Source organism: Liolophura sinensis, chromosome 5 (assembly GCF_032854445.1).
Source record: "Liolophura sinensis isolate JHLJ2023 chromosome 5, CUHK_Ljap_v2, whole genome shotgun sequence".
NCBI classification, from domain to species: Eukaryota; Metazoa; Mollusca; class Polyplacophora; order Chitonida; family Chitonidae; genus Liolophura; species Liolophura sinensis.
In genome coordinates this window covers 11,417,192-11,539,087 of record NC_088299.1, presented here as the reverse complement: position 1 = coordinate 11,539,087, position 121,896 = coordinate 11,417,192, and the positions used below count along the sequence as shown (strand labels likewise).

General features: G+C 39.0%; 6 protein-coding genes across 6 annotated transcripts; 2 read left to right on the top strand and 4 right to left on the bottom strand.

Annotated features, from left to right (window-relative positions):
- Positions 1–240: 240 nt before the first annotated feature.
- LOC135465723 (E3 ubiquitin-protein ligase MARCHF6-like) lies at positions 241–24,121 on the bottom strand. The gene is made up of 25 exons (XM_064743040.1): positions 24,097–24,121; positions 21,810–21,906; positions 20,287–20,360; positions 19,803–19,946; positions 18,989–19,061; positions 18,161–18,314; positions 17,431–17,602; positions 16,580–16,641; positions 15,124–15,156; positions 14,624–14,675; positions 14,121–14,179; positions 13,703–13,812; positions 11,195–11,309; positions 10,540–10,743; positions 9,565–9,615; positions 8,904–9,004; positions 8,345–8,531; positions 7,245–7,424; positions 6,786–6,855; positions 5,097–5,278; positions 4,295–4,429; positions 3,403–3,492; positions 2,364–2,496; positions 1,275–1,410; positions 241–468 (listed from the first exon to the last, which is right to left on the bottom strand). Exons 1-25 carry the CDS (start codon positions 24,119–24,121, stop codon positions 375–377), a joined length of 2,733 nt encoding a protein of 910 aa, XP_064599110.1. The 3' UTR covers positions 241–374.
- A 369-nt stretch (positions 24,122–24,490) lies between these two features.
- LOC135465581 (WD repeat-containing protein 88-like) lies at positions 24,491–38,586 on the top strand. The gene is made up of 11 exons (XM_064742841.1): positions 24,491–24,704; positions 26,293–26,489; positions 27,428–27,491; positions 28,051–28,189; positions 28,512–28,638; positions 30,671–30,784; positions 31,867–31,937; positions 33,218–33,300; positions 34,517–34,585; positions 35,013–35,105; positions 35,693–38,586. Exons 1-11 carry the CDS (start codon positions 24,588–24,590, stop codon positions 35,813–35,815), a joined length of 1,197 nt encoding a protein of 398 aa, XP_064598911.1. The 5' UTR covers positions 24,491–24,587; the 3' UTR covers positions 35,816–38,586.
- LOC135465582 (neuroguidin-A-like) lies at positions 38,537–52,730 on the bottom strand. The gene is made up of 12 exons (XM_064742842.1): positions 52,592–52,730; positions 51,610–51,738; positions 50,216–50,353; positions 49,242–49,326; positions 48,185–48,237; positions 47,673–47,787; positions 46,650–46,774; positions 45,987–46,042; positions 40,686–40,734; positions 39,771–39,869; positions 39,462–39,503; positions 38,537–38,667 (listed from the first exon to the last, which is right to left on the bottom strand). Exons 1-12 carry the CDS (start codon positions 52,598–52,600, stop codon positions 38,611–38,613), a joined length of 957 nt encoding a protein of 318 aa, XP_064598912.1. The 5' UTR covers positions 52,601–52,730; the 3' UTR covers positions 38,537–38,610.
- Positions 52,731–52,808: 78 nt separating this feature from the next.
- Positions 52,809–60,224, top strand: LOC135465583 (ER membrane protein complex subunit 4-like). The gene is made up of 5 exons (XM_064742843.1): positions 52,809–52,997; positions 54,574–54,691; positions 55,620–55,773; positions 56,861–57,018; positions 59,527–60,224. The coding sequence occupies exons 1-5, from the start codon at positions 52,951–52,953 to the stop codon at positions 59,560–59,562; spliced, it is 513 nt and encodes a 170-aa protein (XP_064598913.1). The 5' UTR covers positions 52,809–52,950; the 3' UTR covers positions 59,563–60,224.
- A 4,970-nt stretch (positions 60,225–65,194) lies between these two features.
- On the bottom strand, positions 65,195–65,719 carry LOC135465460 (mitrocomin-like). The gene has a single exon (XM_064742700.1). It carries the CDS (start codon positions 65,717–65,719, stop codon positions 65,195–65,197), a length of 525 nt encoding a protein of 174 aa, XP_064598770.1.
- Positions 65,720–82,087: 16,368 nt separating this feature from the next.
- Positions 82,088–84,102, bottom strand: LOC135466019 (G-protein coupled receptor dmsr-1-like). Its single transcript, XM_064743408.1, has one exon. The coding sequence runs from the start codon at positions 83,993–83,995 to the stop codon at positions 82,730–82,732; it is 1,266 nt and encodes a 421-aa protein (XP_064599478.1). The 5' UTR covers positions 83,996–84,102; the 3' UTR covers positions 82,088–82,729.
- Positions 84,103–121,896: the final 37,794 nt, after the last annotated feature.

The following is a 121,896-nucleotide window of genomic DNA, read 5'->3' as shown; positions in this document are numbered from 1 at the left end:
TAACACGTTCTCTTCTGTGGTGTTTGACATACACCATTCCTCTGTATACATGTCAGGGTAACACAGGGCTCTGCAGATGCCCCCAGTCACTGTGCCTCACACAAGTTCTGTTTTGTAGTGTTTGACAAACATGATTCCACTATATTACATGTCAGGGTGACACAGGGCTTTGCAAGTGCCCCCAGTCGTTATGTGGAACACAAGCTCTGTTCTGCAGTGTTTCACATACACAATTCCACTATACACATCTCATGTACCAAAATTTACACAAACACCAGTCTAGGTTATCACAAGAGCCTATGTACATGTTACTGCAGATACAAGAATAGTGTAAAGTGTTAATCTCTGCCACTCCAGCCCACTACGGGCTCAGGTCATATGTCTGTCGCAGGAGGCTCAGGAGGGACAGGGTCTGAGGGGATCAGACGGCGAGGCTCATAATTTACTAATCTTTGGCCTACTAAATATCTGAAACAGAAATGAGAGCCAAATTTACTATGAATTTTTGTTTGCTTAGCGTTTAATGCCACTTTCTGCATTATTTCAGTCATGTCTTGACAAAGTCTCCTTGTAGCAGGCTGGACTCAATTACAAAAGCGGCGTGCAGCAGTTTTTTATCGAAAATTCGTCATAGGTCATTATTACCGTACCATTGTTCCTATACGTGCAACTTTCATACATGTACAACATCTTTGTGAAACTGTGCACTGGTTTCTATGCATACATATTTACAGTGCTGCCTCACTGAAACATTATGCCGAAGACACCGCACCCCACATAGTCACCTGGCTGACCAGTAGTTAACTTATCTACTAATGTACTGAACCATAAACCAGGGATGTACCACACTGTTGGTCTGAAGGTCTTCAGTATGGGAATGGGCTGTGTTTACCAATACAGTTCTTGCTTTATTTAGCTTTAAATACCAGCAGAGGAAGTGGTCCCAGCTGAAAACTGTTAAACCTAATGTACTACTCTGTACATACATCATTTTCATTTATATGGCAGTAGTCATATTTAAGGGTCATGGAATTCGGAATACCTTTCTCCAGGTACCTGTCAAACCTTCTGACTTAAAGCCACATTCGCACTAACACAAGCTGGATGAGGGCCGTTATGACAAGTATATGGTCTGAGCAAACTTAAAAAAAAACACACATCAAACTTAAAAAACACACACACATCTATGTACAAAAGCATCTGCTGCAAAAATTTTGGTTTGAAAACTATGAATTTTTCCACATGTTAACAGTTCACTTACAACTGATACTTACTTATCATTTTTAATGTGCTCATACAGCCGTTTAAACTGCCGTACTTGGAAAATACTGAGCGAAGAAAGCATTAATAGGAACAGGAGGAAGGGGTATATCCTGCGCAGTACCTGGTTCTCTACTTCAAACCCAAAACCTACAAACAAAATACATCATTCAGTAGTTCTCACATCTTATGACATATAAACTAAATCTGTCAATTTCGTTTACATGTGGTTAGTATTACGCTCCCAGGACTTAACATAATTCAACCTTTTTGCATATGAAAGAGCACTTTCAGCATGGTTTATGAATTCAATTTTGAAGACAAAACCACATTAGTTGGTTTGGCCAATTTCAGGGCTTCACAAAAAATATAATTTTATCAGTCTACACAGAATAATACTTCCAGGAAATGCCGGAATAAACACCTTACAATCACGCGAAAAAGTTGAAGAATTACAGTAGTTGGATTGATGTCATCAGAAGCGCAGACTGATCCGTATTTAAATCAAGACAACAAACTGTATACTTCAACAAAAACTTAACATAATGCAAAAGTATAGATATTCTGAGGAAATGAAGAAGTCGAGTATATGACAAAATTTTAACTGTCCTCTTCAGCCTGATGATGTGACTTCTTAGTTTTTGTGAAGTATTACTTGTTTGGCACGATGCACTAGCCAGTTTGAAAAAACAATGGTGCCAAACCAGAAAAAGCTTTAGTCTAGCCAATAATTTTGAACAGCAAAACTCTGTAGCAGTAAGTACCATTTACATGATCCCACGATTACTGAGATTTGTATATGGTCTCTTTGATTCTATATTTCCATGTACATCCCTTAAACAACAGAGGGCAACATATTGAAGATAACTCTGCAAAATAGATTTATTTATTTGGTGTTTTACGCAGTACTCAAAAATGTTTCACTTATACATGTATGACCATGGCCATCATTATGGTGGGAGGAAAGCAGGCTCTGGAAAATAGAATTTCTATAAAAGCACAAGATATCCAAAGTTTTGCGACCCTACAGTTGGACAGGATCTGTGGATCACATATACAATACCAATCACATTAGCCTGGAGTTTACCGAGCAGACAACTCACCTAATGTAGGGACTATACTTTTAGCTATGATGTAAGGGACTGACAAAGCCATGCCCAAAACACCTATCACAGGGCAACACAGTTTGATCAGGATGAACCTCAGGTTCATATTCCTCAGGCCATCATTGTAAATCTGAAAAGGATAACATAAAACACTGTAAGTTTTGTGTCCAATACAGGCAGACGACACAGAGAGCTTTAGAACAAAAAACTACAGTGATATCGCAAATTTAATAGTGAGCAAAATTGTGCACATTGAGACAATCAAAAGCGTCATGTTATTTGTTTTAACCAATCAGGTATGAATCATTTCTATAACCCCAGGACGTACTATTTACATTTATCTATCTTATCTTATATTTAGCTATTTATCTATTTACGGGTATGTCATCCATACCCTGTTTTATTTTTTAACCAGAGGTAGGTGGGAAATGAGTGACACAAAATCACGTTTCTAATATGGCACATCCCATGTGATTAAAGGTTGATTCATAGAGTTACAAAGCACGCCATAAAGAAATGTCTGACCACTCAGGCCTGCTTCCATCCACCTTCCTAAATAACTCAGGTTACACTATTTGTGTCTTTTCTTCTAAATCCTACTTATTATTCATCAAAATCCAGTTCAGTTTTAGCACGTTTCAAAAAATGGCTATTTCATGACCAATATCTGGACCTCTCGCCATTGTTATGTCCCCTTGAAAATACACCTGTTCTTCTGTGTGTCTTTTATTTGTGCACAGGATTTCTCAAAAACTCAGATAGGACTCCAAAAACTAGCAGAACATATTCTCCTCATTGTGTACATGACCTGATTGAATTTTGAACTTGGGCGCATATCCTTTATCTATTTTTTCTTGATTTTACAGATTTTGGACAAAAAAATGGAGCACATGTGTTCCAAACACTCAGAACAGCTTCTAGTTTCGAAGCATTCATTTTCATGGCAACATAATTTATACCATACTGAGTATACCACTGAAAAAATTGCTACATCAACCCTACACCTAGTGAACTGCGCCCAGTAGGGTGTACCCACCTGTTCCATGACCCTTTTGAGCCACCACTGAGGCCCCATCATGGTCACAGCACACACGATCTTAGCATGGAGGATCCCTAATGCCCAGTCCTATCAATAAACACAGCAATCAGTGACAATAATATCCGACAGTAAAGCAGCATTTTTATAATAAGTTAGCTTACATCTATCGCCACAAAACCTCCTAGGCCCAGTTGTTCAAAAGTGTATTGGTTAATACCGGTCTTATTAGTCACATTGTATATTTATGATTTTAACAAAACCCAACAACCATTACAGTTGTACAGAGACCATAAGGAAGAACAGCAGATTTAGTTCATATATAATATATGTTACACAATTATTTTGGGGCCAAGCAGGAAAAGTGAAGACTTGTCTTTAAGTTAAATCCGGTATTAAGACTTAAGACAGTTTTGAACAGCTGGGTGCTGGTGTTCCTAATTTGAATTAATTATTTAATTGAAGTTTAGTGCCCTATGCAAAGGGTTTTTCACTTAACGGACAAACAGTCTCACATAAACTATCGAGAGCTGGACTTGAGTATGGAACCACTTTGGTAAAAGGTGTTCATGCATTTGGCTTCGGAAAGACTGACACTTCAATACAAGAAACAAAGAAAAGACCCTTATACCATATTTATTTATTTAGTTATTTGATTGGTGTTTTACGCCTGTTGATAGCAGACCTTCCAATGTATGGCCCCTCTTATAATTTAAGAGGCATCCTCAAACAGAAAGGCAGTCAAAACAAAACTGTACAGCAATCCAGAATATGACAATAAGTATCAAGAAAATTTATGATTACTAAGGTCTAGATCATGGCTTATTCTGAACTGATGGGTTAGTACAGGGAAGATCAGTCTCATTCTGAGTTGTCACTGTCAAAAACTTACCTGCCACGGAAAGAAGACAGGTGACTGATCTAATGGCACTCTGAGCGGGGCCACAACAACCAATTCAAACAACAAACCCAACAAAAGGGGCACAACCCCTATCAAAAGTGCCGCCAGCACCAGTGACTTGAAAGCCTAAGAGAGAAGAACATAAAAGTAACAATTGTCTTATTTTCTTACACATTAAAATGTTGCCAATAAACTTTGGTTTTGACCAAATGTAACAAGATATGTCAGGAACACTTTAGCTCCTGAGGGCTGAGGACTACCATCTCCCATTTCGGGCTTGCTTCAATACAAAAGACACCCATAAGTAATATCATGACATCAAAGATATATTAGGTTGTGTTTTGTCCTGAATTGTGGAAAAATCAAGACCAGGTATCAAAATTTTTGATATCTCTAGCTCTTCAAGCTGATGATTAAAATATGATTTCAATGTGTTAAATATCTCAGATTCTATTTAGAGTCATAACAAAACAACGTGTCACTGGGTAATGTACAACATTTGTTTACGTCTCTGAAATTATGAATATTTGTACGATTCAGTCATCAGTTCAGTGTTGACCTGGGTTCAATGTGAGGTCATAATCTTTAGTCTGAGCTCTTAAAAATGAGGTGCATCACTGAACACATTGATCCCTGAAAACCAGATATAAATGTACCTGCATGAAGAGAGATAGCTCTTGAAATATACATTCAGGAAATCTTTCATCAGTATTTTCAAACAACGAACTTATGTGAAGTCTTCTGCACTCACCATACAGTTTAATAGCTATCCCATAACAAGAGCAGCACTCACCAGATAGGCCCACTCCTTCAGCTTGTTAACAATGACAGAGGTACCCTGGGGGATCCAGTTATACAGAATGGTGCCTATCCTCAGGGTCAACCAGCACACGTACAGTCCACAGGCTGCTGTGTACAACTCATGGATCTTCGCGTCACCCATCCATAATGACATCAACTTTCTACCTATGGACACTGGAACAAGAAATAAAACATGAAATCTTCAACTTTTTTTTTTTTACCTCTACAGCCCTTTTTTCAGTGGAATTCATGTACACAATTATGATGACAAGGCATTCAGAGAATCTCACTAGCTCGCCTGCTATAGCAGTCAACTTGACAATGGAATCAGAATAAAGATAAAAGCTGTAAAGTGTTGTGGTGGTAAAGACATCACTGTGGGGAGTTCATGAACAAAACTGGGGCAGCTGATTTTGATATGTAAACTGTGAACTGCATGTGGCAATCCGTGAACAATTCCAACACTGTGAATGGCTGAGCAAATGTTGAGCTATGGCAGTCAAAAAAATTTCATTGTGGGGTGTTATAGGAGCAACTCGCGGAAATGGTCTTTGATACACAAATCGCTTCACGTGATTGGCTATCCCTGTATTAGGGGTGGCCAGTAGAGCCCTCTGTTTGGCTGAGCTAATACTCAGTTCACAACAGTCACTATCTGCGTGGATGGTTTAAACATTCCGTCACAGTACAGGACGGCACATACTCCAGCCAGTGCCATAGGTTCCTGGTACTAATACAGATGTGGAAAGCTTTCTACAGACACTGTTTATACCAGATACACTGGTACACACCGAGGTAAATTCACTCTCAAACAAATACACTGCAAATCTGGTGAAGTAACCAGAGAGGCCAGTGACTGCATAAGAAACTGTAGTCCTACAAGAAAGGCTTGTAGAAATCCGTGTTTACAGGGGAACAGAATGACGTCAATCTGAATGTTTGCATGATCTAAAAGAAAAAGGTTAACCTTCAAACCATGTATAAGCGCCCAGGAGCTAAAAAAAAGCTTAACTTGATACTATCACCAACATAGGCAAAGACACCTCTTCTCACAATTATTTGCCTTAGTTCCTACAGGCGACCTGAAAATGATGCTAAATAATTTGTTCATGTAACTAAAGATTCAAGCTTCATAAAACTGTGCAAATTATTTCTCTACATCCCATAGTTCTCTCAGAGTGTTTCAAAATATTAGTCGCAGTGGAGGTGAAAAATGTTGAAGAATTAGGGTATATCAGGAAAATGACCTGCTCTAATCTTAAACCATAATCTTTATGATATCATAATTTCCCAAAACATATCCATGGCCTTGACAAGCTGCAAATTTTGTGCCTGCTATTGAGTGGAACCTCTGAGGCAGCAGCAATGAAAATTGTGCAAATGTGCACAAGACAAACAAGTGTGTTTTCTTTAACTGAAAGTTTCTGGTTTTCTGTACTAACTAGGTCTAATGGCAGGTCGTAAAAGTTACGCCTGCGGTTTCTGATGCGTTTTATGTAACTGATGTAACAGAAAAAGCTAATCTGTCATAAATAACCTTTGTTGTAAAGTTAAGATAGTTTCTTTGAAACAACTCCCTGAAGAATCAAACACATTTCAAAAGCAGGTACAAACACATGTTTTCACATTGCTAATACCTGAATTAAAGCCAGAGTTAAAGATATAAAAGCTGTGATTTTACCTGGTAGAATTAAGGAGATGAGACTGCCAGCAAACAGTGTGAGTGACATCAAGACTAGCAATAACACCACCTGGGCAAGAGAAAAAGGGCAGTCATCAGAGGAATGACAGCAGAATCATTAAGTATATGTCAGCAATCTGAGAGATTTAATACGAAACGTGATAAAGCTAAGTCTTAGGACATCAAATTAGTACTATTCAAGAATCCTTACAAAGAAAAAAATTAACTGAACTGATGCATATGTGCATTTTTACATCATAAGTAAACATGCCTATCGTTATGATGAAAGAATGATCAAAAGTATAAGGTATATGTATAACACTTACACAGGTATATAAAGAGCCATCGTTTTCCTATTTAAGAAAACAAAACTAGATTTGCTCAGTGGACCAGTGTTTTTATCTGGAAACAAGGTGAGGCAAAATGGTTTAATTTTAAGGGAAAACTCTCCAGCCTTACTCTGAGTGTGAAGAACCTGGGACGCTTGTAGGGCTGGAATCCGGTGGGTCCACCTCCCTGCAGCATAGCCTGGTGGGCGGCCCCAAGCCCTACCCCCAAAGGCTGAGCAGGTGGGGGAGGGTTGTTAGCATTTGGGGCCTGAGGGGCTGGAGGTGGCTGATCACCCTGGATAACATCTGCCTGAGATTAGAGAACAACCATGTGTAAATTATAGTGGAGATTAATACAGTGTAGTGCATGTACACAATCGATTTCTAACCCATTTATCTAGTCACTACTTGATGCAGACTTTCAGAAGAATCTGATGTTATTTATTTAATTGGTGTTTTATGCTGTACTCAAGAATATTTCACCTATACGACAGCAACCTGCATTATGGTGGAAGGAAACCGAGAAGTGCCCAGGAGAAACCCACGACCGTCTGCAGGTGGCTGACAGATCTTCCGATGTACGGCCGGAGAGGAATTCAACATGGACCTGAACTCACAGCGACTGCAATGAAGAGAGGCTGGTCACTCCGCTGCTGTGGCTTGCTAGCCCCGTCGGCCATGGAAGCTCAAATTTTAGAAGAAACCCAAGGCTTTATTCTGAGGTCTTTCCAGTCCAACCAAAAGTAAAGCAAATTCTTCCAAGAATACTACCCCTGTTAATACAGTTAATGACCTAAAATTTCGACCCAAATCATAGACTTTTAAAGGCTAACAAATGTCACAAAATATTACTTTTTGTGCTGAAATCTACATTTTCCCAGCAGGGTACCATCCTATCATCTTAACTAACCTCACAACACCTTAGCTAGATTAACGAGACTCCAACTATCAGGTAAAATGTGCAACTTAATTACTGGCAAAATTTTAGGCCATTTTTCCACACTCATCATTTTTTGGTCAAGGTACTTCCATCAAGTTGATAATTGCACGTGTCAAGGCAGACATTTCATGTACAAGATCATGGATGAGGAACTACTTATTTGTAAAGGAAACAGGAAACCATTTTGTCCTTGCTATACAAAAATAGTCAATCCACAAATCTACTGCAAGTCATTCATTACTCACACAAACAGATTCGCAGGGGTTTCCCCTTAACCATGTAGATCTTACCTCATTCGTGTCCACTGTGACATCGCCGATCAGGTACGAGCGGAGCGAGAGTAGCCAGGCCACGCCTACTGTCCAGCCCCTCACCAGTCCCTTCAGCCACATGCGGGTGTGACCTTGTTCTAACAGAGCTGGCAGAACCACCTGTAGCAGCAGTAACTCCAGCGACAACTCACCCACTGGAGCCTCACTGTCAAACACAACAGCAGGTCCCTCCTTATCCTCATTCATAATTAAAATCTATTTTATTACATGCATGTGATACAGATGCTTTTGAAGGTCTGCAACATTTCTTTTAATGACTATCCTGTTTGCAACCCCATTCAACAAACGGCAGGGATGATATTATCACACAATTCAGCTGCATATAAACCAAAATGTAGTTCATTTACATGACTTGAATTCTTGTTCCTTTTATAGCAGAGTCACTTTTGCACAGGAAGGAAACCATACTGTCTGAAATAACCTCTATCCTTTGAGCAATATTTCAGCCTGTAAGAGACTAATATGAAATAATTTCCTAAATGTACAAGTTCAAGTTGTACAATAAATTAAAACTTACCTGGACAGAAGTAGTTTGTAGGGCAAGAATGCAGGCAAAATCTTTCTGATAACTTTAACAGGTAACCATAGCATTAAGAGAACTGTGCTCCCAAATATTACCTGAAAATACACAGAACAGTGCAGTCACTGATAATTCACTAGCCCTGTGTCGGGCGGAAGTTAGCAGAAATCATTATGACACGTAGTACAATATATTAGTCTGCATTACTTTTACCACCCTAACACAACAAGCTCAGCTGTGATGTAAACCAAAGCTGAATAGACACTTCTGGGCTACACGTCAAATAAAAAGATCTACATCTATTATCATTTTATTATCTGATTATTACAGGCTAAGTTGTCATGGAGATCAATAAAGTGATCTTAATTTGTGACCGTTTCTATCATCATTATAGGCAAAGTTGGAATGGAAGCCAAAAATGCCTTTGTATGAGACCATTTTCACCATCATTATATGCTAAGCTGTTGTGAGATAGAAAGTCTGCATTTTTTAAATCTTTATTATAGGCTAAATTGTAAGCCAACCTTGGTCTCTCATCCCATTTACCATTAATACAGTTTATTAATTACCATTAGTATTGATAAGATGTCCTGGAAAGTGAAAACAGCCAAAACCTAGAAAGCAGCCTAAGCATAAAACTGCACAATACTACACTTACCACAGAGGCCACAAATCTTCTTACATGCCTGTACACAGGTAGATGAATCATCTGAAACAAGATCATGTTGTACTTAGACATCAGGGTTGATTCAACAAAGCCATTTCTGACCTAAATCAAAATTTAAAAACTCTTTTTAAAATTTTTACAATTTTTAGTTTTAGGGTGCTGAAAGTTGAAACCTGCACACATTTGACTTCAGAAAACATTGGTGAGGAGGACAAAATTTTAATTTCTAAAACCCACAAAACAAGCTTTAAGGTGGAATTTCAAATTTTCACTTAAGTCAGAAATGGCTATGTGGAGTGGGCCCCAGAACTCACGTGTGCCCTTATACCACATCAGCATGTGCTTAGCTATCAGTGTTCAAATGTGCCCTATTTAAGCCCATGAAGCGCAATTAGACAAGCCCTTAACTACCATAAGAACCTATGTTGTAGAGATATGAAACGCACTTAGCTAAGGTCTACTGAAGTACGCTTTACAAAACCGACAGTGTTTCTAAGTTCATGGGAAACAGAAATAGTCTCAAAGGTCAAGTCCTACATTCCTGAAGTAGGTGTTACCTCAGATCTAGTTTACAGCGAAACACCTGTATATAGTATAGGAAAAGGTAACCTGATCTGTGGCATGAGTCCTATTTCTCGTAACTTTCTCACGTAAAAGACGTTGTCTAGGCTAAAGTGCCTTAAGGTGAAGTCACTTACATGGAAAGTTATGAAAAATTGATTTACGAAGTTTTGTGAAAGAGGGCCCAGACCTTTGTGGTATCAACGTACTACACAACTGTGAGGATTACGAACATATTTTGTACAATGAGTTTTCTCTCAAAATAAGGAGACCTATTTGAAGCCATAAGACAGACTGCACATATACTGATGGAGAAAAAGTTCAACCACATATATAAGTCAAACTAATTCATGATAGAGGTCATAGTTTCACTGATTGTGTTTCTTCATGGGTTATCTCCCTTACCTCTTGGATGGGGTTAAACTCTGGGTCGTTGAGATTCCTGAGGAACCAGAGAACACCTGGGCGCAGGACTTCGCGCAGAAGCAGGATGAAAGACGCAAAGTAGAACACATACACCATACCAACCAGCCAGTGGATAAACATTGACGTTCCCGGAGCAAGGTGGAAAGAGTTTTTACGATCCTTCAAGGTGGCATCAAACATTGCCTGAAAAAGAGGACATACATCTCAAATATGATGAAAAGTTTCATACTGTGTTTACAGAGACATTTCCTGAAACTCGAACCAGGGCTTACACTAAAAACATGTGTGTTGGAGTTACCTGACTGATCTTACATAAAAGGCCATACTATAAAATTTTTACAGAGATGGCACAACTGTCTCAGAAAACCTATCTTGCTGCATTCATTTAATTCTCACCAATATATATACTGTTGATGTTAAATGTTCAAGTGCAAAGATGAGCACATCTAGTATGCCGTGATAACAATAGGTTCAATTAAAAATTCAATTATCAAGAATCTGTAAAGATAAAGTAGTGATTTCACAACCTCAGTATCTTCAGTTTTAAATAAATCCTAAAATTGCTAGAGTTGCTGAAAAGGTTTGGATTTGTTGTCGTGATTCGTTATTCGTTAGCGTGTCCATGTACGCTTACCAGCGAGCAGATGTCCAGCCACCAGCCACAGATCAGCGGGAACACACCAATCTCCACGACAACCAGCAGCTTCACTTTGACAACAACGTAACAGAGTCCTAGGACCCTGCGGAACCTGTTACGGAACATGAACAGAAACCTGTAAGAATTAGTACAACAGTGTTAACAGAGAGGCACATAAGTACCTGTGATCATATATCCTACACAGGTAGAGCTGCATCCCAAATGGATATATCCTATACAGGTAAATCCTACACAGGTAGAGCTGCATCCAAATGGATATATCCTCTACAGGTAAATCCTACACAGGTAGAGCTGCATTCAAATGGATATATCCTATACAGATAAATCCTACACAGGTAGAGCTGTATCCAAATGGATACATCCTATACAGGTAAATCCTACACAGGTAGAGCTGCATCCAAATGGATATATCCTATACAGGTAAATCCTACACAGGTAGAGCTGTATCCAAATGGATACATCCTATACAGGTAAATCCTACAGAGGTAGAGCTGCATCCAAATGGATACATCCTATACAGGTAAATCCTACACAGGTAGAGCTGCATCCAAATGGATATATCCTATACCGGTAAATCCTACACAGGTAGAGCTGCATCCAAATGGATATATCCTATACAGGTAAATCCTACACAGGTAGAGCTGTATCCAAATGGATATATCCTATACAGGTAAATCCTACACAGGTAGAGCTGCATCCAAATGGATATATCCTACACAGGTAAATCCTACACAGGTAGAGCTGCATCCAAATGGATACATCCTATACAGGTAAATCCTACACAGGTAGAGCTGCATCCAAATGGATATATCCTATACGGGTAAATCCTACACAGGTAGAGCTTCATTCAAATGGATATATCCTATACAGGTAAATCCTACACAGGTAGAGCTGTATCCAAATGGATACATCCTATACAGGTAAATCCTACACAGGTAGAGCTGCATCCAAATGGATATATCCCATACAGGTAAATCCTACACAGGTAGAGCTGCATCCAAATGGATATATCCTATACAGGTAAATCCTACACAGGCAGAGCTGTATCCAAATGGATATATCCTATACAGGTAAATCCTACACAGGTAGAGCTGTATCCAAATGGATACATCCTATACAGGTAAATCCTACACAGGTAGAGCTGCATCCAAATGGATATATCCTATACAGGTAAATCCTACACAGGTAGAGCTGCATTCAAATGGATATATCCTATACAGGTAAATCCTACACAGGTAGAGCTGCATCCAAATGGATACATCCTATACAGGTAAATCCTACACAAAGAGCTGCATCCTAATGGATACATCCTATACAGGTAAATCCTACACAGGTAGAGCTGCATCCAAATGGATATATCCTATACAGGTACATCCTACACAGGTAGAGCTGCATCCAAATGGATATATCCTATACAGGTAAATCCTACACAGGTAGAGCTGCATCCTAATGGATACATCCTATACAGGTAAATCCTACACAGGTAGAGCTGCATCCTAATGGATACATCCTATAAAGGTACATCCTACACAGGTAGAGCTGCATCCAAATGGATATATCCTATACAGGTATATCCTATACAGGTAAATCCTACATAGGCAGAGCTGCATCCAAATGGGATTCACCCTATACAGGTAAATCCTACACAGGCACACACTACACATCTCTTTGCCTATGTCCTACACAGGCATATCCTACAAAGGTAGACCCTACACAGGTGCATTCTACATTGGCACATCCTTCAAAAGAACAATCTACATTGGACGCCAGCTCATGCTGGCGTCCTCTCCAGCCATATGTGAGAAGGTCCTCAGCAACCTGCGGATGGTCGTGGGTTTCCTCTGGGCTCTGCCCTGTTTCCACCCACCATAATGCTGGCCGCCGCCACATAAGTGAAATATTCATGAGTATGGCATAAAACACCAATCCAATAAACAAACAAATAACATATATCTATACAGGTTAATATAATAACTGAAGTGACTTGTAACTTTAACATCCCTTGTAACTTTTATGTCTTACTCAAGTTAATTATAACTTTCAAAGTTCACCAAATATTAACTACTTATGTCTACATGGTAAAAGCATATGACCTGGACCCAGGAACACAAAGCTGTCTTAGACTTACAGAAGATTTAGTCTTAACCTCAAACCACTTCACTGCACTACTACTATGACTTACCTTAGTAATTTTTATCTTAATTCGTAGATTTGCCTTGAACTTTTATGACAATATTGAAAGTTTACAACTAACTTCAAACATACATCTACGTTTGGGAATCATACAACGGATTAAGGCTAAAACTGACTTGAATCTAAAACAGTTTCTTGACCCTGCGCTGCTGAAGTTCTATGCAACTTCTAATTACATTTTCTGAGCATTAATTACTGAAAGGTAAATTCCCGAAGCAAGTCATAAATTGTAAGTTCTTAATAAAAGTCCATGATGTTACAATCACATTCAAGTCAGAGAAGCAGATGTACCTTTTGAGCCTGGCCAGGGAACAGAGAAAATACAAGATGACCAGAGATATGGATATGACCACATAGCCGGTCAGCGCTGTCAACAAACCCTCAAAATGTGACGCCAAGACCTGTGGAGAGAGAGAGAGATAGAAATCAAACGGTTGCCGGTGTACTTAACTGAGAAGTTCAGTAGTGATCAGCTGAAACAGTGTTCACATAGTGCAACTTGTCGTATTGACTTGGTAAATTAAAATTTAGGACTAATTTCACTGACAAAATAAGTTGATGAGAACAAAAGAAGACAGCATTACTGGTTATTCATATCATAGAGAAAAAGTGTTCAAAAATTGATTTTATATTTTGGTAAACATGAATATTTATAGCTCAAAGGACTTAACACACGACTTTTCATCTGTTCAGATGCCTTCATCCTTACCATTTCATCAGCCTTCAAACCTACTAAAGTAAACTGGCCAATGTGGTATGGGCAAAATGCTGAAAATATGAAAAAATGGAAGGTAAGTAAGTAAGTGTGTCAAAATGTGCAACAGAACTACCCTAGTTTTAAAACAGATACTAATGGTGCTGGATGCAAAGAATTTATACATATCTCTCCAAATTTTTTTTTAAAAGTAAAGATATGAATATGTTGTTCATTAGATGGACTAACCATGTGAAAAGACACTAAATATTTCTGCTACAATTACATGTAAATCGGCTAAAAGAGCGGATCAGGTGTCTTGGAAGAATTGGGGTAAAACGGCATAATTAACACCTGATCTGTAACTTATCATGGTAAATTCAATACCACAAACTATTAATAAAAAGTTTGGAAAAAGAAATATAAATATATATATATATATATATATATATATATATATATATATATATGTATATATATCTATATTCCAATATATGAAACATGAACTTTCAACTCACCAAAGACTAGAATGAAGAGAGTGTTGAGGGAAACTACCCAGAACACATGCTCCTGAAAATACACAAGAACAACAGCTGTTATAACATAGGAATCAATGACAAATGATTACAAGACTACTAAAAAAGTGAAAGAAAACAAAACAAGAAGTGAGCCAAATGAACATCAACCGAAAGATCAATGAAAACTACAACAGAAACTACATTTACTTATTTTTTTTTCAAGAGTTCAGTATCTTTCTACATAATTAAATGTAGTTAAATGCATTAATTCAACAATGAGCTTTACAGACAACATGTAACACAAAAAAAGACAAATTAAGAACCAAGTCATAAAATGAAATAATCATTAAACTAAAGGAAAAGGTAAGAATAATTTTGGATAGGATTTTCAAATTTTCTTCATTTTTTTGTTTATATTTCTCTTAAAATGAAATATTTCAAATTTCTTTCAGTTCTGCTCAGACTACAAAGGCAGTTGTTATATGAAATGGGTTACTTACCAGAAACACCAAAGAGCCATCCAAGCCCAAAAGCTGTGAAGGAGAAAAGAACATTGGTGTAGTCTTACATGAAAGTACTGTCAGCAATATTATCATTATATTCCATCTAACAGGTAGGACTAAGTATAACATTCATATCTATTGTCAACCGCACCTGTTGCAATGGTATGCTAATAGACAGTGGTCATTATGAATTGAATGGTGGAGAGTTTTAAACTATTTAACACAGAGAAAGGGAATTCATGGTGACTGGTTGTGCGATGGAAATAATCAGAGTTATCTTGAGTACGTTATATCCAATCGTAGCCAATAAGAGTTTGCAACAACAATGGGCAGGAGGATTTCAGAACTGCTGCGCAACAGTTTTTTTGGTTCCGTGTACTTTTGACCTGGGAAACATTTTTTCAATTGCCAACAATTTCTGCTATGGAAACTGATTTACCTGTAATAATTTCAGTATTAATGGCATTTCATCAACTAAAATTTGGTCTTTGGTGTTTTTTGCAGAAAAAAAAAAAAAGAGGTTCGAGAACTGGGTACTCTAAAACTTGTCAGTTTGAGTTATCTCCCCTACCTAAAGAGTAGACCGCACTATGTGTTAAATACTTCCACAACAGCCCTGAAAATCTCAGAATACGAATTTCAGAATACGAATACGAATTTCATATGAATCCAAACTTCTTTGATCAAGGGCCTTGATTGGCTTTCTGTCCTACATCTAATTCATCAGCCACATGTTCTACTTAACTTCCTGTTCATCATGGCTGACAGCATTGCAAGCTCGCTGTACTCTCAGAGGCTGAAAATACAGTGCCTCTATGTCGGATCAAACTACAAAAAAACACCCCTGCCTTTTTTGAAGCAAGTAACTTTCCGAGAAAGTGGTAAGGGCATAGAATATTATTTTTCTTACTGTGATTGGGCCTGTATGCCATAACCTAAGAGTGGTTTCAGATTAAATTGTAAAAAAAGATCAGATAAAACTGACTCAAATAAGTCCTGGAAAAAGTAAACTGATACAATGTACATTCTATGTACAGACTGTGGTACTAGCGCAGAAAAGGATACTGGAGCTTTAGTGTGTGATCTTGGGACACTTTCTTTCACTGTCTGCAGGATTAGGACAAGCCTTGACACATCATGTTAGTGTAATTAAGTTTTGTACACAATTGTCTCGCATGTTCTTTTTGCTTTCTTGTTTCACGTCACTTATTATGTGACAACTGTGTGACTTTCCTAGGTCAGTTCCTCAGCTGCTCTGTGCAATTCTGCGGAGTTCCAGTTATTGTCACATATGACAGACACAATCAAGTGAGCTAGTTTAACCCTGACATTAAAAATTACCCTTGCACAGGTCTGCTCTTCAGCTGTTCTATCCCACTCCAGAGTTCCTGCTATTGTCAGTTATGACAGAGACAATTGTGTGGTCTAGTTTAAATCTGACATGAACACTTACCCTTTCCCAGGTTAGCTCCTCAGCTGCTCTGTCCCACTCTATGGGGTTCCAGTTATTGTCATCTGATCAGAAAATGAAACCAGTATGAATTTAAGAACTTGTCCTATGTTCAGTTCAATGATGGGTGTTACACATGTATTCTAATGATTGATTGATTTATTTATTTATCTGACTGGTGTTAAATCTGTACTCAACAATATTTCACTTATATGACGGTGGCCAGTATTATCATGCGAGGAAACCGGGCAGAGCCTGGGGGAAACCCACAGTGCTCCACAGGTTGCAGGCAGACCTCCCCACTTACAACTGGAGAGGAAGCCAGTATGAGCTGTACTTGACCTCACAGCGACCGCATTGGTGAGAGACTCCTGGGTCATTATGCTGTGCTAGCGTGCTAACCAACGGAGCCACGAAGGCCCCAGAATTCTGATGAACTACAGTTGTGTGATTACCTGTATGTCTTATACAGACACAGCAAATAATTCTTACTTTACTTTTATCCAGCAGCACAAAGTATATAAAAAATGTCCCACAAGGAAGATTTTGCTCAAAAAAGTCCACTGTAAAATCTAATACTATAAACGCCCATACTAAACTCCTTTGGAAAAATCCTTGAACAATAAAACTATTTTCTTGCATGGTCTTTCTATTAAAGCACACTGTAAAAACTCCATTGATATTTATATTATTCTTTTAACTTTATAGCACTGATTACTTGTTGTCTGAATGGAGTAAAGTATAGCTACCCCACACACCTAAAAGTACCACTCTGATGTCACCATTCATCACTATTAAAAGGTAAACACCCTTGATAATTTGGCCTACTAAATGCCTTTCCCTCAAGCACTCACCCTGGGCTCCATTGTTGGCATTGTTAGCAGCCCCATCAGCTTCTCCTGCCCCCTCAGCCCCCTCGGCAGGGGCGGGCGGTACAGCATTCTCATCATTCGGCTGAGCTGCTGCTCTAGGTGCCGCCCCGAACTCTGCAGCAAGGTTGTTGACAAAACCTCCTTCTCCAGCATTCTGAATCGCAACAGAGCAGTACCAATTTATGTTAACTTTTCTTTTCTTTACTTTCTATTTAATCAATGTTTTTTTTGGTAGTTTTTTGAAAGCCCTGTCATTTTTATAGTATAATTGTAAATAATATCACCTGCCAAAAATGTCAAGAAGCTACATGCTGTGTATATTTGTAAGCTGTATATCCTGAAGGCTCAATGAATAGGCGTAATTAAATAAAACTGCTGATGGTTGTGAGTTTTCCCTTCGCTCTGTCTGGTTTTCTTCCATCATAAAGCTGCCCGCCATCGTATAAGTGAAATATTCTTGATAATGGTGTAAAACACCAATCAAATAAATAAAATCAAAAAAAGAAAAGAAAACCAATGCCTCAAGCCTCTAGTTAACTAAAAAAAAACAATAAAAAAAACTTATTAACCTTTATAACATGTCACAAACTTGTTCTTCTGACAAAATTATAGGTCGGGGCAGGAAAACTAGAATGTTAAATACATATTCATCTTGTAGCTTGTTTTGTGACTGATCCATATGTACCAAGAAGGACAACACTGCTGTTATTACCCGTTGTTGATTGGCTGGTCGATGCTCTTGCTCCAGCCAATCAGGACCTCCTCCATGTAAGATCTGTTCTCTCAGCCACACCAGACTAATAAATGCACAGAGAGTACAGGTCACCACAAAACAGCCCTGGAAACAGTCCGATAACAGGTTCTCTCTGCAAGAAAAACCCCATGGTACAATGCTCATTTGATTTTTTTTTTTTTTTTTTGATTGGTGTTTTACGCCGTACTCAAGAATATTTCACTTATACGACGGCGGCCAGCATTATGGTGGAAGGAAACCGGGCAGAGCCCGGGGGAAACCCACGACCATCCGCAGGTTGCTGGAAGACCTTCCCACTTACGGCCGGAGAGGAAGCCAGCATGAGCTGCACTTGAACTCACAGCGACCGCATTGGTGAGAGGCTCCTGGGTCATTACGCTGCACTAGCACGCTAACTGACTGAGCAATGCTCATTTGAGATAAACACTTACCTCTGTACTGTGTCATGGAAACAGACAACAGATTCTGTCCACATGAAAAACACCAAGGTACAATGTTCAATTGGGATATACATGTACCTCTGTACTGTGTCATGGAAACAGTTAGCCAACACATTCTGCCCACATGAAAAACACCCAGAAAACAGTCAGATAACATATTTTGTCCGCACAAAAAAAACACCAAGGTATATGTAAGATGTTCAGTTGAGATATGCCTTTGCACTGTGTCTTAGAAACAGTTTACTAACAGATTTTTTTATTCTATGTTACACTTGTAACGCAGTGCTGAATCTGTTGTCTTGAGAACGTAACAAATGATGAAAATACACGTTCTTCAGATACTTACGTTGACAGCATGTCCAGAGGCAGGGTAAGCAGAGAGCTGACCGATCCCGTAAACAAACATCTGTATATACGACCTGGCAAATACAAAACACATACATCTTATAACATATAATGATCAACTCTTTAGGAGGTGGGGGGGTTGGGATTTAGTCAGTGTTTTTGAAGAGTGAGTTTGAAGTGGTGTGTCTCGAAGAATAAAGAGATATGACCTTATTCACCTCTGTCTTAAATGAAGCTTTTGTAAAAAACAAAAAGCCATACCAGATGTACACAGGTAAATTAATGACTTATTTTATAAACCTTGTCTATAAAAATATACACCTGGCTTCCATGTGACTGATATCTGTGTTTATCACTCCAAATTTACAATAGCCCTTATGCTTGTGTTCACCTGGCTTCCATGTGACTGATATCTGTGTTTATCATTCCAAATTTACAATAGCCCTATGCTTTTGTACACCTGGCTTCAATTTGACTGATATATGTGTTTATCATTCCAAATTTACAATAGCTCTATTCTTGTGTACACCTGGCTTCCATGTGACTGATATCTGTGTTTATCATTCCAAATTTACAATAGTCCTAGGCTTGTGTACACCTGGCTTCCATGTGACTGATATCTGTGTTTATCATTCCAAATTTACAATAGTCCTAGGCTTGTGTACACCTGGCTTCCATGTGACTGATATCTCAAGGCATGCTACTGGAGACGCTTCATCACTGTCACTTAATTTTGTTCCAAGTATGCCATTACCTATATATATGTCCACATGTAATTTTCTTATCTAGCAAAAGTAGACATTTTGCATACTTACATGCTGTAAGAGGTACAACACCAAGCCAAGCAAATGCCACAAGAGTGTAATGGAACCAATAGCGTACAGCCTTGCCTATACTGGATAGGAGTCCCCCAAGGATATCCTTCACTGGCAGCCTCTTGGGCATGTCAGGCGAGTATACTGGATGACAGATAACAATAAGTAGATGTAGGTTCCCTACCCCAATAAGATAGGTTAGAGAGAAGAGAAAATACACAGAAAATAAATAAATAAAACTGTTGCGCAATAAACAATATTTCTTGTTTTCATGTCACATAAGTGTATATCAACACATACATGTACAGAAACTCCGCCAGATCTAATACATGTACCAGTAGTTGAGGTCAGGCCTTCTGAGGTCACATAATGGTGAAAATAACACATTCATAAACTGTAACAAATTTAGTATGTACATTTCCATGTTTAATAATCATTTTTTAGTTGGTAAAGATAATGAATTATTAAAAGTAAACACACTTACTTGGTGTGAAGGCAAATCTGTGTTTACATAGCTCACAATATTCTTTTCTGCTGTACTTCAACCATTGCACCAAGCTGTTAAAAAACAAAAGAAGGAAAACCAGCTCATCATTCAGTAAACACTTTGTTAATATCATTCATTCCCATGGGAATTAAAGACACTGCAGTAGACATGTTGGTTTGCCAGCTTAACGGGTAGACCACAAGTCAGATGCTTCAGGCAAATCAGGTGGTCGTGCCTGCATGCTCAGAGCAAGCCACAGCTGACTTGTCCAAGTGCTGTCCACGAGATCAAGACATCAACTGAAACAGGCTTATCTACATATATAAGCTCTCTAATATATGGACTTCTTACTTCAAAAAACAATCATGATCGTATTTAGGATCCTGTTTTCAACAAGCAGCAAACAAATGTTATTCCTGAAAAAAACACAGGCTGAAATCTTAATTGATTAAAGATTTGCAGTGCCTTAGGCCATCTGGCTCTGGGGACAGATACCGATCAATATTTGTTTAACACTGCAGCCATCTCAATTTTGAAATTTACCTTCACACAAAAATCATTGAGCTATTTTGCATTCATTTTGTCTTCTTTATTACATGTAATAAATCATTTAGGAACTGGATTAAGTAACAGTACCATTGTTATTAGGATTACACTTTCTAGTGCTGAAAATTGGCTGAGACCACTGTGGGTTTCGAACCAGTAACCTCAGAGTCAGGACACCAAATCGCCAGCAATACATGTCAACCGTCTAACCACTCGACCAACACGCTTACCACACAAATAGGAGGGAGATGACAAATGAAACAGCTCCCTTAGGTGAACGCACCTAAGGGAGATGTGTCATTTCTGATCATCAGAGGGGTAAAGCATGTTCACCGTAAAGTCTACCAGTCAACTGCCTTGTATTTTTGTGGAAGGCCTCTTGGTCGAGTGGTCAAGACGGTTGACGTATATTGCTGGCGATTTGGCGCCTGACTCTGAGGTCGCTGGTTTGTAACCTGCAGTGGTCTCAGTCAATTTTAAAAACTAGAATCTGTACTATAGTCAGAAAGTGTAATCCCTCATAACGATAATACTGTTATGTAACAAACCCAAAAAATTCACCTTACATTAGCCTAATAAACTCAAATAGTATGCATAAGTGCATGTGTAGGGGAAAATTGTGTCTTGGAACCATGATTAAAAACCACTTCTGAAGTTACTTTCATTTTCTCAAAATTACTTTTTGCATATGTATGCCATTTTCTAGACAATAACAGCATAAGCGATAAGGTAACTTTTTCTAAGAAAACTGTTCAACAAATGACCTAGCGAAACCGTTGTAACAAATTTTCATATAAATGATGAGCCCATGAAATGGTGACAGACATACTGTGTGCTCCGATCAATTTCCTAGCCATATTCATAATGACTATGGCCTAAACTTTGAAAGTTATAGACCTGAAGATTAGTCTTAAGGTATTACCCACACTAAGTGAAAGTGAAAGTAAAAATGAAAGCAAAACTGGTATACAAACCAATCCTGGTGGATGTAGCGAATACTTCCAGTACAGACACAGGGGTGAAACAGCGGCCTGTCTGGGGCACTTTCACATCTGCACACGCGGCAGATGTCTGAAGAACAGATAAATCTGAGTCTTAACATACAGATATTAAACAAGGCCATTATCTTTCCCTATATCAACAGTTTTCTATTACAAACCCTTCATTTCAAACAATAAAAACATAACCAAGCAACCTTCAGCTCTAAAGGTACATCTATCCGTGTATTAAAGTATAAATGCCAAAATATAGTTTGGCCATAATTGAAGCCAATCATATTTGGCTGGATTCATATCCAATATTTGCCAAAGTTCCTTGAAGTTGCAAATGTGCTATATATTTTAGATTGCTGGTTTCTTTAATATGCCACAGAATGGATTAGACATATTTCTAGAGCTTGGAATCTAATTTCCAAGTGGCCTAATTTTGGTCTAACTATTTGGCTTCAGTTCTGATCCAAATTTATGATGGTGGGAGAAATCACAGGAGCCCTCATCTATCATCACTCCAATTTGATCACTGAACACACATTAATCTGTGTTGAGAGGCCAAACTGGAGTTGGAGTATGATCAGATGAGAGTTTGTGTGGGGCAAATATCCTCCTGGGTGCATCCAGTGGTCATTTACTGAGATAATTCTTTGTAATTCTTGGCCAAGCAAACAATGATTTCCGAACTTAGTTGTGCTTGAAGGCACCTTTACTCCAATATGGCGTCACTACAATGCAGTCAACCATTACTTTTCTTAGAGCATACGCCTTACAGCTCATGTTTTGCTCTCTATCTTTGGCTTTACATCACCGCCACCAATAGCAAATATCATACAGAAATCTTAAACAACGCTGAGGTCAATACAGTCATGGTGATGAGGCAGGAAGTGATGTGGAGAGAGTAAACAATGTCACCTCTCACGTGTGAAGAGTCCCCAACAAAGTTGCTATGCTGCCACTTCAGCATAGTTCATTTTTAAGCCTACAACTACTGCAATGTTCCATCAACAGATGTGAACCACAAACAAAATGCCCCACCAGTGTCCACACGTCAGTTCAGTTGCCATTATGGTTTGGGTTTGTTTCAACAAAGGGTAATGATCTAAAGACTGACAGGCTGCTGATGAATACAGGTAATATCACTGAAATTATAGAGTGCATATTTGTGAAGGTGTGTACTTTCACAGGAGGCACACTGTAAGTGCCCGAGGTGCAAGGTGGCACTACTCCAAGAAAAGTAATTATAAGGATGCATGACTGCACTGTAGTAACTTCAAAATTATATTGGAGCAAAGGTGGTGTCAAGCAGGGCTGGTCAGAACTATGAAAACACAGTGTCATATCAATCAGATTTACATGAAGCCTTGGCAAAGATCACACACACCTTTTCAGTTTGTGTCAATTCTGTAAGACGAGTCGAAAGTTGGATGTCACGTGACCACCCTTTTGTGTCTAAAACAAAATGGCCACCCAATGTTAAAGCATTGGGGAAGGGAAAAAGTCACTTTTTGCCACTTTCCTAGTACCCAGTGAGGCCTAGTTGTACAAAATAATGTCACAAAAGCTCTGCAGAAATACTCAGACTATATGGAAAGCTGAAAATTATACAAATCCAATGTATACAAGATCGCTGACAAAGATTCAAAAATAGGCAATTTCCTATGCAATAATGATGGGACGACCGTTTTCCTCACCCACATAGTTTGTTCTAGCTTTCAATCCGTCTTACAGAATAATTCGCCAAACAACAGATTAACTATTTAACAGCACTGGTATACTGAGAGCATCAATTAGATACACAAAAAGGTTCTAGGTAAGCTTATGAAACAAGACAGGGCCGTGATAGATAGATATATGTAATTACAGCCCAGCTGCAGAGCTAATGGCAGATCTCTATGCAATTGTGCAAAGCCAGGCTTCTGGTGAATGGGAAATCTTGTATATTAATTTCCTACAAATATTGACAGCATTAAGAGAATAACGAATACTTGCAAGGTGAGACTGGAAAGCTTAGTGAACTATCAGAACAGTCATCCATCTGTAAGAGATTGCATGCTCATAAAAAGCATTTACACACACGAAACAAGATTTTGCCAATGCCACTGCAGTACCTGTGACATGCGACACACATTTCGAATTTTCCCAAGCTCACCAATTGCTTTCAGGTTTTACCTGTAACAACCATAACTTATCGCAAGTTAAAACCTTTGCATCAAAGAAGTTATCTTTGTTACAGGTCACCGCACATATATAAACAGACATCAACAGATACCTGTCTGCCCCTCAGCGTCATCCATTTTGATCGTCTTGTCGGAAGTGATCGTCTACCGTAAAGTGGCACACTATTACGACAATCGCTTTCCACTTACGACAGCGATATCAGTGAGCAATAAACCGATGTCTCTGCAGCTTTGTATGGACTATTTGTGAAGCCCAGTAAAATAGTTCACCAGTATTATCTGCGTTTTTCTTGTTGTCTACCATTGAATTAGATGCAACTCATCTATTTTCATTTTGCAACGCTTCTGTTATGTATTATCTCTCCCTATATTGAACACAAATGTATGGACAATGTTTTCCAAAGACTTGCCCTTGACAGCAGAGACGACACTTCAATTTGGTGTGGGGAAATTCCGATTACGTTAGTTGTCTAGCGACATAGAAAGCGAAATGGCGTCTGCTTGACATGTGCCCGTTATTGTTTTGAAGTGTGTTAATTTTAGTGGTTTTGATCATGCGGTGATCGAAAACGAAGGATCAGTAATGGAGCTTGCTCTTGAAGATGACATAGATCCATTAGCTATTGAAGTAACTAAAGAATTCAATGATCAGCTGGAGGCCAAAAATGAGGCAACCTGGGAGCACGAAGATTTAGCAACGGTAACTTTTTGTGGTCGGGAAGCAAAGCCTATGAGGACATTTCTGAGGTGGTGAACATTGTCACCAGTTTAAAGAAGTAGTTCCAGTTTTAGATTGTTCTGCCGCTATGTGTTTTTACATCTGCGTAAAGTTTTCTCTTATTTGGGTATGTCAACCCAAGAGTAGGCCTACGTATCGTTAGTGTGAAGCACAATACTTAGTTCGTAAAATACCGATCAAATCATGCTTTTTTACAATAAAATTTTAGTGTTGTCTGTTCACACTCTTTAGATGCATGACACAAAATGGTTGCATTTCCAGTGATTCGGTCAGGCCATGACTAAAAAGATATGTTTGTTGTGGGTAATGTGAGCAAGTCGCTTAATTCGGGCTGACTCTATTTTTTTGGAGGGCAGTGTGAGAATTTCTTTCTTCGGGAGACAAATATTGATGAACACAAACCACTTTACTGTTCCGATTTACAGAAATTAGGTTCAGTATTACCGCTTTGCTGTTAACGGAGTCAGGAGAAAATTCATTTCATCCATTACATTACAACACATTCATCTTCACACATGAATGCAGGTCCCAAAAATTGAGCAATGGCATTGTTTAAAACCTAATTTTTTTGCAGCCAATTGTCACAGATCTGTTGAATACCACTAGTCATTGTGGCTCAGTACTGCTCAGTTTGTCAGTGCATCAGTTGACCAACATTTGTTCAGCTAATACCTTATAATTCTGCAATTGAACAGTACAATAGCACAGAATCTAGTGCTGAAAATTGGGTGAGACCACTGTGGGTTTCGAACCAGCGTCCTCAGAGTCAGGCACCAAATCGCCAGCAATATATGTTAACCGTCTAGACAACTTGACCAACAGGCCTTCCACAAAAATAGAAGGTAGTTGACTGGCAGACTTTACAGCGAACATGCATTACCCCTCTGATGATTACAAATGTCACCACTCCCTTAGGTGAGTATATCAGACAGGTTTTAAGTGTCATATTAGAAAGTGGATTAAGTAACAGTATTATCCTTGATCATGCTTTCTGAATATCAAAGGGGTAGTGCATGTTCACTGCAAAGTCTACCTGCCAACTACCTTCTATTTTAGTGGAAGGCCTGTTGGTTGAGTGGTCAAGACGGTTGACGTATATTGCTGGCGCTTTGGTGCCTGACTCTGAAGACGCTGGTTCAAAACCCACAGTGGTCTCAGCCAATTTTCAGCACTAGAATCTGTGCTATATTCAGAAAGTGTTATCCCTATTAATGATAATATTGATAATACTCAATTTTAGTCCTAAAATTTATAGAATCTGAAATGAAAGCTTATATGATTAGTAAAAGAAACTGACATGTTCATTAAATATCTTGTTGAAAATGTGAATTGTTTTGTGAAAGATAGATGACACTGTATTTGAACCAGGCAGATATGATTCAATATTGTTGTACAGTTTAGGAAAGCAGCCTTCACTTTGCTGTGGAGTTTTGTAGACTCTTATTTCTTTAATTGTATTTTTCATTGACACTGCATGTTCTTGTTGACATTCATTGTGACTGTTATATACTTACACATGATGGTGTACTGAAAACTATTTGTTATGTAGGTTCGAATCAAGGTGCTACGTGGTCACAGTGAAGGGGTGAACAGTTGTAAATTTTTCAATAATGATGAATGCATTGTAACCAGCTCCCTGGACAAGACAGCCAAAATCTGGAATGTGGATAGTGGCAGAGTGCTACATACATACAGTGCACATAATGCCAATGTCACTCAGGCCTGTATGAGCTCTGAAAACAACAGGTAAAGTTTTATAATATCCACACCTCTGTACCTGGTGTATATTAACAACAAATGGCGGAGTGTTACATACATACATGTACATATATACATAGCGTACAATGCCAATGATATTTGTCTGTCTCAGCTCTTGGTTTCATGAAAAATTATATCATTTTCTCTGTGCCTAATTATATCAGCACTGCAGTTAGGTGCAGAGTGGTATGTATGCTCCTTAATTCCTAAGTTGCATATGAAAGATCAACTTTCAGTGCATTTTATGCACATTTTTAAGTTGATTTTGGAGATAAAATTACATTGGATGGATTGGTCAGTTTCAGGGCTTTACAAAAAGTGTGGTTTTATTAGTCAACATAGAATAATGCTCTCAGATGTTGCTTAAATAAACACCTTGCAAACATGTGGAAAGATTGAAGAATTACAGTATGTAGCTGTAAGTGGAAGGTCTTGGTGGCAGTAACCTGTGAATTATCGTCGGTTTCCTCCAGGCTCTACCCGGTTTCCTCCCACCATAACCCTGGATGCCGTTGTATAAGTGAAATAGTCCTGAGTACAGTGTAAACTACGAATCAAATAAATAAACTACAGTATTCCTGTATAGTTGAGGTTTTACTCGTACCGAAGCTGTCAGGGGGCAAAGTGATAATGATACGCATGGATAGGATGGCAGAATCAGGATCTAGGATAGATGTAATTAAGCCCAAGTTACAGATGAAAACAGTTTTAAACCAATTAATATAAAAATTACAACAGAAGCTAAAAATAGCTCCATTTATTCAACCTGATGATTTCATTTCTAGGTATGTCACCTAGATTGAAATTAAAATTAGGCAGCTCATTTAAACCTCAGGTGCTTTTACTGTTAAAGTTATCACATCTAGGACTCCAGGGACCTCACACAGACTGGGTCTAATAATTTCTCATGATTTATTTGTTAATAGACTTGTTACTGCTGGCTGGGACAAGAAAGTGCATGTGTGGGATGTAGAATCAGGCAAGATACTGGTAATGAAATTTCTGATTTGTAGCAAGATATATTTCTAGTTGAACAAGATTGTGGCTCAAGCAGTTTTTTTCTGCATAGCAGTCATTATTTTAAAGTAGTTCCTGGACCCATGCCTTATTTGATACTTAGCTGAGGAAATGGTTTTGCTGCTTCTGTCATATAAAGTAAGATGAGCAGTCTCATACATGTATATATGTACATGTATTTTCTCTTCAAGTTAATACAATAACACGTTCACCTATCTGTAAAAATGTGAAGACATAAAGATGTTAGAACTTGTTTTCTGCATTGGAATATTTACTTGATTGGTGTTTTCAAAAGCACCATAGTTATAAGACTGGTTTAAGTTATGATTTAATTGTCATTTCCAGTCTAAAATTACAATCAGGTTTATGGGCGGGGGATATCACCAGGCATTGCAATGTTATCTACCTAACAAACCTGGAATACTGCAGTAATTGTGGCCGTCACACAGTGAACGAAAGTAGATGTCAGTAAGCCTTAGGGATTTGATTTAAGACACAAATGTGTTAGATGTCAATGGTTTGGGACTTTCAGTGGACAGGAAAACATGATGGTGTGCTGACCTGCTGTGACATCTCTCATGATGGGAAGCTCATTGTCACTGGCTCTGATATAGACAACTGTCTGAAGGTGTGGGACACAAGCTCAGGGGAGACAATCCACAAATTAGACGGTAACAGAAAAGCCACACACTGGCTGGATTGCTATGTGACATGCACATATTTGTTTGATTTGTCTTTATCATTGTACTCACTTATATTTTGTGCGCAGGTAGATGGCACTCAGGTTTAACCTTGTCGTTTTCATATAAAAATAGTGGCGTTCGTGCTTTTGTCGGTTCTGTTTATGTTCATATTCACGTAACTGAGGACGTAAGCCAAAGGTGTATTTCAGTGCTCTTGAATTTAAGAGCTAGTGATTACCTCCCCTTTTCTGAGATTATGGTAACCCCGCTGTGACTTCTTTGATCTTCACTCTGAGTTTTGTTTTGCCAGATATCCACAGCAGAACTATCACAAGCTGTATTTTCTCCCCCAATGACACCAGGATTATAACCACCTCCATGGACAAGTCCACAAATTTCTGGGATCTTAAAACAAAAACCAGCACCTTACGACTGCAGTGAGTAAATTCTGTTCAACTTGTCCTAAGATTTATGTCCTGAAATTACTTAGAGGTTGTAGATTTGAAATGAAAACATGCAGTCTCTGGACTAATCGTAATCAGGGTTATAAATCAACCTAAACCGGCTGTGTTTTGTTTTTTAAAAAAAGGCACCAGCTTGTAACCTTACCTGTGTAATGATTGATGGATTTCTTCCTTGGTGTATAAAGGGATTTGAACTCAGGTCTCCAAATCTGAGGCCCAGCTGTACCAACTGAGCTAAAGGAACATTCTTGTCAGCTACTGCTAGTCCACTGTAGCACTGGATAACTGCTCCCCTTACATTGCCAGCACTAGCTGCACCAATTGAGCTAAAGGAACATTCTTGCCAGCTACTGCTAGTCCACTGTAGCACTGGATAGCTGCTCCCCTTACATTGCCAGCACTAGCAGTACCAACTGAGCTAAAGGGACATTCTTGCCAGCTACTGCTAGTCCACTGTAGCACTGGATAGCTGCTCCCCTTACATTGCCAGCACTAGCTGTACCAATTGAGCTAAAGGAACATTCTTGCCAGCTACTGCTAGTCCACTGTAGCACTGGATAGCTGCTCCCCTTACATTGTCAGCACCTGCTGTACCAACTGAGCTAAAGGAACATTCTTGTCAGCTACTGCTAGTCCACTGTAGCACTGGATAACTGCTCCCCTTACATTGCCAGCACTAGATGTACCAACTGAGCTAAAGGAACATTCTTGCCAGCTACTGCTAGTCCACTGTAGCACTGGATACTGCTCCACTTACATTGCCAGCACTAGATGTACCAACTGAGCTAAAGGAACATTCTTCCCAGCTACTGCTAGTCCACTGTAGCACTGGATACTGCGCCACTTACATTGCCAGCACTAGATGTACCAACTGAGCTAAATTGACATTCTTGTCAGCTACTGTAAGTCCACTGTAGCGCTGGGTAGCTGCTCCCCTTACATTGCCAGCACAAGCTGTACCAACTGAGCTAAATGGACATTCTTGCCAACTACTGCTAGTCCACTGTAGCGCTGGATAGCTGCTCCCCTTACATTGCCAGCACTAGCTGTACCAACTGAGCTAAAGAGACATTCTTGTCAGCTACTGCTAGTCCACTGTAGCACTGGATAACTGCTCCCATTACATTGCCAGCACTAGCTGTACCAACTGAGCTAAAGAGACATTCTTGTCAGCTACTGCTAGTCCACTGTAGCACTGGATAGCTGCTCCCCTTACATTGCCAGCACTAGCAGTACCAACTGAGCTAAAGAGTCATTCTTGTCAGCTACTGCTAGTCCACTGTAGCACTGGATAGCTGCTCCCCTTACATTGCCAGCACTAGCTGTACCAACTGAGCTAAAGGAACATTCTTGCCAACTACTGCTAGTCAACTGTACTGCTGGATAGCTGCTCCCCTTACATTGCCAGCACTAGCTGTTTCAACTGAGCTAAAGGGACATTCTTGTCAGCTACTGCTAGTCCACTGTAGCACTGGATAGCTGCTCCCCTTACATTGCCAGCACTAGCTGTACCAACTGAGCTAAAGGAACATTCTTGCCAGCTACTGCTAGTCCACTGTAGCACTGGATACTGCTCCACTTACATTGCCAGCACTAGATGTACCAACTGAGCTAAATGGACATTCTTGTCAGCTACTGTAAGTCCACTGTAGCACTGGGTAGCTGCTCCCTTTACATTGCCAGCACTAGCTGTACCAACTGAGCTAAATGGACATTCTTGCCAACTACTGCTAGTCTACTGTAATGCTGGATAGCTGCTCCCCTTACATTGCCAGCACTAGATGTACCAACTGAGCTAAAGGGATATTTTTGCCAGCTACTGCTTGTCCACTATAGCGCTGGATAGCAGCTCCCATTACATTGCCAGAACGAGCTGTACCATCTGAGCTAAATGGACATTCTTGCCAGCTACTGCTAGTGTACTGTAGCATTGGAAAGCTGTTGTGCTTAAATAAGGTTTGTTATAATATATCAAAACTGTTTGCAGTAAATTTGTCTATTTCAGTGGCCACATTAACATCATAGCCAGCTGTGCCATGTCACCAGATGAGAGAAAATTTGCCACTGCCTCTTGGGACAAAACTGTTAAAATCTGGGATGTTACAACAGGTACATACAGGTAAAGACTTTTTTAGTTTTGATGTTTACGTGACATTATAGCAGATACATGCAGGTAAAGACTTTGGTAGCTTATGTGACATTACAACAGGTACATACAGGTAAAGACTGTGTTAGCTTATGTGGCATTACAACAGGTACATATAGGTAACGACCTCAGCTCAAGTCACATTACAACAGGTACATACAGGTAAAGACTTTGTTAGCTAATGTGACATTACAACAGGTACATACAGGTAGAGACTGTGTTAGCTTATGTGGCATTACAATAGGTATAAACAGGTAAAGACTTTGTTAGCTTATGTGACATTACAACAGGTAGGCCCTACATACAGGTAAAGACCTCAGCTAATGTGACATTACAATAGGTGCATACAAGTAGAGACTGTATTAGCTTATGTGGTATTACAGCTGGTACATGCAGGTAGAGACTGTGTTAGCTCATGTGGCATTAAAACAGGTACATACAGGTAAAGACTTTGTTAGCTTATGTGGTATTACAACAGGTACATACAGGTAGAGACTGTTAGCTCACGTGGCATTAAAACAGGTACGTACAGGTACAGACTGTGTTAGCTTCTGTGGCATTACAACGGGTATATACAGCTAGAGACTGTGTTAGCTTCTGTGGCATTATAACAGGTACTTATAGGTAACGACCTCAGCTCATGTGACATTGCAACAGGTACATACAGGTAAAGACTGTGTTAGCTTATGTGGCATTGCAACAGGTACATATAGGTAATGACCTCATCTCATGTCACATTACAACAGGCACAGATAGGTGAAGACTTTGTTAGCTAATGCAACATTACAACAGGTACATACAGGTAGAGACTATGTTAGCTTATGTGGCATTACAACAGGTACATACAGGTAGAGATTGTGTTAACTTATGTGGCATTACAACAGGTACATACAGGTAGAGATTGTGTTAGCTTATGTGGCATTACATCAGGTTCATACAGTTAAAGACTTTGTTAGCTAATGTGACATTACAACAGTTATATACAGGTAAAGACTTTTTTAGTTTGTAACACATGTTCAACGCATGTTTTTAATCGTCTTTGTTTTTCTCTGTAGATCTCAAGGCCCAGATATCCTGGCCAAAGGTCATGAGGGGTCAATTAGCTGCTGTGAGTTCAGTCAAGATGGTAGGTGTTTATCTTCATGATTTCTGTTAAATGTTACTTCAATTGTCAAGGATTTCAACAAGGTGGCTGTGTAATTTGTTCCGTCTAAGGCCAGGCAAGTCTGACCTCACTGCTCCTTGGACACTCCATATATTATACACCATTGATTAACCATTACTTCACAAAAATTGTTAAATTAATAAAAAAAATCTTAATTTATTTATGTGTGAGAATTACATAAAAGTTAAATTTTATAACAATGTCATTACACATTTATAGTATCAGAGAAATAATTTCCATAAAAATCATGCCATTAAAATGATCATAATATATTAATATTAATCTTAACTATCATTATGCTCATCACTGAATGCTGTATTAAACATCTTCACTCAACTTTTATAAAAAAAATAAATTCTTCAACTGAAATTAATGGGAATCAAATGTTTGAATTCTGTATTAATAGTGTTGGGTACTGAGGACTTATTTTCTGCTCTAAATCATCTCTTTCCTGCTTTTTGTTTGTACATATGCATGTCATATATGTTAAGTACTTTAAACTATAAGAACTTTGTTAATAGCCATATGTAAAGGCGGAAAATGAATTGGTGTGATTAAAGCCCAGTAGCTTAAATAGCAGGTCACAAGGGCAAACATTGCCGTAGCTGTCAAACAGCTATTTTTATATACATGTACACTTCACAGTTTGCTAGAAGCTCACTGGACCACAGGAGATACCACAATGGGATAGCTTTTCTTTCACTTTACGGGCATAACAAAGATTGATCAAACTAAAGATGAATTAACTCCCACTTTGTTTTATACCCACCAAGCCTTAGCACCAAAGTTTGTATATGTTTAAACCATAATTTCCCTTCCCTGCTGTCAAAAAATTTAGCTGGCCCATCAGGCTGTCTTAGGACAACTCCTGTCACCCTGGCAAAGATTTCACTTCATCATTACCAGGAGTATATGATTCAATATTGGAACATTTTTTCGCTGGAATTAATTTTCCGCAAAAATTAGTTCCATGCGAAAATTAAGTACTTCACAGTATTGTCCATAAAGCTTAATCTTAGAATTAAATTTTTTGAATGCATTCTGTTCTAATGAAGAAATTGAGGAAAATTATTCAAAGGTTTCATACATGGTCTTCAGTTGGATGATGACTTCAGGTTTTGTTGCTTTTTTCTTAAACATTGAGGAAACTTGTTTAAATATGGACTTGAACTGACCAGTGCAACTGCATTAAGCCAGACATAAATGTGGATCATACATTTGAGTCATTCATTTTCTTTCAGGATTACAGTTGATCACAGGCTCCTATGATACCACCATTGTGGTGTGGGATGTAGACAATAATGTGCAGAAACTCAAATTACAGGTAAGACGTACATGTGAAACAATAAATCACCCAAACTGGTGAAAAAAAATATAAATATTTTACCCAGCACCATCATTGTGAAAAAAAATGTTAGCCTGTTATCAAGATATTTTGATAGAGGTTTAGTTATCCAGGCATTGGCTAAGCAGTTGGTTCAGACTCTCAGTTGTCTCCCTTTAGTGTCCTCAGACTGTGGCAAATTCTAACAGGTAAGGACATAGAAGTGGTAGCAAGAGTCCGTACCACATTAGTACTATTTTAACCATATTTTCCTAAACTTTTGTGTATGTACGATGTTGACAAGTGTATAAACTAACTTCAAACACGTTTGTCTTTGGGTGGGAATGTAAGTATTCAGTTCTTGTGAGTTATCTCCCCTTAGTGTGACCTACACACTTGTCTTCTGGAACTCATACTGTCTTGCATTGATCACCAGGTATCCAATGGACAGGATTAGAATTTTCGACGGCATCACTTTAGGGCGCTGCAGGCTGTTGGGTGTAAATTTGTTCATGTTTCAACTACCAGACACTTTGACACCACATAACATGAAACAAGACTAACTCCATGCATTTGCAGGAATCCATGCTGAAAAATTATACAATGAGGACAAGCCACAGTAGTGGTAAAGATATCTGAACCTTCCTTTAAAGTGCTGCTTCAGTTAAAGAGAAACTGGGTAGAAATATGAATATTATAGGAAGGAAATCCTATGGAACAGAGCTAACATCATGCTTTATAAGAACTTAGAATGGATAGCACTTTATAACTCCAACTGAAAAGTCCTAAAAAAATATTCCTTAGTCTCTGTAAGCTTTTCCTTTTATGATGTGATGGTATTCCAGATCTGACATTATCACATTCCTTATGTGGTGTTGACTCAGGAAAATATGATATAGTGTAAGTTAATTATGCTAGAATGATTTCAAGAGGGTTTGAAAGTAGTCATTTATGGCTATATGTTATCAATGGCTGATGCCAACTGTTCATGCATGAGGCCAGATCAGACAAAAGTGAGACGGAAAGAAAATTTACCTTTCCTTGATACGTTTCTCTAAAGTGTACAATATCAATGTTAATGCACTGCACAGGTTTTAACAATTATTAGGAAAGCAGTTCAGATTCTGTCTTTAAGAAAGGGTTTTAACCAGTGTCTCCCATTATTATTATTAGAACATTCATGGGGACAGAACCAGTTGTGTTTTGTTTTATCCAGGGTCATGGAGACTGGGTGGAAGATGTCGATATCAGTCAAGATCAGAAATGGTTGCTGTCTTGTTCAAAGGTATTAAGGATTCATCCATTTCAAAGAGTAAACACTTTGTTACGATGGTGTTATTATTTCATAGGAATTCCGTTAAGCTTACGTGTGACCAGAATTTAACCATATAAATCTAGACAGTTTATTCATAATGTTAGGATTGTCTCCCCTTTAGTTTTGATGTCATGACCTTACAGCGGTCTTTTGGAGTGTTCATTCCATGGGTACTCCAAAATGTCGAGACTGTTATATTTTATAAAACGTGAATTAAGTAGACCACTTCAAGAACTTGCAAAGGTAGAAGTAACTGATGTACAGGTGAGGTATAGCACAAAAGCAAAGATTTGTATAAATGAGAAAATACCTGTAGTTAATAATTTTCACAAAAGATGTTACAACTGATTTGCAAAAGTTGAAGATTTGGCAATTCAGCATAAACACTCTATTTCAGGATAAGACTGTTCGGCTGTGGAACATCGCAGAGAGCGATAAAATCCCTGTTGTGTTAGAAAACCGTAGATCCATCGGTCTCAAAATGGTCAAGGTGAGCTATTTTTTCCTGTCTCACTTTTCTGTGAGCATCTCGCCTGTAACTTCTTTTTTCACTTCACATATTAAACAATTCAGACATTTACTGTATACAAGTACATGTAGTGATGAATATTTACTTTCGATACGATTCGTTCATTATATCAGTGGGTATATTTATCATACTGCATTCCAGCATACTGGTTCTGAATGTTTATTTGTTTTGATTGGTGTTTTATGCAGTACTCAAACCCACGACCATCCGTAGGTTGCTGGCAGACCTTCCCACATACAGCCAGAGGGGAAGCCAGCATGAGCTGTACTTGAACACACAGCGACTGCATTGGTGAAAGGCTCTTAGGTCATTACACTGTGCTAGCGCGCTAACCAACCGAGCCACGAAGGCCCCCTGGTTCTGAATGGGCAACATCATTGGTCAAGGGCTTGATTGTTGCAGTGAGCCATCATTTTAGCCATCTGAGCAGAGCATGATGATGGATGCCTGCTGACATTACGAGTGTATCAGTATGTTTTCTTGTGATAAAAACTGTATGGAAACTGTCTGTTGCAATATAAAGTAATTGGTTGTTGGTCTGTTAACAGTGTAACCAGTGTGGTAAGCCGTTCTCTATGGGGCAGATGGAGAGTTTGAGGGATGTGACGCTGTGTGTGTTCTGTCGACTACAACAGTCCGAGGGTAGGGAGCACGCTGCTATTGCAGACTGAAGTATCCACAAAGCCTCAGCCTGTGTAGGGGATTGTCAGTTCTGCAGATTGCCAATGATGCCAACCAACTTACCACAGGTCATCCATCAACTCTATTGTGATTGTAGGCGTTTGGAAAAAAAAAAAAAATTGTGGTTTCTAGTAGCACATTTTTGCCCACTTTGCAGTTGGGCACATGTATTTATTATTTATACATCAGTGAAATTCCAGTATTTCCTTCACTGATAAAAATGATATCTTCACTAGTTAGATATCACTTTTGTTATTACATTTTGCTATTACACTGCTGGAGACCTTGACCCATGACCCACAGTTGACCTTGCCGGAACTACTTTTGAACATGCTGTCTGCTACATTCATGTCTGAATTTCATGTCTGCCATGAAATTTTCATGGACCACATCACATGGCTATGCACTTCCGCACAATATATAGTTCACCAAAAAGAGATGTAGAAATTCTTCATGTGCTTAATATATGTAAATACCTTTATTGCATTAACATTAAGCACCATTGTAGAATGTATAATTACTTACAGACAGCCCTTAAATCTGTAAAAAGGTTTTATGAGAGCGGATGTGAACAAAATTGCAGCGCGTATGAAAAGAATCAGAAATACCATGAAGATGGCACATTGCTTCTTTTTGTCACAGATGCAACAGATAAACTGATATGCATGTATATACATGCAGAGAAAATGTCAGGATATAAATAATAAATAGAATATTGCACAGTTAAGTTAAATACCGTAAATATTGTTCTCGTGAAAGGTAGAAAAAACCCACAAGACGCGAAGCTTCGAGCAATCCCTACCTCTCACTCGAACAATACTTTTGATATTCAACCTTCACTGTGCAATGTCCTCTATCTGCTTAACATGCAACAACTCATTTTCGTTTTGTTCTTTGCTCTCAGATTTGGGATAAACAATGCTTGTATGTTGGTTGATCTTGCCACATCAAGATCGTTATGGAATATGGTGAGCTCCTCCTCATTTGCTGTTTCAGTGGGGTTCTCTACAAAGGAGTGAGTGTGTGAGTGCTTGGGGTTTAATGTCGTAATCAACAATTTTTCAGTCATATGACGACGAAGGAATCCTTAGGGTGTATGTGATGTGCCTCCTTCTTGCAGGATGGATTTCCACCGCTCTTTTATCTGGTGTTGCTTCACTGAGACGACTTACCGAAGGCAAGTACCGCCCGAGCCATTATACTGATACGGGTCAACCAGTCCTTTCACTATCCGCTTCATGCTGAACCCCAAGCGAGGAAGTTGCAACTTGCTCTTTTAAAGTCTTAGGTGTGATTTGACCCAGGACTGATCCTGGATCTACTGCTCCCGAAGCAGACGCTCTACCAACTGTGCTATCCTGGCCGGTCTCTTTACAAAGGAAAGCAAACCTTAAAACTCATTTAACAGCAATGCCATATATTTACTCAAATAACAATAACAGTGATAATTATAGCTGGCAATGTTATTCAAAAAGGCACTGCTGTTTTAGGAGTTATAAGATTTGTTTTCCTTTGAAGAGAACCCCATTAAATAAACCATGTACCACAAAATGGTAACACTGCACTTTGTCCACAGTGTACCCTGAAACTGGTTGTATCACCAGCCAACGAAGCACAGGAAGCATGAAAAGAAAAAATGATATCTTATTTACTGCCTCAGTAGTAACTGTATTTCATATTTTTACATGTACAGTGTATGTATACAAATATCATGTGGTACAAATGTGTAACTACAATATTATGTGTCAGTTTAATGTTCCCTGGAAACCCCCATTCTAGTTTGTTCACATCCAGCTGATCATAATTTCTTATTGCATTTTGACAATATACTGTCAAACCCCACAGTTACCTTCAACTGTCACATTTTATTGTGAAAATGAACTGGCAAATAATACATGCATATTTTTGGGAGTTTGGTTTTGTGTCAATTCTTGAAGTTTTGGTATATACATGAACAACATTCAGTGACAATTCTACAAATTAGTTTTCCTCCGACTCACAAGTTTGGTTATCCCAACAATGTTGATAACTGTAAGCTAGTTTACTATCTACTATTTGCCTGTTAAACATTGATACTTCATGATATTTGGCATAAGCTTTAATTAAGACACTCCACATTCAGTTGTGTCTTGTTGTTGAAAGCTAATGTTCATCTGACATGCTTACACAACTCAACACACTGACAGCATATATAAATTCCACAGTTGCTACTTGCCACAATCACAAATTTGTCAGTTATGATGGCGTAAACCTGAGTGCCTTGCAGTAAACCACCACCCACTGGCAAGTTACTGACCAACTTTTTCACATGTGATGAACAGACTTTCACGCAATACTGGTGAAGACAAGTGGTCTTCAATGAATGCAATAGTGTGGAAATCACCCCAAATGCATATTGTGGGTTTATCTTATATTCCTTGTGCATGGCCATGGTTGAACTCGAGCTTTAAAATTCCTGGTGTTCAGGAGTCGTGTACCTTATTCCCTCAGCCTTGCTTCGCTTCCCCACACAGTGTGTACATGTCTACAACCTGTATGTACACGGGGCCATGTAGTACACGCTGATCTCCTACAGCTTGGTCAGATTCCGCCCCTACGAAAAATGTCCTGTTCTTTTTTTTTTCTTAAATGCCAAACAGTCCGGCAAATACAAGAGACATAATCAGCTATCTTTGATGGAATACTAAGGGGAGCTCTGGACTTCCTCTCTGACACTAGTTGTCTTGCATTGTACCTTGTGCAACCACAGTCAACCTTAACAATGTGAACAGCATAAAATCAAGCCTTAATTACGTCTTCTTTTCTTCACGGACCTGTGTTTGCCTTTCAAGCTCTTCTTTCCCTGTAAGAAAACCAATGTTACTGGTAATCACCAGTGTGCTATGACATGTTACGGTGAATGAGTTCTAATTACTAATGATTTCCATGTAGCCCGTTTGTTACTTGAGAAATGCAAATTAGCTGATTGGGAGACTCTTATTAATAATAATTATATACAAATTAATCACTAGTATTATTGATACTAGAATGGTAACAACTGTGCTGAGATGTTTGAATCTCTGCATTTGTTTCACACCATTTGTCTTCCATGGAAACTGGAAAATCCCCTGTAGAAAACTAAGTGCAATATCTGGTGGTGCAACAGCCTGCATGACCCTCACAAAATGTTTGTGAGTTGGAGTTTGTTTTAAATATAGCATCTTTCAGGAATATTAGCCACAAATGACATAGCAAAGCTAATGCAAAGCCATAAAAAACAGTTACATGTAAAATAGTTATACATCCTCATGTTATTGTAACTAAGTCTTTTTTTTTTGTTGGTTGTTTTTGGCTTTGCTGCCAATATGCAGTCAGTATGAAGGAAAAATATGCTTAAAGTTAGGAAGTTATCATCTCAGAACTGAAGACAAATTTAAGAGACAGTGTGAGCTGGATTGGAACCTGTGACCTCATTGATCAAAGGTCAAAAGTCAATCGGATGAAGTGAGAGTGAACCACTATGGCCCCACTGCACTGGTTAAGTTCTGATGGTCTTCAACTTAACACTAAACTCACTCTGTGACAATGATGCACAGTGGGGCCCATATGGTGCAGCAAGGCCAATAAAATGTAGAAATAAACGATTTTCACACATACCTTTTTACCAGACAATTTCCTCTTCTTGGATGAAGAACCACCCTGTTGGTAAAAAGGAGAAGTTCATAGTTCATCACCTTAACAGCTCTTTTGGAATTAGGGCATTTTTAAAGGAACATTCCCATAAATCCTGACACACATTAAATGTACCATTTTACCATTTTTGTACCATGACCATAGTTTATTTTTTATGTATAATACATGTAATTTAGTCCATAGCTATCTTAAGTTTGTGAAATATTCCCACCACAACATAACCTGCATCTTGAAAGTTTTCCTTCCAAAGAAATGAATGCCTGCATTACTCACCGTTTCAAGGTCACCACCCCCACCTCCAAGGGCACTTATATCATCAAAGTGTGTGAGTCCATCCAGGGCGGACAGAGTCGACATCTGCTTCATGGCGTTCTGGAAATACAAACAGTGGAAGCCTAAGCAACAGTGGAGTAAAAATCTTGTTTGCATTGATTGCAAAGCCTTGAAAAACAAGAAAATCATAAAAATCTGAATATCAGACACAATAAAAATGTGGATTTTCAGTTTTGCTTTCATTCCATTTTTGGATTTTTTAATGTACGCTCGCCCAAACAAAACAATACTGCAGCTGCCTAAAGACATGTCTATGTACAATACATGTGGAAACACACTAAAGCAATCGAAGGGATACAGAATCGACGCTGATTGGCTGACAATGGAGATAGGGTTCCCTGGGTTAAACTCAGTAGACTTGGTCACGCTTGAATAAATGTACCAAACCTAAAATTCAGCTGAGGGCAGGCATAGCTTGGGCTTGCCTTTCTCTCACACCAGCCAATCAGAATCGACAAGGCATAGCCTGGGTTTGCCTACCTCTCACAGCAGCCAATCAGAATGAACAAGGCACAGTCTGGGCTTGTCTATATCTCACAACAGCCAATCAGAATCGACAAGGCATACCCTGAGCTTGTCTATCTCTCACACCAGCCAATCAGAATCGACAAGGCAAAGCCTGGGCTTGTCTATCTCTCACACCAGCCAATCAGAATCGACAAGACAAAGCCTGGGCTTGTCTATATGTATCTCTCACACCAGCCAATCAGAATTGACTGTGTATCCCTTTATGTTCTGTATGTCGTGCGTGTGGAAGCAGAAAGACACATGAAAGAACCCCAGTTTTAGAGCAGACCAACAGTTTCTAAAGGTTTACTCAATCTATATAGTACTCGTATCTTTTTGTCACCTTACCCTTTCTTTCTTTGAGACAGACAGCCTAACAAAGTGATCTTCTTCATATCTGAAAAGAAAAAAGAATTTAAAAGATCATAATACATGTACATAAATGTTATGCAAGCACATACGCCCTAAACGTATAAAAAAAAAAAACCCTAAATCTTCAACAAATTTGACCAAAGACACACCCTAATTCCTCAACCTTTTCGCATATGACAGATCAACTTTAAGCACATATTTAAAATTAAACCACATTGGTTGGATTGACCAATTTCAGGGCTTCACAAAGTTATAATTTAATCAGTCTACTCAGTACAATGCCTTCACAATATGCTTCAATAAACACCTTGCAAACATACGAAAAGGTTGAAAAATTACAGTAGTGCTAGTGTTTGCAATGTTATATGATCTTTATGTTATATATATATATCACTGTAACAGGCATCCCAGCCAAGACTGAAAGAAAAAATATAGGAAAAATAGGAATTTTTTTCATAGATTATAGGAGTTTTATAGGACTTTTTAAACTGGAAAAGTAGGAAAAATAGAAGACAGAACTTGAATTTTCACATTGTTTCGGCTTGACAAACAGGCAGGTTTACTATTAATTACATGTATTCTCAACTTTGGCCACCTACTCCCCTTTGACCACATTGTCCACCCAAATTATTAATTCTATATCACACCAGGCATAGTACGTTGTTATTACAAGGACACTGATGGCAAGATCTCTGTGCATTCTTGCCTTGACATTATGTAACAGTATAGGCGTACCTGGGCCCAGTTGTGTCGTGTGAGACTGCAAGAGGGTCAATTATACATGTATGATGACACTGTTTGGTCATCTCACAACAGTCAAAGGGTCATTTTAGATGTGGAAAGTATCAAATCACCATTCGTTTTTTTCTCTTTATGTATATTTTTTCGAATTTGACACTGAATTTAACTGACCTGGAGTTAGGTGTATCAATTATACGAAATGAAAATTATAACTCCCAAAATATTGTGTTTCAACTTGTCACCCTAAACCCAGTGTTTTTAATAATAAACATATTCAAGACAAGTTCTAAATACTGGGTTGGGAGGTCATTTCTCAGCTGACTATGCCTGGTGTAGCCTGTAACAAGTCGCATCTTAAAGTAACTTGTAATTATACAGGATATTACCATTTTCATTACTGGTAACAATCAATGCTACAAATAAAACACACTTTTTATGAACTTCACAGATAGTTACTAGTGGGGTCCCAATACAGATCATCAGTATCTATAATTCTGAGATTTTAATATGGTAAAAATACGATGGCTTGTTACATCACACATTTCAGTGTCCAAGAAGCTTACATGCCTGTCTATCGTCAAAACCCAAAACTTAAAGCCTATCTACAATTACAGAGGCTGCCAGATGTAAATACATAATCATGAGTTGGTGGATGGTCACAGCTTAACATTATAAGCTGCTTCATTAATCATACTGCAATGCGATCCAAGCAATCACTTAACACATAAATGAAACACTCTGGGACATTAATAAAACCATTTGAAACAATAGCATTTAATCTCTAACATAAAACTGAAATTTCTAAAGTGTGACACCATGTACACAGTTGAGATTCATGATATCCACATTGTTTACCATGGTACCTTTCTCCCGGTCCTGCAATAAAAGCACATGATAGTGATCACAACATTGTCTTGTCTGCAGAATCAACAGAAAAACTGTCACACTTTCTTCTTTTACCAGCAACCATGTTTTCTATCATAGTTAGCTTTCTCTTCTCAACCTTCTTCTGGTCTTTTTAAGCTCTGCCTGTTCCATCATTTTTAGTGCAGATTCAAACATGGCCTGAACAACCGCAATCTCAGTAATATCACCCTTCTTTAAAGCCTCCCTCAATTTTTGATTTCCCTGGTTTAGCAGGCTATTGCTCACACCCAGCAATACCTGGTGCAATGATTCATTTTAAGCAAGTGATTTCTCTGTGTTTTCAGTTGTGTACTACTGCAGAGAAGTTCTTCCTTTTGTTTAGCAATCCTGGCAGCCTCCTCTCTTTCTGCTCTATCTTGTCTTTGCTTATCTCGTTTTCTTTGTTCTTCCTCTCTTTCTTTGCGTTTTCCTCTTCCTCCAGACTCTGTCTATAATGCATGTTTGCTATACGTCCAAGAGAAAGGAAATCTTTGGTAATTGGAACATGTTCTGGTCGGTTTCCATACCATTTCATGCTATCAGTTGTTGCCCGAAAGCTGTTAATTGAAACCTCACTTGGGCTTACCCTGTCTTTGGTAACACTTTTGTTACTTACTGAAAATGCCATTTTTACATCACTGTAGGCAGGGCCAAAACAACTTTCACTAACTTATTCAGCACTGGAAATGTGCAACTTCCTGCGCAATTCTTCAGTTCAAACACTTTTGTTAACCATACGCCAGACAATGATGCAGACATTCGGTCCATCACTCCCTAACATCAGCAAATTCTTCAGCTGCAAGCCAGCCTCATCAATGACAGACGTACTCTCCTTCCACAGATCTTCACCTGTTGCATGGCCCATTAGAATGGTCTTAAGTTGGTGCACAACAAAACTAATGAAAGAGTGAATCCTGCATCAAACTTCTTGACGATTTCTTCTCTTTGCATGAATCCGTCATTTCATACTTTAAAAACTTTCTTGATTCTTTGGTGGTTTGTGTTAAACATCATCTTTTGAATTGGCCTTAGGATTATTGATCTGGTGGTGTGTCAGTGACAGTAAATCACACAATGACCTTCACATGTGGAGTACATGTAAAATACATGCACTTCATGCATTGAGCTGTAGTTTTGCTTTCCTGTGTCTCCTACATATCTCCTCATCTATTTCAAAATTTGTTTTTGTTTTGAACAAATTTTGCCAGTACATATAAGTAGAACAATGTACCCTTTACATGTTCAGGTAGATTCCATGTCCCAAACCCAATCATTTAAATTAGGAGGCACTGCCACTTCTACTGTTGGTAAATCAGGCCAGGATGGGGTAGAGACTAGAATGTGTGCTGTGTGAGAGCCATTGCCCAGCATCAGACAGCCCATGTTCCACCGATAGGCCCACATCATCCTATTAACCAGCCCTGATACACTGTACAGGACACAAATAACTGGTGATTGGCATACCTGGGCCACTGGAGGGCAAATAAACCATGACTATTCCATATGTAATGATACAGCGATACACGTACCACACCTCACCCATCTTCCCACCCCATGCCCACTTGCACCACCACCACCAACACACAAGTACGCTCAAATACTTGTTAATAAACAAGATACCCAAATGTATTTCTAGACTTTACATATGAAAGATTATTTGCTATCCACACATTCCGGCATTTACATGCAATTATATAAACACGTGGACTGCCATGGATAATTTTACGTGGAATGGAAGTACAGTGAACTCTCTCAACACCGACACCTTAATAAACCGACATCTTGTCAAAATCGACAACATTTTCTGCTCCATTTGATAGTAATGTTAATTGCCTTCAGTAAACCGACTCTTCTCTATTTTCTGAATGCCGACAGTGGTTTGTAATACAAACATTTCAAGTGAGTGTTAATCTGTCTTGTCTAATCCGAGGCAGCGTGTCACATGATGTCCGACAAAGTCCGAGCTTGGCTTCAACTCACATGTCGCCAGGTGACTGTCTTGATACAGTACCACACCTCCTGCCAAGATCAGAGTTTAGTCACTCTGTGAAAGATGAGTCCGACACTGAGTAGCTCAGTTACTGAATAAAAATGCCTCCAACAACAGTTGCCGTCACAATTTTCCCCTGCTACAGCCCTGACAACATCCGACCACGGCCAGTAGACCAGAAAAGCATCGTTGCGTGGAAATGAACCTTAGCAATGAAGTTTCATTTTTTTGTAAAGTAATTATGTGTATGTACTAAAGTATATTACAGATCAGCTTCTTTTCATAGTTTGTTGCTATGCATCACTGTGCTCTTTAACAAGTTTAATTAAATGTATATGTATGTACAATACACATGTTGTTGTTGTTATAGGCTATTTGCGCATGTTTAATACAACATCTTGTCTACAGACAGTCTACTGCACTAATACATACCTACTTTTTTACATACCACATATCTGCCTAGCAATGTCCCAAATCAATATACATGAAATGATGTAACTTAAAACCAAATTTATATGTCAATATATAGACAGAATAGATTACATGTACTTGTTGTTCATCAACAAATGGTTTAATTAATTAATTACTGAGCTGGTCAGAATATGCACAATTATTTGACATCAATGACTGAAGTATGACATAATTATAAGCTTCCACAGTACCTTATACAGCTTCCACAATACAGCTTCCACAGTACCTTATACAGCTTCCACAATACAGCTTCCACGATGCCTTATACAGGTCATCACATGGATTTGGTTAGATCCAATACATGTTTGTTATATTCAAATGTAACACACTGCTTCCCAATTACATGCATTCAACCTTTCCTACAGCAAACAATAAACTTTTGATTTCATACATTTGAATTTTAGCGACCTACCTAGATTTCTTCACAAACTATTATTTTTTCCCTATATTTACAGTAACATATGTACTTGCATATAAATAGCACAAAAAAAAAATGCATTTTTAGGAAACTCTTTAGGGTTTCCCATTTAGGAAACAGTTATAGGTGTACAATTTAAGAAAGAGTTATATGTGTTCAATTCACCAATGCAGTCGCTGTGAGTTCAAGTCAGGCTCATGCTGGCTTCCTCTCCGGCCTTACATGGGAAGTTCTGCCAGCAACCTGCGGATGGTCGTGGGTTTCCCCCAGGCTTTGCCTGGTTTCCTCCCACTATAATGTTGGTCGCCATCAAAAAATTGAAATATTCTTGAGTATGGCGTAAAACACCAACAAAATAAATAAAAAAAATAAATCAATTGAGGAAACAGTTGCTTGTGTCCAATTCAGGAAACAGTTGCTTGTGTCCAATTCAGGAAACAGTTGCTTATGTCCAATTCAGGAAACAGTTGCTTGTGTCCAATTCAGGAAACAGTTGCTTGTGTCCAATTCAGGAAACAGTTGTTTGTGTCCAAGTCAGGAAACAGATGCTTGTGTCCAATCCAGGAAACAATCAACATAGTTTCCTGATCAAGAAACATGTGACCAAAATTGGACCAACATAACCCGTTTTGGACTTGGCCTGAGCTGCCTATTGATGGGGGCATATAAAAATGAAACCATCAATTATTTATGTCTGCTGACACAAGTTGCTGCTGGCTTCAACAAACATAATAAAATATAAAACTCTTACTCAGTTCGCTCCTTTGTCTTCTTGTCATCTTTAAGTCTATGCAAATTTCTTGACTCCTAAAAACAAACACAAAAAATTCCTTACAAAAGTAGTTTTTCTAAATTAATTTAAGTGAGGCCCACATCACAAAAACAGCCCTACATGGTACCTGTATGTAGCAAGTGCTCTGTGCTTTACACATCTGTGATCACTGTGCCTAGTTTCCAGTCATACTGATGCCCTGTTAGATTTGTCTTCTTTTGGCAGCCATATTTGGGAGGTTTTTCACACATGTCTGGTTGTAGGAATTTTTAATCCCTTTAACATGTACAGGTTGATTTCATTTGAATATGAATAAAAATTTTATCGACAAATTTTTTAGAATAAAAGGAACTAAGCATCCATAAGGGAAAAAAAGACAGAAAATAACAGAGTGTTCTTTCATTGGATAAGCTGTCTTTGCATCTGAATTTGACAAATTTATGTAATTATTTATTTATTTGATTGGAGTTTTCCACTGCATTCAAGAATATTTCACTTACACGACAGTGGCCAGCATTATGGTGGGAGGAAACCAGGCACAAACCCAGGGAAACCCATGACCATGGGTTGCTGGCAGAGGGGAAGCCAGCATGACTGACAAATCAAATGCTGTAGTGGGATTCAAATTTGTGCTCAACTTACCCTGATCTCCTGTGGGCCCTCGCTATACTCTTGTCTCAGGTCCTGTATCATACTACTGCTTAGAGCTTTCCTTTTGGCTCTCTCCAGTAACCGCTGCTCTCTCTCCGTCTGGGTTTCTTCTCCATCTAGAAATGTAACAATTACATGGATCTCCCTTAAGTCAGGTGTGGATGCAAAGCTTGTAATGGCTCGGCGAGACTCTTTAAAGACCATTTCATTACAGATTCCAAACATAGTTTTCAAGTTTTACATTTACATTAAAAAAAATGCAAATAAAGATCGAAGTTCGACTTTTTCGACCATATTAAGCACACTGAAGCACGGTGATGGGTCATCAATACTTTCTACATGTACTTGCTAAACATCCACTAATTGCTACGTTTCTAAGTTCATCAAGAATACATATATATGTTTACATGTACTAATATACAGTACATGTATGTACAACTATATATATCTACACGTATATAACTGTCAGAGTGTGCTTAGCACCAAAATATCAATCTGTGATGTCAGTGTGCTTCACCGTTCATTATGTCCAAAATGGTCCAGACTAGAACCAGAAAGCCTTTTGCTTTTTATTCACTGCAAGAAAAAATACATATTAAAAAACCATCAATAACCATGTTTGGAATCTGCATGAAATGGACTTTCAGATAATGGATATTTTATTTAAAGGTGGTCTCTAAGAAAACACAAGAAAAAATCCAAAATGCCATAATTAATTTGGCTGTTTTATTTCCTTTCTATGGTGTACTGTATATATATATATATATATATATATATATATATATATATATATATATATATACCTTATCATTCTTCAAATTTCCACAATAAATATGTTCTAAAGTGGTCCTGAATATCACACATGTTGAAGTGGCTCAAAAGTGTCTGTGACTTCACCCAAATCTGGACGAATTGGGTTTGATCATGAAAATTAAACATTCCTGTTATTTATTCCACATAAGACATCAGTTTATATCACATAATTTTGTACTTTCTAAATACTAGTGGGTTTACCATAATGAACAGCAGCCAGCTTGGGAGGGACATAAAGTTTGAGTGGATCAGACTTTCTCCTGGATCGCGTTTCGGCCTCCTCATCAGAATCGCTGGCAGAGTCTGCTTCATCAAGCTGTAACAAAGAAAGCAGCGATTTAAATAAGATATCACTGACCCAGTTTTTAGCTGTCTTTTTTTTTTTGCAACCTCCTCTCATAAAAAAAAACAAAAACAGGACAACAACAACAACACGTACCTTCAGCGTCATCAAAAAGACAAAATAAGGCATCATACTTTTTTTTTCAAAGAACTGGATATGAGCATACAAAAAATAAATTATGTCCTACAGATATGTAAAGATTTAAAAATCAAATATTATGCTGTGATTATCTCATTGGTCTGGGGCCAGTCAGCTGTAGTGATAATAATGTTTTGACAGCATGAATCAGCAAGAAGACTGCTCCAATTTTATCAATGTATCAGTGATTATCACTGTCTGACTCATTGTGGAAATCTAAAAACTGATTCACCTTACTAATCAAGTTTCCGGGATTCGGTCTGAATCTTAAAGGGTCTGCTGTTCCTGAAAAATGAAATGAAGATCAGAGTCAATGAACATACTCAGTGCAGCGCAAGTGTTGCTCCCTACATTCAGTTTTTTATCAAATTTTGTACAGACATCTTGAACAATGCTAAGGTCCCTTCAGTCACAGAAATGAGGCAGAAAGTGTCAAGTGATGTCAGAAAGTTCAAGATCTCTGTTTCAACCTTTGTTTTCGTTAATACTTTTTTTTTATCTAAATCATGTTCAACATGATTCGAACAATCACTTGAGTTTTATAGATGGATACTGATTATTGGTCCATGCAAGGACGTACTTTTGTACACCAGTGGTGACGATATGCCAACTCGAGTCCACCTTTTGTCGCACAAGCTCCAAAGGTCAAACATGTGTAGTGGTGGCAGAGATGTAAAGCGAACATGGGGAGCGACACGTGTAAGGAAGTAAGGAAGGAGTATGGTGAATGAACTGTACAAACCATTACAATGAGAACAGAATGATGTCTGCTGTGTTTAAATGTCACATGAGCAGTTTTCCACTAGTTATATTAGCAACAGTTTCTTGGAATTTCCTCACCTGGCTGAATGATGGATTTTTGAAATGGAGACGAGAGTTCAAATCCTGGTGCGGCCAAAAGAGTACATTCTTCAACTTTTACACATATCTAAATATCATGAGCCTAACTATACCTTAACAAGGCTGGCTTTCACAGACTCATGCTCTGGACAATTATATTTAGGCCTAATCTTGAAACTACTAATTACATTTAGCCCGAATGCTTAAAACTTTGACCAGTAAAGTAACTTTAACTTGCAATTTGGAAACATAATTCACTACATTTTGAAGATTAAAATGTATTGTTCAGGTTGCTTCACATATGAACATCGTCAATATCATAAAATAACCTGTCCAAATAAACTAACATTCCTGTTATGTCGAAACATGGAGTCATGTCTGTGGTTGAACTTATTGAGGACTTCGGATATGTATTTATATGAAAATTACATATACAGTACTCTGCTCACCTGCAGCTCCTGTGCTCACCATCTTCAGCAGTTTGTCAATCTGATACTTCAACTTCTGGTCTATAGGACGTATTTTCTCTAGCACCTGTGCGATTTTCAACAAGATTCAGGACTCATTAATTCATTGATTTACTCATATGATTGTTATACTTCATCTGAGAAATCCATATTTTACAGAAACCAGGTTTCGTCGAACCAAAGTGCCATCATTTTTCGTCAATGACTCAATTTATAAATTAACTTATTTATTTATTTGGTTGGTGTTTTACGCCATACTCAAGAACATTTCACTTATATGATGGCAATCAGTATTATGGTGGGAGGAAACCAGGCACAGCCAAGGGGCAAACCCTCAACCATCCGCAGGTTGCTGGAAGATCTTCCCACTTACGGATGACTCAGACACGCCCAATATATACAAGCACCATTTTATACATACCAATCCATCCCATATTCATGTTATACGGACCCTTTGGGTCTTTAGGCTAGACAATTATCTGGCATTCAAAGTATCACAGAGTACAGCCTTCCAACTAGCTACAATGGGCATATGAATGAATGAATGATTGGGTTTTAAATTCCACAGGGCAGTATTTTCAGGAATATCATGACGGTAGGGGCCATATATGGCCACATCAAAACACTTTTCATTCGAGCATGAAACAATCTTAGACTTAAGTCAAAATTCAATCATTAAATTTCAACTGAAGTGTTCTTTTCCAAAATTTACTGTACGATAACTTACACACAGTTTACGTAGTCAAGCAAAATTGTAACATGAAAAACAACAATTTTGATGTGATTTGAAATTTTGACTTACGTAAGTCTAACATCGCATCGTGATCCTGGAGCCTGTGCCAGAACATTCGTCAGCTTTATGGGTAGAGAAAGCCAGGCAGCAAAATGTTACACTGTTTACATGCAGTGCTCCATCATCTGCATAGGACAGTAACGTTTAATGAACATGGGCTTACCGTCCTAATCTCTACAAGTCTCATTATGACTGGATCATCCTGGATTGACTCCCCTGAAGACTTCCTCAGCATCAGGAGAGAAAGATTGGTGAGGTAACTGAGCAACATCTGATATTTCCCTTCTAACAAACTTATTCCCTGTACAAAAATGAATGAAAATGTACAACAATTTACTAAACATGGAAAGTTTGTATTTATTTCCTTGATTGTTGGTCATATGTCAGATTCTTGGATAGAGGGAACTGTAGTGAAAAAAACCCCACTCTGGCTAGTTACTGATTAACTTCCCACATGTGACATACAGATATGCATGCCGCATTGGTGGAAGACAAGCTGTCCTCAAACACACAAGTCTGAGCAGTAAAATGCTACAATTTCCCTGCCCAATGCCAGTTTTGAACCTGCAACTTGTGTGTCAAAGTCACTGAAAGGCAAGCATCATTAACCACTGTCTACTCCTTGAAAAGTTTGTACACTGTTGTCTTATATTCCTTATTAAAGATGAACCCACGATAGCAAACTAAAAGCTATTTTATGTCTCTCTTTTCACAAGTCTTGATTGTTAAGCATATCGATAAGCTGAAACATAAGTTTCTTAATAAGTTTTTTAATACTGACATCCATGGGATAAATAGATGATACATTGCAGAGTCAATGAATGAATGAATGAATGAATGAATGATTATGGCTTAACACCACACAGGTAATATTTCAGCCATATCCTGGTGACATATTGCGCAGTGCAGGTTGAATACTATATAAATTACACAAGTGAGAGGTGGAAATGATGACCAAATCAGTATGATAAGTTTGCACATTTAATGTTGAATGTTTCTAGCTGTAGGCCTTCACAGACTTGTAGCAAGACATCATAAATGACATCTTGTATGACATAGTGTCGTGTAGGAGTCATAACAGTTGTGACGTGATCCCTCTGAGCTCATAATGGAATATCACAAAACAAAGTGTTTTATAAAACAAACTGTTTTTGCTTCAAATTTCACTTACACAAATAATAATGTTTTATTCATTTGCAGGCTTAATTTTCTATGAATTCTGAATTTAAACTAACTAGTGCATATGTCCATACACTGACAGACAGTGTTTCACTGATCATATCTGAAACCACATCTAGCTCAATTATTTCTGCTTTCATTCACAATTTTGCTATCTACATGTATTTATAAATTGCCGAAATAAATTTTCTGCCTACATGTATATGACATAGTTCTAAGCGAGTTAATTCAACTGTCAGACTTCTATACACATCGAACTGAATGTAAAAGCTTTAAATTGTGTAAGGTAAACAAATACCTGTAGTGCATTCAAAAGTACACTATAAAGACATTATAAAGTATTGTTGTCAGAAAGTAATACAGCAGGAGCCTGTTTACCTTTGATGTGGAAATGTCTCCATTCTTCACCTTTTGGATAAGATTCTGTACATGCTGTGTGACTGATAGGCTTACGTCTGTAATCTGGTTAAACAGTTTAATGGATGTTGATACTTCCTTCTCCATTGTCTGTAATACATGAGAACAAACTCATGACACAAGCTGGGTCAATCTTTGAGAGGATGTCAGAGCATTTTGCCTCCGTCCTCTATAGTACCTTTTACCTGCTCAAGACTGCAAGTTAGTGCCTAACTAAATATTCATCCATGCATCATCAAGTTCAACTTCTGTGCTCACTTAACTTCACAAAAATGGCTGCCCATCTTATACACCATCCTGGTTCCTGGGCCACACATTCCCACCATTTGCAGTTGCGAGGCCCAGGAACCAGGCTAATGACAAATCCCACACCATAACAGACATCAGAAGACAGGGGCCATTTTGCAAACTTAAAGTCAGAGCTTGCTGAAAAATGAATGGACATTTACCTTTGGGATGATTGACAGCTCAGGTGTTATCAGTCTGGTGCTCTAGAACCCTATGCATTATAAAACAGTATTTAATTGGACGGGTTGGGGAGGACCCATCCATGAATTGTGCGAGCACCAGTCGAAATACATGCATAGAAAAGCGAACATAAGTACATCCAGGGCTAGCATTTACACCTGCACGGTATAATGTTTGTGGTTACCGGTACCAATGTTTGGTGTATTTAAACAAACTATAGTTGCATGATTATTTACCTTTCATTGAGTGAGACAGTTACAGCTTTCGTGGTTGTCAGTAATGTGTAATTTACTCACTTAGGAAATAGAAGCGTATGTCTCCCTTAGTGTTACAAGTAGAACACAGATGTACCATGTAATCTACTAAGTTGGCCCAATATCTTTACATCAGCTTATGGTTCATCTTTGCCTTATGGCGTAACGGTACTGATACCACATCATGATTTAAAAATCACATGTGTCTATGATTAACCCACCGATGTCATGTTGAGTGGTTCATCAGTAGCAACCCCAAATATTGGTGTTTGAGGGTCGGAGATTTAATATCAACCTAACCCCACGTGCGTCTTCGATGTTTCACTACCGGCGGAAGTTTACACCAGGGAGAGTTCATTATCTGAGTGTTGTTCAAGCAATCTGTAACTCTGTATTTTCACAAGAAACCTTAAAGGCAAAGTACGGTATGCTGTTAAATGAAACGTTTACGTATTCGAAACAAAAACACCAAGAAAACCGAGGAAGCTTTGCGGTAAACGATATACTACCCAGAAATTAATTGTTGTTCATAAAAGAGCTCTTTTGCGATGAAGGTATGTAAAGTCACTTCACTTCCAAGATGTCTTCGCGAAGGCGACACAAGTGGGCAATCGACTTCGTTGGGAGGTAAATATATTACCATTTTGTGAAATGTATGTTTTCCTTTCTAGGCGTTCGTGTCTCGTTCATGGCACGCCTACGTTTGACATTGAAACTGACATAAGATGAGAACACCAGCTTTGCTCTCAGCTGTTCTGATTACTAGACAGATTAAGCGGCTTGCGGTTCTGGTTCTGGTCTTAGCCAAAACACATCAGTGTCAGGAGAATAAGCCACCTCACCTACAAACTGGAATTATGAGCAGAACAAGTACAGTGCCCTGCACCAAATGACATTTTGACATAAGACAACTGTTTGGTACAGTTGAGTACATAAAAGTAACATTATTGCCAGCATTTTTTCCCGCACCAACTTAAAAATTATTTGCAAATTCCAGACTTGAACTGGTTCAGTCAAACACCACTGAAATTCGTCAGCCCAAGGCCGTCTGTTTAACATTTGACGACTTAACCTCACACATCATGTGCAAGTTTGCTTCAAAATGCAAATAACATGAAAAAAATGGTATGTGATTCATTGTCTAAAAGAAGATTGCCTGACTTTTGATTTGATTGACTGTATAGACCAGAGTTTTCTGGTCAGTTGAAAGCTGAAACTATCAAAAGACCTTAACCCAAATCAGACAAGTCTTTACCTTAAAAGAAGGGACTTGACTCACTGTTGTCAATGATGATTCTTCAGTAATGCTCAGATTGACTCACTGTACTGCTAGCATTGACAAAAGACCAGGTAAATGCATCAGGTTTTTAAATGGAGCTCGCTCTGGTTTAGGGCATCTTTGCCCAAACAAAACTTTGCAAAACCAAACATCAGAGCTATCTCAAACTATTTTCATCCAAGTAATTTTGTACAGTTTTAATTAATCCCGATATGGTAAGAAAGTTAACACTTCAAATCATATTTAACACAATCCAACATATTTCTAAGACCATATCTGTATGACCTGTAAATCACAAAATTTCAGAGTTGTAGAGCACTTAATCATTGCAATGTGATGATGGTAGACATATCGAACATCTATGTGTCTGTGTCACCACATTCAAATACTTTCATATATTCATTGATTGTTGAAAACTTAAGGCTGCATTTAAATATATGTAATAAGATCGCTAATGTGTTTATATGTAAATTTTGACAAATAAACTATACCTTAAAAGCTTGTACCCACTGTTTTGACGGAAACAATGAATCAGGGTCCTGTAATTTTCATGTGACCGTGATGTCTTTTGCTCTTTTCTGTGGTATGCCAGGGGGCCTCTGTGGCCAAGGTGGTTAGCATGCCAGTGCGGCGCAATGACCATGGAGCCATAGTGGTTGCTGTGATTTCAAGTTCAGCCCATCCTGGCTTCCTCTTCAGCTGTATGTGAGAAGTTCTGCAACCTGCAGATGGTTGTAGATTTCTCCCAGGCTCTACCTGATTCCCCCCTACTATAACGCTGGCAGCTGTCTTGAGGTACGGCGTATATCACAAGTGAAATAAAGAAATAAATATTTTATGTTAATTTGTTTGTTTCAGGATGTTTCATTGCAAAAAAGCCATTAGTGACTCAGGTTTGTTTATTATTCACTTTTTATGTTACAGGACTCGAGGGGAGAGGCAGATTGCCACAGCTGACTTGCGTCCACCTGTGGGATATTCAGACACAACTGTGTCAACCGATCATGCTAATAAAGAGACAGATGTAGACTTGATTGCAAAGGTACTTGATTTAAAGTGGGTTACAGCTGTGTGCAGGTCTCGTTTTTTCACTGGAATCCAAATCCCCCAAAATTGGCTTATTCAAATGACACTGAAGGCCCTGGAATATAGGCCTCGATCACTAACATTTGTACTTATCTGAGGGATTAAGTATTTGTTTCTGACACAACTTGCTTTTTATTACTTACTTGCCATGAGAAAAGGGATTAAAGAGCAATTGCAGTATACAGGAATCTAAAACCAGAATACTGTGAGACGAAGTTATTGGAATCTGTTGGAATCTAACAAAAATATTATGAAAAATGAGCTCTATTTATGTCACTAACAGAGAAAAGATAAATTTTTTGGAGTATGGTGTAAAACACTAATCAAGTAAGTAAGTAAATTTACGGCAATGTGGGAACACTGAATCTCATATTTTTTATTCTGGCTCATTCAGCTAAAACGTTCTCATAGCAGCCTTTTAACTTTTGACCAGCGAGGTCGCAGACTCGCATTCATTTTGTGTTAGTTCAGCTGCTGTTTTAAGTTAGGCAAGAGAATAAGCTAATAAAAAGAATGAATTGCATTAGACTCCAAATAAACTTTCTGGGCCTATATTTTCTGCAAAATGTCAGTTAAGAGAATTATAAGGGGAAATCTGTCACTGGTCTAAACTCTCTGCCCGATGAGAGAACACGCAAATGAGGCAGCGCAAACTTTCTACAATGCAACTTTCACTCGTGGATCGCACATGTAAACAATTCAATAGATTGAAAGCAAATTAGAAGTCAAGTAAACCAAATACAGTCTTCTTTTATATTGATAATGTTTTTTTAAGTACTCGTAATTGTCAATGGCAGAACTGAAGTTACACAGTATACCGCATAATTACAACACATTGCCACATCTGACATTGCTTGGAAATTCTGTATTTTTTATTTTTAAAGAGATCCTGGGACATTGCGCTTGGGCCAATTAAGCAGGTTCCCATGAATTTCTTCATCATGTGGATGGCAGGCAACACTATTTCCATCTTTCCTATCATGATGGTTGGCATGATGTTCTTCAGACCTATCCAGGCCTTTATCCAGATTCAGTCAAGTCAGTGAAACTTACTGTATCTATTCATATTAACACAAAACCTGAAGTTTATGTTAAACTGCAATATTTGAATGAATAATTATCTTGGGAAGGGTCTCTTATTCTACATATATGTATAATCTCATACTGGCTTCTTCTCCCGCTTTACATGGGACGGTCTGTCAGAAACGTGCAGATGATTATGGGCTTCCCCGGGGTCTGACCGGTTTCCTCCCAGCAGTGCCCGCCATGATGCTGGTCGCCGTCATATAAGAGAAATATTCTTGAGTATGGTATAAAACACCAATCATATAAATAAATAAATTTAATTCTACATTTTCAGCTGAAGGATATACTTATGTAGTCCTATACTTCAGTTCATTATTCATTACTTGCAACTGTATTGCAATGGTTAAGTGTTGAAATCATCTGCCTTATAAACAAGATTGGTAGCCTTGGTGGCCTTGTTAGCCCTGCACTTTCCTCAATTCAGCCTTTAATACAATGCCTTCAACCATAAATACTGATCATTTCAGTGTCTATGTTGTGAGGCATCATGCCTGGTGTCTTCAGCAGTGTATGCCAGTGAGGCAGCACAATGTGTCTGAATCATGCCCATTCATAATGTGATCACAGTAATGTTAAAATTTTATAAAACCTGAGAGAAATCAATAAAAAATTATTACATGGATGAAAGAACATTCAGCTTCAAGAATGTTTTATTATTAAGTGATATTCCTCAGTAACTATGGAAGTCTTGTGGTTTACCACAGGCACACAGGTTATTACCTCCACCCTTAAAACTGAGCGGCTCCAGCCGTACCTGGGAAAGTCTGCCAGCAATCTATGGATGGTCGTGGGTTTCCAGCGGGCTCTGCCCGGTTTCTTCCCACCATAATGCTAATCCTCGTCGTATAAATGAAATATTCTTGAAGACGGCATTAAACACCAATCAAATAAATAAATAAATAAAACTGACCAGTGTTGTATCAGTGAAAAATTCTTGAGTATGGTGTCAAGCAATAATCAAATAAATAAACAAGTACATGTAACTGTCTCAACTTGAAACCATGAAGTCATTGATAGATTGTATGAATGTGTCTTTCAGCTTTCAAGATGATTGAGGGGAACCAGTCTCCCGTGCAGAAGTTTGTGTACTTTCTGGGCAATCTGGTGTGTCTTGGGCTGGCTGTGTACAAGTGCCAGGTGATGGGTCTGTTGCCAACACACGCTTCAGACTGGCTTGCCTTTGTGGAACCCTTAAAGGTATTGGAGATGAAAGTCTCAGTGTGTTAAGGGAAAAGTAATGATAGCTAAGCTTGTATTGTGTGTCAACATATATATGCATAAAATAAGGATGAAAATAAGGATGAGGGTTGAGTGCATATATATATATATATATATATATATATATATTAAAGGAATGGCAACCCCATGCGCAAGCATGATGTGTGCCAATGCAGGAACAAAAAAAAAAAAATCATCAGTTCATTATCTGGGTTTGTCTCCTTTAAAAACACAGGTGTAATGGACAGAGATGCAAAGACAATGGAAAGGGAACTCAGTTCTGAGAAAAGATGGTCATTAGGCCAATATTATATCAATTCATTAAACACTGAACGAATAACTACATACTATCTAGAATTTCTTACATCGCAGTAAAAAGGAGGCAGCAGCCTTGGAGGTTTTCATTATGTAACGATCTGAACAGTTTAAAAGGAAGGGTGAGTGACCCCACCTTAAATTAGATCTGCAAAAAAAAGTTTCCTTGCATTATTGTAGGTTTTGCAATGAAATAACAGGTGTGAGATGGAATCTTCTACTAAACAGGTCTTACAAAGACCTGAGTCATGCTGATTGAATCTATGTAGATACGAATTCACTGGGAAATGACCTGAGACCAGTCCGTGAACAAAGAAGGAAGCTGCACAAACCGAGAGGTCACAAGCGGGCACATTTGATGGAAAAACCTCCCTTTCGCGTCATTATCTCAGTCACATGCCACAATCTAAATTAAAAGCTTTTTGTTTGGTTCATCATTTCTGAAACAGAAATGGGTATTACATGAGTGACATCTTTCATTAAGTGGCCTGCCTTAGCCAGTGGGTAATTTTGCTCGTTAGCAAAGATACATGACTCAGTACTCACTCAAAGAATACAGAGACCCCTTCGAGGGCTAGACAGGTATATAGGTATAAAACTTCAAGGACGAGTGGTAAGCATTTGATGACATTCGAACATTTTAAAGATTTCAAGGCAGATAGGGAGTCACTTAATATAACAGATTTCAATGGTTTAAACACGTTAAGAAACTGGACAGCCTTTAGAATACCTGTTAACTCTGCAGAGTAAATAGACATGTAGTCAGATAACCTGGACTTGTTACTATAATTAAGTTCTGGGATGCTAATGGTAGCTGAAACCTTGGCGGTATCAGGGCATTTCGAGGCATCAGAAAATATCTGCAAATACTCTGACCAATTTCTTATAATGTAATCATAGCAACACATTCTGCTGACCTTGAGTGCATATCTTCCAAGGATAAACCCAATGACCATTATGCCTATAAACGGTGTAGTTTCAAGTCTTAAATATTTTGGGTGCTGCCATTGTAACTTGCTAATATGTGGGGTAAATCATGTAGGTTTGACCCAGACACTCAACGCTAGCTTTAACAGTTGAACAGAAGATTTATAAATGGATCATTTCATTTGGAGACACGAGAACGAGCTACACAGAAGCTCCAAATGACAGTAGAACGCAACTATTTCTTCTGCGACATTGCAGTGCATGTGTACTGCATGTATGTTTTATGAGCATTCTTACACCAATAATTGTGACATAACACAGGAAAGAACAAGTGAGTTCACAGCAGTGGACCATCTTGATACAAACGGAAAGGCGTTCCCATTGGCCTTGAATATGTCATCAACAGTGACATAGCATATAAATAGTTAATTCTCTGAAAGATTGTGATATTTTTTACTAGTGAAATGAAGACCCCCATTATTGAGAAACAACAGATAAAATGCTTTCTTCTAATAGAACATATTAGCTAAAATGTTTTAATGTCAAAATGCTTAAGTTGTCTTTTCCTTTAGGTAATAAACAGGAAGATAAATTTTTTGTGTACATAAGAAAATGTTGATTTAGAGCCGTGATGTTTGTTGAATGATGAAGTATTAGTTTAATACACACAATACCTGCTGGTATAGCTGTGGCTTTAAGTCAGGAGTTTTCACTGTACATGTACTTGTTGAGGTGTGGTTGTTTCCCCTTCCTATAATAGTACTTTATGGTTCTTCCAACCATAAATTTGGCGACATTATACACCTATATGTGAAATATTCCTGGTCATAGCCATACAAATTCAGTGAATAATGTAATGAAAGAAGGAAACACATGAATTACTGGTATTTGCCAGGTGAAATACTGTCCACGAAAATAGCGCAATTTAATTATTTTTTACTTGAAATAAAAGGTGAAATTTATTTGAAACATTTAATATACATAAGGACATCTTTAGATAATTCTTTGTTGGGGATATCCCAACACTGTCTAAAAAATAGGGTGGATTGGTAAAGAATTTTTTCCTTATTCTTACTATAAATGAAAAAAATAGAGTTTAAAATATATTTTAATATATTCCATCAATAGGCCAACAAAATATTTAGTGTATGTTTTTTTCGGGTGGTTGGTCAGGTTACACTCCACAAACATATTTTTAATAATGCCTTAATGCATCTGATCTAATGTTGTTGTTTTTTTTTACAGAGATTAGAGTGGTCTGGTGGTGGCCTACATCTGTAACAGTCATCAGAGGTAGATGAGGGAGTGGCCTTCACCTGTGACAAGGAGGGACAGATCTATTGGTCGCCTGTGACGTTGAGTGGAGGAGTGTGGCATGGCTGTATCTCTGACTAAACTTTCAGAGACAACTGTGGTGCATTTCACTTGATTAATACAGGCGTTCTTCTGGTGTTTTCATGAAGCACCATATCTGCTACGCATCGAAAATGGTGAAGAATTTGGTGTTGATAGATAACATTACTGTCATTTTCGCATATAAAGGAGACAAAGGAGACACTGTTCTGGCTTAGAAGAATCAAACCTGTGGATCAAGTGGGACTCAGAATGTGCAAAGTTCATATACATGTTGGGAATCAACTATATTTAATTGGTTTTCAGAAAGTGTTACGTTGTTTAAGCTTATATTTGATTGATTCATCTGTATATAAGCTCTCGTAATTCAGTTGTATCTGTCAATAGGACAGAGAGTACTAATTGTACATGTTTTGCTGGAGTTTGATTTCATTATGGAATATTTATATATGAAGAATCTACAAGAAAACAGCTGTTGGTCTCAGTGTTTGTATTAGGGTTCGTATGGTTTAGATTAAATTTTAAGAAATGGGGTTTGAAAGAGAAAATTGTCAATTGTCATAAGTGTTCAAAAATAAACAGTTCCTTAACATTGTAAGATTGATTGTATTTTTGTTATTTTTTTATGGGTCTATTGGTGAGAATTGCCAGAGGCCCATTATGAAGGCATGAAAAATTGTGAAGGAATTGCCATTATAAAGTGTTATACATGATTTTTCATGGCCTGTTGAAGAAGTTATCTGTTAAATTGTGGAATGAGCCGTTAGTAATCGTTTGCTGTACGTGATGAACATTTGGCTATAATCCTGAAAGGATTGAAAAAAAGGTTGACAGATTGTACATGTATTTTATGTGTCTTTGCCATATTTGAACTGTTGAGATACAACCAGACAGTGTAAGGACCAGAACATGTATTACGATATGTTGCCTTGATCTGTTGCCACATACGACAGTGGTGCAAATAATGATTTTCATGCTCACACTAACCTAATAAATAGAAATGGGAACGACTTAGTTACAAAAAAAATTTTGCGGAAAATGTCTACAATCTTAAAGAATGTCATGATAGGATGTTCTGGCACACTGCATTCTCTTTAAGGTCATGTCATAATAGGATATTCTGGCACACTGCATTCTCTTTAAGGTCATGTCATAATGAGGTGAAGCTGGGTCCTAAATTACAGACAGAAGAACAGTGAATTGTACTAGAAGACAATTGGTCATTAGTTACAAGAAAAATAGAAGAAGAGCAATAGGCCAATTTCACAGCTCTTGGGCTCTAGTTTATTGTTGTCTTAATTTTATTTACAATCTGATTATGAAAATCTTCCGTGGGCTGTGAAGTTTTGCCTAAGTGCTCAAAACTTTTACACGAAAAGTGGATCCTCCTTGCAGGCTTAGTTATCTCAGGTCTTGACATGACAGTGGTAAATGGGGTTGTGTGCTGTAATCAGACCAGTTGTCAGGCCTTTTACCAATGGGGATGTGTGCTGTAATCAGACCAGTTGTCAGGCCTTTTACCAATTGGGTTGTGTGCTGTAATAACACCAGTTGATAGGCCTTTTACCAATGGGGTTGTGTGCTGTAATCACACCAGTTGTCAGGCCTTTTACCAATTGGGTTGTGTGCTGTAATCACACCAGTTGTCAGGCCTTTTACCAATTGGGTTGTGTGCTGTAATCACACCAGTTGTCAGACCTTTTACCAATGGGGTGGTGTGCTGTAATCAGACCAGTTGTCAGGCCTTTTACCAATTGGGATGTGTGCTGTAATCAGTTGTCAGGCCTTTTACCAATGGGGTTGTGTGCTGTAATCACACCAGTTGTCAGGCCTTTTACCAATGGGGATTGTGTGCTGGAAGCATTGCAGAAGACATTGATCCATTGGGTTCTGTGCTGGTAATTATCAGGAGAGAAATCTCCTGAGATTTGACCAATGGAGACAGTGGCTTTCTACCACGTTTGTCAGATACTTGAACAATGCACAGTGGCCTTGTACCAGGTTTGTCATGTTTTTGGCCAGTGAGCATTGGTTTTCCTGCAGGTTTGTCAGGTATTTTGCCAATGAGCAGTGGTTTCTACTAGGTTTGTCAGGTATTTGACCAATGCACAGTGGCTTCTCCCAGGTTTGTCAGGTATTTGAACAATGCACAGTGGCTTTCTACTAGGTTTGTCAGGTATTTAGCCAATGGGCAGTGTTTTCTCTCAGATTTGTGAGGTATGTGACCAATAAGTAATGGTTTCCTACCTGGGTTATAGGTATTTGGTCAATACACAGCGGTTTTGTGGTTTCTGTCAGCTATCAGCCAATCCACACAGTGGTTTCCTATTAGGTTTGTCAGGTATTTGACCAGTGTACAGTAGTTTTTGCCCAGGTTTGTCACAATGTACAGTGGCTTTTTATTAGGTGTGACAGGTGCTTGGCCAATGCACAGTGACTTTTTCTCAGGTTTGTCAGGTATTTGGCCAATGCACAGTGGTTTTCTACCAAGTTTCACAGATACTTGACCAATGCACAGTGGTTTCCTACTAGGTTTGTTAGGTTTTTGACCAAAGTACACTGGTTTTCTACCAGGCTTGTGAGATTTTTGACCAATGTACAGTGGTTTTCTCTCAGATTTGCCAGATATTTGGCCAATGTACAGTAGTTTTCTCCCAGGTTTGTCAGGTTTTTGACCAATGCACTGTGGCATTCTACCAGATTTGTCAGGTATTTGGACAATGCACAGTGGTTTTCTACCAAGATTGTCAGGTATTTGACCAATGTACAGTGGTTATCTGTCAGGTTCGTCAGGTTTTTGACCAATGCACAGTGGCTTTCTTCCAGGTTTGTCAGGTATTTGGCACATGCACAGTGGCTTTCTCCCAGGTTTGTCAGATACTTGAACAATTTACAGTGGTTATCTATCAGGTTTGTCAGGTGTTTTACCAATACACAGTGGTTTTCTACCAGGTTTATCAGGTATTTGGCCTATGCACAGTGGCTTTCTCCCAGGTTTGTCTAGTATTTGACCAATGAGCAGTGGTTTTCTACCAGGTTTGTCAACATACATGTGCATGACTGACACGAGGGGCACACGAGATGAGGTGTCAAATCCTGTCTGTGACCATTTGTCAACCACCCAGACTCTCGTTGCCTTGGTTTAGTCTGTTTCTATATTACATTTGATAAAATACATCATTTTAAGTAAGTACTCGACCAGTGACGTCTAACATATTACAAATATCATTACAAATATTTTCGTACCTAATTCTGCTTAAAATTAACCCAGTTCTAATTTGGTATTGTTTTATTTGATTGGTGTTATACGCCGTACTCAAGAATATTTCACTTATACGACGGCGACCAGCATTATGGTGGGAAGAAACCGTGACCAGCCTGGGGGAAACCCACGACCATCCGCAAGTTGCTGTAGGCACTTCCCACGTACGGCCGGAGAGGAGGCCAACATGAGCTGGGGATAGCGACCGCATGGGTGAGAGGATACGCGGTCATTGCACCGCGCTGGCGTGCTACCCCGCTCGGCCATGGAGGACCTGCTACTATTTAAGCCTTTGCATGAACAGCTAGAAAAAAGCGCTAACCGAGGTAAACTGACAGGAGGCCCAATTTCACGGGGTTTCATTTGCCAACTATCGCACTGTCGTCACTTCTCTGGTTTTAGACCTAATTTCTATACTATAGTCTTTTATATTGTATTCTTGCAAAAACGCGGATTCTACTCGTGGATTACAAGTTCCCGAGGCCTGTTACCTTTGCACGGTTTCCATGTGACTATCTTGTTACGTGAACAACTGCCGTCAGCTTCTAAATTTAGCTTGCCACTGTTTACATATGCTGAGTTCAGGGCCTGCTGTTTGCCTCTGCCTTACAATGTTCCAGAATACACTCGGTTCAGGGCCTGCTGTCTGCCTCTGCCTTACAATGTTCCAGAATGCCCAGAATATTCGGGGCCTGTTTGTTTACAACAAGTGTTCAAGAATTTTCTTATTCTAGAAAATTCCACCAGTCTATACAAGACCTATGAAAGCAGGTCAAAGGAGGAGAAAGGAGAATTATTGAGAGTTTTGGATGATTTCGCTGTGTATTATTTTAGTAGGCCTTTTGTGCTGAATTTTGGTGTCTTTATAGCCTCTGGCTTTGTTATATCATATCTCCACCGAGCACTTGTTCAGTCTGAACTTGTATATTTAATTTGTGCTCTTGTGTACACAGTGCTTATTAGTACACGGACCCTGTCTGTGGAATTTTGTGTATATTTGGTCATACACTCAGTTATACTGTGGATTTTCCCTCTTATTTGTGCATTTATGCCTGTATGGTTTTCAGCATTGTGGAATATATGCGTCCGTTTGGACACCGTTGTACATGTAAGTACTTTAGTATTTGTATAGATACTGCTATCATTTCTTGTTAAACTTAAGTTCTTTAGTATTTGTAAAAGTCTTGTTATCTATTCTTGTTAAACCTAATAAATTGTTGTAAAATAAAATCTGCTGGTTTTGGTTACTTTTTTGTGCGGCTAAACTGTCGTGTATTTCGAACAAGCCATCTCTTTATAATACAGACAGTTTGGGTCGTAACAATCTATATAAATGAGACCGTGGGTTTCCTCCGGGCTTTGCACGGTTTCCTCCCACCATAACGCTGGCCGCCGTCGAATAAGTGAAATATTCTTGAGTACGGCGTAAAACACCAATCAAATAAATAAATAAATCTATATCAAGTTAGCATCTAAGTCTGATTTTGATAAGTTGCTAGTTTATGAAAATGTTTTAAATGTCCTATTCTGAAACAGTTTTAGCTCCTTGTTCTCTTGGTAGTTCTTCCCACATCAAGCTCAAAAACCAGCCTGATACACGTATAACTGTTACTTATTTTCCATTGGATATGACTTTCTGAGAATTTTTGTTTAGATTCACTATGTTATAGCGGTCGCTTTAATGGATTCAGATGTGTACAAAATGTACGTGAAATTGGAACCAAGTGACAAGCATTGTCTTAGTTAATACTGTTTTGTCAATGTAAAACGAAAATATTGGTAATACGGCAAAAAACTCAACTAGTCGGGTTTTTTTATCCATTGTGTGCAATAAACAGGCAATTATTTCATTTCATATTTTCGTAAAGACATTTTCTTTAAATCAAAGCAGTGATAATTCTTCGTATAATATTCAGGCATAGAAATATCAATTTTTGAGATTGTTGACATCGGGTGGATGAGAGGGACCCGTTTGACCCCATTCCCCCTCCCGCCTCCACGACCTTTCTTTCGGTTAGAATAAATAGTATTGTGTGTCTAACATATATTCAAATCACTATCCAAATATCCAAAAATGCATTTTACAGGTAAATAAATGCTAGAAAATCTTTTTCCAGTGGAATGTCAGTCCACGTTCCAAAGAAATCTCGAAAACACCATTCCAGTTCAACACAACACATGATGTGGAACTCGTAGTTTGTGCATAATTTCCAGTACTGCAGAACAGTACCATATATGAATAAGACTGGGAGTCCATTTCCCATGTGCACATGTATCGATGAAATGTGCTGGCTATAGTTAGTGAACGATGTATAGGAATGAATAGTCATCCGACGGATCCTCGCCAATACAAAACTGAGTGATAGCATGAGTCATCTCCTCTTGACTGATGATTCCGTCACCGTCCAAGTCCAAACGTTTGAAGGCGGACTGGATCGCAGCGTCGTCTGTTACACCCCTTTTATGTTTGTAAGTGCGCCACTCGTCCAAGGTAATGGTGTTATCATGATCCCTGTCAAGGCTTTCGAAGTGAATAGTCGCCAGGGTTGGTACGTATGTTTTCCGAAACCAGTCAGTCTTTGTCAAAGCTCTACGTCCGATAACCCACTGAGCCTTCGTTAAGGAGGCATGTTCGCGAGGTAGATTATTTGCTTCACACATTCTTCCCCATGTCTCAGAAAGAATGTCTCCAAGAAGTTTTCCTCTTTCCTGTTTTCCCTCACTTACCAGTCGGTTTGGGTACGACATCATTTCTTCAATGTCCACAATCCCGTCTCTTGTCGTATCCACGTAGTCAAAAAGTATCTCCCATTTCTTTATCATGTACGCTTCAACATCGCTCTGCAAGAAACATATAGTTACAGGAAGTTGCGACTGCCTACAATACGGATTAGAGAGGTTTCACACCGTCACATGTATGTATTTATTCATTTGATAGGAGATTTACGCCGTACTTACTGTAAGAATATTTCCATTACTCGTCGCCGGCCAACATTATGGTGGGAGAAAACCGGGCTGAGCCGTGGCAAGCTGCTGAATATAATCGTATTTTCGACTTCGGCTAAGATTTACAGGAGAATGGGGATGTAAAGGCCAGTAGCGATTGTGGCAAGATGTGCGTAAGTATTTTGGCTTTCGGAATTGCCGTGCTTTATGTGTATTCAGGAGGAATCTAAAGCGCAAGCATCTAAACTGAACGAGAAGGTAGCTCTTCGTAAGCAATACGCCGAAATCGGGTGCAGACAGCTCTCAGGCTAAGGGTGGCTAGCTGTCACCCGCGTATCAGTATATATGTAAGCCACCCTTAGACCGAGGTCTCGGGCTACTTTCTGATGGTCGTCGGTTCCACTGGGCTCTCCCCGATTTCCCTCCACCATAATACTGACAGCCGTCTTATAAGTAAAATATTCAAGAGCGTGGAGTAAACCACTAATCAAGAAAATAAATAAATAAAGAAATCTGTCCATTCGTCGGTAGCTCGATCGATGGGACGTACAGTTGGTGGGTTGGTTGGCCTGTCGGTCAGCGGGCAGCTCAGACGGGTGGACGAGTAGTCGGTTGGACGGGACAGAAGACGGACAGTGAGTCGGTAAAGATGACGGTCGGTCGGTCGGTCGTTCGGTCAATCTGTTAATCAGTCGATTAATCAAGTGCAAGGATGGACGGACGAAGGATGTCCAAAGTGCTAATAAAATGACCAGTGAATGCGTCTCGCATCCATTGAATTAATTAAGAGTATTTCTGTCGAACACTGTCGATAATTCTTGATTAAAATCTGCGTTGTGGTGTTTCCGACTGACGTGTCGACCGCAAATGTAACTGTGTCAAATTCAACGATTAAAGTAAAAGCTGGAAATAAAAGTCACTTCATATATTGGCCTATTTAGCAATCAGACTTGTTTTCCATGCACTCAACGCACGTGGGAATAGCGTAGATAGCTGAGCCAATAAGAAAAAAAATAACCCCAGATCTTAGCGAATTCTTTAACTGGATAACAGCATCCATATGTTACATTTTAGCCAAATCGTGGTATGGCATTAATGTTTGAATAGCTAAATAATAGAAATCCATATTTGAAATTTTAGCCAAATCGTGGCTGTAACATTAATGTTTAAATAATAGCATCCATATGTAGCATTTTAGCCAAATCGTGACTATAACATTAGTGTTTGAATAACTGAAAAATATCCTCCATATTTGACATTTTAGCCAAATGTTTGAATCTTTGAATAACAGTATCCATATGTGGCATTTTAGAAAAATCGTGGCTGTAACATGTTTGAATAATTGAATAATACCATCCATATGTAGCGAAATCGTAACTGTAACATTAATGTTGGAATAACTGAATAATCCATCCATATGTAACATTTTAGCCAAATCGTGGCTGTAAGATTGATGTTTGAATCCACGTTGGCAATATTTCAACAATAATGCATGTGCCAGTACGATGTGTGAAGTTAGCTATGTGAAATAACGTGCTGTATAATTGGACGATAATCACCCGGATTGACGCCCTGTCAATTTAAGAAGCATTTTTTACCAGACAATCTGCTATGCAGAATTACCCAGTTAAAACTATAAATTATTCGGCATCGATGGCTAAGTTGGTACAGCGTTCGCTTCGGGGGCGGTAGATCCAGGGTATATCCTGGGTCGGGTAACACCCAAGACCTTAAAAGAGGAAGTTGTAGCTTCCTTGCTTGGCGCTCAGCATTAAGGGGATAGTGCAACGACTGGTTGATCCGTATCAGTATAATGGTTCGGGTGGGGCAGCTTACTTGCCTTCGGTAAGTCGTCTCAGTGAAGCAGCATTAGATACAAGAGCGTTGGAGCGGTCGAAATTTGTACTTCCTGTTGGGTCAATCACACACTCTTATGACACACGGAGACATCGTATACAGCAATACACAAGATATGTGTGCATGGTTAGCTCCTAATCGCCATACCAACTGCAAGACATAAGAAAGTGGAAATTTAGACATAGGAAAATTCGACTTTTTTACCCCTATTTTTTGTTTCACCGCGACACTAATGGACTTCCGTAGACTTCCATCATATTCATGAAGAATTGTTGAATACACAGCTGAACATCAATCAAATAAAGGAGTAAGTTCTTACCTGTTCATTTTCCTTTCTCATCCTTCACTTTTCGACTGCCTTTCGATATGTTTGGGACGAGATGAACGCTGTGCAAATACAAAACTTGCAATAATTTTTAACAGTCAGTATATATGTGACACGTGACTCCGGAGATTCATGACCATTTCTTGAGGAATGTTAATAGGCCTGCTCTGAATTAAGCAGCAGCGACCATAACGTCACGCGAGATTGGTTAATGGGGCGTGACACTACAAGAAGTAGGACCTCGTCTATAGATGGTTTACAATGGCATCTCTCTTTTGAGGTAAGTTTGTGTTCTGTCTAGCTTATGACACCTCTAACAATAGATACCCAGAGGGCAATGCTCAATCAAAGATGACTGAGTTTGCAAAGCAGTAATTAAAGCAGGCCGTATGTAGGTTAAGTCACAATTTTCTAAGCAACAGAATGTAACAAAAAACGTTAAATCAGCCTTTAATAGTCGCCGAAATGTCGGGAGATCTTAAATGAAGTAAATATTTTTCATTGCACTAAGCATTCCTGAGGCCTAGATTCTGCTTTTACACAAAGCGTCCACGAGGCCTAGATTCTGCTGGTGCGCTAAGCGTGTACTAATGGTGCACTAAGCCTTGTCCCTTTGCACTGTTTTCATATAAATGTTTATTAAATGTGACGACGTGCGTATGTCTCACACTAGCCAGTCGGAATTCATTATGTATTCCTGTATTACCTGAAGTTATAATGAATTCCTAACTGACATAAATTAACAAGAGACCATATCTCACCGGTTATGGCACCATTTGCCAACTGCCACACTATCGTCGTTTCTCTGGTTTACTCTCAATATAGTGTTTTACATTATTCCGGAGTGTGATTGTTAGTCATGTAACTGTGTGCGACCGTGCATGGCGATGCATTTACTCTATGTGGCGCTACGATCAAAGAGTGACTTTATTCAGCTTTTAAAGGTTGCATGAAAGAATAATCTTAAACAAAGATTATGGATTTTAGAAAATTATGCCCATAAAAGGCATATTTTATATCTATTAATAACCTTTATTTTTTTCATTTTCCATTTTTGAAATGACGTCATCAACGGACTTACAGGGAACGTGGGATCAGCTTAAAGAACGCCCCCACGTGAATATACACGTACAATAGAGCTGTTTTGCCAGCTGCACAAGTACAGGCTATTTAAATTCCGAATTGATCGCTGATGGGGCCTTAGAAAAACTGTTTAGCCTCAAGAAGGACACTGAGATTCAGTCGCCTTTTCACTCCTTTTGCTTTGTTCACATTTGCATCAGTTCAATAATAGCTCTAGAATTAAAATTTTAACGCTTTCCTTCTACAAATTGATGATACTAAACAAGCAAAAAAAAAATCCCAATAGCAAGGAACCCCGAAAAATTTTGTCAATCCAGACGCGGATATACCAAGGGGTAATTCCATGCATCCATCATACAAATATTATTTTCAATTGTCCTTTTTTCCTCAAAAATAAAAATTGAAAGATTGATTGAAATTGTTACGGTATTGAAAACAGCAACAGAAAACAGACTCAGTGACTCAATATTACAATGTAAACAATGCTTTATATATACAAAATGAGACGTACAGTTTTACAGACAGTTCAACAACAACAACATAAAAAACATACACATCAGTATTACCGGTCTTTAAAAGTTTTCAGTTCACCTTTGCATCCCAAGGAACGTGTTCCAGAAGATCCAACGTAAAGACCATGGGATAAACACACAATTCAAAAATTGTCCTAGTCAGGTACTTCGCTAGGATAGCGAACGCGAACACAGTACACAGGTTACACAGAACTGGAACAGTCAAGCCTTTGAATGACGTCACACCCGCAGAGCACGACACAGGGTAAATACAGGCATGGAGGTATAATCCACTTTAGATCAGTCACAGCTCCCGCAGAAGCTCACAAACGAGCCGTTCAGAGACGTAGAGTAATGTCACCTTGTGGCAGAACGAACGTCCTTTGCAAAACTGAAAACTTCAGTTTAGAGTCCTTGACGACCTTGTCGGTCAGGTGAGGTCAGCGTGTTAAACAAATTACACAGTCCACACTGTATAATCATAATAAAGATCCGAACACCAATAAACGTGACTTCCGCAGAAATTCACATAAACCAGACATCAGTACTACTGTGGTACACAAACGGTGCCGGCATAAAAATCTGTCCTCCCTAATGAAACTGGCATCACCAGCTCATATCAAAGTAATGGACTCGATACGAGAGCGTCGCACACTCTCCTGGCTCCCAGTGGATGCAGCAAAGATACCTCCTCTCTGCACAGAAAACACGGCTTATATACGTGCCAGGTGGATTCAACTATTTTTAAACACAGAATTAACAGCCAATGAACAGCCAGTTAAATAAACAAAGCATTGAACAAGGTGTTTTCAACCAGGTCCGCGCTGTACATATATAACAGGGCCTGTTATGCTTTCACAAAGGTCCGCAGACTAACAGTACATGAAGACGTTAAATAGTCATACATAACAAAATCATATTCACAAATAACTTTTAACAGATTTTTATCTGACCATTGCATCATTTTTACATTTTCTCCAGAAAACAGAAACATCTAATCCAGTGTATGTGTATGCAGCGATAAAGCGTGCAACATAAAGAACAAACCTCTTTGTCACACGTTCAAGTGATTGTGGGTTTCCCCACGCCAGTTTTCTTCGACGATAATGCAGCATGGCCACCATAGTACCAGTGAAATATTCCTTTTAACAGCGTTTTATTTCTGTGATGTTGCATAACTGAGGAATCGCAGTTCAACGTGTATGCACGTTGAGAAAATCAAAACCGCCGCCATGTTATCGATTTTAACCAATCAAGCGAGAGTTATTTCTATAATCGGGGAACACGGCTGTTTCCGCTGACGTCATGCAAATCCTGTTTTGCCTTTTAGCCATACGTGCTTGCGGTACGAGTGACACGACACTGTGTTTCGGGTTATACACATAACGACTAGAGACAACCATGACAAACTCTTTCTTCGGCTTATTTAGCAACCATCAACACTTTCTACCGCTTTCATTTTGATGAAGTGTCATAGGACCGTAAAATTAATATTTACTGGCGGCCACTCTTTCCAATTAAAGACAGAGAGCTTAAGACCCGACTTAACTCAACTGAACTTGTGGTTTGCAGTTGGCCTCAGATTTTGGTGGCCACACGACTTTGGATTAAACTTAAAACTAAGCAAACTGAAGCCTGTTCCACTGGAGTCGCATCGTAATTTCGCATACATGAGGTCTTATGGGGACTATGGGGCCGAGATGAGTTGAGTTGAGTTGAGTTGTATCTAAAGCTCGGCATACTCGAAAGCTTAAGACGCAACTTAACTCAGCTCTACTCAACTCAACTCAACTCAGCTGATCGTCGGGTGTTGGTTCCATGTAGTCGCGACTCAATTCAACATCCTTATTTAAAACATTATTATGCAAAAGACGACATATGCCCAACGATGGTCCCAAACGCCCACCATACAAACTTATTTTCAAATGCCCCTTTCACCTAAAAGAAAAATCGAGAACCAATAATATAGACCACATTTGCAAATAAGTTTACAGGCTCTTTTGGCATCATTTTATGCTTTCTTCTCCTTTAATTGGAATTAGAGACAATTATAAATTTTTTTTATCTGATTTTTTTTTTACACTATGTCTTTATTTATGTAATTATTTATTCGATTTTTGTTTTACGCCATACTGACAAATTTTTGACGGTTCTTACATGTGACCAGAGAGGAACGAAAGTTCTACCCAAATAATCCTGGTGGGCTTGACAGAATTTAGTGTACCCATCGAGTCCACTGGTATAAGAGATAAAAAAAAAATAAATAACTCCGAAGACATAAACTAGCAATCTTCACTATTTCGAAAATGAAACTAATTCACTGTCAGCAGAAATGAGCTGAATAATGTATATATGTATAGGTGTATTTTAAGTACTCAATGAAAGCTGCACTGGGCATATATCGGCGTACTGAAGTCAAGTCGACAGTTGTTCGTTGAAAGCTGCACTGTTCATATATCGCCGCATTGAAGTGAAATTGAAAGTTGATCAATGAAATCTGCACTGAGCAAATATCGCCACACTGAAATAAACTCTAAAGTTGTTCGGTGAAAGCTGCACAGCATATATATATATATATATATCACCGCATTGAAGTGAAGTCGAAAGTGAAAACTGCATTGCACATATACAGTTGCGTTTAATTATTTATTTTGTTAGTTAGTTGACTTTAAACAGAATTTTAACAGAATTAAATTTTGCGTATATATATCTTTCAAAGAATTTGCTCCCGCAGATGGTATGGTGCTTGTCTTCTACCGACTGCTTCGTGCATGCCGCTGGGCTATACCTGATGCCGAGTGTAAAAAGTGGACCTTTGCCAGCTGTTAAATTAAGTGCACAACATTTGTGTGTGGGAGCTTCTAACATGTACAATGCCTCCAAAGTTATTTGAGCAAGAACCATTAAAAGAGGCAAATAGCGATACAGCTGTTCCAAGTGTGCATGACCGAAATTACTGCGCTGTTGGACGTACTCTTTACAGTGCATGCGCCGCTTCATGCGTTTGCTTTACATCACTGCCACCAATAACAAATTTTGTACAGAAATCTTGAGCAACGCCAAGGTCATTGAGGTCACGGTGATGAGGGAGGAAGTAATGTCAGAAAATACAAAAACTCATTCTTTGCGTGTAAAACTACACTATACAATACACTCTCCTTATCTAAAGCGTGCACAAGATGATTCTAACCAACACCTGCAACATTGTTTTAATGATCGAATGGTAATTAAAATAGTCAGCGCAAGGACACGAGTTGTGAGGTTAAGCCTAAGCAAGCCTACGTGCGTCTCACAGGCTCCAAATGTCAAGATTATCCAGTTGTGTGAGTGGTGTAAAGCTATATTCCCTAGTGTGCATGCGTCACTCTCTACCTTTCGCTTTACATCACTGCCACTATTAGCAAATTTTTTACAGCGCAAATTTAGGGTCATAGTGATGAGGCAGGCAGTGATGTCAGAAAACACAAACATCCCTCTTAACCTTCGTCTCTAATAATACTTTACACACCTGCATTCTCTTTAGCTAAAGAAATGTGCAACATGATTCTAACCAACACCTGAAACAATTTTATTGATGAATGTTGATTAAATAGTTTTGCGGGAAGACACAAGTAATGAGACTTATCTTGAACAAGCTTTTCGTGCGTCTCATATGCTCCAAATGTCAAGCTTGTCTATTGTGATGTAAAGCGAAAAGTAGCGAGTGGCGCATGCACGGTAAGGAGTATGGTGTAAAGCCAGCACAGAGAGCAGCGCATGCGCTTTTAAGGAGTACATGTACGTGTGGGACAATCAATTTGGTTCTGGGGGCTAAAGAAATCAAGGGAGATAAAACAATTACGGGTTCTGGCATATACAAAGCATTTGTACCCTCCCTTGCACTGCGCTCGCGGCGCTAGGCGTCGAGTCACAAGCTATAAGCGAGCTACCTGTTTCTAATGCACCTGGCAGGGATTTGTTCTCCAAGACTAGTTGCGGAGTGAGGTAACTCTCGTTTTCGAGCGACGCAGTTGTGAAAAGCCCCAAATGTGTCGAATTTACAGTAAGGAACATCTATCACTGTTCACACGCGCATTAAAACTTCCCAAGAATAAAACGACGTAATCGTATGGTCTTAATTTACTAACTTGTTGCGAGACCCGTCGAATTTAATCTATTCATAAGTAATAATCAGATTTTGTGAACCTGTACCACATTAGCTGCAGAGTAGGGTAACTCTCGTCGAGCGACACATGTGTTGCGAGGGCTAGGACAGGGTTCATAGCAATCCCGTCTGTTCACGAGAAATAATAACATTTTCGGATCCAGTACCATAGCAGCTGTTGAGTTTCTGGAATAGTTTTTATTTAGGTCAACCTAAACAAATGCAAATAAATGTAGTAAAATGCATTTGACCTCGATTTATGCTGGGGAAGATTTAATGAGCGCGTGAACAGCAGTAAATGTTCCTTTGCCTCAACCGACACATTTTGGGGCTGTTTTCTCTCCGTAACTCTCGCAATTGCATTGCTGGATAAATTACCCCATTTCGCCACTAATTACCACAGCCGTTAGTGGACCCGCCTCTATCACACTGCTTTTACAACACTGACCGTGAGGTTGTGACCTTTAGCAGCCTAAATGCGCGCAGATTTGTGTCCTTGCATGGGTTGTCCCAGACTGATCACGTGACTAAGACTAACGCATCGAGATGGTGGCTAAAATATGCGATGTCAATTCGTTTCATTGCCAAGGACTGTTTTTAGTTAGGCATGTTAAAGAACATGTTAGGTAATTTTTAGTAACATTCACTTGACATCAATTTATATGTTGTATGGGAAGTTGTAATACGCTTGAGGAGCGTGATAAATGTTCCTTTCCGTAATTCAAACATTTGAGGGTGTTTCACACCGTAACTCTCGCAACTGCGTAGCTCGGAATAAGGGTTATATGACTCCGCAACATAATTCACTAAATTTCGTGCGTTTTATGTAAATCTTTGTGACATCTGACACTTGAGAAAAAATACACATAAAAACATTAATGAATCACCATACTTTGTAATATTGGAGTATATAGGTATACATACCCATGTGTTTTGGTTTAGACCGTATATAACACATTCTGTGCATGCTTACCGAAGCAGCATTCGAGCAGCTTTCTTGCTTATTATCCATTTACTGTTAATGTCCAGAAGATATGGCTGAGCAGTCTGTAAGATCTGTTAGATTAAAACCGTAGCTGAGGTAAACTGACGAGGCCGTATTTGGCCGGTTAAGTATGATCATTCACCAGCTATCACTCGTCGCTTCTCTGCTTGTATTCTCTATGCTGTCATGTATTATATTCCTCTGGTAATATCACACAACCACTAAAGTAAATGTTTAATTTTAAATTTCTGTACTTTGAACACTGAAATATCTTTTGTCTTTTTACAAGAAAGAGGTCAAATTACACTAATTTTCGATTAAATGGATGGATGTCAGGTCAAGGGCAAATGAGACTGGAAGATGTACGGCAGCCATGCTAAAGGTACATTCTATTGCCCCCATCTATAAGTGGCTAAAGGTGTGCCTGAAAAACAGGCTGTTATGGTTTAAAGATAGTATTATTAACAGCCAGTGAGAAGACAACATTAGTGTAGGAAGGGCTGTTGCAAGGGACTTGACCCTTTATAATAATTTAAATATGATAAATTTTGACTTAAGTCAGAAAGGGCTTTGAGGAATCGGCCCCTTCCTTGAACTCGAGTATTTGAAATCTCTGCCAGTTTTTCCCACTCACATTACTATTTCTGAGCTCAACCAAACAAAAATCTCTGCCCAAACCCACTCAAGGAATTCAGTTGGATTTAAATGTCAACCGAGAACGTGTAGGGATTCTCCAAAGTACAAAAATGACAACGTATTGCTACCTCTATCCAACCCCTTCCTACTCGTCTCCAACTGAATGCCACATATCAGTAGGGAATTAAATACCGGTATCCGTTTTCTTTTCTTTTTTTCTTTAAATATCTGTTTCTCATGGGTTGTAATAATCTAACATCTCAACGAGTTTGCGATTCTAATCACATTGAAGATTAACTGTTACTCTGGATAAAATAGCTGTAACTCTAGGCTATTCCAGTTCCGGTTAACACGTCTATATGCGAGAGGTGATAACGAGGCTAACCTGGCACATGTCTGCAGTGTCTTTAATGTCTGCATAGCTGTCTCATAGGAACAGCTCTTATCAGTGTCACGTAAATGGTTTTGCTGATCTGGGCGATTTCCATGAAAAACAACACCGCGATTCATGGAGTGATACAGGCGGCAGCTGTTGTTTATTTTGTGGAATAATTTTGTCATGATTCGAATGCTTGATAGACCAAATAACATCAAAAATTAACGTTCCCATTGGGAATTTTCGTCAGCGTCACCTGGCTTGTCTTCTGTGAGTAGTTAATCATTAAAGTTAAGATTTGTTGATTTCTTTCTTTTTTATTTTCTTCAAAACGCCGATGAGGGTGCTGTGTCACGCCATTTACCATGTTATTTAATTAAAGTTTTATTCTTGCTTCAGATCCATCACAGGCAATAGTGGAGTTTCGATTTCGAACTCTTTTATCAGTGAAGGTCGAAGAAGTGTATCTGTATCATGTGACCGGTCAAAAATGTTAGGCAACTATTTTTGACCACATTCACTACAGCATGGGAGTAATTTAGATTAGATGAATGATGGGGAAAATTATAAATCTGAACCTATGTGAACTTGAGAAGTTCCTAAAGGAAAGAGGCGTCATTTGCGCCTCTGGAAAAGGGTGAGAAAAGTGATCAGTAAATTAATGTCAACAAAGGTCGCCTAGCATTTTTCACAAAATCACATGCCACAACACTGTTTTAACCTTGACGACAAAAGAGTTCCAAACACTCCTATTGCACGACGAATGCTCTAACCATTTCCAATGTCTTCTAACGGTTTCCAATGCCTTTAGTGATCTCCCATATGTAATGTAATGCTTTGTTATATTATTGCAAAATATTACAGTGAGGTTGGGTGTTCGAATCCGGCTTTCGCTGTTAGATCTGCGGCTTTATGTCAGGCGGTTTGTCATGTACTTGTAACCGGTAAAAGTGGAAAATAAAATGCATAAAGACCTACATCTAAATTCAAATGGATTCGTGGTTTTTGTTTTTTTTAACAGTTTGTTCAAATTATGAAAATCATTATCAGGTTTAAAAATATCAAATATAACATTGGGTTCACGCAATTCACATTTGTCTAATGACTAAGTAGATTGCCTTCCGATGAGAGTAATTTGAACTTAATGACGTCCGCTGTTATGGCGGATGGACGAGCTTTCCGATCAATTTTTGCTGTAGATCCTCAAATTTCCACAGTACACATGTGACAATGCATTCTTTATGTGAACTTACCATTTTTTGCATGGCACATAGCGATTTGTCAAATCCAGTGCCAGTGACAACTGCTGGAAACAAGGCTGTTTGTCTGCTTATTTACAGATGCGCCAGAATCTGCGCAGAATTTCCGGATTTAACCTGTGGAGAGTTATACCTTAAGTTAGATAAAAAACGAGCTCAAATTGCTAATATAAAGATGCAGTTTGAGTACAGAAGAATTCACCCTTAAAACCTACATTTGACACTGTAAAGATCACGAGTGACTACTCTTGTAAGAGTTATCTGGCAGCTTTTATAAAAGCGTTAATGCTTTAACACCCGTCAAAGTATTCACGATCCAATTCCATTAAAAGCTGGTCAATCAACATCTTCAACCAACACTTTAGAAAAGATTTATGAAAAAGTTAACACTTTAAATGGAGTTGGAATATGAAGGCTTCGTGAACTTTACAGTGTTAAATGTAACACTTTAGTTTTGAGAGAGTATTTTTTATTAGACATTAGATCTACTCCCTCTCCACCATTTTGATTTCATATCGTGAACAAGTTTACCTACCTCTGAATACACTAGCTAATAACATCTGCAGATGCATAGGGCTGGTATTATGTTTGTAAAATTTTAATTCCTTGTTTTGCAGCTTAGTTTAATCTGACGGCACATGGTCAGGTTTAGATGCCGCCGATCAGGTCTTCTTTTTCTGGGTTCGGATCCTGCATTACACACTCGCTTCATTGTTTGCCGCGGGTCATTCATCCTTCGTACCCACCGGTTTGTTAGCGGATCAGAGATGTTCAAGGGACGTGTACCGGTGTTCAAGAGATGCATACCGCAAGATTTCATGTAAAAATTGGCTGCTTCACTCTTCCTGATTTGAAATCGTCCCTGATGCTGTATCGTTTCTGATGCTGTACATGTATCGTTTCTGATGCCGTGCATGTGGCGTTTCTGATGCTGTATATGTAACGTTTCTGGTGGCGTACATACTGTGTTTCTGATACTGTGCATCTAGAGTTTCTAATACTGTACATGTAGCTTTTCTGATGCTGTACATGTTTCGTTTCTGACGCTGTACTTGTAGAGTTTCTATTGCTGTAGCTTTTTAAATACTGTACAAGTAGCGTTTCTGACGCTGTACATGCATCATTTCTGATGTTGTACTTGTAGCGTTTCTGATGCTGTATATGTATCGTTTCTGATGCTGCACTTGTAGCGTTTCTGATACTGTACATGTAGTTTCTGACGATGTACATGTAGAGTTTCTGACGATGTACATGTGGCGTTTCTGATGCTGTATTTGTAGCGTTTCTGATGTTGTATTTGTAGCGTTTACGATACTGTACATATGGCGTTCCTGATACTGTATTTGTAGCGTTTCTGATGCTGTATTTGTAGCGTTTCTGATACTGTACATGTGGCGTCTCTGATGCTGTACATGTGGCGTTTCAAACACTGTACATGTAGCGCTTCTGTCGCTGTACATGCGGCGCTTCTGATGCTGTACTTGTAGCGTTTCTAATACTGTACATGTAGCTTTTTTGACGCTGTACATGTAGCGTTTCTGATGCTGTACATGTGGCGTTTCCAATGCTATACATGTAGCGCTTCTGACGATGTACATTTATCGTTTGTCATGTCCTTTAAATACTATAAGGATGAATCTTCTGGAAATCCCCGGATCTGAAAGCTTCTTCAACAGGCCTGACTCCGTTCATCGGGTGCAAAGATCATGTGCTCAATTTGATCTCACATTGAAAGAAAACACTGAAATAAATCTACACATACATTAGTTTGCTTTTGGTGTAGGGTGTGAATCAACAATGATAAAGGCCATGATGACTTTGAAATAACGGACCAGGGAACAAAACAGAACACAGTTCCTGAAAATATCGTAAACACATACACACACACACTCGTGCTTTACTAAAGCTTGATGCGGTCACTGTGAGTTCAAGTCCAGATCATGCTGGCTTCCTCTCCGGCCTTACAAGGGAAGGCTATCAACAACCTGCGTATGGTCGTGGGCTCTGCCCGGTTTCCTCCCACCATAATCGTATAATTGAAATATTCTTGAGTATGGCGTAAAACACCAATCAAATAAATAAATAAATACTAGAGCTTGACCATGGATAATAAATATAAAATATCGAAGGAAGTTGATTACTGTTACCACTATCGTAGTAATGTAGTTAATTTCATTTATTCCCCATAAATCTTAAAGATAAATGGACCGATATACGTGCGAAACACAACTGGCAGGAATAAAGCTCATTGGAGCGTGTTTTATCGGATGAAAAGTACAATGATGACAGAGTATGAAAAAATATTTGAATCTGGATTTGGACATTTATGTGTGAATTTTATTTTACTTTGGTTCTTTATATTTGTTATTTAACCTACGCGAACAACCATGTAGTTAAGGATTTATCTGTCAGTCCACCGTGTCAGGACTGAAAATGTAGGTCAGATGTGTGACGCATTGATTTGTAAATTGTCCGGATGTTTGATATCGACAAAGCTTTCGGCTTTCATTGATTTGCCTAAGGGTTGTGTGTCACGGATGTTTACAAATCCGAACAGAATTTTACCATTAATGATGTGTTTTGTTAGACTTAGCTGTATAAAATGTTTATGCCATTCTTGTCACAATTTGAAACGTCTGTTGTCGCCTATGGCTTTCTCCGCACTGTGCATATTGTGGACTCTAAGAGTACACTCAGTTTAAATGTAAAGCTGTCACTGATAGAGTTATGCCCTTCTGCATTTGCAACTCGTGTACAGTGATGTCAGACGTTCTCCACAAACATTGTAATATGACCGTGTTTCAACTATACATAACTTGTCGCTTAAAGGACGTCAACGAAACTCCAGAACTCCACGGGAAAGGACAGATGTTTACACAGTTTGGTCGACAACTTTGTTAAGTGAAAAGGGCAGCGGAGCTAAAGGAATCGGCTTCATAGACCAGACAACATATTTGGAAATTCAAAATGGCCGGTGTAAATGAAAGAGTTTGCTCAATACACCGGTTGGGCGCCTGGTGCTTCAAAACCAGTTTTCAAAGTTCCATGGTACCTTTGTTATAATTTGTTTGTTTAAATTAATATGAATTACCCAAAATTTAAATTCTTCTACAGGGGTAATGTTTTAGGAAGAACCAAGCTAGAGGATTTCAACGAACCATAGATGGAGATCTCCTTACGTAGAACGATCCGGCAGTTAAGCACTATAGTTACGAGTACTGACTCCAAAACGCCACCATGGTGGTTACGTAAACGTTGTAACCACCACGGCAAAATAACGGACTCAGTAAAACCACCGCTGTGGTTACGTACACTTTAACCACTACGTACGTTGCGTACACTTTAAGTACTCAAAACTTAAAGGGGGCCCCCGTGGCTCAGTTGGTTAGCGCGCTAGCGCAGCGTAATGACCCAGGAGTCCACATCAGTGCGGTTGCTTTGAGTTCAGCTCATGCTGGCTTCTTCTCCGGCTGTAAGTGGAAAGGTCTACCAGCACCCTGCCGATGGTCGTGGGTTCCCCCAGGCTCTGCCCGGTTTCCTCACACCATAATGCTGGCCGCCGTCATATAACTGAAATACTCTTGAGTACGGCGTAAAACACGAATCAAATAAATAAATAAATAAATCAAAACGTTTTTTACCACCGTGGCAAAACAGCTGACTCAGTAACGACACCGGTGGTTACGTAAACGCTTTAACCACCACTCGCACGAGAACTGACTCGGTAACGCCACCGCGGTGGTTACGTACACCGATGGCACAATTACTGACTCTGTAACGCCACCATTGTCGTTTAAGGGTAGAAAAAACATAAAAATTACACAAAATTCAGATGAAAAATGTTAATGGAGAAAACCAAACCACTGGGCACCTGCCATGTTTATCAAGTGAGGAGATGTGGCCAGCAGAGAAGAGCATTCTATGTTTTCTTTGTTTCTTCTCCCCTGTGTGCAAATGGTCTCACCTACAATTTCTAGTATGCAGAACATGGTTGAAGCAGTTATTTCGTAAATTGTCCTACAATACGGTACATTTAAATACAATTAAACAATTGGACACCTTCTCTAAAAGTTTGTTTATTAAATCATTTATTCATTAAATAAAAACTGTATTTATATACCTTTTTTTTTAGAAATTTTCAGGAAATAATTTAAGTAAATCCAGTGTGTCAGTCGTATGGTTTGTTACATTGACAATAATATTATTTTGCTAAACAAGACTTATGATAATCGTTTCATCACTTTTGAGTGTGTTTTTCCTTCAAATGTCTTCGTCTTAATCGAGTTGTTTTCAAAGTGGACATTTTTCTATTCCACTAACCGCGTGGTTAAGGCATTTCAATCTTATTTTTCTCGACCAGAGCATTTTCATGTCTCCCCTGTTTCTTTGTCCTTGGTTACTTCGTGGAGACTGCTTGCCTAGTCCATGTTTAGTTCAAACAGTGGAGGAAGGACTGTGTGCTAGCAGTTTGACATCTATACACCCGCTATAATCACCCTATCCGCGCCGCTTCATTTGTATATGACGTCACTTCGAAAAATCCCGAGTGCTGGCGAAAAATATGTTTAAATGGGCATTCTAATCAAAAGACAGAAAACATGTACCAAAAATAAAAAATAACTGTTTTCAATTGTTCTTTCTTTGTCACTTTTTTCAATAACGGGCTTATTTTCATACTTCATATACTTTCTTAATTTTTTGGTAGTTTGCGTATAACCGGTTTCGTTTTGGGAGTCTGTTTCGAAGCATAGATTAAAGGGATACAGAATCACTTCCCATTGGCTAGTGTGAGAGATAGGCAAGTCTAACTTGAATTTTAGGTAATGCAGAATCTTTCAATAGCTGCAGGGTTTAACCAGGAAAACCCTATCTCCACTGTCAACCAATCAGCGTCGATATCCCTTTAAACACTGAACATTTTCAGTCACCATTTAATGTCACGTTACGATTCATTAATCCCTTAACTAACAAAATCCTTGAGACTGAGGCGCTATGTTTTGCATCTGATGCTCTAGCATGTGTTAGACTGACTAACACTGTTCTCCAAGTTCTCCTCGAATATACTCCTCTACAGTAAAGCAGTGTAACCCATTTGTCCATAACTTTGCAAAGTTGCAAAGAGTCTGTAGACAGTCCCTATTTAAATTGATATAGAGATTCAGTCCCCACTGTATCAAGCCATTGTGATTCTTAAGAACGGAGTAGAACCGCCTTTCTCTGAAACAAAACTGAGTATCATTTGATTTTAGGTCTCCATATATTTCAGCAATGGGGTTTGCTCTCAAAAACTCAATGGTCAAGGCAAATTGTACAATAGATGTCAGTGCCATACAATAATATTCTCGCGCACATAAAAAATTAAAAGAGACACACCTGGAGTTAAAATGTTTCAAACTGAGTTGACATCATGTAAAAATGTGTTGGCACCAAAACTGGGTTCACACCAAATCAGAACAGGGAAGAAACGGTTACTCAAGGATAGCTCTTTGCTTCTGCTTTTGAGATCAGTAAGGCACCGCTGAAATTTTTTATTTCCAAAATCTTCCTCAGCTTGTGAAAATATTTATCTAGATTGATTTAAGCAACGCGTTATTTCTTTTCACATTTAGAATACCAATTTAATCACAGACTGCTCGACTTCACACGAAAGCAATGTGAAGACTTGGTCCAAGTATCGTTAAGAAAATACTAGCACTTTTGTCTCTTGGCTTTAGACGACTTCAATTGTTTGCGTCTGACACGTCCCGTTTTTAGAGTTTATCCGTGTAATGGTTGGTTTTCCATTACAGTTCGCTGGGACACCGTACCGCGATGTGGTTTGCCTTTTTGGGGGTGTACCGTTAGTAAAGTTATTCGTCACGGCACATTTAATGCTCACTGAATTTCTAAAGCTCCCTCTGAATTTAATAGAGCTCTGGCCGAACATCTGTAAAAACCGTATCCTAAACTGATGACTCATTGTACAATAAAGGACGAAATTCACCGCATTGTTCAACAATGCTATAAAATCCATCAAATCACCTAAGGGAATATAAATCCGATAGAAAAATCCTTTCATTCCAACACTGAGCAGGATTAGGATACCTTGAGGCAGCTCCGTTAATAAAAATAAGATCAGCACGGTAAGTAGCATTTTTGTTGTCCTCGCCCTTCCGGTTCGACGTTTTTCCGCCATCGACGTCACGGAAGTCATTCTAGAAAGGCGTCGGTGCCTGCGGTTGCCTTTCACACCTAAATTGTACAAAAGCGCTCCGCCGTATACACTCATTAAAACACAGGGCACAACTTTGGCAAATAAACCGTAACATATCACATTGAGAAGAACTATAAGATCGGCATCTCCAGAGTTTAATTTCAAGTCTTTGAGAACGTATATTGTGCGGTTGACTCCTTGAATGTCAATTTGCCTGGTTTCCAGTTCATTACTGAGATAGTTCGGTATTAAGCCAGCAATGGAGACAACGTAAATAACTCCGGCGATGATTTTCGCCGTTTTGATTCGTTTCTTATTTGCCTGGACGCCATTAGCCGTGGATTTGAGTTGAAAATAGCGCAGAACGGCTATGGCTACCCCTAGCCAAATGGAGATTGTGTGCGTTGTTGCTGTGAAGCTAATCAACACAAGCATAAAACTCATCCATAGGTACGAATTCTTTTCTGGCGAGACAGCAAATGGGGAATGAATACAGTAGAAATGCAGGGCAAATGGAATGTAAGGAATCATCGTCCAAATATCTGAGACGGCTAACCACGTCAGCAGTACGTTGGTCGGCGTTGTCATATCGCTTCGCGTCAGGACAGTGATATTGAATATATTCGTAATAATTCCAAAGACGCAGACGGCCAGACTGGTGTAGCCATGGAGATTGGCGTACCATTCCGAGAACTGGATAAGCTGACTCTGGCTGGGCGCGTCTGGGGACAAGGGGTCGCCGCCACAGCTTAGGTTAAAGATGAAACCGTCATTAGATTCCATAATACTGCTACTTAACAATTATCACAAGTACACTGATGGAGATTTATCGCCTCAACTAATTCCCTTGTCCATACTTCTTGTGGCGAGAGCAGACAAAACCAGCTATATCTTGTTGCTGAATCAGTTCCGGGTACTGGAGATCGTATTTCCATCCGCCTTGGCAGCTTATCTGGGATAAATGCTTGGAACCATAGTCCTCAAGGTCTGGTGTGTAAGTTTCGGAATAAGATTTCTGGAAATACACAAAGTACATTATTAGCAGTGGTAAGAAAACACGTGACACATTTATTTGTGCTTTATACATTTTCTATGCACTGATTGTTGTAATGGCTGATTCTAGTTGAACGACATATCCTCACGCTAGCGGTCAGTTTTCCGGGTTGAGTGCCCGGGATAAACCACCTACCTCTGGCAAGGTCATGACGACGGTATTAACAACCTAGATGGAGCCACAATACTTCGTCAGGCGCTAGACAAACCACATAGTGTAATTACGTAGAACCATCTGCGGCTGAGCTGTCTCCAGCCGAACCATCTGCAGCCAAACAGTCTGCAGCCAAACTATCTGCAGCCGAACCACCACATGATAGATTCCAATACGTCATTGTGTTAGCCATTAGTTTGTGGCCAATAGTAAGGCATTAAACCAATACACAGGTCCAATCTTCTCATACACCCCCCCCAGCCTCATCTAACCCGCAATTCCGTCTGATAAATGTTCAAAGTATAAAAACCTATTGTGTTTAAACTGAAATTTCATGAATGTTGCCTTCCTCTCCGGTCGTACCTGGACAGGTCTGTCGCAACATGTGGGTGGTTCTGGGCTTCTCCTGGGCCCACGTATCACAAATGTCATGCTTTGGTAAATGATCGGTAAACATATTCCGACTTGCTATTGGGGCTGAGCATTATGACGAACAAATTATTTCCTTTATATTCCAAGTCTGTTGCATGGAATAAGGATAATTAAAAATGTGCTGAAAAAAGGAATAATACACAAAGCAGATATTAGCGCTGGCTAACTAGAACATGGCCCATCAACCTCGGGGCAGGCATGATATCACTGTGACAGCTACATAATATGTACACAAGAGCGCCGATGTTATCGGCATTAATTGTCAATTTTACATATGTAAAATCAGTTTGAAATAACATATATATTGACAAGTAACTAAAGCTTATTAATAATTTTGTTTTAAACGAAATTATTGTGTTGGTACTTGCTTTTTCTACTTTTAGGTATGTTCTACCCTTTTCTGCATTTTTTCCAGCAGTGTGTGAGACGGTCTTCGAACAACCTGCAGGTGGTGGTGCGTTTACCCAGTCCCGTTTCCTCCCATCGTAACGCTGACCGCCGTCGCATAGGACATACAAATATTCTTGAGTAAGCCACAAACACCAGTCAGATAAGTAAAATAAATAGATAAGTAACTTTGTCGCAATCTGCACACATGGCAAATAACAGTAATGATGTGTGTATGCTCGTTTCATAGAATTGTGTTAAGGAAAAAAAAAGAATATGTCGACTTTGACGAAAACGTTTTAGGTTACATGTCAAATAATTACCTGTCTAAGTGCTTTTGACGACTGTGTTACCAACCCGGTTTGTAAACATTGTACTATATTTTCGTTTTTTATTTGTCAGCGTCTGACCCACATTTTTCTCTCTGTGTACGTTTTAGCCTGCACTGTATTTCAGATGAGCGTTCTCGAGGCTTCGGTGTTTACCAGTTTACTGTCATTGTAAATAGAGTGTACATTCTGGATACATTTTGGTGTTGTAAACATGTTTACGATCAAACCATCCACAATTTTCTTAGTCTATAAATATAAGCGATGGAGTTGTGAAGCTCGCAGTCATTCATTCAAGTCCATTTGAGAGCAGTCATATATACTGTCATTCACTGTGAGGGATTTTGCTGGGTTTGGAGATATCGGCTTTCACGCCATTCGACATTCGTACTATATTTTCTGTACAGAGCACTTTGTGAGCTTGTGTTTCGCCACTTGTTATTTTTTAGAGACGTTATTTTGGAGCTTGTATCGCTCATTGTCTCTTCGTGCCATTACGTACATTTCATCCCAGTTTACCCTAAAGGTAACTTTGTGTATATTTCCGAGGAAACATACATCGACAGATCCGCATCACGGACGCTATTGTCAACCCGTCCGCCCTGAAAAGTTCCACATTCACAGGCAGTAGGGGAATAAACTACTTAGCGGGCTGTCATCCGTAGATTGAGGAATTCATCTTGGCTGTGGATTCTATATTTACGTGGACTAACGTCCATTTGGAAACCGGAATATTTCAAAAGTTCCTAAAGTAAGTCTTCGCGCGAAGATTTCAGTCGGGAGTGTTGAGATGTGGGAAAAAAACTAAAAAAAGATTTCACACGGCAATCATGAACGGGATATTTTGCTAACAAGGTGACGAGCGGTACGCAGTCAGTAGTAGTGAATGCAGTCGGTAAAGTGTCTACACGTACGTCGGTAACATACAGAGGATGTTACCAGCCAGGACTTTCGGCTAGCTCGACTGCTTTGTACCTTCACTGACATCATGTAGCCCCGGATGAAGGCATGCAAGCTTGGATATTTCCGACACTTGCTTGTTTCTGTCACCAGATAATCGAGCCCCCAGTGTGCCATACAAACATTGGAAAAATAGGCAAGGTTTCTATAGGGGCGCTGGGAATGACTTTTATTTGTCACATGATAAAGACTGGGCATTTCTGACTGGACATGATCGGAAAAATTTCGATGAAAATTAAAATAAACAAATTAAACTTGTGTACCTAGAATTTTGCTGTTGCTTTGCGTTGTTCATGTCAGCGAGTGTAAATAATTCGCCCTCAAGTTAAACATGTTGACCCTACATATAGATTGCATGGATTCGTGTTGATGACGTCATATAGACGTTACACTTCGACAACAGTGTTGGGTCGCGTGAAAACATTCACTGCATATAGGGCCAATATATCATTAAAATTTGTATTATTTCTTTATTTTGTTAAAATATATGTATTGAACTTATCCAAGCTGCTTGGTGTTTCTTTGTTTGATCTTGTGTAAGGCCTATCGGTGATCTGAGAGTTAAACAAGCCAATTGTTTCTCATCTTTACTCTCCGATAGTGGTACCCTTACAAGTGACTACAGCCAAAAATGCCAATGTTTTCCAGCACTTTGTATGAATCGGCGAGCCAGACCGACGGTTGTGGGCAGACAATCTAAGACCTTGTCACGTAAGTCAGTATTTGCTGTCATCGATGGACACACAGTTCCGCATAGTAAGCTACTCTGAAGCCCGGTAGGATTGAAAACCCGTATCAAGCGCTTCACCTTCCCACGCCTAATCAATCTTATATTAACCCACGTACAAATGAAAATTATCCTACCATTCTTGTCTTTTGCTATTACTTTATCGCTATGTTCTTTAGCACTACGTTTGTTCAGTTCAGGTCAGTTTTGTTCACCCAAAGCTACATGGTGGTAAGGGAAGTAATATCTCTCGTGCAAAATATTACACAGTGGCTGCTTTTCAACATTACAACCATTATCATGCGCAAATACACTCAAACAATTAATCTGTTAATTTTAACACAGAGGCTGTTGCCTGAACGATGCTAGAATGCATTCGTTGTTATAACACAAATGCTGTGTCATATTCAACATAATATTCTGTTAGCCTAGTAAAATCTTTATGTTAAAATTATAGAATATGTGTGTTGTATTTAGCAGAATAATCTGTTGCTATAGCAGAATATATTCTAGCATCACTCAGACAACTGACATTCTGTTAAAATCAACAGACTAATTCTTTGAGTGTATATTGTAAGGACAGAAGTATATACATATACGTGTGAAGCACCGTAATGATAGAATATATTCGTGTACTCGTACGCAACGCTAGGCACGTGCTTAATATACATGCACAACTACTAACTAATGGAAGTGTTTTCTGATATGATTGTACCACAGGCTTGTGGAATTTGTATTTAAGTTAACTCACGGACAGGTTAGTTCTTGGAGGTGCGTTACCGTTGTTAATCATTACTTGCTACGCAGCCATGTTGCGATAAGTATTCTTGTGCTTAGCATCGAATGATAATATCAACAGATATTGCAGTCCGCCTCTGAAATATTTACAGGCTGAAATACACGCAACATGTTGATTAAACACGCAGTATAGGCTCTTAGGCTAAACACGTCCATGGAAGTAAAATAATTTCTCAGAATTAAGTCTTGAGAAAATATAATCAGACATCAATGCGTTTCTACAGTAAATAGTGTAGAAACGGGCGTTCTTATGCAGAAGATTTCTCTCTATGTGCTTTGAGAAAAGAAAGATTTGTACACGAATTTCAAAGTGTATATGGGTAAAACACACAAGGACCCGATAATCAGCGCTTTGATTGGACCACGAGAAGAAGTGGTTTATTGACTAGGAAGACCCCAAAGTCAAATGTAAAGTATGTTTACCCAAGGCGTTCCTTACATTCGCATGTAAACAACTGAACTGAGACATTGTGCTACCTTCAGGTCTTCAACAGGAGGTGCCTTTGTTTATCGGTCATTCTGTAAGGTTCTGCTAGTGTCTGGAATATCGACTTTCACCTGATAATGGCCTCCAACCTGTTCTCTCTATAGAAACGAAGGCAAACCATACTGCTTCCGGTTCCAACCAACAACTATTGGCGAGGACATCGAACGGCTATCAACAGAGTAGTCGTCCTCAACAGTCACAAGGAAAACTGTTAGAAAAGTAAAACGCCACCAAGCTCAGGGCCGTGGAACAGGCTATGTCTCGTCAACTGTGAGAGAAAAACCCTTAATGGGAGAGCGCGACCCGAGCCAAGTCAACAGCCTATTCCTCTCTTGCTCTTTGCGCACTCTCAGTGGACATTGATTCAGCCCTTGGTTTTCTCTATGGGGTTCACTATCGGTACAAATGACCTAATCTACAACAAAAGCAGCTGAAGTAATTCGTCCCCTAATGATAAATGGGTACGTTACTTAGTTTTGATCAGACAGGTGTGTTGATTAAAGACAATGCGAATTATTGATATATTCAGTAAATAGCAGGTAATGGTCTCTGCATGGCGTGATTAACTAAACTAGCTATTCAGGTGTTGATTGGTCATCTAACATATAACATACCTCGTACACTTTAAAGCATTCAACATATTCCCGTGAATTTAAGTTGATTTTCGAGAACACACTATTGCAGAAATAAATAAAGCAGTGAAGATACTTCCATCAAGATATCTTTACATACATTCCATGTGTTTCGAGAAGAAATAAAAATATCTGTGAATCGCTTCTGCTAACAGTTCGAGTTATTGCTACATTATACCATCATACCCGACAACGATCACAAAACCACATAATCTTAACATTCATGCATGTGATGATTACCGCTGCTATGCGATATGTGTATACTGGTGAGTAAAAGATTACGATACACTTTGAAATAAATTGCACAGAATCAATACAGTTGTTTACAATGAACTCTATTCCCAAGTACGACCTTTAACCACGACTGCAATGCATCAATACCTCTGCAATGAAAGTAAACGTCACAAAGTTCAGTGAGTGTGCCATTTTGGTAATAAGTCGGTCACACGTGCATGGAACTGTAACTGACCCAAGAGAAGACATCGGTGTTTGATTGACAACTCACTAGGACCATACAGGGGGTCAGAGGCACCAAATCATCTTACTGATTGCGTTACGCAAATGGACCCAACAGATTCCAGCCGGGACCACACGTTGTGTAAAACCCGACCCGTCTTTTTCAGCGAGGTGGGGTTTGATTCTAAATACTCCTGAGACTGAGGAGAAAATTATGCAAATACAAAATGGCGAAAGGTGATTTCACCTGACATTAGCATTCTGTGCCATACGCTTATGTGCAAATGAAGACTATACTCCCCCCGAGTTTTCAGGATACCATTGGATATCTGTAGTTAAATCACGAGTTGAGATGTATCCCACGTGCAAGTCATACCAGGTATGGCTGTGAGCATACTGCTTCTGGCAGCAATATGCAGAGGCTGGTTTGAAACCTCAGCGTCCTATTCTTCTTCATCAGGGTTGAGTGCAGAAATCGTCAGAACATCTGTTGCTCCGCAAGCCCGTTAGCTCAACCACACAAAACCACACACACACACACACACACACACACACACATAGAGATTGTCATAACAGTTTGTGATTCGCGATGTGTATCAACTCGAGTTGTGTGAGATTGTCCTGCGACAGGCCGACCTCAGACAACGAGAGCTAATACAACATCGCGGGACACGTACTTTTATGATTATCGATTTATCATATACCTTTATTTTTGCTTACTAAATGGTCAAAACGCACACGGCTTTTCGTCAGTCAGAAGAGTGACTTGCTCATTTCTTTAAATTTTCAATTTCATTAGTTTGGACTGCAAACTAGACTTAAAATAAAGCGATATAGTAAACCTCCACGAGCTTGACCTATTATATGGTGGTCACTTCACGAAACACTGATAAATCCCTACCGCAAGGGAATCCTCTCAAGCTCCGTCTGATCTTTGAAATGGATCCTACATGGTGATCACTGGACTGGAAGTTTGGTTATATAACAGCGATGCAAAGGCTGTATTTATTGAAAATATGATCCCCGTGCGGCCGTGTATAACCACTGATCGTGTTTGGCCGCAGTGACGATACCGAACAGGAAATTTTCCAAAACAACCACTGAACATTGGTCATCACAGGCTTTGGTGCACTTGAAAGATATAATTAAGAAACTAACTGCGGCAACTGTGTGAGCGCCGGATACATTTGTTCTTGTACCTGCTTTCATCAGTAGATGGGGAAAGCAAGGACGTACGGTGACTGTTCATGGAAACATGAAATTTGGGATTAATTTTACAATCATCGACATTGCATGAACGACAGCAGGTCGCGGGCTGTAAGGGATTTATTAGAATACAAATACTTATCTGCCTTGAGCTTAGCTTGCTTAGGGGACAAAATTAGAGGATGGTCATTTGTCGCATAAATGAAATATTCTTGAGTACGGCATAAAACATCAATCAAATAAATAAATAAATATACTACAAAAGGGAGATAGGTAAACAATCCATAATGTACAGTGCGTGATGTATGCAGTACACTTATGAAGGCATCCTCTGTTAAATGCCCCTTAATGTAGCAGTCTGATCAAATGACAGTTGAACATATCAACTGGTAAATATTATAAACATATCTGTACGCGATCATGCAGTAGAATAACTAGTTAAAGTGTTGTCGTAATTAAACTCACAAATGAAAGGAAAATCTGAATATTATTTCCCAAGTAGAACACAGTAACACAATCACGTTCATAGCCCATCAAAACCACGACCTGTTAGAGTTGCCAAATGTAGTAAGCGATCGTTAGGAGAGCAATCATTGAAAGCATTGTCCTTATCAAGCCCACAAACCACAAGAAAATCTGAATATCATTTTCCAAGTGTAAAACAAATTTAGTTGCACAATTTCGTCAATTGCCCACCATAAACACTAACTATTAGAATCTCCAAATATTGTAAGCGCTCGTTCAGGAGAATAGCCAGTTAAAGGGTTGTCGTAATCAAACTCATGAATGAAAGGAAAATATTAATATTATTTTCCAAATTACACTATCTCGTTGATAACCCATCAAAACTGCTAGCTATCAGAATTGCCAACTGTATCTCTGGTTGTAAAATACAACTTTATAAAGTGAAATATATTAGGTTTGTCTTATTTATACCTTATGCCAATTTCTCTCAAATATAAGATACAAGAGAGTCGATCATAACCATTTCTTACATGGAACATAATATCGATGTATCGTACCTGAAAGCCGTCACAGTACACAGTGCGAACTGTGTCTTTCCTACGTCTACACCTGCGTGGGAATGCACTTCTGAGTGGGAATGCACATCTGCATGGAAATGCACATCTGCATGGGAGTGCACATCTAAGAGGGAATGCACATCTGAGTGGGAATGCACATCTGCGTGGGAATGCACATCTGCGTGAGAATGCACACTCTTGTCAAGTTCACACTTTGATGCTTGTAAAAGACACAGTGACGTTGACGTTTCAAGTTGTTGAATGACACCATGAACATCTGAGAACTCAGTATAAGATAATGGCTGCGTGTAGTCTTCAACAATCTTCTTCGTGTATACACATATCGACATTGTCCACACCAAATTCACGATTCTCACCACACATACACGCCTTCTTCGTGTATCACATTATCACAAGGTCATCACCTGCACGTGGCGAATCACCGTGTGCGGATTTTGAGAGTCACATGACTGTTACATCATATCGCTAATTTTTCAATTTCCGTCGTCTTCATATTTACATTTACATCCATGCAAATACTCTCTAACTGTGAATCACCAAAGCCCAAAGCGACATATAGCCGCAGTTGGAATGTTTTTCTTTGCCAATTCACCTTTATCTGTGTTGATAGCATTTAATAAAATTCTTTAAAATAAAACTCAGGTTGAATTGAAGACACGCCTAAAAGTCCATTTGGCAATTGCTTGAAAGTTGTGCGGCCTTGTTATACAACGTACTTTAAGCTGAGATCGCCTTCGTGGAGAAGATTGTTTTAATCACCATTTATTGGTGTATTTCAAGTCTCAAGAGGAATCCCATCCTTGGAAATACTGATGAGGATTTTTTCCATTTGAAACTGCAATATTTGCTTATTGTCTGTTGTTGGTTACAGTGTGATGGACATTCTCTTCTCTCTTCCTGTAGACAAGCTCTACAACCTATTAACAATTCAGTTACAGAAGACTGATTTGGCATAAGTTTTATTAATTTACAAGAAGTATACATCAAAGCGGTTTACTTTGGCCTAAACATGGATTAATGATCATGAGTTTACACCACATTAGCGATATTTACTGTTAGTTATGTCCCAGCGATTGATAATATCAATATTATGCGCAATTATTTTCAAATTTACACATTACAATAGTTTGATCATTGGTTAAGTTATCAAAAACGCGTTGGTTTCATGACCACTATAACGGTCGTAAAAATCTGGGTTTAGATTATAGGAGGCGTGCTCAGTTGTTGACAGCGTGTGAAAACTGTTCTCTTTATCTGTAGTAAAATTTTACAACTTTTATAAAAAGCTAATTTGATGTTATTTTTGTGATTTTAACTGCTGTTCAGTGTTTAGTTCCAGCGTTTTATCTTATTTCTAATTGTTTGATGTCAACGCTTAACATATTATGAAGCAAAGCCTATCTGTATTTTGACTGTACATCTAAACAACGGTTTAAAGTTTTAAGTCGGCTGAATGTATTATAATGTTTCTCATATAATGAAGACGCTGTGCCTGGGAGTTTTTGCCAAAAATCCATATTCACTAATCAGAATCAAATTTTACACAGAATAACTCAAATGATTGCCTTTCGTAAATGTCTGACTCGTACTTGTACTATTTATGGTATTTGAAAAAGTTATAATGCGACCCGCTGTGTAAATCTAAGGACCTTTCTATCCGATTTTGAGCTGTAACACGCGCAGAGACAAGACTGACTATTTCTGATACCTAATGATTTGGGCTATTCTAAAATCGATTTTTTGGCCCCAATTCTCCGACATATAGCTTCTTTAAATCCACACCATACATTCTGGTTGAGGTGTTGAGGAAATTGGGCAGAGATCGGGGAAGACCACCAGCTTTCGCCATATATACATAAAAAACAACTTGACTTTAAGACGAAAACATACCTGTATAGATCCCGATTTCCAGCACGAGGTCACGAATAGTGCTCAAGGTATCGCTGTAACATGAGAGGAGACAAATGCATAATCTCTTGAAACTAAATGTTAAAATGTGAATATTTCCAGGTGTTAAAGTGATAAAACATGTTAAATGTTTCCGCATCTAAAAATGTTATAACACCTTACGATTGCTATATTAGAAGATTTTTAACATTTAACTTGCGCAAGACAGCACTTAAAATTGCAGCTTGACATATAAGACGGTCTTAAATTACGACATTTTCCAGTTGCAACTTGACATATAATACGGTTTTAAATTACGATACTTTCCAGTCAGTTTGGAAAGTATTAAATTTCTATAAAAATTTAGGTGTTAACCTTACCAACATAATGTGTGTTTTCTCTTCTCCGTTATTGCCAAAATGTGGGATTTAAAAATAATTAAAATTATATAGAACGGTTCAGTTTTAAGAGAGTATCAATCTGTGTCGGACCTAAGATGACTCCATCGCAAGATCGTGTCATCTGGAAATGGAATCGAGAAAGCCCCATCTCTATGAGATGATCACTAAATAACGGGGTGATTTTTTGTGTTCCTCGGAACATGTGTGCGCTCTCCAAAGCCTCTCATCGGATGGTCTCAACTCTAAGAAGGGACGTGACTTTCCTCAAAGCCCCATGGAAGTATTTTCTATTGATTCGCCAGACAGAGAAAAAATAAGCCGTGTTTTTATTAATCAATGAATGCGGTGAAAAGCATTATTGTCAGTAAGGGATTTGCAACTGGCTAAAGTCAGCGATGTAATCCAGAGGCCATGGGTTCTGTCGGTGTGTTCAGCTAGCAAGCAGTGTCTATTGAAGCTGAAGTAATGGTAAAGAACTGGCGGAGTTCTGACGCCAGATACACCGGGATTATCAGAGGAAGGGTATTATACGAGTCGAGATAAAGTCCACATGTACGGATCCTTGGCGTCGGTGATGTCAGTTGATTTCGACATCTGGTGCTAGATAGATAGCAACGCAACTTTGATATACATACAAAAAATGAATAATAGACAAAACCTCAAATATGGTAACAACGTGTAATGAAAAAGTCTGGAGTACGGCATTAAACGCCATTCAGAGAAAGAAATAAATCCAATCTGGAAAGACTTTACCTATATGCATGTCTCTCAGAGTTTGGCCATGAAAAGTTTCAGGATAACATTTTATAGAGCTGTGGAACCTCTTAAAAGAAAAGACGCTAGACCAAATGTATACATTCATAGATAAAGTGTCTAGAAGGAAGTTTAAAATGTATAAGTTTTTATTTTTGTCATATATGGCACAACTGCATAAGATATCCCAGTTCAAAATAGGCAAAATCGCCAACATTGGGACAATCGAAAGCGCCACCATGTAATCAGTTCTGACCAATCAGACGCGAGTAATTTTGGCAATCCGAGGACACAGCTGCACCTGAACCATGGTTTGCCATTTTATGTAGGGTACGAGGGACACGACATTGTGTTTGCGGGTGCTATGTAACATGGCGAACCCCAGGGCTTATAAAAATTCCTCATTAAAACTTGATTTATATAGTAACCAAGAAGGTCAGACAAAATTGTCTGCGCTAGGTTTGTTTCAACCCGTCTTTCTGAACAACTCTGGTTATTTTATTTGTTGCATTTTCTTTTAAAGTGTTTGTATACATTTTACGCATCATCCCGTGGTCTCTCTGATCACTGGGCCATGGAAGCGGTTCTACATTCCATTATAAAGAGATCAAACCAAAATCACTGGACTGGAAGTTTGTTAACAATGATGCAAAGGCTGTATTTATTGAAAATATGATCCTTGTGCGGCCGTGTATAATCACTGATCGTGTCTGGCTGCAGTGAGAGGAAATTTTTCAAAACGAGCACTGAACATTGATTATCGCTGGCATTATGTGAAATGAAGACATCATTTTGAAACTACAGACGACTGTCGCAAGTGTGTGAGCGCCGGATATATTTGTTCCTTGAACTGTTTACATCAGTAGATGGGGAAACGTTTGGCTTGTTTAGGGAGCAAAATTAGAAGAAGGTCATTTGTCTCATAAATGAAATATTCTTGAGTACGGCACAAAACATCAATCAAATAAATAAATAAATATATTACTACAGGGAGATAGGAAAGCAATCCTTAATGTACAGTGCGTGATATATGCAGTACACTTATGAAGGTATCCTCTGTTATATGCCCCTTAATGTAGCAGTCTGATCAAATGATAGTTGAATAAATCCAGTGATAAACATTACACACATATTTGTGCGCGATCATGCAGAACAACCAATTAAAGTATTGTCCTAATCACACTCACGAACGAAAGGAAAATCTGAATATTATTTCCCAAGGAGAACACAGTACTCAATCACGGTCATAACCCATCGAAACCACTACCTGTTAGAGTTGCCAAATGTTGTAAGCGATCGTCGGTACAGCAATCATTGAAAGCATTGTTCTTATCAAGCCCACAAACCACAAGAAAATCTGAATATCATTTTCCAAGTGTAAAGCAAATTTAGTTGCACAGTTTCGTCAATCGCCCACCATAAACACTGTTAGAAGTGCCAAATGTTGTAAACGCTTGTTCAGGAGAATAGCCAGTTAAAGTTTTGTCGTAATCAAACTCACGAATGAAAGGAAAATATTAATATTATTTTCGAAGTTACATTATCTCGTTGATAACCCATCAAAACAGCTGACTGTTAGAATTGTCAAATGTATCTTTGGTTGTAAAATACAACTTTACAAAATGCAATATCTTAGGTTTGTCTTTCTTATACCTTAACCCAATATCTGTCACATATAAGATACAAGACAGTCGATCATAACACAGACGTATCAAGCTGTCGAATGGCACTATAAACATCTGAGAACACGGTATAAGATAATGGCCGCGCATATTCTTCAACAAACTTCCTCGTGTGTACACGATTCTCACCACACATACACGCCTTCTTCGTGGATCACATTATCGCATGCTCATCACTTGCACTTGGCCAATCAACGCGCGCGCGGATTTTGAGAGTCAAATGACTGTTACGTCATTTCGCTAATTTGTCAATTTCCGTCGTCTGTATATTTACATTTACATTCATGCAGACACTCTCTAACCCCGAATCACTCACCAAGGCGAAATATAACCGCAGCTGGAATGATTCTCTTTACCAATGCATCTTAATCTTTGCCGAAAGCACTTAATAAAATCCTTTATAATAAAACTCAAATTGAATCGAAGACACGACTGAAAGTCTATTTGGCAATTGTTTGTGCGGTCTTGCTATACAACGTACTTTAACCAGAGATCGCTTCTCTGGAGAAGATTGTTTTAATCGCCATTTATTGGTGTATTTCAAGTCTCAAGATGAATCCCATCCTTGGAAATATTGATGAGGATTTTTTCCATTTGAAACTGCAATAATTGTTTATTATCTGTGGTTGGTTACAATGTGATGGGCATTCTCTTCTCCCCTCCCGTGGACAAACGATTACAAACTATTAACAATTCAGTTACAGAAGACTGATTTGGCATAAGTTTTATTAATTTACAAGAAGTATACATCAAAGCGGTTTACTTTGGCCTAAACATGGATTAATGATCATGAGTTTACACCACATTAGCGATATTTACTGTTAGTTATGTCCCAGCGATTGATAATATCAATATTATGCGCAATTATTTTCAAATTTACACATTACAATAGTTTGATCATTGGTTAAGTTGTCAAAAACGCGTTGGTTTCATGACCACTATAACGGTCGTAAAAATTTGGGTTTATATTACAGGAAGCGTGATCATTTCTTAACAACTTGTACAATCTGTTCTTTTTATCTGTGGTTAAATTTTACGACCATTTTGAAAAGCTAATTTGATGTTATTTTTGTGATTTTAACTGCTGTTCAGTGTTTAGTTCCAGCGTTTTATCTTATTTCTAATTGTTTGATGTCAACGCTTTAACACCTTATGAAGCAAAGTGTCTCAGTATTTTGAGTTTACACATAGACAACGGTTTAAAGTTTTAAAGTCAGTTTTTTTAAATGTTTGATAATGTTTCTCATATAATAACGAGGCTATGCCTGAGAGTTTTTGCCAAAAATCCATATTCACTAATCAGAATCAAATTTCTGTATTTACATAGAATAGCTCAAATGATTGCCTTTCGGTAAATGTCTGACTCGTACTTGTACTTTTTATTGTATTTGAAAAAGTTATAATGCGAAGGATCTTTCTATCCGATTTTGAGCTGTAACACGTACAGAGACGAGACTGACTATTTCTGATACCTAATGATTTGGGCTATTCTAAAATCGATTTTTTGGCCCCAATTCTCCGACATATAGCATCTTTAAATCCACACCCATACATTCCGGTTGAGGTGTTGAGGAAATTGGGCAGAGATCGGGGAAGACCACCAGCTTTCGCCAGATATACATAAAAAACAACTTGACTTGAAGACGAAAACGTACCTATATAGATCCCGATTTCCAGCACGAGGTCACATATGCATAATCTCTTGAAACATAAATGTTAAAATGTGAATATTTCCAAGTGTTAAAGTGATACATCATGTTAAATGTTTCGCATCTGAAAATATTATGATTTTTAGATTAGAAGATAGTTAACATTTTCAAAGCGCAACACAGCACCTAAAACTGCAATTTGACATATAAGGCGGCGTTAAATTACGCCATTTTCAAATCAGTTTGGAAAGTATTAAATTTCTGTAAAGACCTTAGTGTTAACCATACCAACATAATGTGTGTTTTCTCTCCTCCGTTACTGCCAAAATGTGGGATTTAAAAATAATTGTTTTATATACAATATCTGATATAGCTGATATCTGACACCCTACTTCCTGATTATACTCGTCTAGCTCGTTTCAATCGTCTCCATATAATACAGTAAAGCAAAACGGCATGGTATTTTTATGCTTGATGAGCTTTGTTTGTTTCTTCCTTTTGAAGTTTTAACAGACTCAGGGTTCAAGCTTGTTACATGTCCAAGAGATATTTATTTAGTTATTTGATAGGTGCTTTACATCATACTCAAGAATATTTCACTTATACGACGGCGGCCAGCAATAATGGTGGGAGGAAACCAGACAGGGAAACCCAACACCATCCGCAGGCTGCTGCTAGACCTTTCCGCTTACGACCGGAGAAGAACCCAGCATAAGCTAGACTTGAACTCATTCAATGCATTCATTAGTGCTGGCGTTTTTAATACTCTAAGCGTGTAAGCTTGTGGATTGTCTATTTGACTTTAAGACGAGGAATTTTACAGGCAAGTATTGAGTTTTTTAATAGAAGCTAACATCGCTAATGCGAATTCCTAGTCACATTTATTTGACTGGCGTTTTAAGTCGCAGTCAAGTCGACAGTGTCACATCTAACTCACACTACTGGAAACTCTAAACTTTTTACAACTGCGAGTTAAGTACTCATAAATATTAGGACAAATCTATCAGATTACTGAAACAGCTTTTCTAAAAAGTTTTAAAGTGAATATTCAACTCGTCACCTATGTGTGTAGGAATTACTTATCAGGCCTTTAGACCATTACGACGTATCCAGCGAACTACGCATAAACCATGCATTACGTTAACTCGGTGAACGAGTATTTGCCTGAATTGTCAAGAAGAATGAATCAATGAATCAATTAAAGAAATCCCCCTGTAACCATTCAATGACTATTGAATAAACACCTAACGAACCAAGTTTATCAAGGCATCTAGCAAATCAATCCAGCAGCCCCTCGATCAATTAGAACAAAAGAGGAAGTTGTTACCATTGTATTAGCAGGTATATTTTTCTCACACGCGCTTCACAACACTAGGTTCCGTACCATTTCCCCCAAGCGCGGTTCAACCCAAACATCCATACATCAATCCTGGAAGCGAGACGGAAAATTAAAAGCCTATAAATTCGCCTTCTCTTTATTTCGTCTGGTTTTATTCGTGACCGCAATGAACAGCGCGGACTTGGTAAATGATTGATGTTCCGATTGTGGGGAAGAAATTTAACGAAAGTTTTTATCGGAGACGAAGATACAGCACGTGATGAGATAAACTTGCCAGACTTACAATCAATCAACACTTGTTAAATGGCTTTTGGCAGAGACGTCCAATCGCGAACATCGCCATCTGTGGTAATCTATGTGTCTCTGATAGTATCACTGCCTGCATGGACCCCGGATCAAATTTAACACCACATTAACACTTACCGCATCCACACGCGTCTGTCCACTCCCTGAGGGAGGAGGGGTTTGACGACTGGATCATGTGTGGTCAGGAACCATACAATACTAGCTAAAAGCAGTGGCATGCATATTACATGTAGGAGGAAACCAGACAAAACCCCCCAGGAAACCCGCACTCTGGCTTCCCACATCGCCGAAATGGTATTGGCTGTGCGATCGGAGTGCACCCTGCGGAGAAGGTGTCTAAAACATGGACGGCGTCTGGTCGAGTGACAATAGCCAGCAGTGAGAGTTGATGAACAAGTCTACTGCAGTACGACAAAGCTGTATCAGGCATGTACGGCGGCCGCCGCCGGTTTCTAATTGCCGAAATAGGATGGATTTCCCCGAGGCGATCTTATTTTGAACCACTAACAAAGACGCGGTAGAGAGAGGCCGAGGCCTTAGCCCTTACGCTACATATCAATCTGACGTATGAATGCCCAGATTCTGAACGATACGACTCGACAGCTCCGGCGCATGTATTGTACCTTCAGGTACGAAAGGCTTCGGTAAAATGAAACCCCGGTATATCCTTCAACCGACTTTCTGTCTCCAATACACCGAACACTTTCGGCCTGCAATATCATACATCGAGATGATTAACCTGTAACCATTCCTTTTATTTATTTGACCACAGTCTTATATTTGTCCACAAAATAATTTACATATCATTATGTGCTAGCTGTCTTATTTTCAGTGAAATAAAGATCGATAAGAAATGACACAAGTTACATTCGTCAATTGTGCGGACAAAGCCTCCACTGTGAGAAGTTTAGAAGTTTGTCAAAGCGTTATCCTGAGGCGGAGTATGTAGTCGCTGAAAAGTGGACAGAAAATAGAAAAAAGTAAAAGCAGAAAGCTTTTGATGGAAGAGCAATTATGTCACACATAAATATTAATGTGTGCAGAAGTTAAGTGCTAGCTAAACAGGGATGAAGCCTTTAGGATGCCATCTTAAATCATCACTGTCATTGCACACTGAAAAATAATGCAATGTTCAATTCGTTTCTACATTTACCAAATAGTATTGGCTGAATCCCCCAGCAGATTGCCAGGTTAACTAATTTTTTCTACCTGTTACAGTAAGTGTCATATATCACTCAATGAATGTAACATTCAACAAGAGAACGAATGCGTCAACGACAACTGAAAGATGTTCAAACCGCAAGCACGTATTTATCACTGGCTCTTTAATAATTACCAGCAATGAATTGTGCAAGAAAACACAAGGAAAAAAGCACAGCAGAAAGTAATCGAACTGTCGTTCAGAATTCCATCCAAGGTGAAACTCTCGAAATTATTGATTCAGAGCAGTCAGCAAGTCTTCACTTTAATTATGCTTTAAGTCATGGACCATTTGAATGGTAAAATAAAAAATAACACTCGACGAAAACAGAAAGAAAAGTATATTTTGTTTTTATTATTTTTATTATTTAAGCTTTAAACTGTTGAATTACTTCACCATAGATCATGTTGCTAATTGTAAATAAAGAAGACGCCGCTCTTGTATTAAAAAGGGCATTAAAAAGGTATAGCTGGCTAAAACTTCCAAAGACATTGGAAGCACTTACGCCACACTGCAATCTTAGCCGCATAAATCTGATTGTAATGACTAAGAGAATGTATGAGATCAAAAGAGCTCAGCTAAACCTTTTCTTGAAATCATTGTTCCGCCAAACCCAGTCGGCAGAAAAAGGAGATAAGGTATAGAACACATTCTAGTACACATACTCAATGGTTTGCCCACCGTATTACAACAGACCTGATACTGTTCGGGTTGCTACGTGGCATCAGCTATTTGAAAGGCCCTTGGCCATTTCCATATCAATCGGGTTATTCATGTTTCAGTATACAATTTTTATTTGAGTATTAAGAAAAAAAAAGATAAGGTTATAAATTTCACCGCATAAGTTGGAGGTTTTGGCGAAAAGCTTTACGGATATCATACGGATATTTAAGATTCTAGAAGGAAATTTCATCTTGCCACCTTATATATAGGTATTTATAACGGAAGGGAAGATAATGGAAGGGTTTGATGAACGGAGCCCAAGATGTATTTCACAAGACAGTACATAGAAATCTGAGATGTGGGTTTTTGCGTCAAAATAATGAATAATAGATTTGAAATGGCATTGTGGAGTCGTTGTGAACAAATTCATTCGAATATACTTATGTTCCAAAGGCAAGGTCTCTGTAAATCTGTTTTCTGTAAATATTTAACAAACGTGTAATAATACAATTTCTAGGAAGTACAAATGTCATGTATAATCACCGTCTGCTTTAGAATTGGTCAGAAGAGAAAAATAGGCATCTGGAATGAGGTGTACCAAGATATAAGGCTAAGGTTTGAGTCACACTTGGGCCCTTGAGCTTACGCAACAGTTTCAAGTCAGTCTGGCGTCACTTGCTGTGACGTCACTTAATTTATACAAACAATAAACACACGCCAAACCCACTTGCAACAATCTCAAAGGCGGCTGGCGATTAGCCCTACATGCTCCCGGCTCAAGACAATATTTGTTCGCCTGCAAACCACAGAACTCAAAGGACAGAGGATGGTGGTATGATCGCGCCCAGGGTCATCCGGCGGGTCGGCGTATAGGCGTCATGGTGATGGACAATCAGATGAACGCAATCTACGGGCAAACAGAGATACCATTAACAAGATAACCACCGATTTTCTCACACCTAGATCCTACAAACCACTTTTGCCGCTGACAAATAATACGCCATGAAGGAATGCCACTCAGCGCGCTGTAAGATCACTGCTAGTGGCAGATAAAACCAAACCATTTGGAATGAGAGCCGGCGGGGTGCCAATTAACAGAGTTTCTGAAGAAATTGGGCCGCTCTAAGCAACCAATGGCCACAAGGAGCATTCTGGTTTAGTAAGAGTGTTTTTCTGTTGCTGATGAAATCTTATCATTGTCAGCAATTGGTAGATATGGTTGCCGTGGTAACATGAAGATGGTTAAACAAGAAGGTATATCAAATGGCCTGCAGATTTATCACTAGAAATATCAAATACAGATCTCGTCGAATAAATCATAAAATTTTGAAAGTCAGCCAGCTGCTGGCATCGATTATATCAAAATTAGACACTATAAAGATATGCATACTTTTAATGGCTATTTTGTCTGAAGGTCGTTATCGTGAAATAAGAAAATAGAAACATGACTTCAAATAATAAAAGTGCATAACTAAAACGAACAGCACGCCGTCAGAAAAAGTACGTATATATTGCAAACATGTTTTGCGCACTTTTTATTCCAGCTAAGCACGAAAGATTGCGATTTGCTCCATTGCACATTTCCGTGAAATACGACCAACAAGAGAGTTTAACGTTCAAAGAGATGACGTCTGCAACGTAAAACCAGTGTACCTTACTCTTTGTTTCATGAAAACATGCAAAATGTTAAATTGGGAATACATTGCAAAAATTGTCTGATTCGTTTATTTTTTCAGGTATAAGAGTATTAAATGGTCACAGAAAACGTTATGTAGACAACAGGATGTTATGTTGAATATGACAGAATATTATGTTGAATATGACACAGTGTTATGCTATAATAACAGAATACATTCTAGCATCACTAAGACAACAATCTTTCCGTTAATTTAAAAAAATTTCATTCGTGCCCCAATAGGGTCATATTCAACATATTACGTTGAATATGACACAGTGTTATGCTATAATAACAGAATACATTTTAGCATCACTAAGACAACAGTCGTTCCGTTAATTTAAAAAAAAATTCATTCGTGCCCCAATACGGTCATATTCAACATATTACGTTGAATATGACACAGTGTTATGCTATAATAACAGAATACATTCTAGCAATACTAAGACAACAACCTTTCCGTTAATTTAAAAAAAAATTCATTCGAAAAGAAAATCGCCCTTAATACTCTATTGATCTAACGATAACAAAGGTCGACAGAATTGCCTAAAGCGGTTAGAATTTCTTAATCTATTCGATTGTTGTTCAAAGCCAAAGTCAAGTTTTTTTCCAGGATGGCGGTAAATTTTATGGGTTGATGGATCCGAATCCTGTGTAAACCAACGAGTTTTGGTAAGATATTGATGGAAGACGAATCTCTTCCACAATGGTCTGCGCTACTGGAGCGCCATCGACCTATTATTGTCACTGAGGCCCTTACGAAATTCCCTGTTCAAGGCGGCAAGGTGGGTGAAACATCACTTTATTGAGACATACAGCTGCTAGAGTGACGAGAGGGCTGGACTGTTTTTTCTGTTTATCTTCGCGCATGTTTTAAACGTTGACCAACAGATGTTTTTTTTTTACCATTCTAGTCAGCTTTGTAAAAATATGGCGACGCGGTATCGAACTCTCGCCCTTCATCTTTCATATTTTGTGGCGAAGTGTTGCAGGTTTTCTCTTAGTTTTGATTGAAGCTGCTTCTCAGCAACAAGGTTTTTTAAAGAGAGTATATCGGAGCGTTTTGGCACAAAGATCTACATTCGCTAATCAAGAAAAACGCTTTCTATTATAAGCCAAAGACAGCTCAAATTATTTTTATTAAATAAACATGAGATTTGTACCTTTAATATAATTACAGTGATTTTTAAGTTGAAAAATGTAAAATGCGACGCGCATTATGAATTTTATTGCCCATTTTGAACAGTAGCACTTGCACAGACTAGGCTAATGGTTTATAAAAGTTCATAATTTGGGCTGTTCTAAAATGATAGCAAAAATTCGACCGGATTTGCAGTAACCGATTTTTCTGCCCAAAACTCTTCGGTATATCATCACTTTAATTGGCACTATTGGAACGCTGACTAAGGTAGTAATCCTCCTAAATCAGCTTAACCCATGTTGGATTTAATCAGGATTGTCAGACCTCATGAGATATATCAAATACGTATAATACTTCCGCCTCTAGCCCAAGTCCATATGTCCTTTAAAAACGTTTGTCTCCATTTCAAGTTCATCCCCGATCTGACTAACAGGAACCAAGGCCCGTTTCTTCAAAAGTGTCTTAAGACTTAATACCAGATTTAACTTAAACCTAAGTCCTCTATTTCGTACTTAGTCCGAAATTAATGGTTTAACGGTGTATATTAAATATAAACTAAATCTGCTGTTGTTGTACTTGGCCTTCGTACATCTGTAATGGCTACGCAGTTCAGTCGAATTCTTAGATATATGATAATACTAGTATTAGCAAATATGCTGTTGAATAACCGGGCCCAGCTCTTTTTGCTCTTTTCTCATACTCCTTACAGCGCATGCGCCATTCCCTATGCTCTCGTTCTCGTTTTGCATCACTGCCACTACCAGCATATTTTGTACGGAAATGTTCAACAACGCCAAAGACACTAGGGTGACGTTGATGAGGCAGGACCTGATGTCAGAAAGAACTAAAACTTTGTCTCAACCTTTGTTTATGGTAATGCTTTATTCACATACATTCTTAAGTAAACACAACATGATTCTAACCAAAACCTGAAAATATTTTATTGATGAATGCTGATTAAATAGTTCCGCTCGAGACAACATGCTCGGTTAGGTTGAGACTACGTGCATCGCACAGGCTTCAAATGCTGAGCTTGTATAGTGTTGGCAGTAATGTAAAGCGAGGGTAGAGTGCGCCACATGCGTTGTCAGAAGTATGCCCTATTCTACGTCATTATCCCTATTCGTTTTAATTTGTGCTCTTGATAAGGTGTCACGCTAGTTGACCGTAGACGAAACATATGTGCTTCCTCTTCAACGGTATATGACTGTTTAAAGTCTCATTTCTCACAATACGTTTACGAAACCTTTGTGTAGAAACGCTATTTAAAACAATTTAGTACACCTTTCCCTCCCCCCACCCCCCTCCCTAGAAACATCACAGCAAACTCCGCACGACAGGATGAAACCCTGTAACCGGAGAAAGGATGTTCTTGGGTACATCACGCAAGTTCAAAGTGCTCTTTGATAAACACACGGGGAACTAAACCTTTTTGAGGAGAAGAAATGAACAGATGTTTCCGATCTCACACGCGTTTTGATTAATTATTCAGAATCGGTAACTTGAGATATAGACCACATGCTTTCGCCGTACGTCTCTTACGTCTCTCATGCCATGTATACAGCCAGCCGTCCGATATTGATATCGATTTTAACGATTTGGCTTGTATGTGATTAGGGCATTACTATACATGTTAAAAAGATTTAATCGGTGTTTAATGGGGCCCACGGCTCTTGTATAACCATTAGTCCTTGCAGAGGCGACGAGCAATTGGTCGTCTAGGTCCGTGTACGTCATTTGCAGTTGGGTGTGAAGTCAGTCACCTGTGGGGTCATTTTGATTATCAGTGATTAAGGGAATCAAAAATATAATGATAACACAAGCAGTGTATCGATTCTAGACCAATGGCGTATAATAAAGTCCAATTAACATCACTGGATTTTTTTTTATCTAATTCTGCTTAAGCTATGGCGCTAGTGAACGTGTGAGTTGCTAATATTTACGCATTTACATAAACAGTCAGAATATAAAACCCTGACTGAGGTTAAATGATAAAAGGCCGTTTTGTCATTGGTTACTTGTCACTATTTGTCAACTATCACACGTCGCTGTTCTGGTTTTACATTCTGTGCTGTTCGTCTTTAATTATAATGTCTTTTAGCTTATTTATGCGTTTATTTTTTTTTAGTTATTGGTGCGTTTGACCGACTAACTAGCAGACGAAAAAAAAAAACACTTCATTTGGTGGTGGTGTTCTTAAAATAGAAGACTTCTTCTCAAGTTTACTTGTCACGCATGCGTGTCATCTTCAGGGGCATTTTTTTTATTTATCAAGACTGGATCTCTGAAAAAGGCGCAGAACGGCGAAGAAACGACGCAGAGGCGTTAGTTTATAAATCACGCACATCCGAAATGTTATTTGATAAATCTATTGGAAAAAAACCCCTCTGCTATTGTCTTTGAGGGGTATAGGCAGCTGTTTCCGTTCAGAGCTCATCTACTTAATCATTTATAGTCTGGAACTTGAGAAATGACGGGCAATTACGAGGACACCAACACTTCCCTGACGCCACAGGTCTGGTTGACGCAATACCGATAGTCACTGTTGATTTGGTTCAGGATTAAAGCCTATGGGCGGTTTCATGGTTTCCTCACGTAACCGTACTATTATACATGGCAGATATCGGACAACAGGATTATCTCCCAGATAAGTTGGTCACGCAGCCAGACAACACAATCACTAATGGAGTCAATATGACATAGCATACAAATGTTATATGCATTTGTTTTGTGTATATTCCAGTATAAGTTAAATCCAACGTAAATGAACATTGCCCCCAGGCCTTAGATGTCTAGCCATGTCACTCTAGATTAGCTCCAGTAGATTAATGTGTTATGGTTGCACGGTATGGGATTTCATTGCCAGCATTCCACGGCTGGTTTCCCGCACGAATTGAACATCCTGACATCGGTGGGAAAGAGCGCAATCATTGTGGCTGGACAGGTTAACCAACGTCAAGAGCAAGCCGTCACGGTATATAGTCTGTATATAACGGCGTATCCATGCTTGCACTCGATCTCCTCATGTAGAAGGACACATACTCAAAGCTGGACGGCTATTTAAATGAACAGTACCGGTATCTAAAACATCTAAAAGCATATGACGGCATGTGATGATATTTCTTGAAAATTTGATCACCTAATTTCTTATTAATTAAGTTTTAATGCAAATTTGGAAGTTGGTTTATCCAGAAAACAAAATGGTGGAGTTGTTAAATGCCACGCTGTATTAGTGTCCGCATCATTGCACATAGCCTGTATCCCTGGAATGATTTGGACAGCATCAACGTAATACATGTAATACCACACATCTGCATTGGGTATGCATGATTTTAACACTCCTATAACATAAGATTTGCACCTAAAACTGTTAATATGCGATTTCGAAATTAAGTAGATCTGTCTTGAGGGACCATAGCTATGCGCGATCACCCGATCGGCGTTGATTTGGTATACTTTTTATTTATTTATTTATGCAAAGGGGTGTATATAGAAGACTACTTGTATTTATATTACGCACAGACTAGTAGCGCAATCATTCGTCTGGAGTCATTGGGGTTCGCATATGTTTTTCTGTATGTTGCGTAACATGACAACAATGCCTCATAAGCTCTGGTACACTCATAAATATTGTTATTTCTAGTAGCTGGATTTCAGCAAATGAATCGTAACGCCCAGTAACTAGATATCTAAATAATATTTGACATATGGAGAGGGCTTTAGACTGACTTTCTTTGTGAACCAAGGGTATAGGTATTTCCGCCAATGATTAGACATGAGTGTCTGGCGGATACGGAAACTCGTTATAAATTTAGAACAAGGATGCTATTTATATCTAAGAATTACTGGCTTAAATATCACTTTCCGTTCAGACGACAAATTTATGAAATGAAAACCATTGCTTAGATAACAGAATTAATAGTAACTCCCATTATCTGTGGCAAAAAGTGTTGAATAGAAAATACTGTTCGATCGAACAATGTGTGAAACGCAGACAGGCGGTTCTAATTCTGAAAATGCGCAGGGCATTCCAACTAATGAGCCTCATCCGCTACTAAATCCGGCACGAGCGACTTTCTCCGGAAACTGAAGACTGCGCTAAACATTGCCAGTTGGAGCGAACGGAAACTTTGTGTGCGCATAACTCACTGGTGAGATTAAAAGATGAAAGCATTTTCTGCGCATGACCGCAGCCATTCATCTACAAGCGAACGGAGAGGGTAGTATCTGAGGACATGATGGATATGAACATGACTATAAAGGAAACATAATGTAATTAAGACCTTACATAGAGAGTTACAACCAGAGTAGCCACACGTGACCGGTGAAATACGGTTTCTTGTCAGTTTATCTCAGTTAAGGTTTTTAGTCGAAGTGCAAAAATGCTACAAAAATCAGAACTGATCTTGTCACTGATACTTCAGGCCACATTAATCCATCGATTAATCTGTCAAAAATGACAACGTCTGGCCGAGTGTTAAAGTGCTTGCCTTCCAATCACAAGGCAAGAGATGCGGGTTTGAACCCTGCCTTGGACAAGGAATGAGTAAAATCCTCTGATTTCATTACTCGTTTCAAAACTCATGTGAATACCATGCTGCAGAACCGAGATATTTCAAATATCAGGATCACGTGCAGTTTGGGCGGGTGTTATCAGCAGGAATTATGCGATTGATTCCATCGTTGACATTATGACCAGAATGCCACAATCACAAGATTGCAACCCACTGGGTACATAATCTAATAGTATGGCTATTAAACTAATACTTAAAATCCGTAGCTAAAACAAAATAAAGAAACATTGTTTTTGATATGCCATTCCGGCCTTCACTTACTCGTCTTGATACGAGATTCAGCCTGGCGAGCCTGATAAACCCTGTACCATGCAGGACAGGACACATTTTTTGTTCACCTAGGAAATCACATGCACTGTCGTTGCTGATGCAGATTTACTCTCTATGCTGTCCACTTTATACTACAATGGTTTCTATGTTTGGCTGGTTTTAAGCCATGCTTGCTAATTTATTCTATGCTTGGCTTACAGCGTCTCATTTCTTATCATGACATGTAAGTAAGTAGTCGACCAATTAATCGAAATCGTCGTCCAAACGTAGTATACATTTTCTCATTTGAATAATTTGGATTTATTTGGCCTTTTACGCCATACTCAAGAATATTTCACTTATACGACGGCGGCAAGCATTATGGTAGGAGGAAACATTCGACTATCCGCAGGTTGCTTGCAGACCTTCACACATACGGCCGGAGAGGTTGTCAGCATGAGTTGGACTTGAACTCACAGCGACCGCTTGGTGAGAGGCTCTTGGGCCATTACGCTGCGCTAGCGCGCTAACCATCTGAGCCACGGAGGCCCCCATCATTTGAATAAAGAATATGAACTAAAACGGCTAAAGAATGGGAAAGAGTGGGTCACTGGGAGTTTTCTGTTCTATTTTCTACCACGGAAGCAATTTATTCAAATTCACTTTTACTTGCATATCATCCTTTTTATCCAATTGGGCGATTTCTAGGCTATGACAGCGATAGCTACCCTGGGGGCTATGACGGAGTTGGAAGTGTGTTGGAAGGCGCGGATGTGACGGATCATCTGTCTCAGCTACATAGAGGCTAGTTTTATGTAGAAGTAAATTCAGAAACCTTTAAAAGTGGTTACCTACAGACGATCAATCATACGTTTAGCTGCTAACCATTCTTGTGCGATTTTTCCAGAATTTCCTGTCTCTTTTTACAGACAATTAAAACACGAGCGTCACATCCATCTGACTTATCTGGACTAAAATAGATCACCTCCGGGATTTGATGGAAACATTCGATATTTCTATGTCCTAAGAGCACGTAAAATGGGCAAAATGCGCTACACTTACAAAATAAAACTAAAAACCCCGAAGCAATGTTTAAGATACACGCATAAGCGAGACATGAAGTCTTGTATATGTATTTGTATAGCCTAGTCTAGTAGCTGTTGTCAACTTCCGTATCAATATATCTGGATAAGAGAGGCAGGTAGTCCTGGTAACACATCGGTATACGCTGAACAGGCTACCATGTTCATATCATATTATTTATTTATTTATTTGATTGGTGTTTTACGCCGTACTCAAGAATACTTCACGTATACTAAAGCCGCCAGCATTATGGTGAGAGGAAATCGGGCTAAGATCTAGGGACAAGCACGACCAGCCGCAGGATGCTGGCAGACATTCCCACATACGATCGGAGATTCTGATGCATTCATTTCATTCATACATCTTTGAGCAAAATATCCAGATAGGTTTAGATTTCCATGAAGTATAAAAGTATTCAGTATAAAAAACTGAATCTAACAGACTGTCAAACACAGCTGCAATAACAGTCGTACACAATCGTCAATAGATGGAAGTCCTATGGTAGCGTAGTCTCGCATGACTCGCATGGCTCTGGCATTTTTCAGGTTCTTTACAGGTATCTAACAGTTGGTGTCTTCGAACTCTAAATGACGATGACATATTTCACCAGTGTTAAACAGCTGATTGTATTGTGTGTAGCACTACCTGCCATTCACAAGCAAGCAGAAACAGTTCAACGTTTGAAGTATTTATTGGCAAAAATATCAAAGCCGGAATAAGCAACATCTGGTGTTCAGTTTTCGCAAATGTAGAATGTTTGTTTTTCATTAATGGTACATATCTATCATTCATATAGGGGAGGGATATGTGGAAGATGCATGACCTATGATAACACGCATATTAAAATACACATTCGTTTAGCACAAAGGTTAGCGTAACGTGACACACGAATGCAGTTCGTTGTTCAAAATCGTTAATCATTCCCATGACAATTTTACACGGAGTGTTAAAATGCAAAGAAAAGGTGACAGTGATGCCAGGATGAGTTCGAGGCTCCGAGGCCCATTAAGATATCAAGCACAAAAATTCCGAATGTTATTTATGATCAATAGAAACGCGCTGCACTATAACTGTTAATTAGCACTACGAGGGTGGTAACATTTGGGATGTGTCTAGTCCTCACGGAAAGAGAAGCCCGAATGTTCTGTCCATGTCTATATATAATACAAGAGTGGTACAGTCTTTAAACCCGATAGTTCTATCGGTGTCTTGCTTATAATACAAGAGTTGTACAATCTTTAAACCCGATAGTTCTATCGGTGTCTACTTATAATACAAGAATGGTACAATCTTAAAACCCGATAGTTCTATCGGTGTCTACTTATAATACAAGAGAGGCACAGCGTTTAAACCCGATAGTTCTGCCCATGTCTACCTATTACACAAGGGTGGTAATGTTAGAGACATATACCACTGTTGCCCAGATTAAACGGAAAGAGAAACCCGATTGTTCTGTCCATATCGATATAAATATATTGATTGGTGGTTTACGCCATACTCATAATATCTTCACTTATACGAAGGCGACAAGTATTATGGTGGGAAGAAACCAGGCTGAGTGTGATGTATTCAGTTACCTGTTGCAGCTGTGATATGTATGGGACTACATGTAGCAGGTGTGATATATGGGACTACATGTAGCAGGTGTGATATGTATGGGACTACATGTAGCACGAGTGATATGTATGCATTTACTTGTAGCAGGCGTGATATATATGGAGCTACATGTACAGTTGCAGGCGTCATACTGTAAGTCTGGAGCTACATGTAGCAGGCGTGATATGTATGGCACTACATGTAGCAGGCGTGATATCCATAGAGCTACAATGCACATGTACCAGGCGTAATTTGTACGGAGATGCATGTAGCAGTAGTGATGACTATGCAGGTTCAATGTACCAGGCATGATATATATAGAGCTATATGTGGAAGGCGTGTTATGTATAGAGCTAAATGTAGCAGGAGTAATATCTATGCAGGTTCAATGTACATGTAGCAGACTTGATATATATATATATATGGCGCTACATGCAGCAGAAAGTGATATCTATGCAGCTATAGGTAGGAGATGTGATATGTATGGAGCTAGATGTTGCAAGCATGATATGCACGGAGCTATCTGTGGCAAATGTGACTATGAGCTACACGCAGAGGTCTTTGATATATTTCTGAGTAAGAAAGGATTATTCATAATGTGCAAATAAGGTTTATTTCATACAGGCGACTCAAAACAACAGAATAGTTGTTCTTGTATTTAACGCTTTCAAAATGTTTTCTGTTGCACATCAGCAGATATTCGTGGTATTATATACCTTATAGATTTACATAATACTGCAATTCATGCCAAGAGGTATGTTAATGTTCCTGGCGAGTTATGCCCAACACTGAGTACCACTAATCTAGTGAAACCAACTGTTTAAATATCTCGGCGTCCTCAGAGCATCACACTCAAGCATATATTGCCCTTGATACATTTCTCTGATAAAATACTACCTGTTGATAGCTCTAGTTTCTGGGTCGGGTTCTTGACCACCATTTGAGGTTTTCATGTCCTATATATTATACGAATAATTACATATATTATATTATTTTATGTGAAGCATAAACCATAGTATACGGCTTGTTATTAGCCAGATCGCCAGATGTCCAGGTGTTTCTCCAGAGTGCAGCAGCACTAGTGGTCAATATACTTTAACGTCAAAGGAAACACTAACCTGTAGTATGCATCAGATGAAAGACCATTAAACACTGTCCATAAAAATAGTTCAGTGTTTTAGAATCTTTTAAACCTAGTAAAATGCATTTGAAACTTCAGGTTATACGGTGACATTCAATGTCCATATTGGGAACCAGTGACGTCACATCGGGTTTTTACCTCTGAACACACAAAGGCCACTAGATTTTATCATTGAAAATGCATATACATCGATCTATGAAGCATCCGCGGAGAGAAGTGAATTTTTTCCTAGAAAAATATTGATCTGATGTCACTGATAACCACTGGGTCACTGCAGACCACCAAAGAATCTGATGTTTTAAAAGCGTTTTACTCGCTTGTGCTAGACGGTGTTTAATCTTTCATCTCATGTACACGTCCTTCATTTTAGAGTTGTCTTTGTCTTATCAGCCTCACTGCCTCATTGTATGCTAAACACTAGACACTCAAAGTTAACCCAAGGGAGATAAACTGTCTAAACTGTTGTTCTCACTATACATTAACTGCCTCCAAAATGCGACAGTGATGGGATACATGCACGAAAGAAACACGTGTTTACTCGAGGCTCTGAATGGTTTCCTCCCACCATATGTTGGCCATCGTCGTATGAGAGAAATAAATACAATGAATACAGTGTAAAACGCCAATCAAATAAATAAATAAAATAAATAAATAAACGGACAACGGAAGGTCCATTTCGCACATGTTAAGAGTGAATACAGTAATATAAGATTACAGCATGGAATGTAAGACCAGAGCAGAGACGACAGTATTGATAGTTGGCAAATGATGGCACAGGACCCTTGAAATCCGGCCCCTTATTTCAGTTAGGGTTTTACACTAAGCCTAGCCCTATGGTTTAAATAAAATTAGGTACCGAGTAAGACAAAATGCTATGGTGTTACTTGCAATTTGTTACACTGGCCTAGAATTACTGAAAGTGCAGTGTTGAATGCACAAGCCCAATGGACATTCAGGAGGTATCCAATCCAACTTACGTAACATTCCTAAAAACATAAAAAATCTACTGGTATGCTGGAAATGCTTGGTACAGAAAAACAATACGTTAGCTGTGAAGTATTTGACTAAACCGTTTATGTTTAGAATTACACACGTATTTAGTTCAGTGCTAAATCGGCAGAGCCGAAGCTACTTCAATGGTAACCGAATGTGCTGACATCAAGATTTACAACCTACTTGACTCGCTACTACACAAACAGTTCAATCAGATCCCTATCCTTAAATCCTACACCTATCGTGGCACGAGAATACACGGAGAGCTGGTCCGCTGTCGGTCCGCTGACCATACGCCGATCCTACGGCCATCATACACGAATGATGCGCGGATGGTCGGCGAGTCTTGATCAGAGTTCTGATCAGATCAGATGTACCGTTTTCCGGCATACCGGCCATTCTGCTGTAGATGTGCTCACTTCAGTCATTTATTTATTTATTTATTTATTTGATGGTGTTTTACGCCGTGCTCAAGAATATTTCACTTGTAGGGCGGCGGCCATCATTGTGGTGAGAGAAGCAGGAAACCCACGACCATCCGCACTTCAGTCATGGAAACGCCTTTAGACGAGCTTTTCGTCTAACCTCTTGTATACATGACCAGGTCATGGTATACGACCCCCGGAAGACCTGTTACATGTAAATACTTTATCCAGCACTCGACGATACTATCTACTCCATTCCAGGCAACCGAAAGTTCAAGCCAGTGTCAATGTATGTCATATTGACCGTATGCCTCTGAGTACCGAGGGTCCGAAAAGCCACCGTGTCCAATTTTGCAACAAGCGCGCACTAAATGTACCGAACTGTCACATGACTGAGACACCGCTGTGACCTTATGGCTGAGTGTTTTGAAATGGAGATTATACAACCAATTTGCAGACTTGTTAACTGGTTGCTTAACAAGAACAAGTGTTAACAGCCATAACCAGAAGGCGGAATTAAAAATACATACTTCGTTATATGTTTGCTAACACATGCTAACTTATCATTCAGAAAACATGTGATTTCAAGACAAGTTTCAGCTGACGTCAAGTTTTACACTAAAATGTGAACAAATACGTTTTAGATTTATTATCTAAGCAAGACGATATGAATGACATGCAATCAGTTGAAATACTTTGAAAGCACATGTGCTCAAAATAAAAAGGGAGATCTATATTATATTAACACTCTCGTACAGTTCCAGAAGACCCACGTGACCAGCGCACACATATTGTTTTTTAACAGTTGTTCAAACATACACATATAGAAAAATGAAGCAAATGCTGTTTGATGAAGGAAAGGGTAGGGACGACAAGAAATTGTCAATTTAAGCCTAAACTACGATAAAATTGCTTTCTGTCTCGCAGCTGCCTAGACACGCATTGCATTATATCCAAGTATTTCACCAAAGTTTGTTCATGCAAGTTTCAAGCAGAAAAGATCAAGCGAAATGGCAGCACACAGAAAAGCAACACACACGCGTTTTACGGCCACCATCTATTAAAGTTCAAATATATGATCTAAAAATATAACACAAGTTAAGACTGGCTTGAGTCTAAGACAGCTTCGTGATCCTGGGCCTTGATAATGATCGGTGACATTTGTTCGGTAGTGCTGATGATTTAAGTCTTTCAAGAACGGTACATATGGACATTGTATAGAGAGTGGAGACGTCCCACGTGGATAGATCTTAATACGCCTTTGAATGATGCGCCTTGTGGCAGATCTATTTCCCACAGCTACAGTCACATTGAATCGAATTACATCAAGAACTTACACACAACAAGACAGAACTCTACACAAAAACTTTGCATTAATGCTTCTGGCAAGTTAAAAAATCTGTTCATTTGTATTTATAACATTCTTAGACTTTTATGATTGTCAAACAAAAATAAAAAGAATAGGATTTTAAAGGTGTTCTAGAAAGGGCAATTGTTCAATCCGACATATTGATCAAAAAGTTCTTTTTTTTAGTCCAAAATTTTGTCAGAATGGAAAGCAAATCCTGAAGACAGTTTCTTCAGAGAAAACTAAAATGAAGCCCCATGTTGTTTCCAGGTCTACAGTTTTTTTTTATATTATTCACAATGTCGCTTAAATGTATATGCATGCAAAAATAATACTATGTATCTAATCCAAGTATGAAATTTGGTAAATCACCTTTCCAATCAAATGTGGCATCACATATTTAGATAAATTTACAATTAAGTGGAAAGGCTTCCGTGGCCGAACAGTTTAGTGCGCCAGCACGGCGCAATGACCCAACAGCCTCTGACCAAAGCGGTCGCTGTCAGTTTGCACATGGTCGCTAGGACACAAGAAGTGCGAGTTCAACGCCTGCCTTGGAAAGAGTATTTGTAGAGTCTTGTGAGACCATCATGGCAAAAAGCAGTCGCCAAACGTTCACTGAAGACGTTCACCAACATGATGTGCACATTTCTATGTCACGTGTGGGAAAATTCGTCACCGTCTTGCCCAATGTAGTTTATGACGGGCACCCCGGTTACCTCCACCCATTAAACATAAATGGAATAAAACATAAAGAAAAACAGTGTTAAATACATTAATATGGACTTGAAAGTAAACATACGCATACGTTGGTAGATGCGTGTTGTTTGAAATAATATAGTAACCTTTTAATACCACATTGCCACACATCGTTACAAGATACGTAACCATGTACTTGTGTAATGAATTGTCTTTACCACAAATTTTTACAAGACCTGTAACCATGTACTTGTGTCATGAATTGTCTTTACCACAAATTGTTACAAGATATGTAACCATGTACGTGTGTAGTGACTTGGCTTTATCTCAAGTTGTTACTAGATATGTTCCCATGTACTGGTGTAATGACTTGTCTTTACCACAAATTGTTACCAGACGTGTAACCATGTCCTGGTGTAATGACTTGTCTTTACCACAAGTTGTTACAAGATATGTTACCATGTACTTGTGTAATGACTTGTTTTTACCATAAACTGTTACCAGACTTGAAGGGATGATGAAAACACATTGATCAGGCTGCACCATAATGAGGATGAGATGATAACTAGCATGGCTTTCCATATATTAGGCCAAAACCACTGTATACGCAGACAATCGAGGCTATCGTAAATTGTCACAGTAAGAACTAGATGAACTCTCCATGGCTGAGTTTGTGGAAAGTGATAAACAACATCGAAAGCTATGCAAATTGAGTGTCGCAAGACATTCGTGTAAATACAGCAATTTTCTCATCATAACGGTCGGTTTGAGGTCAAGCACCGGGCAATCCGCGGAAAGCCATTTGTCACATCTGCGTTGGTCATTAAATGCACGCAGTCAGGTGGGTTTTTTTTCTAACAGATACTTGGCATCGACAGCCCTTGAAACGTTGTTACTGATACCGTTTATGGTACTCTGCATTAGCAAGTGGGGAGGTCTTTCAGAATCCTGCGGATGGACGTGTATTTCCCCTTCTCGCTGCCCGGTCTTCTCCCACCATAATGCTGAACGCCGTCATATAAATTAAACATCCTTGAGTAAGGCGTAAAATGCCAACCAAATAAATATGTACAAAAAAACTAACTTAAATGTACATTGGCACATTCTGCGAAGGCGATCAAGTTTATGGCGGGAGAAAACGGAGTGTCCAGAGGAAAGTTCCAAGCAAGTACCTGTATGCACTTAGCAAACTTAAACCCGCAGCTGAACAAACGAGTGAGTGAGTGGGTTCTTGGGGTTAAACGTCGTACTTAACAATTTTTCAGTCATATGACGACGAAAGAATCCTTAGAGTACATGTGATGTGCCTCTGTGTTGAAGGACGGATTTCCACCGCTCTTTTATCTAGTGCTGCTTCACTGAGACGCCTTACCGAAGGCAAGTAAGCCGCCCGAGACATTATACTGATACGGGTCAACTAGTCGATGCAGTACCCACTTCATGCTGATCGCCAAATGAGGAAGCTGCAACTTCCTCTTTTAAGATGTTAGGTGTGACTCAACCCAGGACTGACCCTGGATCTACCGCTCCCGAAGCGGTCTGAACAAACGAGATATGTGGGCAATGAGCTGCGGTGGGAACAACGGGCGCGTTTGTTTCAAAGTTCGAGACGTACCGGATTGCCAGAACAGCGAGTGCGGAGGGAAACTTGACAGAGCGTTCTGTTTGTGCTGTCTGGAGAGGTGGTGAAGTCGGAATCATTATCCTATTATCACTTCTGATTTTCCGATTCACTTATGAATGTAATTCTGTGTATTTTTGGCCAGTCTGCCATTTTTATGGGAGCGTGCTCGGTATCAAAATGATGGAAATTATCTAAACTTTGGGTAGGTGTGAGTTTTAATGATGAACGTTTGAAATTCTCGTCGAGAGGACACAAGTCGACAGGTGGTGATGAGGCTGCGAATGATGTCCCCTTCGCGTTGCCAGGCACTCCTCCCAGCTTCTGGGACAGAAAGGTCCAGATTTTGACGGTCAACCTACGTCAAGGTTTTTATCGCTGTTTTCTCACAGGCGGGGCCAGGTGTGTAACAAAGCTTTTTCGCCACGGAATGTTTGGGACTGAGTTACAGCACTAGACGTTAACATTGTCCCTTATGGAAAATTAATAGAGGTCTGAGGCTAGTTGAACACTGCTGCCATACCACTGGTCCACCATTAGGCTTCCGATTTGCTACACTTGAAACGAGGCTCTCTGTATCATTTCGTTCGATGCACCGTTCTAGTACATGTTCTGAATTTTAAAATGAAAGAACCCAATATTTTACGTGAAAAACCCAGAGAGGGCAGTTCTCATTCAAACAACTACATTTCTCATGAGGACGGCATCTAAATTACAAACGAGGCAACTTCCATGCTTTGACACATAACTGCTCTATGAAAACATAACCTACAAATCCACACACACAAACAAAAGGTGTGATACAACTCGCCACAAAATGAAATTAACATTGTATTGTAACCTACAGGGTGAAGCGATGATAGCACGCAACGGACTGGCTGACTTCCTTAACTACAGAGGAGCAGACTACCCAAACCGATATCCACTGGTTATGGTACGGACTCAATAAGCCTGCAGGCCAGTGAAGAATCAATGGATGAATTATTTCATCATCGTAATTATAAGTATTGATCAAGACAGGTAGACTCGGCCCGCCAATTTGCTCATCAATCTAGTCGTCGTAACAGACATTCGTACACCAATCGTCAACCATAATGAACGTTCCAGTTCAATAATCGCAAGACCAATTTCTAATGGTCTTGTTTGACAATGTTTAACACGTAAGGAATAAGAAAGTAAATAGAGTAGCTATTTAGGACGGCTTCATGTACAGAAAAGCAATGAACAGGTTTCATAGATACCAGAAAGACGTGCAAGAAACATACCCTTGGCGTATAAATGTAACCGGTTTACATATGTCAGTCGCGCTTTGATTACATGTATTCATGCATATCCAACATGGCGATGTTATTCAACACGGTGTATATAAAGCCCTTAGCTTCAGGATAACCTTCAGTTATAAAAGATTTCCTTCCACCACAATGTAGGTCGTTGTTTATATAAGTGAAATATTCTTGAATACGGCTTAAAATACCAACCAAATAAGTAGATAGATAAAAAAGAAAATAAATAAATAAAGTACCACATTAAAATTAAAAAGAATCCCAACCAACCAGGGGAAGGAACGGTTACGAGTTGCGACAAGCAGTTCCACAAATCTCTCTGTCTCTCATTGGCTGGTTGAATACATTTTTGATCGCTTAACGTGAATCATTGGTTTGAAAATAGTCTGGGACGAAACTATCTTGGAAAATACACACCTGTAAATTCAATCATGTCAACAGATAAAACTAAAATCAGCTAATCGCAAACAATAGGCAAATATAATGGAATGAAAGCAATTGAGTAATTCGCAAGACAGACAATGATTTGATTTTCCTTCTTGTACAATCCTAACCAAAGTACCAAAGTGAAAAACTTTTCGTTGGAGAAAGATTTGTGTCAATAGGTGTTTATAAGGTAAGATCTTAGATCAGAAGGAAACTTTTATCAGCTGGAGAGCAAATCGACTGTAAGAGAAAACCCAGACGAGCGTGCATGGGGCCTGGAAGGGTCATAGCACACTATTTGCATACGGATTTTACTCAAGACTTCTTTCCATCATCATTGAAACTATACATGGGCTGTTTCTCTTTACATGATTCCGCCCTAACTCCTTAGTGTTTTCGTGGACTGTGATCAACGTTTTTCTGAGAATTAACCATGCGATCATTGACTTGGAAAGTCCAGGTTGGTTGACGGCTGGTGCACGAATGTCTATTTTACATCTCGATCCTCTGTCCTTCATCTGCGGAGACACATTTCCGATGGCGCATTTTAGGCCAATGCTGAGAATAACTGAAAAGGTATGAGTTAGTTGCATTAATTAGGGTTGATAAAACTGATTTCAATCAACTCTGATTTCATCGAGGAAACAATTCACAATCTACAGTCAAAACCTGTAAAATATTTCCCAGTGCTGATTTTAACGCCCACTGGAGATAAATTCGATAACATATAATCAAAGACCATCTTACTCATGGGCAGACGCACGAAAGATCACGACACAAAAGGGGCAATTTTGCGCATAGGAGAGACGCCAGCCTTGGTTTCGTCCTAAAAGTTTAACAGAGTGATAGTAGCAATGTGGCGAGCTTGTTGCCAGTTGGTTTCTCATCAACAGCTCGTTAGTATGTGAACGACGACTTGATCGTGCTAAAGGATGAAGTGTCTCATGCCCTTGATCTGGACACATTATCGACTTGGCTAAAGACAATTATTTACGATTTAGCTCGGTGATTTAGCTCAGCAGGGGTCCTCAGTCCTGGACAGACACCCGCTAACGGCTCCACGACTTACGGTACGGGAAGGAAGCAAATCTTACTTGTCTCCTGTCTGTCGCAATTCCCTCCAGTATAGGGTATCCTCTTGATACCCAATATATATATATATATATATATATATATATATATATATATATATATATATATATATATATATATATGTCAGTCGCCCGAACAAAGTTGAAATCACAATGGCCCTAGGCTGAAAGAATGATAATGTCTGCAGCTTTTCCAAAACCAAATAACAAGTGTATTGTCTGTGTAAAACAAAAGTGAAGTGTGTATCTACGGGTAAAGTGAAACCTCAGAAGGCTGACAAGCAAAGGAGAGTAAACAGACTGTGTGCCTCGAGCTATCATCGGATGCCGCACTACAGGGCAAGCCTTGGATAATAAATAATGGACCTTTGGACCGACAAGTTTTACTGTCTTCCCTACACCGAAGTATAGATTGTATGTTGTTCTCTCTATGCTGGAATACGGGTATCGGTTACACGCAGCTGTCGGCGGCATTCTTCATAGAAGTAGTTCGTAAACATCTTTAGCGCTTAGATTAATTTCCCGGGGTAACCCAAACAGATATTAAAGATCACTGCTAACAAATTCCACAGATGTGATTCCAATAACATATGCTCATTAATGTCAGGTCAAGTGTACATTGGCAGAAGTACAATGCATTTGTAAACATCTGCGAACTACCTGATTTGTATGGTTAGATGCAGACGCTGTTTTTATGCAGGTGTAATGGAATTTATCACAATTGAGACCAAAACTCGAACAACCATTACGATTAGGGGTTTTCATCACGTACAACAACGAGTATAACCAGAGGT

Bases quoted from the DNA above. Each gene is read 5' to 3' on its own strand.
- LOC135465723 (XM_064743040.1), bottom strand. From the start codon at position 24,121: ATGGATGACGCTGAGGGGCAGACAG. The intron at 14,676-15,123 runs GTAAGTAACCCA...GTGTATTTTCAG, and splicing joins ATGGCTCTTTGGTGTTTCTG to GAGCATGTGTTCTGGGTAGT. The intron at 9,005-9,564 runs GTAAGTGTAGTA...GTGTATTTTCAG, and splicing joins GAAGATTTGTGGCCTCTGTG to GTAATATTTGGGAGCACAGT.
- LOC135465581 (XM_064742841.1), top strand. From the start codon at position 24,588: ATGGAGCTTGCTCTTGAAGATGACATAGATCCATTAGCTATTGAAGTA. The intron at 26,490-27,427 runs GTAAAGTTTTAT...ATTTGTTAATAG, and splicing joins ATGAGCTCTGAAAACAACAG to ACTTGTTACTGCTGGCTGGG. The intron at 28,639-30,670 runs GTGAGTAAATTC...TGTCTATTTCAG, and splicing joins ACCAGCACCTTACGACTGCA to TGGCCACATTAACATCATAG.
- LOC135465582 (XM_064742842.1), bottom strand. The intron at 49,327-50,215 runs GTAAGCCCATGT...AAAATCGCACAG, and splicing joins GACTTGTAGAGATTAGGACG to GTGCTAGAGAAAATACGTCC. The intron at 39,870-40,685 runs GTAAGGTGACAA...TTGTATTTCCAG, and splicing joins CTGTCTCAAAGAAAGAAAGG to AACGCCATGAAGCAGATGTC.
- LOC135465583 (XM_064742843.1), top strand. From the start codon at position 52,951: ATGTCTTCGCGAAGGCGACACAAGTGGGCAATCGACTTCGTTGGGAG. The intron at 54,692-55,619 runs GTACTTGATTTA...TTATTTTTAAAG, and splicing joins ATGTAGACTTGATTGCAAAG to AGATCCTGGGACATTGCGCT. The intron at 57,019-59,526 runs GTATTGGAGATG...TTTTTTTTACAG, and splicing joins CCTTTGTGGAACCCTTAAAG to AGATTAGAGTGGTCTGGTGG.
- LOC135465460 (XM_064742700.1), bottom strand. From the start codon at position 65,719: ATGATAAAGAAATGGGAGATACTTTTTGACTACGTGGATACGACAAGA.
- LOC135466019 (XM_064743408.1), bottom strand. From the start codon at position 83,995: ATGGAATCTAATGACGGTTTCATCTTTAACCTAAGCTGTGGCGGCGAC.